Source organism: Candoia aspera, chromosome 7 (assembly GCF_035149785.1).
Source record: "Candoia aspera isolate rCanAsp1 chromosome 7, rCanAsp1.hap2, whole genome shotgun sequence".
In the NCBI taxonomy this organism is placed as follows: domain Eukaryota; kingdom Metazoa; phylum Chordata; class Lepidosauria; order Squamata; family Boidae; genus Candoia; species Candoia aspera.
Window position 1 is genome coordinate 13258658 of NC_086159.1, and position 144179 is coordinate 13402836.

Below are 144179 nucleotides of genomic sequence, written 5' to 3' on the forward strand. Positions count from 1 at the left end.
AAAGGGTTAATGTGTTCTTTGCCACCCTCTGTTGGCCGTCTGGATTATCGCAGCTCAGTACTGGGAGCCTGGGAGACGGGCGGACTTCTGTGCCAGCTACAGCTGCCCTGGGGTGCTGCTAACTAGATGTTGGGGGAGACCGGTTGCAGGAATTAAATGTGGGCCTTCCAAACAGAGGCACGGCGTTTCTTTTGTGGCTTTAATTAATAATGCTACTAAGGGTCAGAAGTGCTGGATTATCAGGAGGGGGAGAAGACGGGGAAGGGCGAGGTAGGATGTCAGATCTTCCAAAGCTTGAGATTTGCGGGAGGGTGGCCTTGAAAGGACCCTTTCCAAGAAGGGATTTTTTTTAAATTTAAGGATGGGGAAATCTAAACTGGCACCTTTTTAAAAAAAAAAAAGGGGGGGGGATGTGGCTTAGAGTGAAGTTCCAAGTAGCCGACAAGAGAGAATCACTTTGAAGTCTGCAAAGTGCATTCCCAAATTCTTAATCGGTTTCCCCCTTTCTCTCGTTCCCTAGATTGACGGAAGATGGGAGCGGGGTTATTTGCACATTAAGTAGATTCATTGTTGACCGCCGTCCAAATGTACGTGGAAAAAGTCGCCTCGCTTTAGAAATCCATTCACTTCAACTGAGACCTAGAAGAGATCCATTGATTTCAGTGGCGCTGGGAAGCGCGTTTGGGCAGGAAAGCAGCCACCCGTCAGCGCCCTGATCCTAGACACGCTTCTTCGGAAGGAATTCCCCCTCCCCGTTACTCCCAGAAAAGTTCAGGGGACGGCGCATCCCGACGACCCGTTTGGCCCACGATCAACGGAGCAGGTCTTCGTGGGGGCCTACGGAATGCATCGCGGCCACCCCTTTCGCTTTCCTAAGCCTTAAAAAAGGCGCGGCCCGGTGCGAAAGCCTGAGCAGAGTATGGTCAGAAAGTTTAGAAGAAAGTTTCCTGCGCCCTCAGAAAAAACCCTACCCTTTCCCGGGAAAGCCGTCCGACTGGCGATTGACAAGTTTCAGCCACAAAGTTTTCCCGGCAAACGCGCAGGCTTTCCGCTCGCTCCCGGCTCGACGACCCACTCCCTCGCCTGAGCATCTTCTCGCCCCGTCTCCACCCACTCCCCTTCACGAGAAAGCGCCGCTAAACTCAGGGGGGCTTGGCTGGGGGGGGGGGTGATTCGCGGGGTGGAAGACTGGGCGAGCCTTTCCGACGGCAGGAGACGCGGCGTCTCCGGAGCCCCGGCGCACGCCTGTTCGCTCAAAGGCAAAACTCGCTGCCTCGGGTTAACGGAGGAGGCTCGCTCTGTCGGCAAGCGCGTCTCGAGCCGCTGCCGTCAGCTGCTGTCCACAAAGGTCGCGGGAGCATCGTTGGCCCGCCAGCGTCCCAGTTGCTCGCCTCTAGCGGGCGTGTGCATATGCTTTTTGCTGACTTGAAGTCGCAGGCTGGTAAATGTTCACCCTGGGAAATTAGCGACAAAACTCAATCTGTCTCCCGGCTGCTTTGCACTTTCCGAGCTGCAGATGGGGGGGGGGGGGAGAGGGAGGAGGGAAAGGAGGCGTGTGTGTGTGCGCGCGCGCGCGCGTGTGTGTCAGAAAGACGGGGGGGCGAGAGAGAGTCGCGGTAAATAGCCTGAAACCGGCCACGAGACGCAGCCCCATTCCAGCTTTTGGCAAGCGACGCCGCCGCTCTCTCCGCCGCCTTCCGCCTAACAAGGGTGACCTTTTTCCCTCCGCTGTATTATGTCTGGCTGCTTAAGGGATTGCGTGCAGCAACTGACACCGCGCCTGACTTCCTCCCGCTCGGCTCCAAGCAAGCTGCTTTAGGTAAGTTGCTTGCTGCCAGCCCGGACGTCGACCGGCGGGAAGGGGTGGGGGAAAGGCGTCGGAAGGAAATCAGCCCGGCCGGGGACTAGCCAGGTTCCCACGCCGCGAGCCCGGTCTGGGAAGACACCTGTAGCTCTGATGCGGGCAAGCCAACTCACTTCGCGGATCGTGGAGACCTGACGCTTTCTTTTTCAAACGCAGGCAGCTTCCCCGCATTCTCTCTGACCCCCCGACCTCTTTTTTTAACCACCTGCGGGCTTTGTATTGATTCCTTCCTCTCCCCCCCCCCCCGCCCCCCATAAGCAATGCAGCTTTTTCTGACCTTTTCGAAGGAGAAAAACTACAAAACAGCGTCTGGGGGGCTTGAATTCACCTTTGCAATCTGATTAGCAGCGGAGAGGTAAGTTGAGGTCCCCGCGGGGGGGGCGGGAGAGACGAAGTCAGGTTTTGTTTAGCTGCTTGCTTGGGAGGGGGAGAAGTCGCCCTCACAGAGGTACTGAGTCATAAACTCCGGATCGTGTTCTTCCTCCTCTTTTCTCATCCCCCCCCCTTTTTTTTTTTTAATTTTTGCTCTCTTGTTTTCTTTCTGCCGTGGAACTTTAGGCTTCGGAAGCTTGGAAGGTGTGTGTGCGGTGTGCGCGCGCGCGCGTGTCTGTGTTTAAATCATGCGTGCCTTTCATTATTTTTTTATGATGACGAGTGAGATGCGGGAATAAGAGAGGGCCAGCAAGCACGGGCTGCAGGAGGGAAAAGCCGCGCGATTGGAGGGCTGGAGCAGGCAAACTTAAACAATGAAAGGAGAGTCCGCCTCGGCTCGCCCTTTCTCTCCGCCGCTCGGCCAAACGGCGTGCGCGCCCGAGACGCGATGGTGAGCCGCACGGACTTCATTTCCTCCTCCTCAGCCTCGGAACCCACCCGGCTCTTTGTCGTCCCCCCCCCCCGGCCGCTTTTCAGCGCGTTGCACTTATAACCAGGCGTGTATGAGTGAGGGGGGCGGGCTTTTAACCCTTTCTGCGTTCCTTCGGGCAGTGTGCATGTGGGGGGGGAGCGGTTTCAGCTTTCCAGAAGGAGGGGCTGGAATCGGTGCAGCGTTTGTAGGGAATTGGCCGGGGTGGGGGGAAGGCCTATTCGATCGCGAGGGTGATAGAAACCTCTTTCCTCCCCCGAACCAGTTCTCATCCCTCCGCCACGACGTCTACGCGGTCCACGAAGTGCTTCAGCCGGCGCTGCGTGTGACGGCTCCATCAAATCCAGATATATGTATATTGGCTTGCTTTTTTTTAAAAAAGGGACCGCTGGGGTTGCTAGCGGGAAATACGGAGCGGAGTCGGGGAAGCAAGGGGCTTTTGCCGTTCGCCATATCCTGCAATCCGCTCTCTCTAGTCCACCGCAGGCCGGCAAGCGGCTCCCGGTTGTGCGGGTGCGTGGGTCGCTTTTCCAGCAACTCCTAACCTTCCCCCGTTTCCCAAAGTGGCTGCCACGCAGTAGCCGGGCCTGGGCCCTCTTTGGGATCTGTCTTCTGCGCGACTCTCTTCCACTTGACCCAAACTCGGGGATCGGGGGAGGGACAGAGAGAAAGAGAGAGAGACCGACCGACCCTTGGCGCTTCTTGCTTTGCACGCTCAGAAGGCGCCCTTTCGGGAGTTCTGAAACCCCATGCCGAGAAAGGAGAAAAGTTTTGGTAAGCTTGCCCTCGCGCCCTCATTTGTGCCAGTTTCTGTGTGTGTGTCGGTAGCGTTTATTCCTCCCTCCGACCCCCCCCCCTTTCTTTCCTAGTTGGCGTTCAGCCGCGTGTCTGTTTCAGTCTGGATATTTGGGGTGAAGAAACAGGGGATCGGGCGTGCTCCCTCCACGGTGCGGGAAGCCGCCCGCTTGAAAAACCGCCAGGGATTCTTAAAAAGGAGACCACTTTTTGAATTATTTCTCAACCAGTTGTTTTTCACGAGGTGTTACATCAGCAAAAGGCTGCTACAGACATCCCCCGTTCTTCTATCGCTGCCCTCCCCGCATTTCCCTTCCGGCAGGCGACAAATATTAATACTGATGATAACAAAGCAGCCCAGAGCCACCCTTCCGTGGCTTTTTTGGGGGCGGGGGGGGGGAGAAAAAAAATAGTGCTGCCGGACTTAGACTGAACTACCCCCAGATACACAAAAGTGTGTTTGTGCGGGGTGGGTGTTCTTTGTTATTAAAAGTGTGTTTTCCCTCCGGGTGGCTTTTTAATCCCCCCCCTTTTTTAAGGGGGAAGGGGAACATCTTTTATTTATTTATTTCATGCGAACCGCATCAAAATTGAGTTCACTCTTGCAAATCTCTTGTTGGCCTTTGCCAACCGCTAGTACTTTGCTGCCATGGTAACTGTAATTAAACTGATAAGAGTGGGAAAATGTCAGTATCTCTCGGAGTCTTACAGCTGCATTGGAAGAAAGGGGGGAATAAAATTAGCTTCTTCCACCCTGTTCTCTCTGGCTGTCTCTCTGATTTGGAGGGGAGCGGTAGAGAAATAAGGCAGGGGGGAGCAGCAGTGCATTGATTTAAATAGCGTGGAGGTAACACACTGTAAGATGCTCTTCTTGAGATCTTACTGTGTGTGGGGGGGGTGTTTATATATAAATTTGAGAAATAAATGTTTACATTTGGTGCACATTAAAGAAACTTTGGATTCAGGGAAGCTTTAGGGAAAAGGAAGGGGTAGCTTTTAGACCACAAACTAAAAGAGGCTTCCAAAATTGTGCAAGGATAAGATGGACACACTCTTTATCCTTGGCAGCTACTAGATTTTTTAAAAAAAAAATTGGCCTCACCAGCTCTGAAGTTGTATGCCTTGCCTTTTTTCTTCTTCTTTCCCCTTTCATCAGTAACTCATTTTTCTCTCCTTTCCCTTCCCAAGATAGTACCTCTTTTTTTTTTAATTGAATTGAGTTAATTGAATCCCACCCAGATTTCTGGCATGCATTAAGGGGAGGTCAGTCTGGCCGGAGCAGGAGGAAGATGCCAATAATAATAAAAATAATAATAATGATAATATCACTGCCCATTTCTTTGTTTGGGGGAGGGAGCAATTAGTGCAAAGTAGACGTAAAGTCCCGTGTTCAGGAGGAGAAACAGATGACAATTGCTGAGTGCAAACAGACTTTGTTTTGAGGTGGGGGGGTGAATGGCATTGGACATAATAGAAGCAATGGAGCGTTGGGGAGCCCACACGGCAATACAGGCAATTAAAAGCTCACCAGAGGTTTAAAAAATAAAATGGCCTTTCTTTTTCTCCTCCCTCAGCAGGCCACTCAAACTATTATTTGTCTCTCTCTTCTTAATTATGATTTTCCTTAAACTGTCAAACAACTCCAAAGGCACAGGGGCCCTCTGAAGCCATAGGAAATTTTCCACAAACAATTTGCACGCCAATCTCAATGACTCCTGAGGTGTCGGGAGGAATTTAAGGAGCCTGTTGAGCAAAATGGCTTTTTCCTCAGAATAGGCCTCTTTCTCTCCTTCTCCCCCCTCCAGCTCTTTTTCTCTCCCTCCCTGAATAATTATCTGTGGTGAAGGGAACTCTGCAATTACTTTTTGTGTTTGCCAAGCATTGCCTCAACAACTTGATCTATCAGTTGTTCTGGTGGTGGGGGGAGACATTTTATTTTTGGAAAATATCTTAGTTTCTTCCAGCTTCAATCTTTGATATTGTAACTAGGGAGTGAATCCCACAAAAATGAGGTGGCCTTGCTTCTGGAGATGTGTACCATGAACTCTTACGCCTTCGCAAGCTAGTCCTGTGTGTGCCTGGCCTGAAGTTAGCCACACTGGGGGCCAGAGGGATATGCTTCCAATTAATTGCGGCATTTTGCTTTTCTTGATCAGCTATTTAAATGTAAAAAGGGAATTTCTGAAGGCTTGGCTGGTGTGCCAATGCTGTATGCAAGGAATCCTCTGCAAACCCTGTCTTTATTGCTGAAGAAAAGGAATATTTTTTCCTCTGTTATTCCAAATCATATTCTCTGCAAAGGGAAGGAAATAGCTATATTCAGGGTGCAGGTAATGATTGTTTAGGCCTAAGAGCATTGCCCCTGGTTCTATATCTCTAGCATTCTTAACCGCAGTATGGACGTCTTGAGCACTAACTAAAATTATTCCTCCTGCTTAGTTAAACATCTGTTTAAACCATCCATTGCAATAACAGGGCTGGAAAGATACTTGGATTTAGGTATCTTAAGGAAGGAAGCTGAAGTCAGCTTGCTTACGCCTAACAGCATCAGCATCCAATCCTAATTTCTCTGCTTCTGGGTGTCCTGAAGCTAGAGGTCCTCATGTTCTCAGTCTTCTGGGATCGTGGGAGTTGCAATTGAAGCATATCTAGAGGGTGCCAGGATGGGGAAGTCTAATATAATATTACCTTTTAACAGAAATCTGGTTATGTGATACATCATGCCAAATGTAGATTTGGTTTTAGCTTAGTTTATTATATTGGATGTAGCCAATTGTGATTTCTTCAGTCGGCAATTTTAAAAATGGTTGAGTGTGATCGTGAACCTATTTACCGATTGTTTAGTTCTACCACCTATTGCTATAACTAGTCTTTGACCTTTCACATTTTCTACACTTTGGGCCAGTCACTCTCAGCCCAACTCACTTCACAGGGTTGTTGTTGTAGGGAAAATAAGAGGAGGATGGAGTATTGGGTATGTTCACCACCTTGAGTTATTTTTAAAAATAATAAAGGCAGGATTTTAAAAAAAACTAAAAAAATCTGAAATTAAGAGTGCAGGGTACAAGGAAGCCTCTGTCAGTGCACAGAGCTGTATTAATATGCAAAACTCCACCTTAAGTCAAGCAGGTCTCAGGCTGTATCTCATTTGAAAACTTGGCAAACTATTTTGCTGTGACAGTGCTGGTGCCAAAACCACAGTTTTGCTTATAAGAAAAAGGTCTTTAAGTGGAAAACTTAAACTTGCTTAAGAAAAAGGTTCTTTGGGAAAACTTAAACTTGTTAATTGAGATGGGCTTGTTGAGTTTTTGTTTGTGCTGGTTTGTTTATGCAGAGACAAAATCCTAGAATTTTAAGGCTTAGAGGGGACATTTAGGCCACCCTTCCCTTCTTAGGGTAGGAATTCATATTAAGCATCCTAGACATATGGCTGGCTGGCTAGCCTCCATTTGAACACATCCAGCAAAGAGGAACCCATCATCTTTCTGGGTAATTGGTTCTACCTTCAAATGACTCTTACGCTTAGGAAGTTTACTCTTCCAACATTCCTAAAGGGTTTAGCATTATTTACATGCAAAACAGCATGTATTTGCAGTATACTCTTGTGGGTCACCAGTCCCTCAGGTTCAACATTTTACAGCTGTGAAGGTTTCTCTCTGACCTTCGATGTATTCCATAGGGACGTGGGAGCATGACTTACAGGACTGTGCATATCTTAGAAAGGATGCTTCGCTTTAGCAAAGCATCATATCAAAGCGATCCGGCCTCCTTGCTTCTAAGCATCTACAGTGCTTTGCTTGATCCATTTGGATCTTACGGTAGCCCCTTCAGGTTTTTGCAAGTCCTGAAGAACCACAGGGCAATGCAAAACACCTTGTTGAAGCAAATTTTTCCCCGCTTTGCAAGACATTACATTGCCCATACGGTGCTTGGTCAAGCCAAACCCCCCTCTACCTGACATGGGCCAGATATTTAAAGGGTGTTGCAAATTAGAGTGAGCTACTAATGCAGAGTTCACTAAATAATAGGTAGGTAGTAAAGGTAAAGCACTTCATTAATGTATAGTTTCTTTGTGATGTTAGTTGTTCGGAATGTGTAGTAACTTTCCTGGATAGGCTATCTGAAAGAACCACCTTCCACGAAAAATGTGATTCTGCTGCAGGATCATGCTTGTGACAATGTAACTTAAGACATTATAATTACCTCCTCTCTCCCACCCCCTAAGGCTGCACAAGTGATTACTTCAGCCTTTTAAGATTGCTGGAAGAAAGTGCAATTTTATTTGATTCTTATATCTCTCTTGTTTTCCACCATCCAATGCTGAACCACCTCCTTGGATCCCGAATCTTAAAGAGCCTATCATTACAGTGCACTTGATTCAGATGCTCTACTGAAAAGATACTGATAGATGCTTCTCCTGGCGATTGCTATGCTATGCGGTATGATAGTTGTGTATGGTCCTCCAAGTATTGTTGAATTCCAGCTCCTACAATCCGTCACCACTGGCAATGTTGGTTCATAAGAAGGCGACAAGGTTGCTTATTCCTGGTTGCATGGGTTGGTATAGCACAACTTCCCCGACCTGGTACTTTCTGGGCGGGTTGAATTTTAATTTTTATTATTTCTAGATAACAAAACCAAAGAAATTATGGAAGCTGAAGTTCATTATTTAAGGAGAAGATCGGTCTGGAGGTGACTCACATTACAAATCAATTTTTAAAAAAGGTGAAGGAGCAGGAAGCTAGACCTAATCCTTTTTCATTATTTAATCTACCACTTTGAATAGAAAACAGTGCCTGTATTGTTGCCCTTTTTTTCTTCCATGATGACCTGACACCCATAATAAAGAATTGATCGCCCAAGGCTGAGTATTTATTGGCTGATTCCATATTTTTAGAACTTTCTCTTGTTTTGGACTCCCTACTCAAATGGCACCACTGGAGGTGGCTTGGGAATGTTCCCTGCAATGGCTTAGCAAAGAGTACTCCCAAATCTGCAGCATTATTTTGAAAAGTTGATTAGGTGTTGGTCAAACTTTGTCTCTTAATTCCTCTTCCATGCAGAAAAGGTCAAGCATTTGAACTAGTTCTCATTCCTTAACCTGTGTTGCAGAATGGCAGAGCTGTGGACTTGATGAGTCTTCCACCATCACTGTGGCTCAATATGTAAAAATTCCTATAAATAAGATAAAACTTCCTTTTCCTAGTAGCTTTTTGTATGAATGCGAGACTTGCAAGCTTGGCTTGAAATAGGTTTTTAGCTATTCTGAGGTTGAAACCCAGTCTTAATAGACTTTCCACTCCTAAGCCTTACAGACACCATTTGTATTTTCCATAATGTCCTCAACAGGCTCCAAGTTGCCTATTAAACAGAGTATCAGGAAAAAGGGGGTGGGGGTAGGCATCAGTATTATACCAGTGCATCTGAAAATGTCCCTTAGTCTCTAGCGTAAGTGTATGTATGTGTGTATAATGACAACGGGGTGGAAGGTAAGAACTAATAGTTGGGATCTTCTTCCCTTTCCCTTCTCACCTGGTTATATTTAGATGGGAAAGACCTCCTCACCAATGTACAGTAGGTCTTAGGCTGGCCATGAGTGCAATAGCACACTTGAGAAATACCCTTGCTGTCATAGCTGAATGATGGACAATCTAGCTGTGCAGGTCAAGTCCAAAATGCATCAGAGTGCTGGTTCAAATGCTTCCCCTCTCCACTATTAGAGAGACACTTTGGTTTCTAGGATAAGGAAGGTAAGGATCATTGGTGAGGCTGATGAGTATACCGGAGAGATGCAGTTTCTTGGATTTTGAATTGGCTTGATATACATAAGCCCTTCAAGGTAGATCAGGCTAGGAATCCAACGCTGTGTAGGTCAATACTACTATTATTGTAAAGCTATAGTAATAGAATCTTGCATGGCTGAACCAGGGAGGGGCTTGCTTGAGACATTTTCTCAAATTACATTTCTGCCCCAGACTCAGCCCTCCTTTATCTGACTGTTGTCTTGGCAGCGCACTTTCTCCTGTCCCTCAAGGCCATTCCCTTTGCCCTCTACAATATGTGAGCCTAGGCCCTGGGTTTTCCAGACCATGGTTCATGGCTTAGTTTAGAAGGCTCCAGAGTTAGAGGCAATCCCTGAATGTGAGTTTTTCCAACAGCTGACCGCAAAAGTGGTAAAAATACTAAATCCTTTGAACTATATTGAATGAATTAAATGGTATTTAAGTTATATCAATGTCCATTTTTGACATTTGACACCACTCCCTATTTTTCCTGAACCTGCCTAATGTCTTGTGTACCTTTGGAGCCTCAAAATGTGCTCAGGAAGCATGGAGAACATGAGGAATGTCACTCTTCAGCATTGCTAGTGTTCTTCTAACTGGGACAGCAGAGTCTTAAGGGGACCTTCTTGAAGCAAGTAGAAAGAGCTCCAGATTAGAGTATCAGGAACAATTCGAGCACTGGGGTTTTCAGAGGGTGGGGGTCAAAAAGTCAAGATAACAGCCACAATCGTACAATCAACCCCCCCCCCCTTTTACATGTGCATGGTGGTAGCCACCATCTTGATTATTTTTGACTCCCTTGCAGATACTCCTATGGAGCTCGTTGTGCACTTGGCTCTGTGGTCTGTGTTCCTTCACACGTTCGTACAACTCTATACTTAGATTTTGTTATTTTTATATTCCATTTTCTGTAAAGTGCTCAGTGTGGTTTCCAAAACTTGTTTGAGCAATAAAAATGGCACCTACAGTGACCCCCCCTCCCCTAATCCTAACTATAGCAATGAAAACAGAAGTTAAAAGGGCAGAGCTGGTTGGAGTTGGCTTGCTTTCAGTATAGCCTAGTTTTACATCTGCTAATTCGGGTTAAAAGTCTGAATATAGGTTGGGTTTATTTTGTTAGCTGTGCATTTTTTAACTTTTAAATGCTTTTTAAAAAGAAAGAGAACCGCATATCTCCAAGGACACAGTACTTCATGGTCATGGCATCCTTTCCCAAAAAGCTCTATTTCAAATACTGACCCATCCGATTTTATGTAAGAGAAAAGACAAGGTCTCTATCTTAAATGTCAGACAATTATTACACTGGTATTTTCCACCAGTGTGAAGTCAGACCATAATAAATGCACAAACATGTGCCTGCTCCTGATTAGGCTACGATTCCCCTGGATGAGTGGGCAGAGATGTTTAAAATTCAGGTGTCAAAGCTGGTAGCTGCGAGTCAAACTGGATAAATTTCCCATTTTGGGTTTCCTCTGCATTCAGAGTTTTAAAATCTCAAGTATGTTCTATTCTGTTGATCAAGATACTTGCAAATTTTGCAGACTTGTTAGCAAAAACAAATTTAGGAAAGCCTCGTGCCTATTTCAATAGACAGCTGTTCCCAGCATGGAGAAGAGCAGGTTTACCTTCCCTTTGAGTTGATACTTAGAAACAAGGAGTCGGTCAGAAAAACAACAATCAGGCAAGCTTAATTTGGCACCATAAATACCGCTGAACATCCTGTGTTCAACTCAAGACTTTTAGGAGCTATTGAAACTTGTCTGAATGTATAGGAATCTTTTTTATTTTTAACTGAAGATCTGAATTTTTTCCATATGATTTTTGAATAGGTGTTGCTATTTTGGTAATTTCTTATGTGAAAAACAAAACAAAGAAAGAAAGAAACAGAATTCTCCCCCATCCATGCTAGCTGCAAGACAGAGCAAATAACACCCCATCATTCAAACAAGATGAAGCTTTAGGAAACACTCAGAAGAGTTTTGGATTAAATTGGATTATATGATGCTTTAGAGCAACTAACTTATTTTAATGCTTGAATTGTACGTGTGAATAGCTTCTACCTTAGCTAAGCCGTAAGCAGCCTCAACTCAGCAGCTGGCTGCATCATGGTGACTTCCTGGGCTGGGAAGCTAAACGGGGTCTGTCCTGGGAAGTTAAAAAATACATACATACATACATACATATCCTGCAGGAAGGCACATTGTTGCCAGGAGTGAATGTGTCTACAAAGTCACCAAGAGTTAAGCTTGGCTCAAAGGAGGCTTTACTTCGAACTAGCTTTACCCAACTTTATTTCATTAGATTTCTATCCCACTTTCATTTTCTACAACTTTGAGACATTTACCTGAAATGCTGCGAATTGTAATCCTAGTTTGTCTGGATTTTACCAGGTTAGGGAATACTGCCCTAGACATTTAGATCATGGACATTTTAAGAGTGTCTTGTTTGAACTGGATCTACCCATATGCTTTCTTTTCTTTTTGTTATCTGAAATATGAGCTGTGCTAGGTTTGAATATGAAATTGTCTTTTTGTCTTTAGAAGACAGATGGTTGTATCTGCTGCTAATGATTTAATAATATTGCTGCTATGATTCTGTTTTCATTGTTTAGCTGGATTTATGTTTTTATTCTCTGTGCTAGCTCTCTTGGGGATCGGGCGCGGGGTGGCGATAAGGTGGGATGTGAATGAATGTACAGGATGTTAATTTACAGGAAGCAGGTCTTGGGCTGCTCGTCTGCAGAACATCTTCCAGTTATTATTTAGCAATTCCCTCTGCTACTGATATGCCAACTTGATGCAAAAGCTAAGGTGCCTTGACCCTGCTGTTAAACAGCCTGATCCAACCCTGTTCCTCCTTTACAATATGTGTGTGCTTATTTATAAACTTGCTGTGAAAAATCTCTTAGCAGTTACACTGTACTAAACCAAGTTGCAATCGACCTTGAGTTCCTTTGCATTAAAATGAACATTTAATTAAACATTTACTAACAAAACCCCTCAATCAAACACACTTTTTAATGATAACCTCTCCATTGCATTCACATCTTCAGAAGCATTATTCTTTGACCTTCTATTAACACATTAAATGAATATATCTACCTATACTAGTAAATGCCTAACACCAAAGATATATGCAGTATATTTATATCATTTGCCACTGCAACAGCACAAAAGTTAAAACTTTTCCAGAATAAATCAACTTTTAATCTTGATACCATTGCTACAACAGGCTCATGGCATTGGCCTTGCTTTTTTCACATTAATCCTTAATATTTTAGATACTGCAATTAGGGAAGGGAGAGACATTAATCTAGGCTGAATGCAAATGTAATTTCATGTTCTTGCCCTGAATATAGGAATGAACACTCAGTTTCAAAATTTATGCTCCTCCAGTTTTGCAATGATGCACACATGTGCACACACACACACACACACATTCCATGATAAGAATGGACAAAAAGAATTTTATCAGTAAAAGTTGCTTGCAAAACCTGGTTATTGGACATATTTGAAGAAACATGCCCCCCAAAGATACATACAGTTTTAGTGCAAACTTTTAAAAAAGACAAAAGTTATGACATTTGCAAACTTGAGTAATCATAATTGCTAGATTCTTTCAGTCCTGCTATTACAATTTCAGCCTGACTCTCTTATTTGTAAACATCAGGGAAAGGGATGCATTGCTTGACTTCAGCAGTGGGCGGGAAGGCATTTATTTTCTCTTGTAATTGAAATGTGTTCCTCCCCCTTTGCTCTGACAGATGCCAATCTGACCTTTGGAAAACCTCATGTATTTTTCCAAGCCCCTTTCCTGAAGAATGGCGACAGTGGATCTGGCTGACGTTAGAATCAGGATATAAAACCCTTTTGTCTGTGAGTAAATATGGCCCAATCTCTTACAACGATTCAAAATCAGCCACACTCACATGAATTAAATACGGATTTGCGTATTTTCCCAGGAATACCTGCTATAGAATTTTATTCCTAGAAAACCTGGAACATAACTGAAGCTTTTTAGAGCAACACCAATGATGTGTTAAAAATAATAAAAGTGGATTTAAAAAAAACAACAACTGTATTTTCTGCTGAATTAATAGCATCTGCATTCTCACCTGAAGGAAGCTAAGTGTGTGTAAATGACACTTGCTCGTATCCTGTTTTCACTTCTCTCTCCCTCTCTCTCTTGCTGATACTTCAAATATTTTATTTATTTATTTATTAAATCTATTTTATTTATTCATGGAATTTATATAACCTCCCAGCTCACGCTTGTGACTCTGGGCAGCACGCACACACAATTAAAACACAAAGCCAAACAACATAATTAAAACAGAAACATTAAAATACAGTTAAAAACAGTTAAAAACTATAGCAACAACAAACAGGACAGCTTACACACAATACAACAGTTTAATGGGCCTCACACTTCCATGGGATCCCCAGGCCCAATGGCAGAACCAAGTTTTAAGGGCATTCCAGAAGACTAATAGGGTTGGGGCCAATCTCACTTCAGGAGGAATGATGTTCCAGAGGGTGTGCGCCGCAGCAGGAAAGGGTCTCCTCCTGGGTCCTGCCAGAGTTCCTTGGCCACATGTAAAATGCAACTTTTTGGAATAAGGACTGGCTTTCTATTTAAAATGTTTTTGACCCTGGTAGCACTAGAATGAGTATAAATTCAAATCTGATGCATCGTTGTACAGAAAAGATGTGACATAATGCTACACTCTCCTCATTTAAGCATTGTAATGTCCACAATAACTTTGCAAGTTGTTTCTACTGTGGTGTGGATATGAATTTGTCCCCCTTGGCAGTGTGGAAGCTACTTCCAAACCTCCTCTAACCATAATTCACATCTGTGGATAGCTTTGTAACATAAATGGGAGAGGTTACCCTATGGCTTTGTGCTATCAGATTATTTCAAGTAGTTCTGATGAGAAGCAGCCAAATAAATCTCATCACTTGCTTTCTTTTTTTTTAAAAAAAAAACAGCATGCCACAGTTCTGTCTCATGCAGGCTTGCAGAACTGGGGTTCAAGTCACATTTGTTTGCTTAGTTGTGGTTTATTGAATTAATCACGGTTGAATTCATTCCATGGGCGAAGCCATCAACTGTGACTGTGGTTGCCCCAGACCTTAAGCCAAAACCACATCATATCCTAGTATAATTGGTGAGCCAAGCCAATATATCTCCATGAGGCTTCTAAATTTAATAAAGAAAGAACGAACTTTTGGTTGCACCACCTTTCTTTATCTCCAGCTAAATATGTTATATCAAGGAATAGAGCTGGCCCTTCTGTCATAATCTCTCCTCCTCTTCCTCATTTCTGTTCTCTGTGATAGGTTATACATTCAGACTCTTTACAGACTTGGGGAACCCTGCCTGTTGGAAGCAACATCTCCAGCTCAGAGAAAATTGTCATGTTAAGGATCTGATTGATGTTTACATGCTCATTGCTGATTTTGTTTAAAGTATGTCTATCCCAAGTGTGCCTGATTAAACCTAAAGAAAGCAACTGTTCTTAGTTACAGCAATTGCTTCTGGCTTCTAATTGGCTAGTAACCAAACATACATTTGTACTGCTAAAATTGGGTTGGATCGGAGAAGCCTTCTAGCCTCCAACGGGAAGAAATCTTTAGACCCAACCCATTGGACTTCAAGTGATCATGGTGAACTGCTTTAAACATTTAGGTCAAATATGTAGTGGAGATAATATATGAATCTTTTATTTTTTTTATTTCTTACTGCATCTTTCTTTCCTTTCTCTGGGAGTTTAAGGTAGGTCACACTGTGATATGCCTTTGTTTTATCCTTGTGACCACAACCCCATGAGGTAGAGGGGGCTGAAAGACAGTGGTTGTCCTAAAGTGACCCAGCAAGTTCTGCAGTCAAGGAGGAATTAGAGTATGGATCTTTCTTTGTCTTTTTTTTTATTCCAATATGTTAATGTTTATATAATATAATTAAAGGTTATTGACATTCTATTATTTAGATAACTTAGAGTACTGAAAATAGAGAAGAGGAAAAAAAGATATTCTATCACTATTAATTACAATTTAGGATATCAGTATTACAAGCATTAAAATTATTTGGCTTTTTCATTCAGAGTTGAGTGTAACATTTAAAAAAACACTGTGACTCATCAAAGTACTTGTTACATAATCAAGGTTTTGGTCTTAAGCTAATTACTTAATCTTAAAATCTCCACTGTGTGTGAGTATTGGTGTGTATAATGTTAAGACAAGGGGGAAAAAATAGATGAACAAATTGAACAAGAATTAAAATACCAAAAGTAGAAAAAGAGAAAAATGAAAATGAAAAAAATGGCTTCTAACTTCCCCCTTTTTTGTGTACCTGCTAATTTGTAATATTTGTAGACATTTAGGCCCCCTTAGAAGCCAAACTGTAAGTAATTGTATTTGCCATGCTGCTTGATGTGTGGTACGTATGGTCTTGCCACCATGTCATATTGACTCACTCTAATATTTTGGTGTTCATATACCTTAAATAAGATTTATTCTGATGGAAAAATAAAATGGGAGAGGACAGTATCTTTTAGGGTTGCTGTTGAAATTTGCTTAGATGAACTTTATCTGCAAGACCAAATGGGAACATATGAAACTGTGCATAGTATATAGAGAGTGGATAGAGAAGAGTCTTTATCTTGTAATAGAAGAATGGCAGGGTCACCCAGTGAGAATTTATGGGTAGTACCTTCAGGAAGGACAAAAGGAAGCTTTTTGTCATAGAGCACAGAATTAACTTGGGAGATTTATTGCCACAAGGGATGGCAGTGGTCATTGTCCTAGATGACACTAAACCAGGATTAGACAAATCCATGTTTATCAAGGAGGACAGGTCCCAATTGAAATACGGAACTTTGCTATTCAGGAGATGCTAGGAAACAACAGTGGGAAGGGGATTGCTGTTTTCAGGTGCTTTGGGGGACTTCTGCTTAGTCACTCTGGGAAGGAGAGGGTGCTAGATGTACTTTTGATCTAAGGATCTTTTCATTTCATTTCATTTCATTTCATTTATTCAATTTCTATAGCTGCCCATCTCAACAAGTGACTCTTTCTTAGGTTCTTCTGCTGCCAAAGTTGATTGGCAACGAAATTGGAAGGGAAGTGGTCTGGAGAGACTCTGAAGACTCAAATGTTCTCTCAGACCACCAGAATTCCTGCGTAGGACATGGGTCCATCCTGACTATCCCAAATGAATTCCTCTTTCCTTGCTTTTCTTCTGTTTTTAGGTATACAAATGCTCTCTGTCCAGCCAGACACGAAACCGAAAGGTTGTGCTGGCTGCAACCGTAAGATCAAGGACAGGTATCTCCTCAAGGCCCTGGACAAGTACTGGCATGAGGACTGTCTGAAATGTGCCTGCTGTGACTGCCGCTTGGGGGAAGTGGGCTCTACCTTGTACACCAAAGCCAACCTTATCCTGTGCCGCAGAGACTACCTAAGGTAGGATGGATATTTTTCAGCGCATCCACTCTACTCTACTCCATCCCTGCTTGATTCCCTTCCCTTGCACTGCATGCAGTGTATCCCAAATGAAGCAGGCCGTATTTGACTGTTGCTACGGATACCTTGCCACATGGATGCACCATGGCAAGCATACAAATGTTGCTTCAAGCAGGGGAGCAGGGCATAGTCTAGAAACTGATTTGAGTCCTTGCATTCATACGTCTATTCCACTCAACTGGTGGTTTTTCAGACATGCTGGAGTACATCTGTGCCTGTTTGAGTGTGTTCTGCCCTGTGTTTATTAATGCTAGCGATGGTAGAGTATGCCCGTAGGCAACTTTGTTCAGCATAGTTGCTTAAAAAAATTCCAGATTCCCATTTTCCCTTGTCTCTAGACAAATAGTTATTACATGATAAAACTATTTCCAATATATACCAATGCTTTGCTGTGCAAGGGTGATGGGGAGGCTGACATGTAAACACTACATGTTGCACGTCTAGGAGAACAGTGGTTTACAGTTCCTCTCCTATTCTGCCACAGATCTGTGCCTTGGACTACACTGCTATCAATATATGTTTTGATTAGGTAAATTAAAAATGATATTTCTTGGATTCAAATCACACCCGTCCTTCTCTTTTCCCAAGTTTTATATAGCAAATCTTGCTAGCAGTTTGGGCCATTGAGATTTCCTAACAGGACTTGAGCTGCTTATTTTGTTTTCCTAAACAGCAGTCAGTTGTAGCTATAACCCGTTGTTCAAACTGTGTAAATCCAAGATAGTTTCCTTTATGTTGGTTGGCAGTCAGCATCTCAAATAATGGGTACAGTCTCTCAAGTTATAAAACTCTCCTTAAATGCATGCTTCTAAAATGTGTTATAGAAGTAAATGTTTCTAAAAATAATTTTTAAAAAATCTAAAACCAGACTGCAGCCTGCATTCTTGGACATGAACCCTACTCGCTGCATGCCCCATGAAGGTATTGCCATCTTACTGCTATAGCAGATCCAATGGATGCAAGACAGGGCCCTTTCTGGACTGGCATCCCCCATGTGGGTGGTCTTAGCTCCCACTTTGTTGCCATTTGAATGGTCCATTCTGTTTCACCTCCAGTCAAGTCTCCTCTTTCTGTTTTGTAAGGCTGTTCCCATTTTCTCTTACTATTTTTAGGGCCATCCTTATGGTTAGGCAGACGGAGCCAGCCACCTCAACCTGCAGATGTAGAGAATGATGAAGGATTGGAGGAAAGGGCTTTGTGTATGACATGGATTGCTCTATGTCAGCATGGTGTAGTAGATGATGTAATGGAATGTGAGTATGACCTTGGAAGACAGGGGAAGAGATGCTGCATAGGGAACGATCAGATAAAAGGGGGAGTAGCCCACAACTAAGTAACAGACAGAGAAAGAAACTTAGAAAGGATCCGCCCTAACTGATCAGGTGGTAAAAAGGGACAGCGGGAGATTTATACTTTCAGACTTGCAAGATTCTGTTAATGTAGACTAACAATAATGTAGAAGTAGCTCATCTGGTCGTGTTTCCTGTCTGGTTTACCTGGGAAGGCTGACATCAATCTTGCAAATCTGAAAGTACAAATCTCCCGCCATACCTTTTTACCATCTGATCTGTTAGGGTGGAGCCTTTCTAAGTTTCGTTCTCTGTCCGTTACTCAGTTGTGGGCTACTCCCCCTTTTATCTAATCATTCCGTAGGCAGCATATCTTCTCCCCGTCTTCCAAGGTCATTCTCACATTCCATTACAGATAGGGTGTTGAACTTGGGCCAAGAAAGCCCAGCTTCAAGTCTGTGCTCAACCATGGATATTCTCTAAACTGTCCCTTTTTCTCAGACTAGCCTAATCACAGGTTTGTGGTTATAGGGGAAACCACTGCCTTAAGGTCCTCAAGGAAAAGTAGGATATAAAGCTAACAAAGACGTGGCAAAGAAATGAATAAATTGGCTTGCTGCCCTTTGGGTAGAGAGGACATTGTTCCATTACCACTGTAGAAGTGAAAATCAGCTTTCAGGGTATACTGTAGGTAGAAGTAAGGAGAGGAAGGCATATGGTGCTTTGTGTACAAGGACTAAATCTTTTGTGTATTTATACAAATGTTTATATACTGCCAATTGCACAGACTTACAGTGGTTTAAAAGCATCATAAAACCCACAGTAATAGAACCATGACCCTATTCCCTACAACAACAAGCACGTATCCCTCAAAAAACCTAATCCATTCAACCGACAAGGAGAAAGGTTGCTTCAATCACTTGAATGCTTCCTGGGATAAACAGGATTTGGCTGTCTTGTGGAAAGCAAATTTGGTAGCAAGAACCTCCAGGAGAAGGTTGTCCCATATGTTAGGGGCTGCCACTGAGAAGGTCTACCACCCAATCCGACCCCCTTCACCTCTTGTAAGATGGAAATCCTTGGCAACTCTTTTTGGTGCAGCATGTACTATTGTTCAGTTTAGTTCACAGGGTAGATTGCTTTTGAAGTCTTTGGACCAAATGGTGGAATGAAAAGTACTTAATCAATAACATGCATATGAACTTTTGATTTAGCAGACCTTGCTTAGGGATTTAATGGACAATATCTGCTGAATAGGGATATGCCACACAGCACACTGTCACTGGCAGTAAATAAGGTTAGTGAGGGAAGAAAAGATGCTATGGAGTTTGGGGTCAGGTTTAGTATGATGCATTGGTGACAGCAATAATGATGGTGGTTGAGGGGAACAAAGAAGGAAGGGAGGTCGTTGTCAGTCCTTCAAGGTAGATCAGATTAGGAAAAGTCTTGCATGCTAATGCTACTTTTATTATAAGGTTATAGTAATAGAATTGTGCAAGTGTGAATGTGCTTCCCCCTTCCCTGCCTTTATCGTAAGATGGATCATGTCTGAGATGCTTTCTTAGGTTACATTTCTGCCCTGGACTCAGATTACTTTTATCTGACTGTTGTCTTGGTTGCGGCTCTTCCTCCTGTTCCTCAAGGTTATTCCTTCTTCCCATTAGAGTCACCGGGAAGATCATGGGGAACAGGCGAACCAGAAGACACATGGGGCAGGATGCAGGTGTATTTTCTGAATCTGGTGATTATAAGGGTGGTTTAATGCCTTGAGGGGACTCAGTGAGGAACTGTTTTGCCTTCACCATTGAACAAGAAACAAGAATAAAAACTCTGAAGCAAGGATGATAATGATCCAAGGTGTTGTGAAGGAATCAGTTAGTTAGCAGAGACTTTGCCATTGATCTTTAGAATTTGTCCAGCACGCCTTGTTACAGGAGAACACACTCAAAGACAAGAAAAAGAGTCTTAATTTCAGCAGTAGTTTGAGGTGTTTTGTTCCCTCCCCTTTGCATTAACGTGATTTAAAGTTCTGAATAGGAAATATCTCTTCATCCTTTCCTGTAAGAATTGCACAACATTCCATACCGAAATACGTAAGTAAGTGAGGCTGTTTGCAAACATTTCAGATATTGCTGGCTGTTACCCTGCTGATCCTGCTGGGTTCTGACTGTTAACATCAAAATTATTTTATGTGTCAGTCAGAGATACTAACACATAATCTGCATGTTTCCTCTCAACATTTAGATAGGAACATCAGGACCTGTTTCAAGAGAATATAGTAAGGGAAGTGAATTTGATTGACTTGTGCTTGTCTCAAGACGACTGCCATTGGTGCTGGACACAGGAATTCTGCTTTTTTAAAAACCGGTTTGATGGGTGGGGTGGGGGAAAGTGCACGTGGGAAGAGTTCTGAAATCTTTCCTTAGAACTGAATGGGAAAATGAGAAACTGGGAGGCAGCTGATTGCTGGGGAGATAGTCCTGCACTTTCCCCCACCCACCCACACAAACACATATATAGCCCTTGGGCACCTTGCTATTAAATAAATCCCAGAGCACCATACTCCATCCACGACAGTTTCCCAAAACTTCTCCTTTTAAAGAAACGTCAAGGCAAATTTCTTTGGCCCAGGACTTGGGTGAAAAAAATTTCAAAAGTCCACATCTTTCCAACTCTAAGCTGATGCTGATGAGAAAGTGAAAACATGAGAATGTGCCTTTTACAGCAAAGCAGACTGATTTTTTTCAGGAGACTTGGCCATTTGACAAACTTGAATGTAATAATTATTTAACATAAAGGAACTCCTTTCCATTATTAGAATAAGACAAAAACTGAGGAGAAGGGATGTGGTCTTCTCACCTCTCTCCCTCATTTTCTGTCTCTGTATTTTCTTTGTTTTAATTTGTTGAGTACAGTAGAATGAGGTAGCTTCATTAATTTGGATAAAGTGAAATTAAGAGGCTGAAACATGCAATTTTTTCGATCAAGTGTAGATGGATGAGGAAAAATTAGCCAAGATCAACCTATTCCTTCACAACAGCTTGGGTTATTTCTGGGAAATCCAAATTGAGCTTCAGAAAATTCACCTGCCAGCTCTCCATGTTGAGTTCGTGAGCAAGGAGCAAAATAAAGGGGATTGCATGGTGACCTGATTGTTCTGTAACCCATGGGAAACATGAATAGAAAATGGAATAATTGTCTGGGAATTTCACCAGGGAAAGAGACGGTCATTCAAAGTAAAGTGCATGCTTTGCATACAGAAGTTCCCATGTTCAAGCCCTAGCATTTTCAATTAACAGGATCAGGTAAGGGGTGATGGGAGAATTACTCCCTGTCCTCCTTGGCCAGGCATGTGCCTACTACCTATTTTGGATCAAAAAAAAAAATTGAATCAAAAAAGCTTGGTTCCTGTGATTTCATGGATATGTCCACGTAGATTTTTGGTAGCAGTATGGAATTAGCTTGCCACTGGCTTTTTCTAGGAAGGGTTCCTTAGAACTTCCTAGTCTAGCCCTAGTATTCCTCGATGGACTCCCATCCAAGTACTAACCAAACCTGACATGTCCTACAATGGCTCTCATAATCCACAATATCTTGAGGACTCACAATGAATATTTGTCTAAGGACTACAGTAATCTCCAGTGAGGTCAAACTATACTAGATTAAACCGGCCAACAGACCTCATATTTCAGCTTATTCTCCCTTTTTCTGATCTAGCTACGGATCTCCCCTCATCCCATTGCTTATGCTTAGAGGTGCTATTTATGTTAAACTTCCAGTTGTTGCACTTAAGGTAATTGCAGATAGTCATTTGCCTCATTACATCCCTACCTACTTAGCTATGCAATGAACCTCTTTTTTTTAAAGCTCTCCTTTTTTATGCTAATTTTGGAGGTTGTTAAATGTGTTCCCTTTTGTAGGCAAATAAGCTTTCCTACTGAGTCACCGATCCGATATGGATATGAAGGATAAATTGCATCTGCAGATGATCAGATTCAGGTTAGGTTGTGGCTTCGAAGTACCCCTTTCATAGGCTTTTAAAGAATCTACTCCCTTATTTTAAGCATCTTGGGATGCTTAAAGACAGTTGTTGTGGAAGATGTTTAAGTTGTGCTGCCATTAAGACATAGAATGGCTGTGTTTTGAGAGAGGATGGTGTTCTGTTTCAAGTCCCACCAGAAGGCAATTCTTCTATTTTATTCTATCCTCTCTGGTGAGAGGTGGGATGCTTTGATGATGGTGAAAGAGTCAAATTGGTTAATCTAATGAAAGCAGCTTCACACTGTTGTGATATAAGCTGTGGCCCTTTGCATAGTGACATTGCATACAAATGGAAAAGGGCAGTATTTGTGGCATGGCACTGCTTTGTCATTTTGATGAAAGCAGCCAGAGCTGTGGGCACCAATGGCAGGATACTTTTTGCACTTCCTCAGTTGTTACTTAGTGACAGCCAAAACCCAGCACCTTCTGATATCTCTGTTTCTCAAAGTGGCCTGTTGAAAGAACTGCAACTTTGCAACATGTTCATACCTTTGTCTTTTTTTTCTCCTCCCTCCCCTTCCCTTTTCCCTTGTGTGTTGCAAAATTTTAGAAATTGAGATCAAGGATGGGGGTGGTCTCCCCGCCCTTTTTAAAAAAATCTAATAATTCTTACTTAAAGTATTGAGAATTAGAAAGTTTTTAAAAGATGTACTGGCATGGATGCAGTAAAGAGGAAGGCTAATGTTATAACGCTCAGCGATAGACATATTGATCTGCTGCAACTCTCTGTAAAATAGAGATTTTAAATTTTATAGGTTTCTAGTACTACCTACTTACTTTTCCATCTACCATGGAATGCTGATGTATTGCAGAAGATTATGGGCAAATTCCAAAGTTATTTTTCCAACCATTCATGGAACGACAGAATTGAAACTTACCTTGTTGTTGAGATGAGCTGGTTCGCAACTTGGCACCCTCTGTATGGGTTGTCACAACTCAAGTTCCTGAGGATGGCTAGAAATTTTGCAAGTGACTGTCCCAACATCTCTGGACAGAGTCAGCTTGTGGTAGAGGAAAAACAACTAGGCAACACGAAAAACAAGGAGGCAACTAGGTTTTAGCTATCTAAAACATTGTTAAAAAACAAGATAGAAATATTGAGCCCAGTGTTAAAAACACAGAGGCAGGGGAGTGTTTTGTAGAAAACCAGCAATTCCCTTCTGTGTACAGACATCACAATATTTAATTTATGAACCACTGTACTAGTACTGACACATCTTTCCCCTAGAGATGAAGGATGTTTGTTTAACAGGCTGATCTTTTTCTGTCATTCAGATTGGCAGCATTTCCCCTTACGATGTTCCCATTTTTATACAATCTGTTACCCCTGACTAAAGGCCAGGTGTTACCTTGAAGATTTTTCACTTAAAACCTCATAGGTGCCATTTCAGGAAGTAGGTATTTGAATTCTAAATGCCTCTTCACACTCTTTATTAGGGGGAATGTGTACAATAGTTAAGAATATAATTACAAATGAAAATCAAAATAAATCTTTCAGTTTCTCACACTTTCAAACTTAAATGTCTTTAGGCTGATTTCCACTTCACTTTGCATTAAAATAATTTTAAAAGCCTGTACAAAAATCTTCATTTCTCTGAATTACACATGTGTATACAGTGTTCAGTTTTGCTGAGTACTTCTGTTGTTCATTATTGTCTGTAACAAAGATTTTTTTTTAGATGCATGTTTACATTGGGAAACGCCTGTTAACATTTGAAGCAGTGTGGCTATTGAAGGACAATTATGTTAAATCTATATATTAGTTCTGGATGTGTGAATAAGGTAAGTGCATTGACCAAAATGCTTCACTGAGAGCTAGCAATGCAAAGAAATAAGATGCTAATTATCATAAACAAATTTATTCCAATATAAGAATTAAAATGGGTACCAAGTGCAATTCTCCCCATCTGTATCTCAGTCAAGTTAAGCTATGCCTCCTTGTTGAATACATATGGAGTAGTAGTTAAGGTGTTGGGAGACCCAGGTTCAAGTCCATCCTCAGCCAAGGAAAATCACCATGTTACTATCTTTCAGTCCAAAGCACCTTACAGGTTGAGGCGATAAGATGTCTTGAACTCCTGGGGGAATTTTGAGCTAGAAATCCCATCATTGTTGGTAAATCAGATATGATGACACGTCTTGAGTGGAAATGGTTCCTATGCCTTCTATTCTATTCTGTTTGATATTACCCCATCTTCATACTTCAGTATTGTAAACCAGTTTGAATTTTCTGGATAGCCCCAGTTGTGTGCATCAGTCTTAATTCCAGGGCTGTTGTGAGGAAGGAGCCATTAATGATTATGAGGCACTTATTTATTTATTTTATTTATTAATGTGATTGGCATAAAATGTGGGTCCCTATATTGGAATAAAATGGTTTGTGACAACTAGTGTCACATTTCTTTGCATTGCTAGCCTTCATTGAAGCTCTGGGTTCAGTCCCTTTTTATTTTTTTTCAAAAGCCATTTTATACCATCTTACAATGAGCATGCATTCTTCCAAAGTACTGTCAGAATTGCAGTGTAGCTGATTGCATTGTTACATTTGTATAGCTGCCCCTCACCAAAAGTTTGGGGATTCTCTGCAAAAAAGGAACAGGTTGTTAATTCAAGCCTGCAGCATGAAAAGTCCTAAAAATTAACCTACCCAGTTCTGTGGGTCTTTTTTGCATGGAGAACAACCAGTCAGAAGATGAGAAGATATTCCACACACACACACACACTTTTTATTTTTATTTATTTATTTTCTGGAGGATAGAGGGGAATGAAGGGATGGGAGGGTTATACTGAGGATGCCATCTGGTCTCCTTTTTACCTTGTGATTGTGGAATTTTTTTAAAAAAAACCTGTGTCTGGAAGCACTCTGTTCTAGAGTTGTTGTGTTGGCAACCAGTGGGCTTCCAGGTCCAATTCCAAGTACTGGTTGTTATCTTTGGCTCAGGACTAGGAGACATCAGTCAATACTTAGCCAGAGGTGAACCTGCCTGTCCATTCTGGGCCTCTAGCACCTCCTCTGTTCTCATGAGGTAGGTGAGGAGTAGACTTTTCAGTGGGATTTCCCACCCACCCCCCGCAAGAACTCTGTTCCCCCAGAGTTACATGCCACCCCATCTCTCAAGCAAGTAACTGTGGTACTGTTCCACCATGCTTTCAGCCCTAGTTGACTGTAAGTGCCCTTCTAGGTAATTTTGATTTTTGGGGGGTGGGGGGTGTCCCTTTGAGTCAGTGTTGACTCCCGGTGACTGCCTGGACAAGTCCCTGCAGTTTTCCTGGCAAGATTTCAGAAATGGTTTGCCCTTGCCTCCTTCCCAGGGGTGACTGGCCCAAGGTCACCCAACTGGCTTTGTGCCTAAGGCAGGACTAGAACTCCTGGTCTCCCAGTTTCTAGCCTGGTGCCTTAACCACTACACCAAACTGGCTCCTTTGATTGTATTAGTGGTTTTATAATTTTACATTTTGCTTTTGCAATGTCTATTTTTTGCTTTTCTTGTTTGCCCCCTAGAGCCCATCAGGATTGGGGAGGGTTATCAATTGTGTTGTAAAAATAAATATTAGGGCTGACAACCTTTGGGGGAAGAAGGCAGCGTTTATCAGCTTGGGGGCATGCTGCAGGAGAGAAGCGGCGTGGACAGGGGATCATTTTATACCTACTGGTGGGCAAGCAGGATTTTTTGTTTCTGGATTATGGCGAGGAGTTTGGGGCTATCTTCCGCCTATGTTAGAGCTTCCTGTTTTTCTCACGACATGGGCATAAACTGACTCTGGCAGTTATAGGTTGGTTTTAGGGCCTGAAAAAAAGGCTTTTGCATAACACATGGCCGTACAGCAGGAATGCAAATAGTGCAGTTGACCAGTTTCCCTTCTCTATCCCCCTGGATGTGTGGGACCAAGCTTTTAACCCTTTTTGCATTTGGGGAGTACTTGTTGAGCTTTTAAGCCTTGCAAAGCTTAAGGCATCTGTTAAGGCCCTTAATTCTCCTCCCCAACAGAACCGTCCCTGCCCACCTTGTGAGAGCAGGCTTTGGTGTGCCACACAAAGCCTTGGGGTGGCCTTTGACCTAAAACCGTTGTCTGCTCAATGGAGACTGCCCATCCTATTGCACACAGCCCTCATAACTCCCATTCCCCCAAAATAGGCATTATCCAATGACCTTCGCGTTCCCCTGTAAAGCTGACATACTGCCTGGCAGACCGAGAGCAAACATTCTGACCTACAACAGATCAAAAATAATCCTTGGTGGGAAGTTAGATTCGTTCCTGCTGCATAGGCAGACCCAGTGGGGATGCTCAGAAGCTCTCCCAGGAGTTTACATGGTAGGGCACTGTGTCACCCTGCTGCTGAAGCTACTATCTAGCCATGTGGTATGGAACTAAATGAAAGCTTGGCAACTATAGGTAATTCAGTTGCATTAACTAATGAGCTTCATCGAATGCGATGAAAAGACGGAAGTGCAGCTGCACCAATAGTAGCAATTTAGGTCAATCACCCTTTTCACTTTGGGTTTTTAACTAGGCATACCCTGCTGAGCATCCAATGACTACAAAGTGCCATTTTGTTTCCGATTTAATTTTGGCAGCATTTTTACCGAGGAACAGCTATTCACACACACAGCTAAATTATCTTGCTGTTGGAGACTTTAACTCCAACTCGGTGATGCTAAATGTCGGAGTGTTTGCATCTTGGCAAACAATATGGTTCCCTTTTCTGTCTTTCAGTCTATCTATCCCTTTCTGCATGATGTATCTTGAATTAATACACTATATGCAACAACAATAATAAATTTTCCAAATCGACAAATGGCTGGTCTAGAGAAGATGATTAAACTGACTATATTCAGAGTTGGTGAGACCTTTGGACAAATGTAGAAATTTATTTTCCTTTTTTTATTCTCCTATGTCTATTAAAAATGTCCTTACAATGTTAATTAGGCTTACACTCTGTGGCAGATTTTAAGGATTTGCTTGGACAGACGCTTCTTTCATGGCTGAAGTAGTGCTGAATTGAAAGTTTTGATAGAAACAAAAATAGGCCAATGTAAGTGCCTGATGCAGAAACACAAATGGCAGGCTTTCTCCCCTCCATTTCCACAAAGCATGAATAAAGCATCGCGTCACTTACTTGCAAGCCCCTCTAACATCCAATTGTTTAAATTAAATTTAAATTATTTAAAACTTGATTTTTTTTAAAAAAAATCTGAAGATCTCCAACCCACCTCTGATTCACCAAATTACAAGACGAAGAAATTTAACCTCAAGTATAAAAAAAAAAACAGTGGTTAAAATTTGATAGTGTAATGAGGAGGGGCAAGATGTTAGCCTACAGGCTGGCATGGATTGTAGATGTTTTTTTTTTGTTTATTCGTTCAGTCGCTTCCAACTCTTCGTGACTTCATGGACCAGCCCACGCCAGAGCTTCCTGTCGGTTGTCAACACCCCCAGCTCCCCCAGGGACGAGTCCGTCACCTCTAGAATATCAACCATCCACCTTGCCTTGGTTGGCCCCTCTTCCTTTTGCCATCAACTCAATCTTGGTGTGTCGAGGAACTTGCAATGACTGTTAACAAAACATGAGCTCAGCCTGGGGAAACAAGAAAGTATGCCCATCCTTGACTCTCTTTGGTGTAAGAGGGAGATTCTATCAGGCTTTCAAGATTTTGTTATTAATAATGTGTCATTCATTAAGTAGAGTTCTGGTGGAGTCTGTTTCTTGACCTGGCCTACATCAAAGAGTCTATCTCAAATCTTGAAAGCCTGACATTGTTTCCACTTTTCCTTTTCTTAACACACAGTGTGATAATCTCTGTTCTAGCAAGCATACTGAGATTCTTATATCCTTCAGTGTGGTGACTATGCAGGGTATCTAAGCTGGGATGAACTACTGTTGGAAGATGATAGATATGTCTTCTCATTATATAGTTTTCCACCCCACTGGGAAAAAGCAGTGTTTCTCCAGTTCCTGATCCTACTTTGACCTTAACTGAGCTGGTTCTTAGCCATTATTTCTACTCTATACTTTGCTCCTTCCATGTACAACAGCAAGATGTAAATAAGTGTACACTGGAACTACACACTGGCCCCAGAACAAATAGCAGTATGGGGATATCCCAGAAGATACTGTAAGTTCAAAAGAGGTAGCAATGTGAATGGATTCCAAACTGCTTTATGGGTGGGAATCATAGAATTGGAGTAGAGATCACAGGTGATCTAGTTGTAGTTGCTTGCTTGACATAGATTATTGGCGGCTCTTCCAAGGGCTATTTAAACATTTCAAGCAGGAAGTAACTCCATAAATTTGAAGATTGACAATACTGGAGTATATTGATATACTCAATTTATTCTAGTTGATACTGTGATTTCATGCAAGTTTAATTTCAGGTAACTTTATCAGCACTGTACTAATATATTTACTGTTGTTATTGTTTCACTAATTATTATTCCTTTATTTATTTATTTATTTATTTATTCAAATTTCTGTGACCGCCCATCTTTCCTAAAATGGGGACTCAGGGCAGTTTACAATAAAATCAAAATTAAAAGCATATAAATTACATATAACAGACCAATAAATAAAGATAAAATAGATATAAAATCCAAGAGGTGAAGATCTTATTCATTGGTGAGAGATCTATGGTACTAGCCACCCCCAAGAAGAACTGGTGCCCCTCCCACCCCAAGCAAGGTGGCACCTGAACAATGAATAAGTTGTTATTAAAACATTTTTTTAAAAAAAATATTATTCTTTTAAAGATAGAGAGAATTAGCCTATCCCCATTCACTATATGATGACCAAGTCTTTGATGAGTCACCCAAACTGACCCTTAAAAATGTTTTATATAATAAAATATTATTCAGGTAGATTAATTTATATAATTCACAATCAGTTTTCTGAAGGGCATTTTCAACTGTCTGTATCAAGGCTCAGTAGTGTGGTGGCTGTAGGCAATAACCTGCCCCCAGGTACTTCCTTGATGCCCATCGGGTTCTTTGACCCACCTGATTTTTTTTTTCAATTACTAGCTTCTAGCACTGTATTTATTTGCAGGGATGCCTTTGGACCAACAAAGGTCTCTTTGGGATGGTAGAGAATAGGTATTGAGATACCAGAATTATAGGGCTGTAGCTCCCATACAGTAGCTCTCTATTTGTCATAATCCTTTGTTCTTGAAGGCACCAGGTTCAGCACCATAAAGAATAGCAGAATCTGGGAAATTGTAGGTAAAGTAAAATATTAGCTGCTCATTCCAAGTGAAGAGCTTCAGTTGGTTTCCCGACCATGTCTATGCCTTTTGTTTTAATAAGCCTGCCTGATCTTATTATTCTGTTAATGTGCATTTCTAAAAATAATCTGGCTGAAAATGAATACTTAAGCATGTTCTTAAATGCATACTTTTTGTATGCTTGTTCACAAAAATATATGTTGATAAATATATCCTATGTAAATGCATTGCATTGGTCCATATAAATGTTTAAAACATTGTGGCATGTATTAAGCCAAGAACTGCATTACAGAGTTCAGAGAAACACAAAAGGTAAAAGATCATTGGAGCCTGAACCACACATTAGCTGGGGAAGTGAGCATCCAGCCAGTTCCAATTAGAATTCATTAAGAACTGTTTTCTGAAATATCCCAAATTGAGGATGTCGTGTTCTGAAGCCAGCTTTGCTGCTTTTAGTAGGAGAGGGAGGAAATGTGATGTTCTACTTAAAAATTGCTTTTTCTTCTTACTATAAATTCAGGAGGGTTTGCACCAGGGATGTACTGTTTGGCTGGATTCCCAGGTGAGCCCTAGATGGTTCCAAGTGTTGCCAAAAGTGAGATACTGAGATTTTGGGTAGGATAAAAGGGTACCAACATTTTGGTAATACAAGTGAATTTTTCCTAAACATCTCAGAGGAAGGGGTATGCTTTACCTTGGAATTATTTTCAAGTTCTGCTTCACTGAAGATGGAGCTAGGTGATCAAGCTGATTAAGGTGGGGGCAGAGTAAGGAGATGAAGATGCTGATGCTGGGGAGAGTGGAGGGCAAAAGGAAGAGGGGCCGACCAAGGGCAAGGTGGATGGATGATATTCTAGAGATGACGGACTCGTCCCTGGGGGGGCTGGGGGTGTTGACGACCGACAGGAAGCTCTGGCGTGGGCTGGTCCATGAAGTCACGAAGAGTCGGAAGCGACTAAACGAATAAACAACAACAGAGTAAGGAGATACAGATTAGGCAGGGGTTAGATGCTGGAGCTGAGATCTAGATTCAGTTCCCGGAATCTCCTGTCAAATCACGTTCAGGTGGAAGGGCTGGCAAAAAGATCTGTGTTGAGAATGGGTCTCAGGCTTTAAGCGTGCAAGAAAGCAGCAGAGGATGTCTTAGAAAACCTGTTTTAGATGGCTGAGTAAGGGCAACAGTGTAATGAATCTCAATCAGTTGCATACAGTAGGATGAGTGGATTGCTTTCCGGCAGATTTTGGCGTGCTATTAAAAACAAAAGAGTCCTCCTTGATTCTTACTACATTGCTACTTTCTGGTGCGGGAAATGTCATTAGAATGTTTTTCAGTCTTCAGTTTCAAAGAAGATAAGAAGCTAGAATCCCACGATAAAGCCAATTCTGCAAATTTTCTACGTTCTTACCTGATATTGCACAAAGACGGGGTATTAGAAAAAAATAATGGAAATGCTTGTTTATTTTCAGTGCTGCAGCTTCATTGGAAATCATAGGGTGAACCCTCTCCTTCCTCTGCTCCCCAGATTTTATTTTTATTTTATGGTTTATTACAGTCAATGACCAGTCAGCATGGCAGAGAAATATAAGATGCTAAGCAATAGAACAAAGAAAATATATAAGAAGTAATCAAAAGAGAACGTGTGAGGTCTATCAAAATATCTAAAATATGTTATCTGACCATGACCTAAAATCAAATCCAATTGCTTCAGAGTAAGTTAAAGTGTTGCTCACTATCAAGGGTGCATTTAGATACACTTGTACAAGCAAAACTGAATAGTATATCTTTGATATTACAGAGGGAACAAAATGGGACACATCACAGTTGAGGGGGGGGTACTATGGATATGATAGGCATCCCCTCAGGTACCAGCCAAGATTGAAAGTGTGTAGCTGCAGTCACCTTTATTTATTTATATTTCAAATTTAGTCACCACCCATCTCACTCAAAGAGTGACCTCTGGGCAGTTTACAATAAAACAAGCATAAATACTCATTTAAAATACAACAAAACAATTTTATTTATATTTATTTATTTATCAAACAGATTTATAAGGCTGCCCAACCCACACACTGTGACTCCAGATGGCTTACAGAATTATGTTCTCAAAAATAATATATTCCAAGGAATAAAGGTTAATTAAAAATTCTTAATCTACGGGAGCGTCTTCAGGGTGCTAACCACCCCCAGGGTTGGTTACCCCTCCTCATGCCCCATGGGAGTTGGCAGAGCCAGGTCTTCACCCCTTTCCGGAAGGCTGAGGGAGTGAGGGCCTGCCTCACCTCTAGTTTGGCTATTGAATGAGTGTTGTTGGTCCAGCAATCTGAAAGGAAAAGAGATGTATACCTCATCTGGAACCGAATTATCTATGGAATAGAATCTAGCAGATTTGGAGGTCAGTTTTAGATGAACTTATATCAATCTATCATAAGACCTATTGAGCACAAGATGATATCTGGACCACATAGGGTAGGTGGGGAGCTTTCTCTGATTTCATTTATAAGGTAAAGGTAAAGGTTTCCCTTGACATTAAGTCCAGTTGTGTCTGACTCTAGTGGGCGGTGCTCATCTCCATTTCAAAGCCGAAGAGCCGGCGTTTGTCTGTAGAACCTTCCATGGTCATGTGGCCAGCATGACTACACGGAACGTCATTACTTGCCCGCCAAAGCGGTACCTATTAATCTACTCACATTTGCATGTTTTCGAACTGCTAGGTCAGCAGGACCTGGGACTAGCAACAGGAGTTCACCCCATCATGCGGATTCGAACCGCCGACCTTCCGATCGGCAAGCTCAGCAGCTCAGCGGTTTAACCTGCAGCACCACTGCGTCCCCTTGATTTCATTTATACATTTTATTAAATTATGGTGTGCTTTGAAATGGTTTGAATAAGCAACAATTGGCAGGATTCATGCAACACCTTAACCACTCTACCAAACTTCGCTTTATTTTTAGAGCGTACCAGAAACCTTTTCTCTCGTACTGAGTTGTTGAACTTGATCTGTAGAAATCTGTAGGCAAGCCTCTTCTGATTTGTTTTTAGAGCTTCCCTGTTTATAAAATCAGCTCATGTCTTGGAGATTGCTTTTGAATTTAGTGGGGAGTTGGGGGTTGACAAAGGAAATTCAACTCAACTTTTCTTTTGAGCACAGATAGATTTTGCTAAATTAGTGGATGAAAAGATGAAGAGGAGATCAAAGCATGGAGGTTGCCTTCCCCAATGACAAATTTTAAAACTTCTTTCTAAAGTCCTGAACCTTCTACCCTACCACCCACTCCCTACACTGCTGGTTATCTAAATAACCTCTTGGTCTCTTAACCACCTGAATCCTTATAGAACCAAGTCAAATGGCTTTCATTTCCATCAAGTTTGATATCATTCCCAAAGTAGCAATTCTCACCAGTTATAGTAGCTAATGCAAGCCACCAGCCATTGTAGCTATGGTTATCTCTGTAGATTAAAAAAATGATTTGTTCTGTCAAGTTCTTTCCTTCAACCTCTTTCCCCTTTTAGGCTACATAAATTGAGAGAGGAATATGAAATCTCTTTCTTCAGCCAGGGAGATTTTTGTAGATAATTTAATTCCTGAAAATACTGCTGGTTCAGTATTTTCTGTTCGAAGCTTTGCAGTTTGCATAGGACCTGGCCATAGAAATCTTTATCAATCAGGTACCCTCCAAGTGTATTAGGATTGCAATTCCCAAAATTCCCAGTCAACATGCTGTTTGGGAATTTGGGGAGTTAAAATCCCAACCAGTTTGGGGACCACCATACAGCAAAGTTGTTCTGTGCTGTCTTACAAAGTTGGTAATTCTTCAGGCTGCCAACCCTGGTATAGGAATGTACACATAGGTGCAAACAGTCTAGTCCATCTTCCTGCCTGCTTGCTTTTTTTCTGTCCTGTTAGTTTTATATCTGCTTTTCTTTGGTAGCACTTTCTGGACTGGCCATGTGACTCCACAATGATTTCAATACACTTTTTAAAAGTTTATTTTAGGGACATCCTAAAACACCCTAATATGAACATAAATATGATCGGTGCGAATGCTGGTTGGTTGGTTGGAGACATGGGATCACGTGGAGCATCTCAAAGAGGGCATGATTGGATGAAACCATGAATAGAAGCAATAACATTTTGGTTTTGTTGGGTTCTTTGTTCATAGCACATATAGGTTGTACTTCAGGAGATGACTATTCTGGAATGTTCTAAAACTGAGAACTGCAGCACCTTCTGCATATGTTCATGTTGAGAGCATTGTGAACTGTTGCAGTCCTATTTTGCCACAACAGGATTTCCAGATTTTCATTTATTTTTTTCTGGTTATATTCCTCTTTAATATTGATATATCTGCCATTCTGAATGTTTGGGAGGGACCTTTCCTTTCTGAACATTTTCATTTATTTATTTTCAAACGTTTAAGGAACAAAATGAATGACTATATAAAAGAAAGAAGAAAGTGAAAAAGGACATGGTTGATGGAAAGTAATATATCAGCAAATAAACAGAGAATTTAAAATTGCAATAAAATTTAAAATGCATTATTTCATTGATTAAATAATTAATTGAATATATAAAACTAGACTCATTATACCGTCTTGAGAAATAAGTGAAAATCACTACAAAACTCTAAACATTAATATTTATATTGATGTCATCACTATTGATCATTGTTCCCAAAATAAATGCACATGATCTTGTAAAAAGGAAAAAGAAAAAGAAATAATTTAAAAAAACAGTAAAAAAAAATTAAGTTCTAAATTCCCTCTCATTGCACCAGTGGTGATTATATCCAAATATTTATAAATATTAAAATTGCTTCTGGCTAATATCTTTACATCAAATATTTTCCATTTAAAAACTCTACTCTTAAGTATCTGAGTTTGACTTTTGTGTGACATGTAATATATGGGGAAGCCTTTATTGCTTAAATTTAGCCAAACTTCTATTCTGGATGTATACTGTTAAAGTATCTCTTTTCTAATGTTTGGGCAAATTTGTCCTCATGGATGTCAGCATATATCTTAATAAATTGAGATATTTTTAATTTATTTGTTGGGGAAAGATTCCTAGGAGAAAAAAAACCTCTGAGGTTTAAATTCAAGCTTTGTTTTTAATTAAAAATAAAAAAATAAAAATTTAAAAAGCCAATTTGGTTTAATGGTTAAGGCATCAGGCTAGAAACCGGGAGACGGTGACTTCTAGTCTCATCTTAGGCACGAAGCCAGCTGGGTGACAGTCCTCTCTCTCAGCCCTAGGAAGGAGGCAATGGCAAACCACTTCTGAAATCTTGCCAAGAAAACTGCAGGGACTTGTCCAGGCAGTCTCCAGGAGTCAGTGCTGACTTGAAGGCACCAAAAAAACAAAAGCAAAAACAAAAAAGTCATAAAGCACAGAAACTGTTGAATTTATTTGGGATGTTTCATTTAGATAAAGAGCAGATTATGAGAACAGAAGGGAGCCCAAACTTCAAGGGAAGGAACATGATGTAAAAGATGCAACTAGCTATAATGGTACAGGAAAGTAGCAGAGAAGGCGCTGGTTATTGTAACAAAGTGTAATGAATTTTACAATTGCCGTGTCCTTGAGAGCAGTTTAGCAGCATTCAGTGGTCGATATGGGTGATCCAAGTGCCTTCAGATGATCTGTATTGACTGCTCAATTTACTAATGCTGCAAAATTGCAGCGGTGAGCTGCTAAGTGCAGAAAGAGTTAGGTGAATGAAGCAAAGGCAGAGAAAGGGATGATAAACGCTGAGTGAAGCTTTTCTACCATCTCTTTCTCACCCACATGCGCTTGTTAAACCACTAGCAAAATTAACCTCTGGCAATTCACTGGTGGTTACCTTGCGAATTCTCAGCTGGACAACTTGAGCAGAATTGGCTCTGATGTATTGTTTCTGATCATGGAATTATAGAATTGGAAAGGGTTATTTAAGCTATCAGGTCCAATCCCTGCACCAAACAAGAAAACAAATTAAAATATCCATTAACAAGTGGTTGTCTGCCCTCTGCTTGAACACATCCAGCGAAGGGACTTCTTTGGGTTATTGGGCTACACGTCAAACTGCTCTGTTAGGAATTTTTTTGCTAACGTTCAATTGGAATATGTTTTTCGATAACTTAAACCCATTGTTCCATAATCTTCCTTCTGCAGTGATGGAGAACCGGCTCTCTCCTGTGACAAAATCCTTTCAGATCCTTGAAGAGCGCTGTCATATCTGCAGACAGACACACCAGCTTCTCTTCCCAAGCCAGACATATTCATTCCTTCAATCTGTCTTCCCTAGAACTTACGTTCTAGTTCTGTGATCATCCTTATTACTCTTTTCTAAAGCTATTCCAGCTTGTACAAGCACTGGAATGCAGAATATAGTGGAACAATTACTCCCCCTGATTTTGAAATTATACTTCTGTTGAGGCAGCCTAGAATTGTTCTTGCCTTTTTTATTTTGTTTGCTAGATGAAGAACTTTCCATTTGTCTGTTATATTTCCTGCTGTGATTTTCAGCACATTTCTCTAACCCATGGTTTCCCAACCATAGCCGTTTTAAGATGTGTGGACTTCAACTCCCAGAATTCCATGTGTGCTGAGGAATTCTGGGAGTTGAAGTCCACACATCTTAAAATGGCCAAGGTTGGGAAACACTGCTCCAACCTATCATGATCACATTAACGTTTTTTTGATAAACATCCCCACCAATTTCTTGTTCAAGACATCAATAAAAATGTTGAAGAATTATTCTTTTCTCATCCCTTTAGTTTGAACTAATCTAAAGAAGTCCTTTTGGCGGGGGGGGGGGGGGCGGTCATCAACCTCAGTTCATTCTGAAGTTTAGTTTTTCTAATACCATCACTGTAGTTTCAAGCTGGTGAATTGTCCTTCCTTCCATCTTCTATATTTGTTTTTTTGTGTTTTCAGATCTGCATTATACCTTTTGTGCAGTCCTAGTGATTTATTCTGCCTTTCATTTTTCCCTGCAGTAGAATTGTTCGGAATTTTCCTTTTAGTATCTTCATTTTTAGCAAGTCCCACCCATTAGCTTCTCCTGCCGTGGGATCCTGTTTATCGTTGCTCTGAATTTATCAAAATTCACTTTCCTGAAGTCCAAAATACATTCTTAACTACACTCAAGTTTAGTTTCTCTTAAAACCAAGAATTCCAGTACTGCATAATCACCGTCTCTCAGTGTTCTTATTACTTCAATCTCCTTGACTAAGACCTCCTTATTGGTTAGTATCAAGTCAAGGATAGGAGATCCTCTTGTTTTTGTCCACCTTCTGCAGAAGAAAGCTGTCAGCAAGAAAGTTAGAAAATTCAGTGGAAGGACCATGTTGGCCGAGTTTGTCTCTCAGCTTAGAGTAATCGAAGTCCCTCACCAAATATTGACACTTCTTTCAGAAATACCTGCAAGTTGATCCTAGAAATCGTAATCTGTATCTTCTCCTTAGCTGGGCAGGTAACAATAGGGCACTCATACTGCTTTTATTTATTCTCCCAGTCTTTTGTGCCCACAAAAATATAGTCAGAAATTGTCCTAACAGCCAGGAAACACGCTGAGACAAGGAACTGGTCTCTAATGTTTTATTGCTAGTACATAACAGGAATCCTAACAAACTGAAGAAAACCCAGCCATATAAACCCCAAAGGTTAAGGCGGTCCCGACCTGTGTCTCTTGGAATGGCTGCCCAATTCCTCAGTGCTACGCATGCGCTTTACAGCCTGGATGGGAGCCCCCTGCTGGCCATCCTTACTCATGACAGGAATAGCATAGAAATTTGAGATTTTCATAGAATGTATGGGTTGGAAGGGACTTGAGGATAATCCAGTCTGACTCCCTGCCCATTTCAGGAATCCTCTAGCAGAGCAACTCCAACACATGGCCATCAAATCTCTTTGTAAAGTCCTTCAGCGAAGGGAAATCCAGCACTTTCCAAGGCAGACAGTTCCACGATTGAACAGCTTTTACTGTTTGAAATTCTTTTCAGATATCCAGCTGAAATCTACTTCCTTGTAATTGGAATCCATTGCTTCTCACCATTTGTTTGTTTGTTTGTTTTGCTTGTTTTATATAGCCACCCATAATATGTATCATAACCCTGGGTGGCTTCAAAGCCATAATAAAACAATAAAAAGCATAAAACTCCCAACACTCCCAAAGACAATACACCCCTCTCATCCAACAGACAGCTGGAACAGCTCTGAACAATTTTGCCTTGTCTTCTGTGTGACAGTCCTTCAGATATTGAAGGCAGCTATCATGTCTCCCTGCAGTATCTTGGGTCATGTTCAGCTTGAAATCCATCAAGACATCCAAATCCCTTTTTCATGCACTGGTGTATGTAAAACATACGCTGCCCCCGCAACTCTGTTCTCATGCCTTTGAGTTTTCTTACCCGAATTAGAGCTTTGTATTTATCTTTGCTGAAGTTTATCTTGCTGGCTTTTACCCAATATGCCAGCTCCTCAAGATCCTCCTGAATCTTAATAATGTCCCTTAAGGGTTTGCCATCCCCTCATCTGAGTGTCTTCTGCAAATCTGACAATTGTATTTTCCAATCCCTCAGGCATTATAAATGTATTGAACAGCACAGGGCCTAAAACACAGCCCCGTTGGTACACCACTTAGTACTTCTTTCCAATTTGACATTGAGACTTTGAAATAAATATGGTTGGGTATGATTGTCTAGCTAGCTTATATTGTACCCCTCTAATGGTAGCATAATTCAGCCTGCATTTTGCCATTCTTTTCTGCATGACAGATGCTTTGCTGAAATCCCTGCATCCCCACACTCAGCTAAATTGGGGGTCACACCATCCAAAAAAAGAAAAAAAAATCAGGTTGTTTTGACAGGATGTATTCTTGATAAATGCATGCCATCTCCTGCCAAGCAATGCATACTTTTCCAAATGCTCACAAACTTAGTTTTTTTGTAATCTGAAATGCACCTATCCCTCTCTCTCAATTTTTTCCAATACGCTGTCAGTCATCAGACCTACCTAGCATCCCACTTTGCGGTACAAAATCTTTTCTGTAAGTTACGTGGTATATTTATCAAGAAGAAGAAAACATGAAGGTTTCTATTTATTCCCTCCTCCTTCCTTTTCTTTTCCCAACATTTTAAATAGACCCTAATCCACCTTGCGTGAGTTTTCTACAGTCTCGCATAATAGTCAATCAAGCTCTTGTTTTGTGAAAAATGTGACAGAGCATTGTTGGTACTTTACAAAGATTCAGCCTTTGGCAATCATTAAAGAGGCAAGGTTCCCCCCCTCCCCAGTCTACAACCCAATGAAATTTTTTAGACAGATGAATGCTAGCAGACCTGTATGTACCAAAGGCAATGTTTACTGCAAAAAAATACATATCATTGTTTGTCTCCTGTAGTGAAAAATACTTGTGTCATGCTGTTAAAATGTTCTCCTGACAGAACAATGCTTGCAATGATAGGGTCTGTTGCCTCTTTTTTTCCTCTCTCTCTTTAAATGATATACTGACAGAAAATACAATTTACGAAAATTTAACACCAAGGGTAGCCAACCATAGAGGCTACTATTAAAGGGCCAAAAACTCAAGGCCAGGGTTTTTATTGAAAAAGAAAGTCTGTGTATATTTGCTGCTAACAGGAAAACTTTTAAAATAAAAAGAAAAGGAAGGAAAAGACTCACACTTCCACCCATAGCATACAAGGGAAAAAAACAGGTTGGCAAGAAATTGTTGCAGGGATTTTTCTCTGAAAAGATCTGATTTGTTTTTAAAATAGCCATAATCCAGAGCATTATATTGGTCTTTATTTGTAAATTAGTGTTGCTGACTCCCAGATTGGTACACAGCCTTGATTCAGATGGGTAAGTGGAAATGCGAAGATCCAATGCTTAGTGGCAGAAGACAAATCTTGCATGTTGCATGTTTAAATACTGAATGAAGAAGAACATGTAAGTTCCTAGGGAAAAAAAATACTTTTTAAATACTGGAGATATACTATTTGTCAGTAGCTTGGCTCAGATCAAGACAACTTCCACATGCTTGCAAAATCATATTTAATTCAATGGTATGGGATCAGCAATATGGCACTGAAGGAATCATGATAACTTTGAAACCCCTAGATATCAACCACAGACTCACAATATTTGTCTGTGTGTGTATGTTTAAATGGCTGGCAAATCTCAAGATTGCCAAATATTTTGTGAGAGTGCAGAAATTTCATAAGATTTTGAGGAACAATCCCAACATTTGTTGATTCGTTTATTCATTCATTTGATTTATAAGGCTACCCAGAGTCACACTGGTGGGGTTGTGCAGTCTAATAAATAAAATCTTATAAGACTTTGGCCTGCTTGCATTCACAAGTTTTACGCATTTCTACACAAGACCTTGAGCAAAAATTGCATGATAGAGGATGATCATCCTTTTTAATATTTTGGGGAATTGTTTGGGACATAGCCAAAATATAGTCAATTTCTGCTGTATGTTTTTGGTATAATGTATCTCATTTTTCATCCAAGAAGTTTAGGATATGAGGGTTTTCGAGAGTTTGATGTCTCAGCAACCCTTTAGATACGACCCACCTACATTTTACATGATTTAATGCTGCACAACCTTTTTTTAAAAAAGAAAAACCCCATAAATAACAACCATTGGATTTTAACCCTTCTCAGTGCAGTAGTTGCAATTTTTAAAGATGCTCATGCTAAAACTTCTATTTTAGTATCAGATTGACTGTGAGACATATCACATAACCTAGTTCTGAACAAAACTGTATGGCTGGCAGAAGTTATAAACTAACACCACTAATTTAAATACCTTGAACTATAGTTACACTAGGAACTGTTGTCTTATTGCAGACTCCTTGAGAAGCTGATAATCAAAAAGAAGTATTTTTTTTAAAGAAATAGAATAGCAAATAGAATTCTGTGATGTATACATGTATTAATAATGAGTGTAACAAACCTGATTAAAATTGTGAGATAGCCTGTGTGGTGTAATGGTTAAGATGCTGGACTAGGAATGGGGCAACCCAGGTTCTAATCCCCAAACAGCCACAGATGTGACGTTGAGTCACCTCTCTCAAGCCACTCCAACCTACATCACCGAGCTGTTGCTGTAGGAATAATAGGGAACATTATCTACGCTGCCTTGAGCTTCTGAATAGAAGACGGGATATAAAACTAATATATAAAATGGCTGCCTTTCAACTTTGATTACTTGTGCAATCCTATATATGTCTATCCAGAAATATATCCCACTGAGATTAGGGGGACTTGCTCCCAATTTGATTATGATAGGACTGCAAATAATAACAACAACAACAAAAAGGCCACACTGCTTGGATCTGCACATATACTACACTGATACATTATGACTTCCTAGATTCTTGGGAAGAACTCGATGTAAATCATCATCATCACCATCACCATCACCATCATCTATTAAATGTATATGTTGCCAGGCTCCAAATGACTCTGGGCAGCATACAATTGTTAAAACATTTAAAAACAAAGGAAGGAAAGAAAGAGAGGGAGGGTATTGGTCATCTTCTCCAAAGGCCTGGGCGAAGAGTCAGTTCTTTAAGGCCCTTCAAAAAGATTTTGAAGATCTTCCACAAGTTCTTCAGATTGTCTGGCTTACTTCAATCCTTCTTCCCCTCTGACCTGGAATTTCAGGAACTGCGGCTTATGGGTAGGCTATGGATGATAATTCTTGCAATTCTTCCAAATCACAATTGTGAAGGGCCCTGAGTGGATAATGTTAAAACAGTTCAACTTTTAGTGTTAAATATCATCTAATATTATGGATGCAAATGGGTGGTATAATTTTTTTGAAATCTGCTCTTGAAAGAGATTTTGGAGTTTCCCCAGTAAGGCAAAGTTTCCATAAATGTGTTTTTCTGGCAGAATTAAAATATGTGCAACAAGCAGAAGAGCATTCTAGTTGGCCAATACATTTCAAAGAAATTTTAGAAGTTGATAGTTGGCTTGCATGCCAAGTGAACCACTGCATTTTACTTGTACTCCTAGACCAGAAGGGTATGTAAATTTAAGCAAATAGTTTTGAGAGCACAAGAGGGCAAGGCTATAGTGTGGGGGATCATAGCATATGTGTTTGGGTATTATTCGAGTTGGGGGGGGTGCTTTTTTTTTTTAATACTGAAAAACCTCTCCTGGCTTTATATTACTATTTTAATCTACTGCCCAATTCAAAATGGTAGGAAAATATGGTGTCAGTTTTCAGCAGTTATTATTAAAGAGGGTTTCAAGGGTTACAAAAAATGTGACTTGGGATCTACATTAATCCTGGGATTGTAAAGTACCCAGCCTTGCTATATCAGGAGAAAAAAAGGTGGCACAAGGATTTCTTTTTTTCATGCTGATATACATAGCTGAACCAAATTATCATTTAGTCTGTATCTTTTCCAGTCTCTGCAGTTCTCTTTCACATATAGCTTGACCTTCTTAGGTAAATGTTTCAGATAGTCAACAGGTGAGTGCTAGGGTTTGCTACAGACCAGAAATTGATAGGCAGAGCTCATTCCCCTCTCAGCCCATTGCTTTCTCTATCAGTGTGAATGAATAACAAAATTTCATTCAGCATTAACCAAGCTAACAGTCCCCAGAAGGGAATTTTATGAATAATTTTATCCCCTCTCTCTGAACTATTAACAAATTTCTTCTCTCCCCCTGGAGAAAAAAATGATGAGAAGTTGCACCCTCTCCTGTTTTTGTTTCTCACAAATATGTTGGATAATTTATGGCAGCTGCTCTTTACTCTGATCTGATTTTTGCTATCACGTTGGCCAAGTCTAAGAAAAGCAGAGAGGCGGTTGATCACCACATCGTCTACAGGTAGCGTCAAACTCATCTCTTTTGGGTGGAAAGGTTGGTGAGTGTGTTTGATATTCTTCCCAGCTCTTTAGCCACATTTGTAAAGCAAAGGTAACATGCCTCACAACCTACACTCTGTATTTAGTTCTGAAATTTATCAGTTAGCCATCAGTAACGGGCTGAGTCCTGAGTCTGGGGCACTGTTTCTATAGCCCAGTTTTAGACACTGCATTTCAGAGCTTTCTTATACGTGTGGGAAAGTTACAGTGCAATGGAGGTGTCATCGCAACACGAGATGGGTGGTGAAGAAATATGATAGATAAATAAATAAATAAATAAATAAATGTGCTTATGGATCTGATAAAGCAGACAGTTGACCCCCCGAATGTGTGTTGTAACAAACCACTTAGTCTTTAATGCGCTGCAGTGTTCAGGTTTATATTCAGAACCCCATCAAAAAAGGGTTGCCCTGAATCGTGACAATCAGTACTATGGTAATGGAAGTTGCCTCTTGACATAGCATATGCTGGCCACTTAAGTTTCCTCCTGATGCATTAGCAAGGTAATTCAAGCAGCTGCTTTGACCCCGCTGCTGGTGTGTGCTGAGTGGAATGCAACACTGTAATCACATCCCCCTCCCCTAACTTGTGTAAGAGGCAGACCAGAAATCATTGGTTGGTCTGATACCACCTACATGATTGAAAGCTGCTTGTGTGAATAGGCAGCCTGTATGTTAGGTGGCAGCTAGTGTTAACTAAGGATGCTTCCTCTTTCCAGAGAAGCCAATGAGGTTTATTTATCTAATAACCATGTTGGCATTTGCCATCACACACACACACACATGCACACACGAGTGTGTGTGTTATTCTTGGGATCTCATTCAAATGCTTTCTTTGCTTTCCCTAATCTACAAAAAGAAAGAGAGAAAGTCATTTCTGGAAGACACGCAAGCTGCTGAATAGTTTTGTGAGTTTCTTTGCAAATACTTGGACAAAGTTAAGCATTTTTGGCTTGCAGCTTTACTGAATCCATTATTCTCCAATAGGTAATTCATTCATTTTTCTTGCTGATTCAGAAACATTTACCAATGATACATCATAATTGGGTCCATCCCTCCAACTTTATTTTGTTTGCTTGTCATTGTTTGCTTGCCATTCCAGACCTCTTTGTTTTCTCTCAGGTATTTTTGACTGCAAAAATATAGGTATTGGTGACTGCAGCCATGAAATTAAAAGATGCTTGCTCTTTGGGAGGAAAGCTATGGCAAACCTAAACAGCATATTAAAAAGCAGAGACATCACCTTGCCGACAAAGGTCCGTATAATCAAAGCTATGGTTTTCCCAGTAGTAGAGTTGGAACATAAGGAAGGCTGAGCGCCGAAGAATTGATGCTTTCAAACTGGTGCTGGAGAAGAATCTTAAGAGTCCTTTGGACTGCAAGGAGGTCAAATCAGCCAATCCTACAGGAAATCAACCCTGACTGTTTATTGGAAAGACAGATACTGAAGCTGAAGCTCAAATACTTTGGCCACCTAATGCAAAGAGAGGACTCACTGGACAAGGCCCTGATGCTGGGAAAGACTGAAGGCAAAAGGAGAAGGGGACAGCAGAGGATGAGATGGCTAGATAGCATCACCAATGCAATGAACATGATTTTGAGTGAACTCCGGGAGACAGTGGAGGACAGGAAAGCCTGGCATGCTATGGTCCATGGGGTCACAAAGAGCCGGACATGACTTAATGACTGAACAACAACAACAATTATTGGTGGAATGGCTTGTTTGTATGACTTTGATTTATCCCTGGGTATAGACCATCACTCTATCTGGAGTGGTGGATCATTTTTCCCTGTGAGTTGAAGTGGTTAGTAACCCTAGAGTGTGACATTCTTTGTGCCAATAGTATCTGGCAGCAAGGAGTGCAATATCTGCTTTGTTCTGAACTGCAGGATTTCATCAGTTGGGCATACAAGATTTGTTAATGACTCCTTCTAACTCTTTTAATAATGAGGAGGAAGCTGGAGAAAATGTCAAGGTCTGATTTTGCAATAATACTGAGCAATACCAGGAATGTGCATTTCTAAAATCCCGCTGAACATTTTTGTTTTACATCTCAAGATTTATGAGAAAAATATTTTTGGTGTAGAGGGAGAGGAGAAGTCTACTCTCTCGTCATCTGACGGAGGAAACAGCAGGTGGGGATGATTGGGAATGCAAAAATGGTAAGGAAAGGATGAAACATTGCTTTTACCTAAATCATCTACTTCTTTATATAAGTAAAAGGAAAATCACATATTTGATATAATGTCTCATCTGGCCCTTGTTTGATAAACATGATAGAAAGAATGTTGACACTTTTGAACTTTTGGAGAAGGTGCCTGAGAATACAATAGAGAGCTAAGAAAACAAACAGTAGGATCATAGAAAAAAATCAATCTAGAGTTCTCATTTGAGGTGCAAATGATCAGGCTCAAATTTCATATTTGGTTCAAATTATGTGAAGACCTGACTCCCCTGAGAAGTCTATAATGCTGGGAAAGATGGTAGGAAAGAGAAGTGGATGGCCAACATCAAGATGGATGGACTTGATTACAGTGGCAATGAATATATTGTTGGAAGACTTGAAGGACCAGGAGGAAGACTGATGATCCTGGAGAAAATCAATGTGGTCTGTAGGAGACAATGTGGATTTGATGGCACATCACCAAAAAAAAAAAAAAACGGGTGGTGTATCTGTCACATTAATGCAAATTGCCATCTTAGTAGGAGATCGCTCCCGCTTGATAGAATGGCCTCCGTAAGGAAACTCATGTGGCATCATCTCTCAAAGAGTTTAGATTTTAGCAGTTTAATTAGAAATGTTTAACTATTAACACTATGTTGATGTGGCATTTATATGTTTCCTTCCCTCTGGTCTTTAATTTTTGTTCCCTTTTGCTCTCTCTAATAGATAGATATAAATACACCACATTGTAATTTACTCAGAGCGTTTACTATTAGGTAGATTGAAATATGTTGGACATGACTTAATGACTGAACAACAACAACAGATTGAAATAAATAAATAAACAAACAAACAAACAAATAAATACTCTGAGCGATGAGATAGGCATGGGAAATTTCCATCCTGTGTGGCCCTTGAGATTCCTTCTGGGGCCCATAAGTTCCTTTTGCAGACCTTGTCCTCGCTTTAGTAAAGCAAGAACAGCAGGATGGTTTCTTTCTTGGCTGAAGCAACTACTGACCCTTGAGAAGTGCCGAGGACCACACTTCAGAAAGCAATGCAACGAGTAAGATCATATTTCATTTCCATTGTATTCAAATAAAATTAAATAGAGTTCACATACTTACTTTCTAGTCATGTATTTAATGATTTTTCCTGTTCTAGGATGTTAAAAAGTACAATTCAGTAAGAACTTCTAGAGATCTCTGAGGGCCACATCCAAGGAATCCAGGGCCCCTGATTGCACAGTGCCGCACTAAAGCTTCAAATAAGGCAATGAAACTTCAATAATAGGTTTAAGCAAAGTGGGATGCACAGCATGGATCTAAGTAGGTCCTCTGGTTACTTTGTCTCGCCATTGCCATTATCCTACATTGGATATAACAGTTGGAGCAAAAAAATTGGGGGAGGGGTTATTCATGCATGCTTCTGTGGATGGTTATTTTCAGGAAACAGAGAAATGCTTAAGTAGGTAAGACTGTAGTGAAAGATCTGACTGGCTTCCAGAGAACTAGCAATGTGCCTTTGAGCTAAAAACATCTTTCCTGAAGCTCCTGACTCTACTGCACTTGGCATGAGTACTTCTGAGCTTTGCGTGCATCATCCCTCTGAATGGTAGCTGATTGTCCTAAACGCTTCTCTGCCCCCTTGATTAGAACCTCTTCGGTGTCAATTAAAATGTAGTCTTGAGTGCATTTTGCATTTCTTTTCTTTTTTTTCTCTTCACCCTTTCTTTCCCTGCCTCTGATGATCATGATTCTCTTTTCATCTTAGAAACCAAAAACCCAGACTAAGTTCTAAAATTAGCTTCCCTTTTAATATGATCCAAATTCTAATAGGGGAAAGGGGAAAGGAAGGTTGTTGGTTTTTTTCCCCTCCTGCTTCTCCCTCATTGTGTTGCTGGAATATAGTTAAAGCCTGTGAAATACTCTCAGAGGATTAATCTGAGAATGTAAATGGAGGGGGGGGTTAGAGTTTTATACAAAATAATTATGGGGGGGACTCCATAAGCAAGGAATGAATTTCACATGGTTGGAAAGTCTTGCTAAATGGATTGCATATCACACATGCACACCCCATATACACACGAACACACTTTTGTGGCATCACTGAACTGTAGATTCAAATGTAGAGAAGAAAGGCCTTTCCCATCTTGGTGTTCTCCCAGTGTCTTGGACTGCAAATCTGTCGTGCTAGCTGGGAATTTGCAGAGTGATAATTCCAACACATCTGTTGGATATTAGATTGGCAAAGGCTCATATTCCAGTAGAGAAGGCTGAGTTAATTGATCATTGGATGATTTGAATTTGATTCCACCTCCAATGCATCAACCACGGGCTGCTGTAGCTGCTTGGCTCCATTTTCTGAGAGTCTACTTGCCTCCATTAGTTTGTACTTGTATGAAGTCAATGGACCTTGGCCTTCTAGGGGAAAAACAGTTCCCAAAATTTGAAGTCTGCCAATACTTGTCTATACCGTTCTCCTACTACAGCTAGCCAGATGGTTTTGCAAGATCATATCTATTCCCCTTAGCTTCATTTTCCAAGATATGTGCAATGATTTTGCTAAGGACTTAACAGTTCACATACTACCAGTGCTTCTGTCTTTTTTATTTCTAGGGGATTGAGTAACGTTATTAGCAGGAATGTAGTATTATCATTAAATGCTCATAATTTTGTACCTGCTCTTTATATATTTATATTCCTAGATTTTATTTTAATCTAGAGTCTTCATAACTGCCCCTAGATGAGAAGGGCTCTTTAAGGCAGGTGAGTAGGATTGTGAATCCTTTCCCATGAATAGACTGCCTCATTTTTTCCCCCCCTAACAGATAGCTTGCCTGGAATCCCAGTATGCTGGTTTTTCACAATTTTCAGATTAATTTGTTGGGAATCAAACTATATAAATCGAATACTGTAAACACTGGCATAGAAAAAAAATATGTATTACTATACTTTGTGTTTAAAATGCAAGGATCTGAAGTTAGAGCCTCTTCTATCTTTTAATTTACATATATAATACTTGAGCTTTATAAAACTCTGATTCATAATCAGTGGTATGGAAAACAAGTCCTGTGAGAAAAGTTAGACATGAGTATGCTCAGCCTGGGGAAGAGAAGGCTTAGAGATATTGTGGAACTCTTCAAATGCTTGAAGATCTGTCTCACAAAAGAAGGCTAAGGACTTGTTCTTGGCTTAATTTACAAGAGGGTAGATTTCAACTGAATGTTAGGAAAAGCTTTCTGACGGTAAGAGCAGTTCAACGGTGCAGCCAATTACCTAGCAAGATGGTGTGTTTCTCAAGCCAAGACAGGACAGCCATCTCTGGAGAAGGTCAGATTCTTGGATTTTCTGGACTGAGCAGGGAGCCCCCATCCCCTCCTCTCTTTGTGGAGTCAAACTAGAATTTGAGTTGGCTTGGCAGGACACCTGAGAGGCTGTAGAGTGAAATTAAAACAAAGGAATGTTCTAAATGATTAGACATCTTTGAAAGACGTATGGGCTTTCCTTTCAGACATTCTTATCCCAAGCCCCACCAGATCCGTTGGAAGAGAAAATGATACTTCCCTGCTTTACTTCTGATCTGTCCCTTTAGCAAAGTTTTCTGAGCAGATTGTATATATTTATGTTGAGGATTACCACAAAAGAAAACACTGTGGTTGGTAGAGGTCTATGGAGCTTTGGATTCAGTCTTCAAAAAGTGCTTTGAAACACCTGCCCACATTACCTCGAAGTTACTGTGTCTTTTCCTGGGATTGTGCAGAGACCAGCCAGGGAAAGGCATGGTGGCCTTAAGGAGTTGCAGACAGGTGCTATGTTCATACTACCCCTTTGAAGTGCTGCACAGCCCTAGCAGTCAGTCTGTTAATATGGTTGCTCAGGGGTGCATAGTTTCTTCCAAAAAACAACAGAGTTTCTGGCAGGACCCATGGCTTTCCACTAGATTTGGTAAAAAATAGGTGATGGGCAAGACCCAACTTTCTTGAGACCTGGGAGAAAGTCCCAGTGAAAGGAGACACTATTATACTAGATAAGAGATGTTCAGCCCATGGGCCACAAGCCGCTGCAGGCCAGAAGACCCCTGGGTTGTGCTGTTCTAATTAGTGGCAGATTCCTGAATATTAGTGGCATAATTTCCTGCTAGCTTCTGCTAGAACACAAAAGAAATAGGCAAAACAGGAAACCCCCACCAGCCTGTGCAATACCTGCTTGTGCAAATAATAATCAAAGAAAAAGTTGGGCTACTGGTGCCAACACTTACCCATCCTAGGCTAGAAGGATAAATACTCTGAATCCTTATAATATTAGCATCCTGTATTCTAGGACTTTTCTGACCAGTAGGCCAAGAGTCCTTGCTTCCTCAGAGGTAGAAACAAACATGGCAATGAGGCATTGAAAGGGGAAAAAAAACATGGCAATGAGGCATTGAATAACAACTGTGTGCACTATGCAGCCTAGCCTTTGTCCCCAAATCAATAGGGTGGATTTGAGTTCAATTGCCAAATTTGGAGTTAGCGCTGGGTGCCATTTTGTGGGTTGCCATATGCTGGCAGCAGACATCTTAGATTGACCCAATTCCTATTTTTGAAGAGTTAGACTGGGTGGAAAGAAGGACTGAGACCATGGAAAGAGAGAGATATTTCCTTTCTGATTCTAGTTTCTCCCTGTTCTAGGAACTCTTGGTTCCTCTGCACTCCCAAACAAAGATAACAAAAGCTCCAAAATGGTTTTCTTGAAGAAGGTTTTCCAGATGTTGGAAGGCACCACTACTAACAAGGCCTTGCCTTAGGGTACTATTTGTGGTGTTCTGAAAACAGGACAGTCTAGAGAAGTGTTTATTGAAGTTCCAAGTAGTTTCTTTTAAAGTGGCTGCAGTCTTTTGCACCTAAAACTTCTGAGCAATTTAACAAGATTCCCTGCCTTCAAATATTGCCATGGTAAAATTAGAACACAATGCTACCAAAATATTACCAGGCTATCCATCCGGTGGTTTAGGAATTCTTGGTATAAGAATAGAGCAGTGTTTCTCAACCTTAGCAACTTTAAAATATGTGGACCATGATGGCTGTGCAATTCTGGGAGTTGAAGTCTACATACCTTAACGTTGCCACGGTTGAGAAACACTGGAATAGACTATGCAGAAATCTCTGGCTTTACCTCTACATTGCTGGAAGATATGATTAACATGAAAGAGCTTTGATTATTGCTTTATTATTTAATTGAATTGAATTGAATTTGTGCATTATTCTACCACCTATCAGGCTATACATCTACCAGGGGTGGACAAGATGGAATCATTCAATATCATTGAAAGCCTAATAAAACGTTAAGCAATAAAAAGGTGAATGCGTAATATTTATAGCAACAGAGAATTTGTTTTCCACGCAAGGATCCTTTAAATCACACCATCCCTTCCCAAGAAGGGGATCAGCAGCCTCACATAAATCCAGATTTGGCTAAGGTGCCAAACATTTTAAGAAGAATCAAAGAGGCAGTGCAGTGAGGACTGGGCAGGTGGCTTTGTGGGTGGGAGAGGGAGTTGAACGGAGTATGCTTGAAAAGGTATGACCCTGGCTGTGCCTTGCAATATTTTGCTGTGAATCCCTCATGAGTGTGTTGAATTTTAAGTTTCTTTTCTTTCAGCTGGCGATGTTCTCCATGGGGGTGTAAAGGCGCGAAGGAGATAATGGCATCATTCTGATGCTTGAGTAGGATTTGATACTTCTAAGGGACCTAAAGGAGCTTCAATTAAGCCTGTCCAAGTAACGCTTTTAAAGGGTCAGGGCTCTGATTCTGTAATCCATTCCTTCCTTAATGCAACTTGATGTAGATGGAGTGAGGTCCTATCAGGTGTGAAAAGCCCTGCTGCTCCTGGCTTGGAGCGGCCTCCAGACGGTGATTTGGTAGCGTCAATCTAGTCATGCTTGATTTCGAAGCTTAATGTGGTAAAAAACAGGATCCCTCTACCCCATATCAGCTTCTCAATTAGCAGGCTGCCTTGTGTAACAGCACTTGTTCCACAATCCCTCTGGGTTTGGTGTGTGTGTATTGGGGTGTGTGTGTGTGTGTGAAAAGGAGAGGGTCATTAGGGTGAAAAAAGGAATATCCAAAGTATGGCTTTGAAACAAGCAAGAGAAGGAGGTGGGGAAGACACTTCCGTTCTTTTCTCTCAAGCTTACTTTCTTGGGTGTCATTCATTAAGAAGCTTAAGGCACTAGCATTTGCTTTTAAATTATCATCTTGCAACTTGGCAGTTGTCTTCCTCTTAGAAGATAAGCATAGATGAATTAGAAGGTTAGGGAGGGAAGTGTCTCTTCTTGGTGCTGAATTGTGCTGATGTTACTCAAAACCATCAGCCATGTATGCTGAATAACCTTCCATCCTTTCAGAGGGAAGGAAAATGGAAATTGCCCACAAGCAAGCAGTGCTGGGTACTTACTCTGAGGTTTGCAAACACAAAGAGCTGCTGAAACAAAAGCACATTAAATATTTTTTCAAAGGTAGTCGTTCAAAACGTATACATCTTTATTAGCTCCCATGTTCTCTTCTTCATGTTTGGAAGACAGCTTGCATAACCTTGTATTAACAATTCAAACAGGCTGTATTTTCCTTTTGGAGTGTGTGTGTGTTAATTTACCAGTATTCATATAGGTGAAGAATTGTGATCCATGCACAATTAGCATCTTTGTTAATGAACAATATTGTGTCAACATGGCTTCTGTTGCTTTTTACCCAGAAACTTAGCTGTTATAATAATTGAGATGATTACTAATATATTGGGTGGGGTGAGGGGATTTTTTTTTAGGTGACATTAGGCAGCATTCATTCAGAATACAAAATGTATGGAGTAATCCCCCGGTGTCTGTTTCTACATAGCTATTCTGTAAAAAGAGACAAAAATGGGTGAAAAGGTTAAAAAACATTCAGTTTAAGGATGCTTTTGTCTTTGATGATGTTAACAGTGGGGGGAAATGTCTAATGCATGGCACAATGCAGCACTGAATTGTTCAATGTACTTGGTAACATTAAAATGTATTTTGTAGCGGTCTCCAGTCATCAAAATATGAAATGTATTTAAAAAATTTAAGAACACTTAAGAATAACCAAGCCCACATCTGCAAAAATCTATTAATAAGCTACCAGACAAATTGTTCAGGCATCAGATGAAAGAGTTCAGAAGTTTGGGGTCCCCAGAATTGAGTTCAGAATTTGTTTATTGAGGATAACACCTCATTCAAAAAGAGGAACATTTTGCACAATTTTAGAGGCTGAAAATCATTGCTCTTCCAGTTTACAGATTTTACGGTTTCTACACCGTAATGGCTTTCAAATTCTGCCTCATGATGTTTTCATTGTGGAATACTCTAAGGTTATCCTCATTATTCCTGTATTACGGAATGATCTATCAACATTTATATGATGTATTAGTAAGTCTTCTACATAATACGTGTTCAGTGGATAGAAGACTTCTGAGAAACCTGAGGCTTTGGGGCGCAGGGATGGGAGAGAGAAAGAGAGAGAGAGACTGCTTAAGCTTTGGCTGAATATACCAAACACTGCATAGATTAGCCATTTCAAGGCAGGATATCAAAAAGCAAGTCCTGAAACGGTTACCTTAAAGGTGATGCCTTGAATACTGCTGTCTTTTCTAAATGAGAGGAAGCATGTACACATCATGCAGAGATGGTAAAATGTACTTGATTATTTGTCCCAGGAAAAGAGTTAGTTGTAATTACCACAAGATGTGGTACTGGCTTCAAGCTTGGTTGGCTTCAGAAAAGGATTGGACCCATTCGTGGAAGTCATGGGGATCAACAGCTATTAGCCTTGATGGCCACGTGACTGCCTCTGAAGGCCATCTGCTGGGAACTAGTGGGCTTCTTTGTGCAGTTGGTTGGCTACTGTGAGAACAGACTGCTGAACTAGATGGGCCCGGGGTCTGATCCAGCAGGGCACCGCTTATGTTCTTACATTCTTAATATTAAGACATTATTTAAAACTGTTTTTGCTTCCAAAAGAATTCTGCCAAGCCGTCTAAGGAGATGCTTACTTTCCATAGGTTTTGTTCTGTGTGTGAGAAAAATTTAGAATCCTGTCTGCTTGATCATTATTTCAAGGGAGGCATTGAAATTTCAAATTGCATCGAATGGAGTTATAGGATGCAGTAACAAATTTATGTCTCCTTTTGTCTCTGTTTTTAATTCTATACAAGACACTTCACATCTCCATGCACAAAACACTGCCCTCCTTCTACCGTAGCAAAGAGCATCTATAAAATAGATGTTTTTGGAACTTTAGCTTCATATGCCTGAAAGTAGACCTGACACACTTTAACTCATCTACAGACATACTGAGGAAATGTCATGCTTCTGAGGTGCCTCTCAGCACACTCTTTAAAGATTTAACCTTTCAAATGCATTCTTATAAGGTGGTTAAAGGTTGTTCCTTAGAGCTAAGCTGAGAGGCAAAAGTGATGCTCAGGTTGCATGTATTCCTTTAGGGACTAAAAGAAAAGCATTTGAAATGCAACATTTTGTGACCAGCTTGGTTGGAAATAGTCTATCAAATATAGTGGAAATGAAATTGAAGGCATGATGGATAATATTAGGGACATCTTGGGGGGGGGGGGTGATGGAGCAAATGGAATATTTTTACTGTTTGTCTTTAAGGCTAGTGTCATCCAATCATGCTCCATTCAATTTGATAGAGAAAAAATGCACTTAAAGTGGGAAGAGAAGGATTTTTATATATTTATATCTGGGCCACTGTACATTTCCTTTACATGAGTGTGTCTCGTCTTGACTCGTACAATCCATATTTCTCCTGTGGATTGCAGGCTCCCCCCATTTTACTTTGGTCTCAAGGAATGACACCAAGACGGGATGTCTATCATGATCTGACTTTTCATATCAGGAAGATGGGCTGTGAAATAATGGAGAGATGTTAATAGGGGGGGGACTCTCCACCACTTGGAAGTCAGAAAATAAGCTTGAATTCACCACATTGAAAAATTCTAAAGGATTCTTAGTGTGAGATAGAAAAAAACAAGTAAAGAAAGATTTTAGGAAATTGGAGGATGGATTTCAGCACAGAATTATCGAAGACCATGTGTGTGATTACTCCTCAAGCATATCTATATTGCAGACTAATCTGCTTCTATGCAGTGGTAAACCTGTAATTCTTAGAAATCTTGTAGAAGCTATGCATTCCTTTGCAGTTGTTGCTGCTTTAATAAAAGTCTAGCTCTGTTGTTGAGGCTATTAGTGTGTGGTATCAATAGGCTATGGTTTTTCCAGTAGTAATGTATGGCTTTCCCATACATTACATATATACGTACTTACATACATGTAATGTATGGTTTTCCCAGTAGTAATGTATGGCTGTGAGAGTTGGACCATAAGGAAGGCTGAGCGCCAAAGAATTGATGCTTTCGAACTGTGGTGCTGGAGAAGAATCTTAAGAGTCAATCCTACAGGAAATCAACCCTGACTGTTTATTGGAAAGACAGATACTGAAGCTGAAGCTCAAATACTTTGGCCACTTAATGCGAAGAGAGGACTCACTGGAAAAGACCCTGATGCTGGGAAAGACTGAAGGCAAAAGGAGAAGGGGACAGCAGAGGATGAGATGGTTAGATAGCATCACCGATGCAATGAACATGAATCTGAGCAAATTTCAGGAGACAGTGGAGGACAGGAAGGCCTGGTGTGCTGTGGTCCATGGGGCCACGAAGAGTCGGACACAACTTGATGACTGAACAAAATCAATAGGCTGTTGAATACAAACATTTCTTTTTTAGAGAAACGTAGATTTTTCTGAATAGATTTTAAATGCCCATTGAATATCAGGATTTTTGCTGTGCATTCTATTCTCCTTCAAATTATGCCTTAAATTAAAAAAAAAATAGAACTTGATCTCAGTTGTTCTGAATTCGGTATGTTTTTGGACAGTTATTAGAATGCTACATTTACTCTTTTGGACCCAAGAGAAAAACAGTGATCTACTAAGTTGTTGGAATCTCATAGTATATGCCCCTCAAAAGGAAGAACATCATACCAAATGAACTTGATATTGTAAAATTAATGGTGGAAAAACTCCCCCACCCATCATTTATTTTGACAAAAACCTCTAACTGTAGCACGTGAGACCAAAAAAATATCAAAAAGTGTCAAATGCCAAATTGATTAATTCAGTTCAGAATGTAGGATGAACAAAAATCTTTGACATCCCTATGACATCTACTTGTAACATCTTTGTGTAACTTAGCCTATGTTACCCATCCTCTGTTAGAGGTGCAAAAAAAGTGACTTATTACATGGTATTCCAGAAAAATGCAGTATTCCTTATTGTGATATTACAGTTGAGAATCTTTACTTTGCTTAACAAAAAAGTGGGAAGAAGATGAAAATGTTTTCTGCAAATTTTAACATGTGTCTCCAAAACCCAAAATGTCCTTTGGTTTATAGGTTGATGGTAGGTGTGTTTTTGAATGTTATATTTGTTGCCCTCCCAGGCCAGCAAACTTTGGTTCTTCCATGGCTTCATAAGGAGGCAAGTCTCAAAACACACACAACATAATTATGCAGGTTTGCAGAATGACAAGCAGGTGCATCTAACAAGTTCTGGAGGCACTGAGGAGCTCCTTCATTTCCTCCCTCATAGATTTCTACCAGACACTGCATTTCTTGTTGGCAAGCATGTGATCCTTGTTGCTTTTGCCACTGTATTATGATTCTAGTTCAATTCACAGTGAAACCTACAGAAATACTGTTGATTTGTTTGTATATCATACATCTCTAATTCTTCCATTCAACTCAGCATACCTATGGGTTTGGGTTTGGGTTTGTGTGAGTGTGTGTAAAAATAGGAACCAATTTTAAAGCCAGAACAAATGAAACATCTATTTCAGTTTCTTCATTTAGAATCGTAGATTCAGAAGACACCATTTAGGTCAAGTTCAGCCTAAATTAAAACAGCCCTCATGAGATGGCTGTCTAGTCTGTGCTCAAATGCAACATTAAGAAACAAGCCTATCATCTTTCTAGGTAACTGATCCCACTGTTGAGCAACGTCCATGATAGGAAGTTCCTAAAATGTGGCTGTAATGGCAAAACCGTTGTATGAACTGGCTCAGTGTCAGTACACTGTTGAGGAAGAGTGTATGCAAAGCAGAAAAGCAGGTATACTGTACTAGAAATAGTACAGTATTTGGATTGGCTTCAATTTCCTGCTTATTCAGTGGCCTTGAATCAGTTGCAATTCCTTAGCCTAATCCTAGACTATTAGAATGTCACCAAAAATATATTTCCTGTTCTTTGTGTGTAAGGATCCCATGTTTACTTTAAATTCTGTTCTCTACGTTAATATGGGGTCCATGAATTCAAATGAGCACTAGGAACAGATTTTGATAACTGTTAGATTTCCATTTTGTGAGCAGAAAACAGCTGTGGTTTCATTCCTAACGTATTTTGGTAGAAGCCAAGATCTTTGGAACTTAGAAAAAAATATCCATCTAAAGAAGGGCTTTCTGAATCCTGACATGCTCAGTTGTTCCTCCTCCTCCTCCTCCTCCTCCTCCTCCCTGTCTCTCTCTCTCTCTCTTTTTTTGAACTATAAAGCCTATGGGTTGAAATTCAAAGTTAGCTTTCAGCTTTGCAGTTTTCAGTTAGTCCTAATAAAGTATTTTGATGCTGTGTCTGAGTTACAGAGATAGTGGTGGAGGGGGAGAGAAGGATTCAAAGATGAGATAGATGAATAGATAGAATTCTCCTGAAGAATTTTCTCAATTATTTCATGTCATGGAATTCTCTAACCTGCCTGCTCCTCCAAGGTGAAAAATATTACCTCTCTTCTTGAAGTCATGGCATTAGAATCTTCTCAGTGCTCCATTCCTTAATTCCATTCCCCCTGTCAAGATCGGTGGCACGGCTTCTTCTGTAAGACTGTCACCTCAGATTTGACATTTTCATCTTGGCACTTGGACACAGATATATCTTCAAACCCAAGCCATGGAAACATTGTGGGAATCAGAATGGCCCCTCTTCCTTTGAGATGTGTCTTTCCCCATGATGCCATGAGCTTGAATAAAATATATGTTCTCCAAGGTTGTCTTTCAGAATATGCTTCTCACCTGGAATGACCTATATGTTTATATTCAGAGCTGAGTACCTAGAAATATATTTTTATGCATGGTACATATTTTCTTCTCTTTCCCTCTCCCCTCCTCCATCTCTTAAAAACCCTTTATTAGCTAAGAAGTGCTTAAGGCATTCATCAATTAGCATGTTCTGTATTGTTGCTGAAAATGCTGTTTACCTTTAATAAAGGGGAGCACAATTTATTTCAGAGCCTAGCAGCCTCCTGGCTGTTATACCAATGGGAGAGATTCAGCAGTGACACTGTTTATAGTTGCAACCGAAGGTAAGCATAGACCTTTGAATAAGGTTTGACCTGCCTCCTTCTTTCCCCTTTCAATATCAATTTGTACCAAAACAGTTCTATCCATCTCTCATTTGGTTCTGGATGTATTTTTTTTTTTACTTTCGGTTTTCAGGATGCATGGTGGGAAAATAGCCTGTTCTTCCATCTTTTAATCCACTGATTAAGGAATTAATTTATTCTAATTTGCTGTAGCAGATTTTTCTTTTTGTCCAGGCTATTGCAGAAGAAAGATTGATGGTCTGAGTGGTTTCTGTCTGAGCCCTGCATATTGTTTAAAAAGAGCAGGATTTAAGTCAGTTTTTTTCCTCTCTTACTCTGACCCTCTAATTCTCAAAAGTCCTGCTTCATGGCAAGTATGTGGGTTGGAGTGGCCAACGGCATTGATTGTTGATGCATTTCATTATAATCAAATAATTTGATATAAAGTGCAGCATCTAGCCAATCTTAGCTGATTTATAGCTAAGCCAGATTACCCTTGATCAGTACTTGGGTGAGAGACCACCAGAGAATTTGAGGGCTAAATTCAGAAATGGAAAGAATATCCTAGAAGAAGGCAATAACAAACTTCTTCTGTATCATGCCCCCCCCCCCAACAAACGTGGCTCAAATTAAACATGACTTTATTTTTTTGGTATTTCCTGTATATTTCTAAATTATATATAATTTATACTTCGCCAATTTATACTTCGCCAATTTAGCTTGCTCTTATGTGTGGGGGTTAGAACTCCCAGAATACTGTGCCATGTGTCTTCAAATTTAGGGAGTTATAGTCCATTACAACTAGAAGTCACCTTTTGTGGAGGTTGTTACAGAACAAATCTGTTGAAATGGTCCATATTCTAGCAATGCCTCATTGGCTTGCTCACATCTGTCCCTAGATGTTTGACTCTGGAGAGAAACATTCTCAGAGATGGGGAAACACTGCTGAATATTGTGCCTAGTTATCTTAAGTAAGAGCAGATCATCTGTGTTTGATGCAAAGGATGAAGGTAGAGTATTATTTGTCACATGGCAGCTGTTAATAAAATCACCCTGAGAAAACCACTTTGGAGTGTTACAATGCGTTAAACATTCTTGAGAGTTTTCAGGTAGCTAGGGTTCAGATATTTCATCTGTATCACATGATTGTAGGCTGACGTTCTAAAAACCATGGCTGAGTTTGGACAATAGCATCTTAGTTTTGAAAGCCCAATTCCCAGGCTTTTTGCTCATGCATGCAGCCCCATCTCTTCTCCCTGCAACATGGGCCTAAATGAAAGGCAAAATTGTATAACCAGCCACCATTAGTTTGAATTGAGAAACTGTGATTACCAGCTTCAGAACAAGGCAAGGTATCAGGTCATGGATTGAACTTCATTTAAGGGACTAACTTCTTCAAACAGTAATCATAATCTCCAACTTTTAGGCAAAATCTTAAACTATAGGTATTGGCGATAGATGCCTTTTTGTTTTGGCATGTGAGCAGTAGAGCAAACCAAAGCATCAAGTTCCACAATTCGGACTTTGCCTCCTTTTTTCTTTGGTAGGTCCTATTTGTGTGTGTATATGTTGGTGTCTGTAAGCATAGTTCAGCCAGTATCCGATACCCCAAGGCCAACAGTCATGAGATGGGTGCCAGTCATTTCACCTTCTCAATTCTTCATCACCCTCTTCTCAGGTTTCTCTCTTCCTGCTTCTCTGTCTCTCCCCTCCTCCTTTGCTGCTCATCCATGCCAATAGTCATCCCACCACACACATCCCCTTATCTAATCCTCTTGCCACCCCATCCTGCTCTATTGTCGGTTTGGTTGGATAAAGCAGCTTCTGTATTTTCCAACTTTTTAATGCTCTGGATGAAGATTTAGAGAGTGAAGCACAGGCACGGGTGAAGTCTGACTCTCTCTGCTACAAGGTCAGAATAGTAGAGGAGACTAAAATAGGGCACCATTGTTAGTTTGTTGTGTTAGTAGCAAAAAGATGGCCTGTTTCCCACCCAGCTGCTGGGTTACTGACAAAAATAGTAGGGAAATGTCATAGTTTTCACATTTTGTTGCACTGAAGTTCCTGGCTGAGCTGGATGATGTTGTGAAGAATGAAAAGATACAAAAAGAAGACTGGATCGCTTTCTTTTTACAACTCTCCCCATCTTTTGTTTTGTTTTCATTACTTTTTTGAGAGGAAGCAGGAATCACCTCAGTAGATTTCAGAATATGGTCTTTACAGCTCTGGTCTCATTTTTTAAAAGCATTTTATTTATTTATTTATTTATTTATTTATTTAATTTTTATCCTGCCTCTATTATTTTTATTTTGGTGGAGGGGTATAAGGCTGTTCAGAACATATGGAGTCAGGAACAGGTCTTTAATCTGATTCTTCTTGTGTTTTAATATGAAGGTATTGCTTGGCTGTGTTCACACAACACACTTAATTACTGCTTAAGATTTAGCGGTTCCATTTGTGCAACATGCAAAGCTTGGTAAGTATTAACACTGATTTGTTTATTTAATGACTTAGCATATTACATACTGGGAAACTCAGTGTGCTGGTTAGCTGATGGTTCAAAGCATTTGAGAAACCCAGAAAACTGGTTAATTCAATAAGCGGACACAGGTAACTCTAAGGTAGCTTTGTCAGAGTGGCTTCTATCTGAAAAATACTTAAAATCAGCGGTCTGGAAAAGGGATACCTGTGGCCCAAACTACATCTCCCTTTTGGCTCAACCAATATGGCTCCAGGGTTGCTTGGAGTTGTAATTCAACAAACATCTAGAGAGCCACAGGTCCACAGGTGTTGCAGAACATGTCAGTTTCTTTTCTTGAACCAAAACCATTATGTTCCCAGCCTTGATAGAATCATTACAGTTGCCACTGAATGTTGCCTGGAGTGCAGTTTTCAGAAGAATGTGGAGTTTCTGCTTGGCCAAAAATATCAGCCCACTCTTTTGATTAAAAGGTCAAAAAAAATAAATAGAAGTTCTCAATCAGGTAGAGAGCTAATTGCTCAGCTTTCACAAACTATGTTTTGTAGAGTATCCAGAGTACTAGGTGCCCTGTTAGTAGTTCATGGCTGGTGGTCTTCATTCAGTAGAAGCTTCTTCAACTCTTTTTGCTGTTACTTTGTGCAGCTGATTTTCCTTGTCAACCTTTCTCTTAGATCAGCCTTCACTAACAAGTGATCCCAGACATCTTGGGACTACAGTGCCAGAATGCACAACTGTTAGGGGCAGGATCTCTTATTAATTCATTGATTTCTGTACACACACACACACCCCAAATATGTTATTGTTGTTCCTCGTGTTTGTCCCACTTAGCTGCAGGGTTGCTTGTTTCGTCCTCTGCTAACTGCAGTCCTTTCAGCAAAACTTACTAATGCATTATGCAACAGGGACATTTATTTTTCAGCTGATTAGTTGCAAAGCCTCCTGCTGATTAGGCATGAGAGGGGTGACTGGCCCAAGGGGACAGAGGGGGAACTAGAACCTGGATCTCCCTGCTCCTAGTCCATGCTGGCTCTCAACACTCCAAATCTGTAAATACAATATTCTGTTTAAGTCCATCTAATTATAGGAGCAGTTCCCCTGTAGAAAATCTGCTGCCTAGGGAATATCTTTCCAGGGCTGAAGGCAGTGGGGTTAATGACAGCTTAGGATCAGCAAAGTTATGACCTATAGAAAACCTCTGCAACAGTCAAATACTCTGCCTCCCCCACTCTCTGATACTACAGTCATACTATTTTCTAGATTACATGTGTGCATATGCATTGAGGGTGGGGGCAGATCTGAATTCTAGGTCCTAGCTATGGCTTTAAACCCAAGTCAGAATCCTGCTTGTTTACGGCTCAAGAACACATGGTGGCCATTGATGGAAGATACTGAACATCTCCCTATTGAGTATGTAGTTTAATTTGGAGATGTTGAGTAAGGTGATATACGATGCTGCTGTGTGCTAAGGTTCTATATTGGAACAATCTCGGTATGACAGAAGTGTCTGAAAAACTCTTCTAAAGAAGATGTGCATAACTCTTGGGTTTCCTGAAAAAAAGCAGGGGAGATACTCAGCTGTTGTGTGCATCTCTTTCTCTCTCAAGGTTTAGTGACCGTGGTCTAGACAACAAATTTCCTGATGTTTTGCAGCAACTATGGCTAGCATCTTCAGAGGCAAGGTAGTCTGTGGCTGGCATCTTCAGAGGCAAGGTAGTCTGTGGCTGGCATCTTCAGTGGCAAGGTAGTCTGTGGCTGGCATCTTCAGTGGCAAGGTAGTCTGTGGCTGGCATCTTCAGTGGCAAGGTAGTCTGTGGCTGGCATCTTCAGAGGCAAGGTTTACATAATAAACCATGTCACTAAACCTTGAAGCCTAACATTGCCCAACAGATACTGGCTGTGAAAGCCTACTCCAGTATATGGTTGGAAAAGGACTTCCTTTGTGTGCTGTAAGTAGCTGTACAAACCAGATGCATTTAGAGTTTCATTCACAGGCAGTGTGAACTAGATCTTTGTTAGAGTCCCATGTCTTTTAGCTAGTTGAAGACTGGTTGATTGAATAATCACTAGTGGGGGTCTGAAAACACTCCACATTTCCCTGGGACTTACTACATCCTATTAGCTTTGTCTTGAATAACAGAGTCTACCTAATCTGTCTCTTCCTCACCAAACTCGGTTCAAAGCCTACCTAGGACCTGCAGGATTCCTCCATCCCTGATCTCTGGTTTATTTTTATTTTACTTTTTACTTTACTTTACTTTACTTTACTTTACTTTACTTTACTTTACTTTACTTTACTTTACTTTACTTTACTTTACTTTACTTTACTTTACTTTACTTTACTTTACTTTACTTTACTTTACTTTACATATTTATTTTTATATCCCACCTTTATTATTGTTATAAATAACTCAAGGCAGCAAACATACCAACTACTCCTTCCTCCTTTTTTCCCCACAACAACAACCCTGTGAGGTGAGTTGGGCTGAGAGCAAGCGACTGGCCCAAGGTCACCCAGCCGGCTTTTGTGCGTAAGGCGGGACTAGAACTCTCATACCACGCCTGATTGGCTCTTGGGCTGAGAGAGAGGGACTGGCCCAAGGTCACCCGGCCGGCTTTTGTGCATAAGGCGGGACTAGAACTCTCATACCACGCCTGATTGGCTCTTGGGCTGAGAGAGAGGGACTGGCCCAAGGTCACCCGGCCGGCTTTTGTGCGTAAGGCGGGACTAGAACTCTCATACCACGCCTGATTGGCTCTTGGGCTGAGAGAGAGGGACTGGCCCAAGGTCACCCAGCTGGCTTTTGTGCCTAAGGCGGGACTAGAACTCTCCTACTTTGCCTGATTGGCTCTTGGGCTGGGAGAGAGGGACTGGCCCAAGGTCACCCAGCCGGCTTTTGTGCCTAAGGCGGGACTAGAACTCTCCTACTATGCCTGATTGGCTCTTGGGCTGGGAGAGAGGGACTGGCCCAAGGTCACCCGGCCGGCTTTTGTGCGTAAGGCGGGACTAGAACTCTCATACCACGCCTGATTGGCTCTTGGGCTGAGAGAGAGGGACTGGCCCAAGGTCACCCAGCCGGCTTTTGTGCCTAAGGCGGGACTAGAACTCTCCTACTTTGCCTGATTGGCTCTTGGGCTGGGAGAGAGGGACTGGCCCAAGGTCACCCAGATGGCTTCATGCCTAAGGCAGGACTAGAACTCAGACTCCTGGTTTCTTGCCCATTGCCTTAACCACTAGACCAAACTGGCTCTCTAACTCGAAGTCTCTGGTTACTGACATTCCGGTCTGGGTTTTATCACCTGGGTCTTTGATTTGCAAAATAAAAAGCTAGAATCTAAACACAATGGCATAGAAACATTTAAAGGATCCAGTAGAAGAGTAGGAAACAATGGGTAGGACTAACATCAGAAGAAAAGCTATTGCTTGCTGTTAAGTTGATTTGTTCTTTCTACACAGCATCAACAAACTTGGTTTCAGTTCTCATTATCCTGAGCCTCCTGGAGAAGCTAACTGATGCCAACCCTACTCACTCTTTTTCTTCAGTACATGAAGAGGCCGTGCTGGCTACTGACTGATCTCTTGATCCTTGGGAACGAAACTGAGGGAGAAAGTCTAACAAGTGCATCGTTTTGCAGTAAATTAGATCAGATTTCCGCATCTCCGCACTCGGTCTGTGAGCTTGACAGTTCAGTAAAATGTTCCCTTGTAAGGTTCACCCTCTTAGGAAAAAGGGCAATAATTCATCATTAGGATTTCAGAGTCCAGGTGCAGATGAAAACTGATGGAGCCTCCAGCGAGGCAGAGAAAGTCAGCGGAAGAAGAAAATTTTATCTGAAGTCTAATTCCCTGCTTACAGCAGAGAATAATTAAGATAATATTGCTCCAAGAGTTCTTTAATGATTAAAAATCACATATGTAGGATCCATAAATTGGTGAGCAACAAATTGGGGGGAGGTATAGTATCAGGAGATGCAGTTCTTTCTTTCTTTGTTTCTCTTTCTCTCTTTTCTTTTACATGTGCATTGTAGTCAAAAATTCACTGATGGCGAAGCACAACCAGCCTAGGAAAACCACAGGAGACCAGCCCTGTTCCAAGGACTTTGTTTAGATGCAACAAATCATTTGTCTGTTATTAACCTAGAGCTTGTAATTATGCAGATTGCCATAGATTTTCCTGGGCCTGGAAGTGAGATTGAGGTTGTTCACACTGTAGCAGGAAGCTCGGGGCTGGCCATGCATTACTGAACTTGCCACATTTATCATGTTGACTGATGGCAGGAGAATCAGGTCTCGGGTCCCAGTGGTTAATGTAGTGGGTAATTAACTGTCATTTGCCTAGTAATAGGCTGATGATCAATGGTTTGTGTGGAAACAAATTCTAATCAGGTAGCTGATAAATGCTCGGGGAAAGAAAGCAATTGAAATTGGGGACAGGAGAAAAGAAAGAACTAAGTCCAGAATTTCAACATGGCACTCCAGAGTTATATGATAATAATAACAGCAAAACAAGAAGAAAAAGTAGGAGACCAACAATAACAGGAAAAAATCATCTAAATGAACAGCTGTGTTCGGAATTAACACTTGCTAAGGTTGCATTCTGCATGGAACATAACTACAAAGGATCTCCTGCATAACCTTAAAAGTGGCAAGTTTTTGAATGGGGTTTTTAATAACTAAAAGCTGCAAAATGCAACATTATGGGAGAACGTACTTGATGGTTTTTTTTAAAAGTTATATAAATTGGGATAAGCCACCAAGCCATTCTTTTTGCTGTAAATGGAGAATATTTTTTTCTGTGTCCGTGAATAAGGGTGAGATTTGAACGACGGCTATTCTTTCCCCTTCTCCTCCTTTTTCTTTTGAACGGCCACCAGCTTTTCTTTTCTTCTTTCTTTTATTAAGGATTTTGGACATTTGTAGGGCTAGTTCAAGCAAATAAGAGCTCCAGCCCCAAAGTCAGCACATGATATTTCTAAACAGGTCCAATAAGTATGATGGCCTTATAGCTCTCCTGGCATAACTGTGACTTTCCCAAGACTATTTCCCTGTCCTCTGATGGAAATCAAATACTAAGCCCAAGTGTTCTAAGTAGTTGAAGGAGTGCTTCCCCCATACTAACTTGTACATATTTTAATATCTACCCAGGAAGTTGTTCTCCACATCTCCTTTTCAGAAGAAATAGGTGAGATGCCTTCTCTATGGCATCTCAAATCTAGAATCCTTTCCCCAGAAGACCACCATGTTAGGCTAGCTTCTGACAACTACAGTAGGCTAAATGGGGTTGAGTTGCTTGTGGTCCAGTTTTAGTTGAGGAACCCACCTATTGTTTCAACATGTTGTGTGAACTAGATTATCATACTAAGCCATTATATTACTTATAAGACTGGGCTATCATGGCATTATTGTTATACTAGGCTGATATGCTGCTCTGTTTAGAAACCAGGAGATTGAGAGTTCTAGTCCCACCTTGGGCATGAAAGCTGGCTGGGTGACCTTGGGCCAGTCCCTCTCTCAGCCCAACTCACCTCAAAGGGTTGTTGCTGTGCGGAAAATAGGAGGAGAAAGGAGTAGTTGGTATGTTCACTGCCTTGAATTATTTATAAAAAATAATAAAGACTGGATAGAAAATAAATAAAAAATAATTAAAATAATATAAATAGCACCTTAATAATAAAATCTTTAAGCAATTACAAAAAATAATATCTGATCAAAACTGAGGAAAAGTGCCAACAACAATAATCAAGAACCCTCATGCAACAGGACAAACCAAATCAATGTTTCTCCATCTCAAAATCTTGTTGAAATAAATAAATCCTGATAGTTTGTTTCTTGGGGCATTGTATGTTATGTGAACACAGCAACTGTGTTTGGATGACCCAAGTTTAGAGCTGAGTTTATTGGGTAAGCCCAGCCTTACAGGTTTTTCAGTGCTGGATCAAAATGCAGGTATTCATCCAGGCATTTTATTTTTGTGTTTGATTTATAGTTCACTTTTCTTCCAAATATTGAAAGCAGAATAGACGGGAGTTCCTCTTGTCTTTTCTTTCTCAACAAAAGAAGAAAGGTGTTGTGAAGGCATCTAACAGTCCACTACAAAGTAGTAACTAGCCATTAGTCCCTCAAGAAGAGGACTGGATCACAATGGTTTTAGAGTATTGTTATGATTAATGTTATCTCAGTTTGTTATATAGCACTCTCCTCTAGACAGTGACCTTATTTTAAGAACATAATAACCTGGGTTGATTTCTTTCTTATTTTTAATATGTTTCACTTTCTATTCTTAAGTCGTGATAGAAGACCCTGCTTTACAGAAGCCTATAGTCTGTACTCACAGCACTGTGTCCTTACAAGTCTTCCAACACAACTCTGTCTAAATCATCTGTGTTTAATCTGGTGTACATTTTACATGGGAATTTTCTTTTTTTCCTTTTAAGGCACCAGAAATTTCAGGTCTGTATGTCTTCCTTATTTGTATTGTAACTAACAAAGCTATAGGTAAAGGTAAAGGTTTCCCTTGACATTAAGTCCAGTCGTGTCCGACTCTAGGGGGCGGTGCTCAACTCCGTTTCAAGCCAAAGAGCCGGCATTTGTCCATGGACCCTTCCGTGGTCATGTGGCCGGCATGACTACATGGAACGCCGTTACCTGCCCACCAAAGCGGTACCTATTAATCTACTCACATTTGCATGTTTTTGAACTGCTAGGTTGGCAGGAGCTGGTCCTAGCAACGGGAGCTCACCCCGTCACGCGGATTCGAACCGCCGACCTTCCGATCAGCAAGCTCAGCAGCTCAGTGGTTTAACGTGCAGTGCTACCGCGTCCCCTTAACAAAGCTATAGGAGGCTCATTTAATCCAATGGGACCCTAGTTAGTAAAATTTTAAAAAACATTGAACTCAGAGCTGCTTGTCACAGTATCCAGTGTGACTCTCAGAGACAATAATAATCAAAACATTCTTTAAAGGCAACAAGATGTTCGTCAAGAGATATCAGTGCACTTGCCCTCATTGATATCTGAGTGGTATCTGATTACAGAGAATGCTAGGAATAGTCTAAGTTTGTACTGGACAATTCCTGGGTTAGTATGTTGTGAGGAAGATTGACTTAACAGGTTATGCGAATAGGCTGTGAGGGTAAGCCATAATTTGATTTATTCCTTTGGACATAATGTTCTGTATGAATGCAGGAATTTGTTTGTTTGTTTATTGTTAATCTCAGTTTAAAGTTAAACATTTGCCTTAGACACAGCTGAAATGTACTCCTCCACTCAAAAATTATTGGGGACAGCAAAACAGGTTCATTTAATCTTTATAACCTTGCCCGGCCAGTAGAACAGAACACGCTTAATTTGGTTACAGAATTAATCCAGTTTCTGGGTTCACACAATCAGTGGAATGACAAACTAACTAGATGAAATGGGTTCCTACACCATACTAAGCCACACAAAAACCTGACCTAGGGTAAAACTAACCAAAAGGGACACACCATGTGAACACAGCAATTCGGGAAAGACCTGGTGAAACATTTGATGCAAACACAACCTGTTAGTTAATTGGCTGAGTTGCTTGGTTGCCTTTATTTTTTTGAAACTTCTGCTCAGGCTGTTTTCAGTGTATGCATCCCCTATAGAGGCTCGCAATGCTGTGCTGTAAAACAAGGATCAGAAATTTTTCAAGCCTTGGGCATTACTGTGCTATCCCACAAAAAATAAATGGCCCAGATCCTGGGACATCATTACAAGTTTTCAGTGATCTCACCTCCATAATCTCACTAGAGATTTGCAAGATTTTGGATTAAATGTTCTTGTATTTAGGACACCCCATGGCTCACAGGCATTTTGTTGGGTTGTTTGTTTGTTTGTTTGTTTAACTATCTATTGTCTTTACATCATTGTTTATCAGCATTTTATTCTGCTGGCCTTTGGCTGTAATAAAGATTTTGTGGTATTATTTATGGCTGACGAAAGCTGTAAAATCACAACATCATAAAATAAAATGAAAATACACTGAATAAAGTGAAGTAGAATTAAAGCACATTTTAAAAGCCAACAAAAGCAGAATTGCAACAAATGTACTCTTTCCACACAGGGGTGCCTATAGGAGGTGTTAATGACATCAAAATGGGGGATTCCACAGAGCAATTAAAGCCCCCCTTTTAACATGCATCATATACACATTAAAAAGGAGCTTCAATCACTCAGTCATCCCCACCATTTTGATATCACTGACACATACACATCCTGCAGATGCCCATTTACATGGCAGATGTTTAGGCTACTGGGATTTAAAAAAAAAAAAAAAAAGTTTTCATGAACCAGTAAAACAAAGCTGGAAAGGGCCTGCTGGGGTAGTTTCACAACATTGGGGCAGCTACTGAGAAGGTCCTGTTTCTTATTGCTATGAATAGAAGTTCCCTTGGTCATGAACGAATGGAGTCCTGGATCTGCGCGTGCCTAGTTGAAATTTGATATCTTCCATTAGATTAAAAATCAAAGTATTGTACCCACAGCTTCAGTCCAGTTCCATCATTTCTGTATTGAATATTAAACTGCTGATGTGTTACAAATTATTCAGGTTAGCCCAAACGGGCTCTTGAAAGGGGATATTTAGGTCATTGAATCCACTCTGTTGCCCAATGAAAGAATTTAGATTAAGGAATCCACAGCAGTTAACCATCAGCTTAATAGCCTCCAATAATGGGGAACTCACAAGGTAATTAGTTTCAGAAGCATTCAGTGATGTCTGTGATGGCAGAGTGCTTGTGCTTGCTTCCTGGCTTCATCAAGGTCCTATTTCACAAGTGTCTCCTTGATGTTAGTAACAACAATTTTCCATCAATCCAGGCTGACTGGTAATATTATCAGGCTAAGGATTATGTGCATGCTGACAACATGGTGTTCAAGTCAGTCTGGATAGCAGAGAGTAATTGTTGGAGCAGAACAGAGGTGTGCTAAAAGCTTATTGTACAGACTGACACCTGTACATGCCAGTGGCTGACATGCAAGTCCACGATGGTCCATAATGTCCTTTCTTTCGTATGAGGATATGAGGGCAGGATTTATGGGATTCTCTGCACTGGGAAGATTTTTTGGCAGTTGGCGTTTGTCTCAGTTTCGATGAAGTCTGTGCTTGCATTTTTCTGCTTTTGTTTAATTTCAAGTCTGCTTATTGCAGAAGCCCTTAATAATCACAATAAATAAGTGGTTTAAAAATAAGTGCAGGCGCTAAATAACAATTGTAACAAATGTGGCACACACCCTTAATTGGGAAAAGGCCAGTAAACTTTCTTAGATGCAGAATCTTTCACCTGTGACTTTCTTTCATGTTAGGTACAACAGTCAGTGTGTCTCAATCCATCTCTTCCCATTCTCCCACTCCTCACAATGCTTTGGAGTCTGATCAAAGTTACCCAGTTTTTGGATTTCCAGCCAGCTCCCTAAATAAAAAGTTATGAATGGCTTTGGTCACTGCAAAATCTAGGTCATTTTGGATGATTAGGTATTATCACAAAAGGAAAAATGCAGGACCCAAAGTATTGATTTGCATAAAATTTGCACATATTTTTAGAAACAATATGCAGAGAATAATGTTTTTAGAAACAATATGCAGAAAATAATTCCCCATGCTGGGGAAGAATGTGACCAAATGACTTGGGTCCACTGTCTAGAAGCCAACTCTAATTGGACAACTTCAAAGTTCCTAGTCATCTATTTCATCTTACAGGTCTTTTACCTTTAAGCAATGAACTAGACAAGACTTCAGATAGGACATCTTCAAAATCAGCAGTGGTGGGGAAACTGTGGCTCACTAAATGTAGCTGAACTACAACTCCTAACAGTCACAGCCATTGTGTTCAGTGTTAAGAGACACCATGGATATTGTAGTTCAGCAGGTTCCCAAAGTCTGGAAGACTATTTTCTGTTAAATAAGACAATGACACAGAAGCATGAAAGATTATTGTTACACCGTTTGATTGGAACACCCGGGGGCTCTTTCAGAAAGGACATTTGGTGACCTAGTAAGATCAGCAATTCCTTAATTCCTGTGTAACCTTCAGGGAAGGGAAAGTGGGCAGAGACCCTATTGTGTGTCTACACCAACTTTAGCAAAGCAGAGGTGACATGGGCTTGTGTAATAAAATCACAGATGAACAGAATAAGGCTAATGCTTAAGCTTTGGTTAGACTTTGGTTTTGATGCTAAATCCTAAAAGAGAGAGAAAGAGAGAGGGAGGGAGAGAGGGAGAGATCAGGACATCAGATCATCAGCCTTCCTTCATTCTGGACAGTAACTCCAGGAATTCCCAAGGCAACAGGATTTGGCCATGCTTGCCAGGAGTTGCAGTCCAGCATATCTAGAGAGGCACTAGGTTTGGGAGGTGTGTAATAGAAAATGTGTGTGTGTATGTGTGCGTGTGTATACATATGTACAGTATGTGTGCATATGGGTCTGTGTGTATATGCAGATACAGTATATATGCATATACACACATGCTGGAATGTTGTTCAAAATGTGGAAAGTGAGGAATTCTTGTTGAATCAGAGCTCACTGAATTTGGCCTGGGTGGTGCAGGCTTACAAAACAGGTTTCGTTTTCATTGTCTGTGTTGTCAGTCCCGAGTTTTCTCGCATGGCACCTTTGAATTCATTAGCTTAAAACTGCTTTTAATTTGGAATTTCCCTTGAGAGCCATTATATTTTTCTGCTGTCAGCCTGATGTTGAAGAGCAAAAAGCAAAGTGGCGGATGTGGCATTTTCATCTATTTTCTATCATACTTGCAAATGGCATTGGCAAGCTATGCAAAAGAATAGCCATCCTTTTTTTCTTCTTTTTTGAAGAAAGTCTATTTGGATGTATTAAGTATTGCGTAGCTTTACATTAGCACTGATATCAAACACGGATAGGGTGCTGAGCCAAAAACTGAAGTTTATAATACAGCAGTAGCAGAATTAGAATTCTCCCTGCATGTGCAGGGAGCTATTTTATTACTTGTAATATAATCAATTTGGGGAAAAAACAACCACAGTACAGTCTTGAACAATGTGTTCAGCTGTCGAGTGGGTAATATTGCAGGAGCACACATACCTGTTTCGAAAAGGGTTAACAGAAAGAATCTTAACCACCCAATGATCTTAGTGTGCCTTTGATGCCAAACACATCCTCAGACTTCACATGGCACCAGCAGCAAAGCAGCAGTATCTCCACAAACCGGCTTTTTCATCACCCTTTTAAAACCAGATTTTTCTTTTCTACCTCTCCCTGCTTCAGAGACAGAGGAATATTGTAGGAATATGCATTTTCATTATTCTGTGTTGGAGGGATAGTTATTTTCATTGGATAGTCTGTCTGCCTGTTTGACCTAACACCTCCCCTCTAGGTTAATGCGCTACACAATGCTTGATAGAAAGCATAACACTGAAAGCTTCTCAGGATGATTACTAGTGCAACGCACACTGTGTGGGGCTGCCAGCAAAGAGGACTTAGAAGCTGCGTGGAGAGTGTATAATGGGATGACCAGGTTACTACCTGGAGAAATCTGCTACTGTAGAACAACACCTATCCTACATTGGCTATCTCAGTTCAGTTCAAACGGTTGGTTATTACCTAGGAAGCTCGTGCAGCATGGCTTAAGGACTACTTTACCCAGCATGATTTTGCTTATCAAGTCTAGTCATCTGGAGGGGGCCTGTTGAGAATCCCACCTCCAAGTGCAGCACATGGAACTGGACTAGCCATCAAGACATCCTTTTAATAGCCACTATGTTTTGGAACACAGTGTCCTTGGAAGTAAAATTGGCCCCAGCTCTCCTCCCATGGAGGAAGGCCCTGAAGTCTATTTTTTTCAATGGGCCTTTGGCCCATTGAGTACTTGTGGGCAGCTCTTATTTTAATGAGCTTTATTATATTATGTTTTATGCATACTTGGTTATGTACAATCCATGGTCTTACAGTTGAGGGTGGTACATTTGGGATCCCTGGGTGATGAAGACAGGGTGAGGAAAACACTTTGGGTTTAAGGTGCCTTTGAGATGGCTTGCAGCTGGAACAAAGAGTAACATGGCAGAGCTTAAAGTTAAAACATTTCAGAAGAATTTTGAAATTGTTCCTGCAGTATAATATACTGGCGCTCCTAATGTGGCTATATATAGTTGACTGCCTCATTTACTTTAATAGGCTCCTTCTATAACATAATCATAGCTATAAGCATTGCATAGGGTTGGAAGGTGCATGAAGCACTAATGCTTTCTGACGCTTTAAATGACTTCTTCATAAAATGTTCTTTAATAATGGTAAAGCTTTTAGCACTAGGTGTCAAAAATGACTAGAAGACTAGCTTCTCTCCACCAGCCCCAAAGTATTATTTCCTCTTATGCTCAAGTGCATGCATGTTATAAATAAATAGCACCAAGGCCATGGTTTTGCAACATTCTCCCATGGTTGTATGCAAATCCTCAGCCTTTTTCGTGTTGCACTTTCAAACCAGCCAACTGCTGAACGTGTACCATTCACTAATGTGATTTTTTTTTACTTTCTTTTTTTCCCCTCACATCTTCAAGAAGCAAGACTTTAATGCACTGCTGATTAGTAACAGTATTTCTAGGAAGAGATAGACATTTTCCACCATACCACATCACATTATGATGGTAGAATGCTTATTTGCAAATAATAGATGACAAGGGGTCTTCTTCCTTTTTCTTCTCCCCCCTCACCCCAAATTGTACTTCAAAGGCTAGTTTCACAGTGAAATCAAATATATGCCAGTGGGAATGATGGGGTGATTATTGGGTGCTGTATTTGTCTGTTTGTTTGCTCAGCCAATCTTTGTTTCTTTTTTTTTCCTCTGTGTTTCTTCCACTATCCCCACCACCTGCAGGTTATTTGGTGTTACTGGAAACTGTGCAGCCTGTAGCAAGCTTATCCCTGCTTTTGAGATGGTGATGAGAGCCAAGGACAATGTTTACCACTTGGACTGTTTTGCATGTCAACTTTGTAATCAGAGGTAAGAGATTTTTCGATGCATTTCCATGTGCTGATGCCAGTTGGCACTGCTTAGAAAAGAATAGCCATGGGTATGAGATCTTGCCAATGTGCTTTGGGCAGAACTTGCTTTGATTAGCAGGGGTCTGATTTGGAGGAAAACAACCCAGGTAAGGAATGGCTTCATTTCTTCCATCCCATCCTCCAGGCGATATTCAGATGTGACCTGAACCAGGGTATCTCATTATGAGTATGAATCTCAGGCTCATGTGCTCCCTCCCTCTTCTACTATTGTTCCTGATTTAGTAGCAACCTTGACAGGCTGTGCCTTGCAATCCACAACCTGCCCCTGGTTTCAGAGAAAATGAGCAGAAGCTTCTAATGTCCACTGAGCAGAGAAAGGAAGAAGGTACTGCCTCCCCACCACCACGCCCCAACACTGGCTGCTCATATTTGTTGGTGGGTTTCTAGAGTAGTCATGCTGAAACCATAGGTAAGGACTATACTCAAGTGGATCTAGCACTATCCCTTTCTACCCAGAGTCCTCCTGTGCCCCCTGGGAATTTTGAGGGCACCAGATTGGAGAGAGATGAGCTTATGTCTAAAGCTGATGGCTAAAGCCCTCTTCATGTTGGAACCATCTTTGAGCAGGACTCTACATAAGAATTTAAGGTGGTGCCTGCTCTTCCTTTTAGAGATTTGTTCCATTTTGTTCTGGTGCATTTTGGAGAAGCCTTGTACACTTGGATTAGGCTCATATTTTGGAATCTAGAGTTAAAATTGGAACAAGACTTCGAACTTTATTATCTTACTATTTTGTAGTATGTTAGGCTTTTTTAGCTGGGTGTAAGGCTGTGTTAAAATTTACAGTTGATGCATGTTCAGGTTGTCTCTATAAGTAAAACTGTAAAAGGAATAATTCAGGGTTCTCAAAAACAGCTCTGGTTTCTTTTAATAAAACAACAGATAACTTGCTAGTTCTTTGCGGGGAATGTGCATGGATATTAGTTAAGCTTCATTCTTGGCAAGCTTCTCCCATTTTCTATTTATTTTCGGGTTCTGCCCAACCACATTTGCCTAAGACAGCATCCTCTCAATTTGCTACCTGCCAGATATACTGGACTTCTTCAATTCTCATAAATTCTCAGTCAGATCCAAGACATCTGTTGGGCACCAGATTCAGAAAGATTCATCTAAGAAATGGCATGCAACTCATGGGTAAATGTGAGTTGCTGGGTTATGGTGGAAGACTAAGGGAAACAATGAAAAAGCAAGGTTTAATTCTACATATATGGAAAGCATTATCTTACATGGTGATACTGAGATGCACGCAAGAGAAAATTAAGCTATAACTTTTAGCAGGAGGTTATTACTCTTCATGATACTTGGACTGGGATTAGTATATGGCCCTTTAGGAAACTGGCATGTAATGTTCGGAAAACAATATAAGTGAAGCTATGCTTTAAATTATGGAGAAAATCTATCTGTGTGGTCTCTAAGAGTCAGCAATGACTTGATGGCATGTAAACAATCAATCAATCTGTCAAGATGGTTTAAAATTATCCATTCATTTTGCTTTTAGCAATTGTAAGGGTTAGGAATGCTTCTCAAGAACATAAGGTGGCATTTGAGAATTGGAAACACCAAAAATTCTTGTGCACTTGATTCCATTAATTCTTGTGTTGGTGTTGACTAAATAGTAGACTACTTCCACTCCATCCTTAAGTCAAGCTTAGTTCCTAGTGACTCTTGGCAATATTCCAGAAGTGGTTTGCCATTACTTTCTTCTAGGATGTATGGAGCCAGTTTGGTCTAGTGGTTAAGGTGCTGGGCTAGAAACCAGGAAATTGAGAGTTCTAGTCCTGCCTTAGGCATGAAAGCCAGCTAGGTGACCTTGGGCCAGTCCCTCTCTCTCAGCCCAACTCACCTCACAGGGTTGTTGTTGTGGGGACAATAGGAGGAGGAGGGTATATTCACTGCCTTGAGTTATTTATAAAAATAATAAAGGGATAAAAATTAAATAAATAAATAAATAAACAGACAGTCTGGCCTACTAAGCAGGGATTTCCAGGAGTTCCCCATCCAGTTACTAACCAGGGCCATCTTTGCTTAGCTTTTCATCCAAAGTCATGAACCCTTTTTATCTTGCTGCAAACCACATTTCCATACCCCAGAAGAATCATATACTCAAGAATTAATTTGCTATCTCACCAGTCCGCTTTACAGTAGAGATCTGATTCACATCAGAGGTTTGGGGGTGGGAGTGGGGGGGGGTAGGTGGGAACCAGTTTGCATCACTTTTCTGTTAACTGCAGTCAGAAGAACCCTGGTGGCATGAGGAAGGCAATGAAATGATTTATTAAGAGAAACACACATTTTATGTGTGCTTGGAACTACTGTAGCCACTTTCAGGTTTCAGGAGAAGCAACTGATCAGCTGAGATTTTAAGAAGGATAATGGTTCAGAACATTGTCCATCTACACAATGCAGCACCAACTTGGATCGAGGTTTTGGGTAACTTTCTCCTGCCAAAAGAAAAAGAGGGGGAGAGGAAGAGAAGGGCCAGTTCTTATCACAGCTTCTATCAGATCAAATCTTTATTACAGCCATAGACCAGCATATCACAGTTTTAAAAAATGTATTCTTAACTTCAGCTCATTTCTAGTTCAACCACAGTCAGCTGTTTACATGCCTTCACTAACCAACACAGAGAATTATTTTAAAGCCAAATCCTAGATATATTTAGTGAAGGAGCATCACATATACATAATATAATCTCTTAAAGGTTGGTGTCTGCACCCCACCTGCTAATTGCCATAGGAGGTAGGTCAGTCATATGTACCCATTGTGCAGTTCAAGTGTTGGGTTCCTCCACCATAATTCTAAAAGATTACTCTTTGATATGATTATACCATGTTGTGAGTTTTGCCAAAGAACAAGAAAAACCAGAGTGATGTGATCTCAGTGTGAGATACCCCTCCTTCAGGTTAGAGGCAGAAGAAAAGAACTTGGATGCCATTTTCCTCTGGCTATATTTTGAGGTGTCAGATGGTTCCCAAACTGTGCCTCTCCCTGCCAACCACATGTACACTCCTATCTTAATACCACTCCAACTACTCTTTCTCACTATATACTGATACACTTACTTTCTGGCTGCAATCTGGAGCATGTCCGTGCTGTAGTTGCACACCATCACAGACTATCAAACACACGGCTCACAGGCCACATGGTTCTGGCCTGAATTAACTTGAAATCCTGTTTTATGGGTAGGGGTGCTTGATGAATTAGCTATTTACTCATTCCTTTAGGAGACAAGTTTCTAATTTCTAATCTGCATATTTTTCACGTCCATCAGGTTTTGCAATTTTTCAAATGCTGCACTGCCAAACATCTAAATTCTATTTCAAGAGTGAGCGCATATGTGTATATCTGGTACACACATGAATGTGTGCACACAGTTTTACTTGGGAAAAGGAGCTGATTTATGAGCCTGCAAAAGGGACACTAACCAAAAGTAATTAGTGTGGGGCAGTAAAATAATGGGAGAATCAGCCCAAGCCGTTTGATAGCATGGTAGTGAGTTCTTTTTTTTCCCCCCAACTGTAGTAAGTTCTTTTTTTCCCCCTCATGCAGTGTGAATTGTGCAGCTGCCATAATTACAGCTTTCTACAATTACATTCTAAAACAAAGCCAAATTGACCTTTCTCATCACGTTGTGCAGAAAATTAAAATATCAGACAAGTAATAACCACTGTTTAAACTATGTAATAATGGTAAGCAATTAGAAGTTACAGGGCCATTTACAGTTCCTATACATCAAGCTTGTTTTGGTGCAGAACTAAAGAGTCTGCATTCAAAATAAGGCCAGTCTTTACCCTACCAGGAAGATCTATTCAAGCTAAGAAATAATTGCAGCCTCTTTTGAATTGAGACTCAAAAGTCCTTCCCATCATCATTCCTCCAAATCACTCTTCAAGGGTCTTTATTAAAAGTGCCTAATATGTACTTGTTGTTCGCTTCATTTATTCCATGCCTCAGCTGCATATCTTTAGCATTGGTTATGCACAATTAGCACTTAGTTATTGTCTTGTCACTTCATCCCCTGCAAGATAAACTTCTTTAAGGCAAGAAGACAACTAATCTTTAGCAGTCAAGCAAGGCAGGTAATGTTTGATACCCCCCAGGACAAAAGATGGGGCAAAGTTTCTTCTTCAGGCTTGGGAGAGAAATGAAGTTGCATTGGTGAGTGGGCTTTTCCCCCTTGAAAACCTTGCTACAAGCAGAAATTAAATAGTGGCCATGGCTTCTGCCACCAAAGCAGGAATTAAATCCGGTAAACTTGTAATTCAAAGATTCCTCTTCAAATACCATCAAACTTGGAAGAAATATCAATATCACAAACCACCCATTCTTGTGCATCATGGCCAGATCATCCTGATAGCAGAAATTTCAGGAAAAGGAAGGTGGGACAAGGGGTATGTTAAGAGGAGCTGTGGATCCAAATCCAAATCCTTCCCAGCCTTTCACCATGCATCACAAGGTGTGGTCCTAAAAGTCAACAGGATGGTGTGATCAAAGACAGGCAGATAACAGGTAGAGTTTTGACTGTACCATTACAGCCATACCTTGCGAATACCCCTGGCCCTAAGACAGATTAAAATTTATATAAGCCCTGAATCTGGTTTTATAAACCCTTCCATGGCTTGGAATGAGAATGAAAATATAAATACGGACATCAGTTTGAAAGCTGCTCCAGGTTTCTGTGACCCCACAACTTTGGCTGCAGTGTATTTGAAACTACAGTCAATCAAGCTGTTGTTATGGTTGCTTTTTAAAAGATACACCTTAGTTTGTGGCAGTCCATTTCTTTACTTGCATGATCTCCTACCTCATCATGCCTCCTGGGCTGCAGGTTTTTAAAGGAAAGATGTGGATTGAAGCCTTTCAGCTCCTCCTCATAGAGATGTTGAGAATTAGTTTAGTTTAGTTTGATTAGTCTTAAGCACAAAACATTGTAGACAAGCAGAGTGGGTCAGTTTTGTTTTGTTTGTTAATCTCCTTTTTGTATAGACATTGGAGGAGGGCCGCATTAGTTTATGGTAGCAAAAAATCAGGGCGCATTTTCTAACAAACAAAAAGGGCTAAGTTTTTGTGAGCTGCAGCGGTATCACCTTCATACAGTAGTTCCCAAACTGAGCTTGTTAGAAGATAAATGAGATAAAGATTAGCATTTTTATGTTTTAGAAACTAGGTATTTCCTGGTTTTAAGGCTTTGTTGAAGGCAAGAACAGCTATTAACACTCTCTCTTGTTAATTTTTCTTCTAAAGAAAACCTTAAGTGGAAATGCACGATGGAGATTTCTTTTATAATAGTAATACAAGAAGTAAAAATCGGAAGTTTCAAGAAGGCTCTCCAAAGATCAAGTTTAGAGGTGATGGACTGGATAGGCTGTGCTAGTTTAATTTAAATCATGGTTTATTGGCAGTAAAACAGTCCCAATCATACCCCCCCTACCTCTCTCACCTAAATGCAGTTTTGACAAGCTTGCCCATTAACTAGTTTCTCATGAGGTTCAGACCAGAAAACTGGTTTTAAAACTGTTTACAAAGCAGGATATGTGCATAGCAGGTGCTGGGAAAGACTACCCATGACTCTGGAATGATTTTTAGTCAAAGGACTGAATGAGATAGATCACTGATTTACTAAAAGAGAACTTCATGTTGTCTTCTTCATATAGAAAGAGTTTTCTGAAGATTAGAAATCCACTATTCAAATGGCTGAAGACATACTTTCTTTGACATTCCATTTGTCCTCGTGCTGCAGAGCCTATGAGCCCTCACCAGACTGGCTGTGACTTCTGGGTATTGTGATTGGAATGCCAAATGGTGTTATTCTCTGACTTACAAATGGAAGGGCTGCATAATGGCCCAGAATTTCTCATTCAACATACTGCGTAGAATTTCCTGTTCAGCTCTAGTGCTGCTCCAGTTGCTCCAGATAGGATATGAAGTGAAAGGAGGCTGTTGCACACTTCTTTTTAGATGTGATCTTGAAATAGATTTGCAAGCACTTTGTTTGGATGGAAACATCTTCCATGAGTTGTGCTCGGTTCTTGCTGGTTTTTTGGGCAACATTAGGATCATGGCTTGCCGTTGCCTTCTTCAGAGATGGTCTTTCAGCTTCCCAGTCTAGTCTATTCCCCTGAGATTTCTTAGCTGTCTCCTAAATATAAATCGGTCAGACCTTGCTGGGCTTTTTTGAGTTCCTGTGAACTTGCACGGGAGAGAACTTAAATTAGATTTGGCAGGGAGAAAGAGCTGTGGTACTAATTCTGCCTACTTTGGCCCATTAGCCTTGGATCTGATAGACTTTTCCCTTCCATCAATGGACTTTACAGAGAAAAGGCATCCTGCACTATCTCCCACCATGGTATTTGTCAAGGGAGAGACAAAACTTTTTCTTTGTTGTGTTCTGTCTTTCCGTCTGTTGAATGACGTGCAAGAATGACTCAACCTCTCCATTCTAGCATGAACAATGGAAGTGGAATAGGTAGAAAGAATGGGATTTCACACGTTTCTTTCACCACTCCATCTTTTATATTTAGATAATGGTTTGTGTATATTCATGTTTTCACGTGGATCGCGTGGATCTGACTACTGGCATACACATTGGTGAGATGAATATTTCCTCAAATGGTGACAAAATTAGGCAAAAACCTGGCTGTTTATGCAGAGAACAGGCAAACCCATCCAGACGCTACAGAAAGAGAAGCAACAGAATGTATGCAACGATTTGCTCCCTCTGTCTCTTATCTCCGTTCTGTAAGGAATATAATGAAATATAAAAGTAGGCTGCAGGAGACCACAAATTGGGAAATACGCGCGTTTGGTGAAACTGATTTGTCCATAAATAACTCCAGCATTTTCAAGACCGTTTTGTAATCTGTGTTTTCAGTCAGACATAGACAGGGCTTTAATCCAAAAAATGGGAGAGAGGGAAAGAGAAAGGAATGTGGGGTGAGGTTTGGGGGTGGGGGGAAGAGTGAGAGTCGGCAAATAAACAGTCCAATTTTCCTTCAGGAGCCAAGCTAATTCTTTTCAATTCACTTTTTTATTACACTATTTTCTCCCTCTCTCTCTATTTAGCAAGCATAAGGATAAATTTCCAAAGCTACCCGGTTGGAAAATAAATGGCTTCACTGTTTGTCTAGCATTCCAATCTTTACAAATGTAAATCAGTCCAACTGCTGTTCCATTTAAAACCTCGCAACTTCACAAAGCATTAAAGGCCTCCTCTCAGTATACAATTTACTCGGTGACAATTCCCTCAGATTTCAGCTTCAAACATCATTAGAGAGTGACTGACTAATAAAAAACGAGGGAGCTGCTATCAAAGGTTGGGCAGGTCAATGTGTATAATTCTGTGTACTTTTCCTGGGTCAGCTACACCAGACACTGCTATCTGAAGGTTAAATTGTTGCAATTAAGTACATATACAGCCTATTCCCATAGCTACTCTGTTGTTCAATGTACTGTAAACAATGCACACATTTATTTCAGCTCTTAATTGTGTCCAAAATGTTGCTGTTTGGAAGATTATGGGAGGAAAAAAGCACATTGTAATCCAGCACCAAATTAAAGAATACTTTCTAGACGAAGACGGGTAATTAGCTGAAGCAAAGGCATCTTCGTCTGTCCGTGTCAATGCAAAAAAGTTCATTTGGGTGACTCTTTTTGATTTAATTGGGCTGCAGCAGGCCTTTCCTCCCAGGATGTTTTTATAGATGGAGCGCTTGTTACAAACAGACTACGCCCCCCCACCCCATGTAGCATCATTCATTAGCTAAGGTCTTCTGTATGCGGAAGGGGCCCTTGCTGTGTCTGCGGGATGGTCCACCCTCGTCCCTAAGCCGCATTTAAAGAGATCACTCTTTTAAAAAAAAAACTTAGACCCATTATAGAAACCATCTCATATCTACTCATGCCACCATGCTACAGATGGTTTGGCTGTCTGTAAAGGCTGATTTACATAACTTCTTTTGAGCCCCAAATTTGGATGGGAAAGGATGTGAATAGAAAGAGCCCTACAAAGCTTTTGTGATATTTTTTGGTGCTTAATATTTTTATGTTCTCCTGTAACCCACATGGGTGATATGGGCCCAAGCTTGGTGGCATCCATATTTGTCACATGCATGCAGTTGGTTGGTAAATAAATAACATCAGACATATCATTTCATCTAGTTTCCTGGAAATCTGCTTTCACAATAAAACGATCTCTATATTATGGATGTTTTGGTGTATGACTCCTCACAGTTATTACATTTTAGCCATGACTGAGTATTTTCTTTCCTCTTCACATAGAGTATATGCTCGAATCTCACTGAGCCATAAAGTATTTTGTTTTGTTAGGGTTTTGTACATTGTATGAACCCAACTAATTGTGGTTAATTTGTATCAATGTAATGTAATGTGTGAATCAGTGCGAGATTTAAGCATAAGGTAAACAAGCTACAGCTTAGGCCTCACAATCTGCAGGACCTCACAAAATTTCAGAATATCAGTTTTCTGATTTGGCAAACAAGTTCATTATTATATTAATAAAAGTGATCCTAATTACTTATTTCGTCAGCATTTTGTGTGTGTATATATTTATATGAATGTATCTTAAAATTATTTTAAGAATTACATTTAAGTGTTATTTCCAGGGAATACTACAGAGAGAGATCAAGCCAGCCAAGTAATAAATATGTAATCAGTAAATGCATTCATTTGAAAATAATTTGTATTTTTCACTTTAAATACCTTGCTATTAACTAATTAACAGGCCTAGATATGTTTTCCATTTTTATTTTTTTTTTGTGGTGATGCAAGGTCCTGTTTTGGTACACACCTTAGTGAGACCTTCTGGTATAATGTTTTAACAAGGAACTTACAAGCTTTATGTAGCTTAGGGCCTCACCAAGTCTAAATCCGGCACTGGTGTGGATTCAGCCATACAATTGTTCCCTAACTGGGGAAATTGGGGTGAGCCCATTGATCCTGCCCCCTCTGTCTTGTCCCCACAGCTGCTTTTCTTGTATTAATAGGCTCCCTATGTCCTCTTTCTAATACAAGCTTATATATTAAGCTTTGTATTAAAAAGGCTTTGGGCTTTGGAGGATTAATAGTAAGGGATAAATAAGTATTTTCTGCAAAAGTTTCACCCCCCGTCTTTGCAAGGTTTCCTTGGAACAATGGTTCAGAAGAAAGGGTTGCCTCCCTGAGTTCAGATCTGATGCTATCCTAAGTCAACCACCCATTCAGAAGCCACCCAGAGATATAGGGTGAAACACCTGCCAAAAACCTGATTAGTGTATCAGTATTAATCCCCCCGAGCCTGGATAACCCAACCCCAAAGTATATAAAAGAAATTTGGGCCACTCTGTTCCAATAAATTCCTACTCTGGTTGTTAAGATTTCCCGTGCAGTCTAACGCCATAGAAGGTCAGCATTCCGAGTCTTGTGGGATGATCTTCTGAGGGCTGGCTATGGCTTAGAGGACCCTATCAAGATACGATGAACCATGGTCACCAGTCTTAAACATTCCTCTCCTGGTTGGAGGCTTTGGCACGGGATCCAGTGCAAACTGAATCATCTCTTTCCCTCTTGTATTTCCAGATTTTGCGTGGGAGACAAATTTTTCCTAAAGAACAACATGATTCTGTGCCAGACGGACTATGAAGAGGGCTTAATGAAAGAAGGCTATGCACCCCAAGTCCGCTGATTCAGACCCTCTCCGCTCAGAGTATGGAAGCCCAACATTCTTCTTTTCTTTTCTTTTCTTTCCTTCTCTTTTCTTTAACATGTAAATAAGAAATGACACCGGAACCTACTAAATAGCATAGATATAGGGAGACAGAATGGTCTTGGGGAATAAAAGGAGGACTGCACTTACCTGTAGTGGAAATTGCACCCGTTCACAGCTGGATGTCCATTAAAAGATACTGTAAATACTGCTGAAAGTTTAGTTTTGGTTTGGCTTGCTGGTTGTTTTGTTTTGTTTTTTTGTTTATTCCTTTTGTGTCCTTTGGCATGAAATGCTTCTTTTGGACGAATGTACATAATATATTGTAAGATTTGAAACACAAATGTAATACAGTTTTATTGTGTTACCATTTGTGATCCTGTTTGCTTCTTTGTATTGTTGCATTTAGTACAATCGGTGTCTAAACTTTATTATATATTTATGCTTTCTGTATCTACCAGCTATTTTGAAAAAGCTATATCTTTCTAGTAAAACCAACAAACAAGGAAAAAAAAAGAATTTTAAGAGCCAATCCCATTGTCTTCTTCTCTGTATCGGAAGCTGTACAACTGCTCCATTGACACTTGAACTGTACGATTAAAAATAACAGATGAGATTGAGCCAAAGTTAAGTACTTACTTCTATTGAAATGGATAGGACATATTTAAGTGCATGTTTAACTCTTCTCTTGAAATCAGTGGGATTTAGAAGTGCTTCACTTTTTACTAGATTACAATGCTAGCAACAGACAGTGCTGAAATTGCTGTGGTCCAAGATATTTTAGAAGATCTTTGAAAACCTGCTGCTGCTTTTTCCTTTTTAAAAGAAGAGGAATGATGTTAGCTCTTTTCTTTCACACTGTGCATTGAAAAGTACTTCCTGGTTTGCCATAATAATTTGGAAATGGCTATGTTGTACCCCCACCACCACCACCAACTTTACAGACAGGAGTTTTCAACTTTTATGGAGCAGGTTTTTAATTCTTTTGGGGGCTGCTGTGCTCCACACCCTCCCTAAGAAAATATAGTATTCACTGTTTCCAATGTAACTGGGAATGAGGAGCTGAGCCCCAATGCAACTCAGTGCCTTTGGGTGTCATGTAAAATATTTTATATGTGTATATATAAATATTTCTGAAGTTATTTTAATGTAGCATAGTGATTTCTGCTCCTGTACAGGAACATATTATTTAAAAAAAAAACACCCTCAGTGTCTTTCCTAAATTTCATCTTGTTTAGGTCCAGCGGATTTAAGAGATTGTCTGGTCAATCCCTTTTGTAACATTGACCATGAGTGCCCTCTTGAGGTTACTATCTGTGTGCTAATGCAAGACAGCTGGACCTGCCAGAGACACTTCCACGGTGTCTGTCCCACCACTGTGGCAATGCCTTCATGCTGGAGACTTACCAAAACCTGTGTAACCATTCAGAAGCACGATCCTCTTTTGCTTTGGGCTGCCATTTGTGGAAATAGAAATGAAACGCCTCCAGTAGAGCCTAAGGATTTAGCAGCTGTTCCTTTGTAGATGTGTTTGATCAAAACTTAACTGGATATTGTATTTTTTTTGTTTGTTTGTTTCTTAATTTATTGTTATCCATTCCAAGCTGTTGGGGTGGGAACTTCTAAGAATAAATAAAATCTAAGGATTGGATGGCAATATTTGAAAGTGGTGCTTCTCAACTTCCCCTCGCCTTCTTGTTGTCCAGCCGCTAGTGGTCTAATAAGGTTGCCATTAGCATTGTACACAACAGCTGTTCAGAAGAATCACCAACTGAAATGGGAAGATTCACAGCTTCTCTGCTTGCACAATGTCCCTGGTAGTCTTAGCAGCAGTACTACCCACTCTCCAGCCAGCTGGCCACCTTACAAACATCATTTGAAGTCCTCAGACCAGTGCTTTGTAAGATGACCACAGCACCTGCCTGGGTAGGTAGATCAACTTCATGATCTATTGCTCTGAGCATGGTCTTCCAATTAATGGGGCTTGGCACCAGTTCATCATTTACCCTGGTCTGCCAAGCAAAGTGATGCTTCATTCTGTCTAATGGGTATATTGGAAAGAGGACAATTATATTCCCTCTTGGTATTGCAATCAGGTACTCCAAAGAAGACTTTTTATGGTGTCTTTCTCTACCTGGCCATTTTATGCAATTCCTGTAGCCAGGTTTGTCATTTACAGGAAGGCTTTCATACTCAGGAATGGGGGCCAAGTTCATTCCATTCACTGTGTTGTATGAACCAATCTAATTTGCACCTCCCTCACTAACAGGCATAGCAGGGCGCAATTATTCTTCCTTTAGAATGTGGAATACTGTGCTCCGTTTAAAAAAAATAGTACACTGGGGAAAATTGTGCACAAAATATGTGAACCTTAGGCAAATGGTGCACAAGAACATATTTTGAGAGAGCATTCTTGCAAAATCTTGTCTAATAGGAAACTCAGCACAAAACCACTGAATTTTCATGCAAACTTCTGGAAACAAATGCACGGTACTGTGGAAATATGCTGAAACATATTTTCGTTTGGAAAAAAAAATGCAAGTACAGTATTGCAAAAAGCAAACTGCACAAATTCAATTGCTTCTGGTCATATCAGAGTGATACCACTAGCTCCGTTTTGTCACTGCTAACTACTTTTCACCGACACTAGTAGTTTGATGCAAGGAGTGATCTTCAGCCTACTTTTGCACTTAAGCTAGCAGAGAAAAGCCTAATATTGATCCCAGGACCATATGGCCTGCCTCTGAACAGCTATGCCATCTCATCTTTGTCCATATACAGTGTGTGTGTGTGTGTGTGTGTGTGTGCATGCACATATGTGTATCTACTTCTCATTATTACATAACAGGCACATTGAAAAGCTATGAGTTTAACAGACATAGGGTGGAATGCATGCATGTTAGAAAAGATGCAAAGCTCAGGGAAAAATAACATTATTTAGCACACAGCAGCAAGTTGATTGATGCATATAGGTAGAAGAGCACAAATGATGATCTCAGGCAAAATGAAAACAAAAAGATGACTATTAGCCTCAAATGCTAAATCGAATTTGAGGCAGCACATGAATTCTGGATGATAAGCTGTTAAAACAATATTGCTTGCTTGCTCGCTTGTTTTCTTTATAACAAGGTTGCCTGCATTCATTTCCTAATAGGTTGTTTTTCTCTCGTTTTTGGAAGACCTTTTTGTCCATTTATTTAAAGAACAATTGAGACATCTAGAGACCAAGCAACAGAAGAAGTTTCAGGTTTAGCCTAGTATTGTCACCTGCAAATTCAGCAAAGTAACACAATAGCAAGTTGATGGTTGATTGGGTCATTGCCATTTGGCTTGATTCAGTCTAATCTTTTTCGTGACAGCACTGATGATCCACGAGCACATGGTTAAAACTCATAGATTGTCCTCGCTTAACAACTGCCCTGTTTAGTGACCATTTGAAGTTATGACAGCACATCCAGTGCCACTATTCTGCAACCTTTCCCAAGCTGGCACCCTCCAGCTGTCATATTACCTGGGATTTCTGGGGGTTGTCAAAAACATTGTAAAGCGGAAGTTTTGGAAAACTTGTTATAGTGGTGACTGGATAAGAATTCAGTGGCTGGTTCTTATAGTAAGAACCTCTTCCTATAAGAGAGTGACATCAGTATTAGAAGCAATCATATTTTGGTTCTGCTGATGCATTATTTTGGTTTAATATCTCATCTTTTTGTCCATTAGACACTTAAAACTACTTTTCCAAAACAAAGCTAGAAAGGGTGAAAAATAAAGAGGTGTCCTTCTACAGACCATAGGATGAACAGATTCATTCCAAAGTAGGTGGCCCTTTGGATAATCAGGTTGTAAGCAATTAGATTATACTCAAGCACCTATTAAATTTAGTGTAGAGCCAATTTGGTGTAGTGGTTAAGGCATCAGGCTAGAAACTGAGAGACTGTGAGCATTAGTCCTGCCTTAGGCACGAAGCCAGCTGGGTGATCTCGGGCCAGTCCCTCTCTCTCAGCCCTAGGAAGAAGAAAGCCATGACAAACCACTTCTGAAAACATTGCCAAGAAAACTGCAGGGACTAATCCAGGCAGTCTCCAGGAGTCAACAGACTGGAAGGCACCAAGAAAAAATCTATTGAATTGTACTTTCACAAAGCAACTAGCAAAGATTAAGTTTCTTTCAGTGTGGGTGTAACAAGAGCCTGATATTGTGCAATCGTTGGGAACCAGCTATTTTATTTTATACCGAGTATCCAGGCCATCTTCAAGAGCAAGCTCACCCAGGATTTCTCCATATAGAAATGACTAATCTGAAGTATGAGAGACGAAATTGCTAGGCTGTTGATAGCAGCTACTACAGCTCTACTTAATGCTGCTAATGATCTCATCATCTACAATAGATGCTATTATCCTCAGTAGCTACCTGACAGTCTTCCCCACTGATACCAGGTTAGATGGTAGAAGCTGCACATCATTCGCAGTCGTCTCTCCCTGCTCTAAAGGATGGCTCATTGCTAAACACCATAATGCTTCAGCATTTACATCAGTCATGAAAATAAGGGTCCTTACTCACTCGATTGAGCAAGACAAAATGATCAGATTTAACTAGGGGCTACCCCCAAGTCTCTTTAGAGTTCCTTTCAAATTCAAAGCCAAAAAATGGCAAATACTTTCCAGCTTATAAAAAGTGAACATGCAATATAAAAAGTACTGAAGGAAAAATGAAAACAAATGAGAAAGGTACAACTTTGTACAATCTGAAATAGCTCTGATAGGTCAAAATTACCACAGTCCAAATTTGCAGAAATTTTAAATGACTATTTCATTCTAGGGGCATCTAAATTTCCACCAGTCCAGCTAGTTACACACAACTCTGTCATTTCCCACATGTGTATCAATGTGGCCTGATGAAAGTCAAAAGGGACATACATACTGAAAGTTCTTCAGGAAGATTGATATAGGGAAAAAAAACCTGCAAGATGGAAGTTAGGAACATACACACAAATAGTGTAGTGATCCATAAACTTCACTAACAGAAGAATTAGCAGAAATAAGGTGGAAAAACTAAGACACTGTAAAGAACTAAATCTGTTCCAAGCTTCTAGGACTCATCAAATACATAACCTTAAATAAAAAATTAGCATAAAGGAACATGGTCCAAAGCTGACATCAAAACTGAAGAAGGAACATTTTTTTTTAGGAAATGAATTGCTGATTGACCCAGTGAGAGGCAGAAATGTTCCCTTTTCCCATTATGTTATTTATATGTTTGTTTTACACAATTTCCATGCCACCTGAATCATAAAGACTGTGGACGGCTCACAGATGTAAATACACTTAATAATATAAAGACATATTGTACAACCACTGAAATGATTGTTTAAAAAATGAGCCCAGCCAGTAACACATGCCCCATGTGTTTAATGCCTGGTAAAAGAGTAAGAGATTGTGGGGCGCCTGGGATGAGAACACATCCAGAACACAGAATATAAACTATCATGAGATAGCAGTAAGTGTGTCAGACTTTTAGAGTTAGATGGGCAGTGTATAATTAATAAAATGATGGCTTATCTCATAAACAACAACTTAGTCCTGGTGAAGAGTAATCTGGGAAGAAGCATGACATAGCATTCAAAGAAACTCTGCCTTAACTCATTCACTATACATGAGGCTGGGAAATTCCTATTACAAGATTCTGTTTTTTACTCCAGACCACCATAAAGATACCTTACTGGAATCTGTGCTTACTTCCTTGATCTGGGCCAGTGGTGTGAAGCTTGACCAAAAGGATTGTTTTTACCTCCTCCCTTAATGTTAACAGGAAGGGGAGCCATCTTTATATTGGGAGGGCATGAAGCTAGAGCAGCCACAAAGAGGCAAGTTTCTTGGCCCCTGCCCCTCCCCCCCAGTTTCCTAGGGGATGGAGATACATAGCACAATTGGAATGTGTAGGATTGGAAGTGCCTACCTGGAGCAGGAAGTTCCAAAAGTAACTATGATATAGGGGATGAAGGGCTTTACAGGCAGTAGCCAGAACTCTCAATTGTACCCAGAAACCTATAGATAACCAGTACAGTGACCAAGGAGGGGGCATTATTCTGTTGAAAGGGCTTTTGCCAGATAGCACATGGACCTCTGCATTCTGCAACAATTGAAGTTTCTGAATAGTCTTCAAAGACAATCCCATGCAGAGTACATTGCAGAAGTCCAAGCATGAAGTGATGAAGGCCTGAGTGACTGTAACCAGAGCATCTCAAGAAATGGCACATCTGGCATATAAGTCAAAACTGGTTCTCCTCGCTATAGCTCTCACTTGCTGTGCCAGCAGGACCACACATCCAAGAGAACTCTCAGATAATGTATCTGCTTTTTCAAGGAGGTTCTAACCCCATCCAGAGCCAAAGTTGGAGCTTCTAAGAAGTCAGGAGTCTTCTGAACAAACAGCCTATCCATCTTGCTGGGGTTCAACTTGAGGCTGTTTTCACCCACCCAGTCCCCAGCAGCCTATTCTGGGTCTCCTGGCTGGCCCAAAGTAGAAATGTACATACTGATGGTACTCAGTCCTGGACCAGTGGATAGCTTCTTCCAGTAGCTTCATGGAAATGTTAAATACTTTGAAGAACAGGCGGCTCTTCTAGTATGATCATCAAGCAGACTTACATCATCACCCAGCCCACTAAGGCTTTCAGCATTCTCTAGAAATCTTAAATGTGGCCTCCAGTTACCAAAAGATCGCCCATTCTTAGCATTGCCTGTTCCTCCTCTGAGCATAAGAACTAAAGTTACATTTCCAGATCAGGGAATGTATAAGTGGTGTAGGTTTTCATGGCCAGTATCTGTTGGGTAGTGTTGGGCTTCAGGGTTTATTGACCATGGTCGAGACAAAATGGGCAAATCTGAAACTCGCCTGGACAAGGACCCAATCCGGACTCAGTTGCTCAGACTAACCAACCAGAACCCAGCACAAAGAACCAATCAGGAATCAGCACTCCAAAAATGACCAATCAGAAGCCAGCATGAACAAAGGATCAGGAACCAACAACAGCAAAGGGACCAATCAGGATTGGGCACAAGCAATGAACAATCAGGGACCAGCCCTCACCAACCTGCACCAATCACAAACCAATCTGAAGTCAGGACACCTGGCTATAAAGACAAGAGCCCAGTCAGTCCCTGCTTGTTTGCATAGCAGGCCACCTTGCCTCTGAAGATACCAGCCACAGTTGCCAGCAAAACTTCAGGATATCTGTTATCTAAACCATGGTCACTAAACCCTGAAGCCCAGCACTGCCCAACAAATTTACAGGTATTTGCTTGCCTTTTATCTTCACTGTAATGCAAGAGGGAGTAACTCATAACCCACATATAATGGATTTGAGGCCATAAGCACCAGCAAGGTTTTTTTTTGGGGGGGGTCAGTTTGAGGATAGGGGTAATGTGGTTTTAAAACTGGAAATAGAAGCACATGCATTTAAAAAAAAAATCCTGCCTTAAAATCTGTCCTCCCCACCCCTAAACTTGAGTGGAAAACAACTAGGTTTTTTCACCTGTCACCAGAAGGTCTTTTGTAGCCTATTGCTAAATGGTCTACACATCTGGCTGCTGTACCTCACAAGGATTTCCCAGCAAGAAAAGCAGCATGAACACCGAACTGCTATGCCATATGATTAAAAAAAAAAAAAAGCAGAGTAGGAGATTAAACTGCATCCTTGGATGGAGAAGAAGTTGCTGGTACTTCTTTGTGATGATGGTGAAAGGTCCCCTGTGCAAGCATCGAGTCATGTCTGACCCTCTGGGGCAATGCCATTTTTGTGACATTTCCTTGGCAGACTATAGAGCGGGGTGGTTTGCCATTGCCTTCCCCAGTTGTCACCTTCCCAAGCAAGCTGGGTGCTCATTTTACCGACCTTGGAAGGATGGAAGGCTGAGTTGACCTGAGCCGGCTACCCGAGACTCCAGCTTCTGCTGGGATCAAACTCGGGTCGCGGGGAGAGTTTCGGTTGCAATATTGCCACCTAGCACTCACTGTGCACCACACGAGGCCCCAGTACTTTTTAAATATAACTTAATTCTTCTCTGTATCCAATTTGCATGTCACATTTTCCCATTTCCTGTAAGAATATGAACTAGTATAAGCATAACATTGAGATTAGTCACATCTCTTTCCCTTTTGGTGGGCATAGGTGCAGAAGCATTCTTGGAAACTTCAAAGCCAGGTGGGACTTCTGGGGATGAAGAGAGTGTCAGGACAAAGAAGGAAGTTACAACCCAAAGTGGATCTGTGTTGTGAGCTTTCCCATTGAGATGTACCCCAAATGCCTTTGGAATGATTTCATTCTGACACAGATTCTTTGCAAAGACTAGCAAAAGTACATACACTTGCCGTCTTCCCCTTCTTCACAGTGTCATTGGATGTAAGCTTTCTGAAAAATTTTATGTAATCAATGTGTTCAGAACATTATCTGATACAAATTGCTCATTAACTCAATAGCACATCATAATAAAAGACAATGAATTAATGAGTCACCCTCGGATCACTTTGATTACAACACGGCTTGTTGAAATGGCAGTTATAAATTATGCTGCCTCTTTGTTCATATATATAGATATATATTCACATCATCATGGCCAATGTGATATTTGAACACAAGCTTGCAGGCAATTGGAAGATTAGCTTCATAAAGGAGTGGATGCCTTGTGTCCTAAAGATCCTCAAACAATGACTAGATGCTATCTGACAAGGAGCTTGACAATGTTTCCCTTATTTTCTCTAAGAAGCATCTTTGTCACTGTTATTCCCATTTTACAGATAAGTGGCTGAAGCCAAAGGCCTTTGCAGATTATTGATTTCTAATTAAACAACTGTGCAAGTTGTTTTTCACATCTGTGCTACTGGATGGACAGAAAAAGCCACGAAGGAGACAACTGTTTGGCCTCAGACAAGCTGAAAGAGGTTCCCTGATATCAGAATGGCTCTTCCCCCCGTCAATTACGTTGTTCTCTGCTGGGTCTACGATACAACATGATGTGTCTCTGTGTGTGTGTGTGAAAACTCAGTCAAGATCATACACATTTCGCATAGAAGCTTACTGACATTTCATCCCACTTGTTAAAAAGAAAGGGTCTCACAAGCAAAGTAGAAATTACTTTCAATATTTGTAGAAAATTAATGTGCAACGTTTGGAGGAAAAATGCAAATCAATGGACATCAATGACATCACAACTGGCAACTGTATTTGATGTTCAATTTTTCCCTTAAAGCAAATATTAAATTTAGAGGAGAGGTTTTCCATACCACTAAAACAGGAGAGAAGGGGCTTATATTTCCTCTTCACGTGTTCCATGTTTCAAATTACTAGAAGGGGAGTCTTCAAAGCTGATCGTTATTTTTTAAAAAAATGCTGAAAGTTAAATGCAGAAATGCTTCTTAGATCGAGTTCAGCTTTTTAGATATTAGGAAATATGAGACTCCAGACTTGAGATCCTTGATGGCTTCTTCCAGTCAGAGAAGACAATATAGGCTGGATCAGCTAAGCCTTCTGGCCTCCCATGGATGGTGCTATATAAGAAGCCTACCTTTGTAAATACTTAAGTTTACCATTCAGCTCCTGGATAGAATCTCAATCCCTGCTCACATCAGTCCTTCCTTTGAACTGAGGACATCTCTTAGGACCATGCTAAAAGAAGTCCAACCCATCTGAAAGTTGGAAAGAGCTGCTTCAGAGATTTATCAGTGGCGTGAATGTTGTCACCTTTATTGGTTGGCCTTCTGAAGAGCATGGAAGCTGAATGTTTGTGTACTCAATTCTTGACTGGTTCAGAGCGATTACAAGGATAGAAGGACTCAGCATGGATGGCTGTCATGATTCCCAGCAGATACATATCTCCTCAGCAGCCACATGCCTGTGAGAGGGTGAGTTAACAGCTTCCAAGAGTGTTCCACATCTTCAGTGAAGTTTTATGGAATTATTGCTGTAGCATTTCCAATCATATCATAGTGTGGCTACCAAGGTGTGCTCAATGGTTGCTGCTATATTTATAATGCACCTTTCAGCCATGAGGCTATTCTGAGCTTGAGGGCTGTTCTCTAGTGGCCACTCCTCTGACTGTGAAAACTTCCACTGTCCAAAGTGACAATCACTCTGGGGTATGGTGCCAAATTAAGAAGTGCTACTCATGGTGTGGTGGTGTGGAGCACAAGGCTAAAATAAAATACCCATATCTACAGTATGTTCTTTCCAAGTAGGGGTACCTCCACAACAACCCAGATGATGGCAGACTTGATCTGCTAACTTTAGTTGTTTAGTAAGTCAGAAGTAGAATACAAATACATTTTAAAGCTATTACATCAATTACAGGACTCGGCAGGATTCCAGTAAGCCAGGAAGACATCTGAAGAGCTTGACAATGAAACGCCAACAGGGCATCTATGGTGAAGAAAAACCTAGAAATATATTTCAGGAGTATTGTATAATACTGCATTAAAAAACAAGCAAAAAAGAAGCAGCAGCAATACCACATACAAAAAAACTTTAATGATGGAAAAGAAGTGCCTAGTGGTGATGGCAGTAATCCGACAATATCTATCTAAGGTTAATTAGTTGGTTTTGCACATATTGGTTTACATTCAGGTTAAAGGCTGCCTGTACACTTTTCTCTTTATATCTCCAAAGCAAGAAAGCAGAGTTTCCTCTTCATTCTCCAAAAAAGACTGCTAAAAGCCCTTGTTGGGGTTGGGTTGCATCTGCAGCAAGGGTTTCCTGCTCTATGCTCACTCTCTCTGATAGGACACTCTTAAATCCAAATCTTAAATCTTATTAAATCCTCTAATATTGGTGTAGTCAGAACAAAGAGATAAGGAAGTCCTATTTAAGAATGTGGAAAGACTAAGGCACAGAACTGGCCCAAAAGACTTCTTCTGCCTTAGACAGAATGGCTGGCTGGGGAGTTGAAGTCCACACACCTTAAAGTTGCCAGGGTTGAGAAACAAACACTGGTCCATAGGGACTACCAAGTACTTGACAGGGACACCAGAATGCAGAGTTGGAATTTCCAGGCCTAATTTCTCAAGATGTTGGGCTTCTGGGAGAGGTGGGCTGGAGAAAATTAAACTTCTGAGAGATCTCATATATCTATTTAACTTGGTTGTTTTTCTTTTTTCTTTTCTTTTTGCCAGAAAGTTATCTGGCAACCCAAGGGGGTGGGGGAGGGACAGAGGCACAGAAAAAATGGATTCCAGGCTACAAGAAGCTTGCCATGCCCCAGCTTTGAAGAGACCAGATCAGTCTGTCTTGGGGTTTCCTCAGCTGATACTCTGACTCAAGTTTCTAGCAAGGTGGTGGTGGGTGCTTTTTGTTTTCTGTTTTAAAAAAAGAGAGTGATTTTACACATTGCTCACCATTGGCAGAAAACACATGTCTATCTCCATGTTCCAAGACAGATTCTAAAGCCACAGATTGTGAAATATGGCTGATAAGAACAGCATGTTTTTTTTTTGTAGAGTTCCTTGTTACTTCACATTTTTTCCCTTCAACCCCCAAGAGGAAAATCTAATAAAAGAACACAAAGTCTCCACCTAAAGTTTCTACAGTACCTTGGTTAAATGCCTTTCCACAAAGCTTATAGTGTAATTATAACAGTTCCCTTAGGTAAGTAAAAAAACATCTGTTAGTAACACATAGCAGGTGTTAGCAATTACACATACTGGAGCTTTTTTTTTTTCCTGTTACCAAAAATGATTTTAATTAAAAAGAATTCTGTTGCCTGAAAAGCAGGGCATGCTAAGTCCAAACACACTTTTGTCAGTGTGTCTCTGCCTAATGTAGTCCATAAACTAACATAAAGATATTTCTCTCAAAGTGGGGGGGGGGAGGATTCAAATTTAACCAGAGGCTCGCATGCCATGGCAGACTCTAGACCCCCCATTCCAAACTGAGTTACCGAATTCTGTGCTTCTTTCCCACTTTCATCTATAATCCACCCCCAATTTGTATTCCGGGACGAAGCTCTGTCAATCTCTGACATCTATACATGTTGTCCGATTCCTGAATAGCCAAGCGAAAATATTTGAGCATAAGCGGGATACATAAACTTCAAAACCAACAGTAATAGACACTGAAGATAATAAAGCTTAATTTGCAAAGGACTGAAATCACCTGCTGTATTCTTTGCCTGTTTTCGTAAGTAGTACCTACGCTGGTTTGCTTTTTAAGAATTTCCTATATTATTGTGAGATGCATTAGCATATCTTCAGATGCTAATAAATGCATGTCATGATGCATTTTGAGATCCAAAGCTGGGGGATTATGGGAGCTGAAGTCCAGCAGTTTGGCAGATGCCAATCAGGAACACATTGGACAGACCAATTGCTCGTCTTAGACTCCATCCAGTTTTCCACAGTGGAGGCAGATAGTTTCAAGATGTTTGTGAGCCATCCAGACTCATATACAGTATGTGAGATGGGCAGCTATATAAATTTGAACAATAAGAGTCGGAAGTGACTGAACAAATAACAACAACAACTGGATAGTCAGACCTATCACAAAAGGATGATACCCAGCATCTGTAGGACACACCTCTGACCCATTGCACCATGCAGACTGCAAACAAGACCAGTGTCCTATCATCTGGAAAGAAAATAAATAAATCCAGGCCTTGGCCATCCCTTGAAGAAAAGCTGCCTCCTTGCTTTGTCCCAGGGCTAGATAGAAGATGCCTTCCATTGCTTTGCTCTTCTGTTCATGGGTGTTTCACTGGGGAAACTGTCTACCACATCCCTTGTCCTCCTTTCCAATTCATGCTTCACAGCATAGTCTAGAGCAGGGTTTCTCAGCCTTGGCAACTTGAAGAGGTGTGGACTTCAACTCCCAGAATTCCCCAGCCAGCAAAGCTGGGAGTTGAAGTCCACACCTCTTCAAGTTGCCAAGGCTGAGAAACACTGGCCTAGAGACAGTGGTGTTTGCAGACTAGGTGAAACAGCCAAGATAGGGTCCACGATGGTGTCATTGAAGCCCCTCCTTCAATCACACTGTCTTGAGCACCATTGTGACCTTTTTACCATACCCTGTGGAGACTCCTGCCTGGAACGAAACCAAAAATGTCTTTGGGAGTTGTACACAAACAAAACCATTTAAAACACCATGGTGGCCTTATGGTGGGTTGGGAATATTACGAATATAGAATGGGAGATGGTGTGGTAGAACTCCATAGTTATTGTCCCTTCTCTCACACACTTCAACATTTTGTATTTGGTGATAGGCAGCACTTAAATCTAGAATTCCACTTAGCAATCAGGCTATCAAAAGGATGAGAATGGAGATTCTTAAAATTTTCCTCTAGCAGAGAGCAGGAGTAAACTTCATTCTGGAGAATGCTGTTCTTTTCTTATTTCCTTTCAGGTCATAGCCTTGAAAAGTCCGCAAGTATCAAGGACACCACATCTTTCCTATCCTGGTCCTGTAGCATTCTGGGGTTCCAAAAATGGTTCCAGAAAGCGTTGTGCTCATGCTGCTGTTACAATAAATATGTGGGGAAGAAGGAAAGTAAATCCTGTCACTTGCTACCTGGTTTTAAAAATACCCCCCCACACACACACACACACACACAAAATATTGTGGAAAATGCATGCATGTAAGAAATTGCCTGTGTTGTCTATTTCTGCATTTTGGAATGAAATACAGTATCTTGTTACAGAGGTTTGCTGCACATGCAGTGGATTTGTGAATCTTACTCCTCCTTTTGGGGAATATGTAGCTACTCTCAGCTTCTAATTTGGGGAATGGTTGATTCAAGCTCTCACTCACAGTCAGTAACAGCTCAGATCTGCATAGACAATAGGGAATGATTAGCTCAGACAAGCGTTCCCTTTCAAAAGGAATGGGAACTTAATTTGCACTCACTCACAAAGAGCTGGAGAAATAGCCAAGTTGGTTACAAAAGATGAAGATGGGTTTGATCTGCCTACTTCCTTAACAAACGGGCCGGTACACTAATGAAATTAATTTAAAGAGACAAGCCTCACCACCACCACCACCAAGAGATAGGAGAATAGTGTTTGTCAGAGAGAGGGAGGAAGGGTGCTTTATGAGAATAGTATGGAAACAGGAGAAGACCAAGTGCTGCGGAAAGTGACATCCATCCAGGGCCAAAGTGATAGTCTTAGAGGAAAAACAGAGTGCTAAAATAGGGCAAGACCAACCGTGATTTTTGTTTTGTAAAAAGAAGGAACGTTAAAAGATTGTACTTTCCCTAATACCAGTGCCATCACACAACACCCTTTTCCCAGTCTCTGATTTTCATACATTGAGTCAGGAAATGCTCAGGTCCTTCCTCCTTAATTTTCACTGGAAAGTAAGTCCAGTGAATCCCTTTGCAAGGAGACTCCTACTTGTATTGATAACTGACGAATTTCACACAACACACACACACACCGTATATATGTATGTGTGCGTGTATGTATATAATTTTATTTAAAAATTTAAGAAAGCACATAAAAACTAACAGAAACTAATATAGAGTAAGAAAAAGGAGAAAAAAAGAAAAAAGAAAGCAAAGAAAAATGTGAAAGCAAAGAAATAAAAAAGATACAAAGATACAAAGAAGTAGCTGCTGATCTTTACAGCAGTTATAAGTACAATTATAAATTTCCTCTTGCTCTATGGTTACAAAATAACTCTCTTTTTTCTATAATACTTCCTTTCTAATCATCAAAACTGTAAATCATAAGTTCATTTTTTTCTGTTTCACACAAAAAGTCTATAAGAGGTTTCCAGTCAGCAATAAACAAAGATACTGTCTTTTCTGTGATCAAAGAAGTCAATTTGGTCATCTCAGCAAGTTCCATCATCTTCACCAACCATTCTTCCATTGCGGGTAATGCCGATTCTTTCCATCTTTGTGCATACAATAATCTTGCTGCAGCTATCATGTATAAAAACAAAGTCCCATGACTTTTTTTCCAACTGTTTGTCCATCAGCCCCAAGAGAAAAGCCTCAGGTTTCAAAAGCAGCAAAAATTTTCTTACAAGTGTGACTTTTCTGCATGAGCTCAGAGATGATGGGAAATGATTTCAACAAAGACTTGAGAAATTTAGTTATTGGACTTCAGCCTCAGGAAGCTCATGCTAAAACAGAAGTAAAAAAGGGCATCGAATATTTTGTCCAAAATCCTATTTATTCCACTCCTGGGGAAACTGCTGCATCAAAAGGACAGAATCAAACTGCAGTGTGAAATTACTTTGAAGAAATAGCCATGAGCAATTCATATTTAATGAAGTGATTTGCTGATACCATTAAGAGCTAGAAGGGGAAGGAGGGGTAGACACAAACACCAGAAGATATTTCACGAAATCTTTCTCTCTCTACTTCGTAGGGGCCCATAGGTTCGTCACACTCAATTAGGGATAGAGCAAATATTGTCCTGAAATGTTTCCATCTGAGCTTAGACTTTAAGATGCACATGTGTGCGTGCACACAGACATGCACATGCCCTTCAAACACTTTCTCTTTATGAAGTCCACTGTCAAATGTCTCTTTATTTTCTTCTTCCCCACAATAAGGGTGTAGCTCTCTTTCCAGTCCCTGAACACGGCTTCAGAACATGGTTAAATGACTATCTGAAGGAGCAGCCTAGGTGGGTTTTCTTTACATGAGCTGAATGAAAAGGAAAAGGGTCTGTCTCAGTTGATTCATAACATACATATAAAATCTGCATGTGCCTATTCACTTTATTTATTTAGCCGATTATTTATTCCATTTATATAGCTGCCCTTCTCACTTTTATGAGTTGCTAGGCGGCTTACAATAAAACAAAATACATAATATACACAATATAAAAAATGAATAAAAATAAAAATGCATAGCAGCTAGGCATAATGTAACCAATTATCCACATAACCAGGAGACAGGCTCTATCTCACAGGCTCGGGCACAAAGCCAAGTGTTCAAGGCCCCATGAAAGGCCAACAGGGTTGGGGCCAATCTAATTTCAGGGGGGGATGATATTCCAAAGGGTAGCTGCCATGGCAGAAAAGGCTCTCCTTCTGGGCCCCGCCAGCCGACACTCCCTAGCTGATGGTACCTGAAGCATGCTCTTCCTGCCAGATCAGATAGGGCAGGTAGAAATAATTATATGTGTGTTTATTTATAATGGGAGAAAATAGCATAATCTGCCTCAATTTAGTACTCTCCAGATATATTCAGAGCAAGCCCCAGGATTTCCAGCCATTGTACCAGCCGGGAATTCTGAAAGTTGCAGTCCAATCATATCTGGAAGTCACCAAATGGCTTATAATTTATTCTCTCCCAAACCTCTTTCTGCATTCCCAACCAGCTCGGCCTTGAGAAACTCAAGACTACCCCACCTTGATTCTCTTTGGTATAAGTGGAAAGAGAGAGAAATTCTGTCAGGTTTTCAAGACTGATGCCAGTCCTTCAAGGTGGGCCAGGTCAGGAAACAGTCTCCATAAGGACTAGTAGAATTCAACTTTACTGTTGTAGGATATAATAACAGATCCTGGAAGGCCTGACAGATTTTTCCTCTGCCCCCTCTTGTACACAAGAGAACCAAGGCAGGATAACCTTGACTTTCTTTCCCACCCCCTCCTCTTTCTGAGGACTGAGTTGGTGTTCATATAACCACTCCTTCATTCCTTCTGCAGGGTTATCTCTGTTCTCCTGTACATAACAGAATTATCATCTCAGCTTTCTTTGGGATATTTAGATCTCCAGGCCTACTAGCATGGAAACAAGATGTTCAATGATGGTCTATTGCTATGATGGTCTATCCCTAACCTGGTCTTTCAGTCTTCCAACAGTGCAGTCATTGCCACTGTAATTGACTTTGTCAAACTTGCTGCTGCTTGTCCTCTTCTTCTCTTTCCTTCCACTTTTCCCAGGATTACAGCCTTTTCCAGAGAGCTAGATCTTCACATAATGTACCCAAAGTGGGAACATTTGAGGCTGGTCATTTGTGCCTTGAGTGAGAACTCTGGGTTGATTAGTTCAATAATCCATTGGTTTGTTTTCTTGGCTGTCCATGGTATTCTCAGGAGTCTTCTCCAACACCAGAGTTCAAAGGCATCAATACTCTTCCTATCCTGCTTCCTCAAAGTCCAGCTTTCACTTCCATAGAATCTCACAGGGAATACCTTGGCTTCCACAATTCTGATCTTTGTAGGTATAGAGACATCACGGCATTTGAATATCTTTTCCAATCTGCTGTAGTTTTAGAAAAAGCCTCTCTTTGGCAGCTGTTAAAGGGAGACACAGCTTGGATGGGGAGGATTCTTAAGTTGTAACTAGTCAATGGACCAGATACAACTTCCCTGACTCCGATATAGTTTCCTCTTATCTTCTTGTCTCATGCAGTAAGAATGACTTCAGAATCCAGTAACAATGCAGTGATGTGGAATGGTAGACCAGCACAACTTTATATAAGATTTCCAAAGGATGTCCACAAGTACAGTTCTGCAAAGCACCATCACTACCCAAGATTTTGCCACTATCATCAATAGTGATTTTGGTTCTATCAGAATTTATTAGCTGTTTCACCTAAGCAAGAACCTTTGAATTGGCTTAGGCAAGTATGGCCCATTCTAGCTCAAATGCACAAAGGTGTCTTTAGTACTATCTGCTTATTTTAGGGCTCAAAAATACACTGAGCGAGACTTAAGAAAGGATCCTATTCACCCATAGCTTATGCCCAAATATAATGGTTAATCCCTGAAGATTAAAATTCTCAGCATAACAGGGCCAGTGTTAGGTTAGGTTGCTCCAAGGAATATAGAGAACTAAACTGGTATCTCAGTCTTCATGCCATCATCTTGATTTACTGTAGTTTGCTGGAATTTAGTTTTGCATGATTTTACTCCCCTAGAATGATATAGTCACTTGCTGAGAGGGGCAGCTATAGAAATCAAATCAAATCAAATCAAATCAAATCAAATCAATAAATAAATAAATATAGCATAGTAGTTGAACATGTTTTCTTCTCATCACTTACTACTTAAGTCTGATTGGGCAAATCTGCTTTCATCACTCACTTCATTTCCTATCAAAGCAAAAATATATCGGCAAAGGAGCCACATAGCCTGAAAGTGCTTGATATATTTCCAGATGGATTGGGGAATTTGGTATTTTACTACACCTTGAGCAGTTCATGGTTGGCTTGGGGGAATCACTAGCATGGCCCATCTTCATAGCTCTGTGGATGAGGAGTATGAGTCCTTTTCCACATTTTATTGTCCATCATGAATTTTTATTCACAAACTATGAGTCTTTTATTCCACTACTAGAAGGCATAATTGTCTTCTGAGTCTGCGGGCCATACTTGGTCTCTGTGTGGCACACTCAGGCCCACTCTGGAATGAAACAAACAAACAGAGAGGGCCAAAAGAAAAATATATGAAGCCGGGACAAAAAACGTTAGTTAGATTAGCATCCTTACTCCCCTATATGAAAAGTGTTTTTGTTAGGTTAAAGTTACAACTTGTTTTCTCCTTTTTGGAGGGAATATAGAAATAGGTCCAAGATCTTCAGGGTCCACATGTACTTTCCTATATATGAAGGCTTTTTTTTTTCCTTCTAAAAGGAAGTCATCTCAGCTTTTTTGGGTGATACTATGGAACTTAGCTCCTTGAAGACCACAAGCTGTGGAAACCAGATGTTCAGACATCTGTCACTGGACAGTTACAAATTGCAAGCTCTCAGTGGTCACATTATGTGTAAGGGGAACACAAACACATAACACTATCAATTGGGGAAGGCAGGCTATTATTAGTTTAAGTGGGATTTAAATTCACACATGCATACATTACATCCATTTCTGCAACTGCTTCCTTATCCTGGCTGCCCACAGACACATTCATTTCTATTTGCCCTGTGGCTGTAAGCATGAGAACATGGTTAGTTCCATCTTTCTCAGCTGGCAAACAGTTGAATTAATGGACAGGCTTTTCTATATTTAAAGAACTGCCTCTGCCAGGCCATCCTCTTTTTACAGTTGCAACTCTGACTCATTCAGACAGCTTAAGCTCCCAATTACAGGAAATCAGGGCAAGTTCTTTTGTGAAAATGACTGATTTCATTTCCCACCCCTCTACTACCAGTGTTTAATATTTATGAAGTGTCCAGAATGGTCTCACCTCTGTACAGAATACAGAAATGACCAGGGATGGATTAACTTTCTCACCAAGTAAGAGCAAGACCAAGTTGAAGCCTTGCAGAGGATAGTCTCTGGAGAACAAATGAAGACATCATAATCTCTGTCTTGGGGCTTCCTAGAGTCCCTGCAGTTTGGAACATCTTCTCAAATAAAGCAGGGAGGCAAGAGACATGATTTTTAACTTTAGGAAAGATGTAGTTTGGGCATAGAATTTTTGTATATGAAGATTCAGACTCACTGGGAGCTTATCAATCATTTTATCCATCAATTCTCACTGGAATTTGGAGAACATGTCATGAATGTTCACACCAAACATCTGCTGGAGTAACATCATCAGTTGTATCCATTGCATCTGATGATGTGACCTGAACTCATGAAAGGATATACCTTTCGATAACACTTTTTTAATCAGAAAAGGTGCTATAGGATTCGTTAGGATTTTTTGCCACTAACACAGCTCTATTCCTACAATACCTACAACTACTATGAAGCACTGATTTACTGGAATTTTTCCTGTTAGTCGTCTACCCTTCCTCCCACAGGCTGCCTCCTACTTCCAAGTAAACCCCTGGGGTGCAGCCCTTCATCATATCTAAATTCTACGAAAGTAGGGCTACCAAATCAGAGCTGCAAAATTTGGATGACCAAAAGATGACAGCGGGAAGTATTTTACTACCAGCTAAGATCATTCAGATGTTTGCCGCCAAGAAGCGTTAGCCTTAATGAAAGCTTAAAGGACCATGTGTGGCCCAAAGACATTCTAAGGAATAATGATACAGCTGGAGGCTGGTCTCTTGCTTTGCAGCGTAAGAAGCGTTGCGTTTGTGCTACATTTGCCGAATGTAGGAAGTCAGATGTCTTAGGGAGTCTGGCAGGCAGCAAGAACAGCGTCTGCAGGCAGATTGTTACCTCAAAGCAACACACTGGAGTCTACAGCTCCAGATTTAACTGGTACTTGAGGAAATTCTAGATCAGTGTTGTTCAAACTTGGCAACTTTAAGATGTGTGGACTTCAACTTGTCCCAGAATTGGAATTCTGGGAGTTGAAGTCCACATGTCTTAAAGTTGCCAAGTTCGAAAAAGGTCTGTTCTAGATATTGCCCCAATGTGCACAACTCATTGCTCCTGTGTGTGTGTCCACCTATGTGTCTGTGAAGGTCGGGCAAGGGGAACAAGTAACTAGACATGCATTACAACATCATAACACCAACTCTACCCTTTATGGAGCTTCATGCAACATCACCACGCAAGGACAAAAGATCCGAGCTGGTCCCATGATGTCACAGCAGGTGTTTTGTTAACATAGCAACATTCCAGTTAGATATGGCTATCTATGTTTGCATTAGAGCTATGCGTGCTTCAGAAACAATTTGGAAGAAGCTCAGTGTTACTCTGAAAAAACAGCTCTGCTGCTTTAAGAGTCACATAAACTTAAGTTTCCTGAAAGCAGCAGCATCATTTTTTTTAATGTGGAAGCCTGAATAGAATTGGCTGCTTGAATGAGAAGCAACGAAGTACTGTGCTCTTGCAAGAACCAAAGCAGATGATTTCTTCCAAATGGTTTCTGAAATATGTACAGCAGAGAGTTAGAGACAGAGATATACTTCTTGCAAACGTTGAAGGGAACACATTATTTTTTTACGCCTGCTGGTTCATTTCAGGTGTGTCTGCAGGGTATGGTCAAAAAGTCAAGATGGCAGCAGAGCTTGGCTCACACCCCTGTGGCACCACCTTCACTCTTGTGTCCACAGCCCGCAGACACTCCTGGCTCACTTCAGGTGTCAACTTAATACTCCAGTGCATATGAAGATGCCTGGTTTTTTAGCCATTCAGGTAGGCTCTTACTAAATGATAGTAACTTTAAAATGGATAAACTGGTGCAGTTAGGACATTTTTTGACCTGAGACAGACAGTCTGGGATTTCAGAGCTACATGTGGTTCTCAAGGTCCTGGATTCAGCTTCCAGAGCCTTTCCAAAGATTGACCTGAAATTATAAGTTTAATGTAAATAAATGTTCAATATAAATTGAATCAATCAATCAATCAAAAGATGAAAATTATTTAATATATGGGGAGCAATCATATTAAGTAATAATAATTTTAGCTAAGCTTATATGTATTTTTATTTTATTGGTGAAATATAACAAACACCAAGCTGGATGTGAAAGGCTGTCGGTAACCATGCCATGAAAGGTCAGGGATAATCACCTTGGCCATTTCTTCTCCAGATGTTCACCCAAATCCTCACTTCCATTCACCTTGCACTCATTCCCTAGTCCTGCCAATGGTTCTTTTGCTGCATCTGAAAATCAGAACATCACCCCCGCTCTCCCCCCAGAACAAAAGCACCCCTATCAAAAATGGTGTACCTTCAATTGGGAAAAAAGAAAAAAAAACACCTCCAGGTGCCTTAATGTGGATGTAAACCTGGTTTTTTTAAAAGAGTTACTGACAATTAGCAATGATAACACTGCAGTCGTGCGCTGAAGTTGCTATTAAAGCAATAGCCATTTTGAAAACCAGGCACGTAGTTGCCAAGTTATCAAAGAGAGAATGCAGGAGAAGGGAAGAGAAGCGCGGGGAGGCCTGCGGCCCCCAACGGGTTAATGGCAAAGCCCTGAGTTAAAGGTGTCCTCACATCTAAGCAGTTCATCAAGCGATGGAGTCAGGAAACAAGGGAGGATAGATGAAGGTGCTCGGGATAATAATAATGGCAAGTAATGATTTCCCTGGAGATCCTCTGATCTATGGCCACGAGCAAAGAAAAAGCAGCTCGAAAGTGCTCTAACTGTACCTCGGAGTACTTAACAGACTCAGAAGCAGTAACCCGATGTCAGGAGCGGGCGGCGGTTTGCCCATCATCTTGCTCATTTTAAGGGGGAAAAGGAAGAGTTATGCCAAGATGCGGGGGGAGAGTGCAGATTCACCTCCAAAATTAAACAGCTGAAAGGGATGATTTAACAATGCTCAACACTCAATACGCTAAAGATAAACAGCAAATTAGATGGCTCAGTGTCAGGAGGCAAAAAAGAGAAGCGGAGCGAGAGAGAATAGAGAGAGCATCTTTCATCGATCCCATCGTCAAAAATTAATCTGCTTGAGGATGCCCTCTGCTCCAATCGCAGTACTGATGGAGGGTACGGAAACAGAGAGGAATATTGTGTGTGTGTGTGTGTGTGTGTGTATATATATTTTAATCCCTCTGTATTTGTGCTTCACCTTCAGGCTAGACCCTGATTACAATCTCCTGTGAGACCCTTCAGCGGAAAGCACTTCTCATGTCAGGCCTGCAAAATTAAATTGCAATCAATACTTTACAAAAATAATTGGGGAAAAATGTTTCAGAAGTCAGAGATGTGCTCTGTGGCTGACAAACTGGAGAGCGCTGGGTCTTTCCCCCCTTCCCACTGCCCTTTCCCCCCTCCCTCTTCCTTCCCAGCTTTCTAGAGGTGATCCTTCAGCATCATCAGTTCAAAGGCGACTCTTGCTACAGTTCTTACGGCCCTTTCACTCACCTGGTTCGGGAATTGCTGGGACAGGTGATATGCACAGTATCCCAAATAAATTGTACTCATGCACCCATCAATATGTCTTCTTCTTTTTCTCGGACTCCTCCCCTAACCAAAAGTATAAATTGTTATGTTTCCGCTATCCCGAGCCACTTTGCTTGCATTGGCCTAGTTTGAACAGAAAATGTCAAGCAATTTGGAAATCCATACATGTTAAAAGGGTGGGAGAGACTGGGGCAGCTAGAATAGCTACATTTCAGACTTCCAGGGAGTTCTAAATTCAAAATTCCATGTTTCATCCTATTCCCATTTTGCTCTGAGCCATATTGGCTGTACCTGTTTTGCTGAATTTCCTCTGCTGAAGAATTTTCATTTCAGTGAAATAACTCTTTGGAATCCATGCACAAATTGGTTAGAGGGCTTTGCTTCCCCATGTACATTCAATTACAAATAGTGATTCAACCCTGTACACCTTTCCACTGATCTCAAAGGGAACTCATGAGATGGGTAGTTCAGGCACTGACATTCTCTATGTGTCAGTTCTCATCCTCTGTGGTCACACAACACTTTAATTGGGTGACTGAATTAACCCTTATTCTTTGTGGATTCCCACAATATACTGAACTTTAACCCAGCATTACACAAGTTATTAAACCATGAAAGGAAGGAAGGAAGGGAGGGAGGGAGGAGATGTAGGGAGGGAAGGAAAGAAGGGCCACAGCTAAAGCTAGCCAAGTTATGTATCACAGACAAAGGAAGTCACTGAAGCTGTCAGTCTTATCTGGCCTAGTAATTGCATCTGCACATGTTTATTATTCTTGGTTGATTTGTAGTTTCAAGAGGTGTGCAAATCCAGCCTATTTATTGCAATAATCATATTGTGTATCGTGTGAATGTAGCTAGTATGTTTACATGCAGTGTATGCAGGATGCCTATCACAAATCACTCACTTAGCCCACCTTGGTTGATTTTGGTTGAACAACGAGCAAGGTCAAACCTAATTAGCTCCCTTTCAATACCCTCACTAGGAAGGGCCATCAGCAGAGGCCTCAGAAGCAAGGCTTCTCAACCACTGCCCCTTTTTTTGCAATAGAGTTCCCCGAGTTCCATATGAAAATGCCCCCCCATCATGCTTCATTTTAGAAAGATCATCAAAACCTGGCTTTTTCAGCAGGTCTTGGTATAGACGTGCTATGAGTTTGCTCTCTCTTGTAGTATGGGAAATCTGAGGTTTTCTTATTGTTCCTCACATTGACTTGTGAATTGGACTGTGATGTATTGTTATTTATTGAAGTTTATGTATATTTTTAATATTTATGGAAATATGTTATGGAGACTGCCCAGAGTCAGCACAATTTAGGCTACATATGAGGAGAGGAGAGGAGAGGAGAGGAGAGGAGAGGAGAGGAGAGGAGAGGAGATCCACTTCGATATTATTGACACGGACGTCATATCCATAAAATCAACAGGAATCAAACTCAGGTCAAATGAGGCTTTACTTTTAAATCTCAAAACAATGTTCTGAGTCCATCTCAATAGAGTTCCAGAAAAGCACATAACAAACAAAAATGCATAGTGTATAGTATTCTTGTGATTATTGTTGCTTTTTGAAAGGAAAGGAGGCGTTTATGTGTTTCATTCAATTGTTTTGGGGCTGAGGAAACAAACCAGGAGGTTGAGGAACAAGTGAAAATGATTTCCTTCCATTTACACCTTGTTGGAAATGGGCCTCTCTTTACATCTCAATCTCTCTACATTCCATTTCTCAATTGAAAGATACAGCAGAGTAAAGTAAAATAAACCCCAGAGTGTAAATGGTATTTGCAAGCAGTAACAGCCTAGATTGTATTTTCCAAATCATAAAACACAGCAGGGGGTATGCTTATCTTTAAGTGGGGGGAGGAGAAATCAATCCTTTGGGATCTTATAAATCATAGCCAGATGTCTATAATCCCCCAGAGATGTGATTATCTGATGACAGCCACATTCATTGAAGCTGTCTTACTGCAAGCAGAAAGAAAGAAAGAAAGAAAGAAAGAAAGAAAGAAAGAAAGAAAGAAAGAAAGAAAGAAAGAAAGAAAGAAAGAAAGAAAGAAAATGTAATTAGGAAAGAAGCCGCAAATTGTCTGCATAAAGTTGGGGACTGGAGATTGATTTAGAAAGATCAGCAGTTATACTAACCATCATTTGCCAACTTGGTGATCTCCAAATGTATTGGACTTCAAGCCCTAGGCTGGTTTTTATAGTATTACATTTTATATTTGTATGTATATTTTATATACTATTTAAGGTTATTGTTTTTAACTCATTAGCTTTGTTGTAAACCGCCCAGAGTGTCTTTTCTGGGGGGAGATGGCTGGTGGCAAAATTTGAAAAAAAAAAACAAAGGCCCATATCAGGTAGAGATTTTAGGAATGGAATCCAACACACATGAAGGGCATCAGGTTGAGCAAACGTATACCAGCCACCACTTTTCAGATTTTCAGAATGGGGTGTACCCTGACACAAGGTAGCTACAATGTGGCTAATTTGCAAAGCATCTTAACAACTTTCATTTCAACACAGTGATGAGCAGTAGAATGACAACCAAGGCTTTCTGTGATATACCCATATGGTGAAAAAGGTTAAAATGTTTTAAGCACAAAGGGGGTGTTTGGAATGAATGTTTCAGCCCTGAACATGTATTGCTTTGTTCTATGCAGGGTGAACTCTGGGGGGAAAGAAAAAGGTCCTGCAAACTTTGAATATGTGGAAAGAAATGTTATATTTTTGTCAATGGTCTCCTTATCAAGAATAAAAGTAAAATTAATCCCCATCTACTTTTTCTTACAAGACACTAGCTAGGACCAACCTGATCATTAAGTAGAGCAAGGCAGCCAAAACAGATCTTACTGGATGTCATGTTCACCGTTTCAATGTGCTTGATACATCGTAACGTTTCGCATGTCATTTGCCTGATACGTGTTTGATCTTGGGAGGGAGGAAGATTCCTCTTCGGGGAGTTGTTATCTGTTGGCCGCTGGGTCGGAATGTGTTTGGGTTATCTCATGTGTTCAAGGTTGCTTTCCCAGGATGTGTGCAAAACGGTTACCAGCACCTGGGAGGGGGGTGGTTGCTATGGCTGGTAGGGGGGAGGGATTACGTTTGGAGCCGAGGGTTTTTAGTTTGTATTTGGCGTGCTTTTAGTCATTCTCAGCTTTCTCTGTATCTGCCATAAATTCCCTAATAAATCAGATTTCATTTAAGTAACCTCTTGTGAGTCTGAGTGTTTGGGATAAGCAACCATTACACTGGAGGACAAATAGACAATCCTACATTGACAATCCTATATCCCTAAGTTTAGGGTGGGCAACCTATAAACCTAGGGCCACATGCGGTCTTTAGAGTCTTGGACTGTGAGAGATGAGCCAAGGGCCACTGAGTTCTCAGGACAGAGATGTCAGTTATGTCAACAATCTTTGGCTATCAACTCAACTCCTAGTTCTCAAATGTTGAGCCAAAGGTGAAAATGAAACAAACCAAAGATGAGAATGTTGAACCTCTATATAGTTTTATGCATGGAAAGCCATAAACATGGTCAGCATTCAAATGCAACCATGGTTCCTGATTATGTTAATATGACTTAACTTAGATTTAGAGCTACTGGTATCCCAAAATATGTACACAGATTGTGTAGAATATAATATGAGCAGTATAAAGTATATTTCATCCTTAAGACTGGCACAACTTGCATCTTATATTTTGCTTTATTTGTTAAGATGTGCAAAATTTATTGTACCTTTAGAGTTTTGTTTGTTTTGTACTTGAAACAGGAGGGATTCAGGACCCAATGGAAACCCAAGAATGTTGCTTGTCACTACATTCTTTCTTTCCTCTGTTATTTTTAGTCAGGGTGACTGGAGCACACACTCACACATGTGCATGCAGAGGCACACACACGCACACACACACACACACACAAGTGTATAAAATTTTTGGCAAGAAAACAAGATGTAGCTACAGTATCTTAAAGGACTTCCAAGAAGACATCCAGGGTCTAAATTAGGGATAGGCAGATCCTCCAATTCTTTTTCAAAAGCTTTTACAAATTGTGCCACTGGAACCCAATGGCAATATGGAGAATTTCAAAAGAAATCCTCCTATATAATAACCTCCTCCCAAAGAAGTTTTAAAAATGCCCTCACCCTCTTTGGAAACAGCAGGGATCGTCTGCATGTTCCTGTGGCTATCAAAAGCTAATTCGTTTAAAAAAAATATCCAGCTGCAGAAAAGATTATCCATCCCTATCTGCACTGTTGGCATCAGTACCTATGTATAATGCTGCCATTTGTAGATTTCATTAGGCCATTTCCCAGAATGGCCCAATATGGGGTGAACCAAGAGGGCCCATCTATTAGCTGGGAAGGAATAAAAAGTTCTGCCGCTTTCTTAATTAATTAAATATAGAGAATCAAGTAATTGAAGCTGCCCATCCCATCTGGTCATCAATGGCAGGTCCCCCTTTCTTTATGGGGCACAGGCAAGGACAAAGGCCTTTTCAGTGCTGGCCCCCATGGTATGGTATAGAATACTCTCCTCCTGGAGGTACAGATCAAAGCAGATGAAAGCAGTGTTACACCAGCAGGTGTTCAGCCCTGAATTCAGTTTGTTTAGTTTTAGGGGAACCCATCATGTTTATGGTTGATTCTTTTTTTAAAAAGTAGTATTTTAATTTTGTATACTGTTCTTTGCTTTAACCTTGTTGAACTCCACCCAGAACCCACTAGGAATGGATGCGCTATAAATATAGTGAAATAAATAGATAAATATGAATTAGATTGACATTAAATCTGATTTTCTTTTTGCCCTGTCCGCACCCACTTGGACTTTAAAGAAGCAAGTGTGGCGGATTTCAGCACTGCCACAGATTCTCAGGAAGGAGGGAGCACATTCCAAGGAGATAAGAGGACTCACAGTCTGGACAGTGCTGGTGGGAAAGTGAAGAAGTTCAGGGTGGCCCTGCCCTAGAGTCTCCCTGGTTATTTCCCCTTAGGTTAGTTACGGTAGCTTTAGTCTGGCAAGATTCTGTTTGTATGGTGAGAGCAATAAAGAACTGGAGTTTGAATGCACTGACTTGTCATTGTTCTTGGGCTGGGCCTGACAGCAAAATAGGAAGAGTATTGAAGCCTTTGAACTTTGGTGTTGGAGAAGACACCTGAGAATACCGTGGACAGCCAAGAAAACAAACCAATGGATCATCAAAGAAATCAAGCAGAGTTCTCACTCATTGGTTTGACCAGGCTCAAATTATCCTATTTCAGACACTTTATGAAAAGACCCAGCTCTCTGTAGAAGGCTGTAATGCTGGGAAAGGTGGAAGGAAAGAGAAGAAAAGAACAACCAGCAGTAAGGTGGATGGACTCAGTTACAGTGGTGAAGACTGAACCATTGGAAGAGCTGAAGGACCAGGTTAGGGACAGATCATCATGGAGAAAATCTATATAGGTAGTTGCTAAGAATGAACAATAACTTAATGACATGTAATCATCATCAATCTGCACCCATTACATCATCCTATCCCCACTCAATCTTTGGAGTAGGACCTTCAATCCTGCATCCCTGATTTATGTGACTAACCTCTTCCCTGCCACCCTTCCTATTTCCCAACTTTTCCTCGGTAACCATTTGTTATCTGTCAATAAGCTTAATGAATCCTACAGATATTTGGATAGGAAAACAAGAGCTTTACTGCTCAGAATAAAGGCATCTCTTAAATGGTTAGATGTGATCTATTCTCTATACAGCGGGGTTCATATATTTATTCCTTTTATCAGGGATAACTGTTATCTTTCCCTTTGCTATAAAAATTACAGCCATTCTTAAAAGTGACCCAAAACTACTCCAGAGTAGAAAGGAATCTATTAAATAAAGTTAAAATGAAAAGCTAGACAGAGTTTTCAATCTAATCCTTCCTTTTACCAATGACTCAGATAGATCTTTTCAAACAGAAAAATGAAAGGAGTCACAGTTTTTGAGGTTCCTCCTCCTCCCCCTTTTTTTTTTCTTCGTCTTCATCTTCTCTTTTAAAGGTTCAAACTACGCTACCTGGGAGGGGAAAAAATGCCAGAGTTGAATGGGGTCTAAAAGGAAAGAAGATAACATTTACTTTCTGACACAATGATCTTTTTTCTCCTTTCTTTATTTGCTTCTTGCACTAAAAGCAAAACAAACTTCCTCAAAATAGCTAAAGGTTTTAAAAGCAGCATTATTTCAGAGTATTCTTTTTTAACACATCAGTTTAACACTTGCAATGACAACCCTGTAAAGTGAATTGCTGAAAGTGAGTTTGGGGTAATATTAGAATTATTACAATTTGATTTTTGTGTGCTTCTGTTTTTCATTCTGTTTCTGAACCAGGAGAGCATTTTTATCTAATTTAGCTGAGTCCTATATCAGGTAGGATTTCAAGAAGTGTTATTTTCCCACTTCATCTATGGAAAGACAGATCACGATTCTGCAATAAAACTTGACTCTGGTATGAAACTTATGTGCTAAATTTTGGGTAGAACACTTAAAAATATTTGAACAGGCAATGGTTGAATAGGTAATCGTTAGCAATATTTGAACAGGCAAGATTCATGGAATTCTCTGCTGTCACATTTAAGTTAGTCTTAAATTGTTGATAGCTACCACTTTGCTTGTTAACTTTCTAATCTTGGGCTAAGGATGATGATAGAAAGAAACTCTAGAATGATCTTGATAGTTTAGAGAAGTCAGCTGAAAAAAATACCTAATGATGTTTAACAGAGCTAAGTCAAGTTCTTGACTTGGGGGAAACAATCAAATAGAAAGAGACAGGATGAGCTGGGTAACTGTATGTGTGAGAAGATTCATGGATTTATAGTTGATCTCAAGCTGTGTATGTATCAGCATGTGACTTTAACTTTAGCATGGGCACTTTCAGGCATCAATAAAGACATTATTTCCAAATCATGGGAAGTCATAAATTCCATTCTGTTTAAGATCCTGTCCCATCTCAAGTATTATTTCTGGTTCTGGGCCCCACAATGTAAGATGAGTTCAGACAAACTGGAACAGGTGTAAAGAAAGTCAACTAGGACAATCAAGGAGTGAAAACTAAGTCCTATGTGGAGAGATGGAGGGAGACAGATATGTTAAGGCTTAAGAAAAAATACTAAGGTTAGGGGCAGGGAGCGGGGATGGGGACTTCAACCATAAAGATGTGAGCAGATTTTAGATTTGCAGGATACACTTTGCATTTTACTAGAACCCTCCCCCCCCCCAAATGTAGTCAAAACAAGGTGCAAAGCAGTGGTTAGGGAGGAAGTTACAGATACTATTTTATGTCCCTCTTTTATTTTTGTGTCTGCCCTCTGTCTGAGGAGTTTTTAGCAGACTTCCACAAACTGAAGCCAGGTTCCAGGGCCCTCACTTCACGTTATAATGGATTGTGTAGTGAAGTTTTCAATCTTCTCTCTCAAAGAGAGAGATGGTGGAGGATTTCATTAAGGTAATTCTTTAGAAGAACTTATAAAAAAACACATTTTTTTTCCTAAGCAGAGTGGGAAGAACCTTTATTTATACCAATTGAATTTGGCCTCAGTGGATTGGTGAGAATTTTGTCCAGTTTGATTTAATATATAACACCTCATCAGATATGTTTCATCCACCATAATGCTCTTTTGCCCAAGGAGCTTAATGCCTTCAAGACGCTTTGGACCCAGACACCTATAATATTTTTCCATTGGCCAACCTATCTGAGAACTGTCTTAAACAGTTGTTTATAGAGATGGAGAGCAAGGAATATATTTGTGCACACATTGACTCTTCAGAAAAAGACATTGAAAAAAGACATCTCTCCAGGAACAGACAGTATTAAAATAAATAAGGACTATCCTTGTTAAATGGGAATAACCGGAGCATATGGAATACTTCTTCTCCAGGTTTGATTGATGCTCAGAAGCAGTGACCATGAAATACAATGAGCCTTCCCTTTCATTAGCCATCTTTCATCAAGGGGCCGTAACAATTAATTAAAAACAATGTCCTGCTTACCATTTTGAAAACTATTTACAATTTTGCAAATGCATGGCAGCCCTTTGCTACATCCAGAGCAATGGCCCTTCCAAGGAGGCAACTGGTAGGGGTCCTGAGAAAGCTGATCAGATTTAAGCTTTTTGTAGACACCGGTTGCTTTCCAAGTGAATGAAATAAACTTCTAAAAACCTGAATCAGAAACTGACTTATCGGTGAACTAAATTCTTGAAAAATCTGTAGGGTGAAGCTATGACAACTTGTGTTTAAATATGAAGCATTTTAGTAATTTTGTTGTTTCTAGTATACTGAGGAGGATATGAGCCAAATAAATGCAAATATTAAAATATTTATACCGAGAAGCATAAAGCAAACTGTACATTGGGAAAAAAATATAAATGTATAATGCAGTGTGAATATAAAATGTACAGATAGGGCTATATTGTCTTGGCTATAAGGATAGGTCAAAAAATTCACCAGTTGGCTTTGACTGCTAACTATTCCCATGTGGACCTACAAGCTACCATAATGCAGTTTCTGACAATGTTATAAAGTAATGTAATCAGAGACACCAGAAAGATACTTTCTGTAGCTGATAAGGTGAAAGCTTAATGCTAACTTGTTTTAGAAATCAGGCTGGATGGAAGAAGGTGGACCTTCAGAATAATCTGGGATTATTCCAGATTTAAATGAGGCATGAGTGCCCCAGCCCTTCTTCTCTGCTTTCCCTCTCTGTTAGCAGGAGCTGGCATGTTATGATCAGCATTGGGCATCTAAGTCTAACCACCATTTTCAACTTCCACAGTGCCTCAAAGGAATTTTAAGTTGAGATGTTATGAACATTTTAAAAGGAGGTGAACTCAGCTTGCTGATGTCACTTGGTGCATGAGACCAGAAGGGAAATTTAAAAGGGGACAGGACTGCAATGGCTGCCAACTGGACCACTGGCTGGTGCACAAGCATTTCAGGTACATAAATTTTAAGGATAAAAGCAACATTTTGAAAAGAAAATGGACCACTGATGTTATAATATCTCATTGTTTACAGTGCCAGGTTCAAAAATCAAAATGTCGGAAGGCTGATAATGGGTACTTTCTCACAGCTGCATTAATGTGCATTCCTCCTGTTGTGGGGTCAACAGAAAAAGTCTGTTGACATAAATTGCCCTGCCCCTGAAGATGAGCTTTAATATGCCTTAGCAAGGAGGCCAGTGCTGGCCAGCAACAGCAAAGCACGAGCAGGCCCTGCACCTGATGGAAATGCGAATGCTCCAATGGTGCCTTGGACTAATGCGATTCGACCACACCATGAACAATGACATCTGTACGACAACTGGGAGTTGCACCAATCGTGGGATGGACTGCGGGAAGGAAGGCTCAGATGGTATGGACACGTCATATGCGGCAAAGAAGACTTGGTGGCGAGAACAGCCATGTGCCTGGACGCTGGACGCCAGCAGCCCCGTGGTAGACCCAAGAAACGGTGGATGGACTGCATGAAGGAGGACATGGAATGCATGGACGCCACCCCTGAAGATGCCTTGGACCGAGCCAAATGGAGACAGATATGCCAACAAGTGGACCCTGCCATAGCGCGGGAGAAACACTAAGATGAAGAAGAAGAGTGAGGCCAGTGAGGGGTGCTGTCCTTCTAGATTTAATGCAGGACAGTTTCAGGACAGAGATTGGTGGATCCCCTGCCTTTTTTCCCCTTCCATCCTGTCATCTGCCAATGGGAAAAGCAACTAAGAATTCTTCTCCACCACATATGTCTGTGGACTCCGGAAATGTTCCTGGGACACAGGATTTAACCATTTTTCAAACTGCCCAAATGGACATGAGTCTGCATCTCTAGGTGTCAACAGTGCTTCCTCTTGCATCACACCATGATCTTCCAGCACCCCACCAATCAGGCAACTTGGATTTTTGTTTTGTTTTGTTTTGTTTTCCAGCCTTCTGGAAGAATGATATACAGTACTTAGGTCAAGATGAAAACTCTTATGGAAAAACAAAAACAAAATAAAACACTTCTGACCTCTCAAGACTGAGTTTTCACCCTGGCAGAACAGCCTCTTTCTTTGCCACTCTTGGCAACAATTGAGGTTGGGCATTTTTTAAAAAAAAATAAGCTCTCAATATTGATCTTCCGAAAGATCGACATTCCCCCGTATGAACAAACCAGTAAGTATTGCTCTTTCAGAAATGCAGTAATCACATTTAGAGTGCACAAAGTGGCATTGGAGCAGCTCGGCATTGTTCCTTCCCACCCCACCCCCCAATAAATATTAAGGCCAATAGCAGAACAACCAGGTGAAACTTGGTCTTGTGAGGACCAGCGAAAAATCTGAAACACACCCATTTGTGACAGAAGCAATGATATATCGCTTCCCCAGTTTAAATAGACCAGCAATCCTATGTTTTCCTTTTTTGTACAGATTAGTCAGTGGTTCTTTTGAAAATCTACTGCACATGTGTTAAAAAAAAAAACCATCTATCAGACAACCCATATAGATAAGGAATCTGAATAATGCCTCTGTGCAAGCCGGTTGTCTGGTCTTTCTTGCACCCCAAACCCAAATGGCCATAGTAGGCAATGCCCAGCTACTATATAGGGAGGTGGCATGCCCACCCATATCAGACTTCTGTCTGATATGGGTGGGCATGCCACCTCCCTATATAGTAGGGAGGATGTCATAGATGGTGATGGTGATGGTGATGGTGATGGTGATTTTATTTGTTAGATTCAGAGGCTGCCCAACTCTAGAACAGGCAGTTTACACTTTAAAAAAAAAGAAAACAATCAAAAAGAAGATCAAATTCATCCAGACCAATCACAGTCCATATCCATAAAGCTGAACTGACAGGCACTGCACTAGCACCCAACCCAAGGCCTGGGAAAATTTTTAAAGACCTCTGGAACATCATCAGGGTGAGAGCTATGTGGATCTCTGGGGGAATATCATTCCAAATGGCAATTCCATACCACATGATGGATGGTGGGGGAAGAGGAAAATTAATCTTTTTAATAGCAGGATAAGTTAAAAACAAGTGCTTTAGGCTGCCATCACAGCAGGCTGGGGATGAGGTAGAGGTGGCATCATGAGGACCTCTCTCTTAAAAACAGCTTGGAAGGCCCCTTTGTGCCACAAGAAGCAGGACACGAGGAGTGGAGTGACTGCCCCAGATCTACCCAGATGGGAGTTTGGGAAATTCTGTGGGATATGTGATTGTTGTTTATTCGTTTAGTCGCTTCCGACTCTTCGTGACTTCATGGACCAGCCCACGCCAGAGCTTCCTGTCGGTCGTCAACACCCCCAGCTCCCCCAGGGACGAGTCCGTCACCTCTAGAATATCATCCATCCATCTTGCCCTTGGTCGGCCCCTCTTCCTTTTGCCTTCCACTCTCCCTAGCATCAGCATCTTCTCCAGGGTGTCCTGTCTTCTCATTATGTGGCCAAAGTATTTCAGTTTGGCCTTTAATATCATTCCCTCAAGTGAGCAGTCTGGCTTTATTTCCTGGAGGATGGACTGGTTGGATCTTCTTGCAGTCCAAGGCACTCTCAGAATTTTCCTCCAACACCACAGTTCAAAAGCATCGATCTTCCTTCACTCAGCCTTCCTTATGGTCCAGCTCTCGCAGCCATATGTTACTACAGGGAACACCATTGCTTTAACTATGCGGGCCTTTGTTGTCAGTGTGATGTCTCTGCTCTTAACTATTTTATCGAGATTTGTCATTGCTCTTCTCCCAAGGATTAAGCGTCTTCTGATTTCCTGACTGCAGTCAGCATCTGCAGTAATCTTTGCACCTAGGAATACAAAGTCTTTCACTGCTTCTACATTTTCTCCCTCTATTTGCCAGTTATCAATCAAGCTGGTTGCCATAATCTTGGTTTTTTTGAGGTTTAGCTGCAAGCCAGCTTTTGCACTTTCTTCTTTCACCTTCATCATAAGGCTCCTCAGTTCCTCTTCGCTTTCAGCCATCAAAGTGGTATCATCTCCATATCTGAGATTGTTAATGTTTCTTCCAGAGATTTTAACTCCAGCCTTGGATTCCTCAAGCCCAGCTTGTCGCATGATGTGTTCTGCATACAAGTTGAATAGGTAGGGTGAGAGTATACAGCCCTGCCGTACTCCTTTCCCAATCGTAAACCAGTCCGTTGTTCCGTGGTCTGTTTTTACTGTTGCTACTTGGTCGTTATACAGATTCTTCAGGAGGCAGACAAGATGACTTGGTATCCCCATACCGCTAAGAACTTGCCACAATTTGTTATGGTCCACACAGTCAAAGGCTTTAGAATAGTCAATAAAACAGAAATAGATGTTTTTCTGAAACTCCCTGGCTTTTTCCATTATCCAGCGGATATTGGCAATTTGGTCCCTAGTTCCTCTGCCTTTTCTAAACCCAGCTTGTACATCTGGCAATTCTCGCTCCATGAATTGCTGAAGTCTATCTTGAGCATTACCTTACTGGCATGTGAAATGAGTGCCACTGTTCGATAGTTTGAACATTCTTTAGTGTTTCCCTTTTTTGGTATGGGGATATAAGTTGATTTTTTCCAATCTGATGGCCATTCTTGTGTTTTCCAAATTTGCTGGCATATAGCATGCATTACCTTGACAGCATCTTGACAGCATCACCTTGACAGCATCATCTTGCAAGAGGGATATGTGATGGGCACTGCTATTTTGTTTAAAGAAAGAAAGAAATGTTTTTATTCTAAAACCAAGACCACATTGCTGAAGCAAATGCTGACATGGAAAAGCTTCCAGTTGGTTTTTGACTGTCCAGAAAGGATATCTCATGTTTTTGGGTTCCACACGGCATCCACTGAATCCACCCCACACATGCTGCGAATCTCTCTCTCTCTCTCTTGCCTTCAAGTCAGTGTTGACTCCTGGTGATTGTCTGGACAAGTCCCTGCAGCTTTCTTGGCAAGGTTTTTGGAAGTGGGTTGCCATTGCCTACTTCCTGGGGCTTAGAGGGAATGGCTGGCCCAAGATCACCCAGCTGGCTTCATACCTAAGATGGAACTAGAACCCATGATCTCCCAGTTTCTAGCCCGATGCCTTAACCACTCCCCCAAACTGGCTCTCACAGTTGCATTTATGTAACATGTTGCAACACCTCACTGGTGTCAACTGGTGGAGAGTGAAGCCAGACAAGGTTGGTTTCTCTGCAGGATTGGTTAAAAAAACAAAACCCCAAACAGCAAAAAACAAAGACATTTGCTGAGTTCGGTTTGCTACTGTGACCCTCCCCACGCCCATCATGACATCCTTTATTCTTCCTTCCCAAAGCAATTCCTCTAGTGAACTGTTTTCAGATGTAGGCCCATTTCTGTGGTGGCCATTCTCAGCATGCATAAGCATTGTCCCCAGCTTGATTAGCAAAGCTCTTCCTTGCTTGTTCTGAGTGGTATATTTATTCCCATGGGGACGTTATCATTTATCATACTTACGTTCCCTTCACCCTACTCTAATCACAGCAGTTTTCATGTAAAGACGAAAAGTAGAGGGAGGGAAGAATACAAGATTAATACCTTGTTACCACCCCTTTATTACTGCACACACGCACTTCAGAAGAAAACACCGGGCCCTGTATACCTTTTTCTTTCCTATCTGCTCTTCATTCCCTTTGTCAGCATTATCAAACTATAAATATTAGGCAAAGCTGTAGGGAAACAGAAAACAACCCGTAAATCTGCATATCCACCAGAGAAGCAAAAAATGAAGAATGAAAATCCAAGCCGACCATCTGGTTTTAAACAATGCTCTATTTCAAAGGTAACTATTTATAAAACAACATCTACTGATGATTTGGCAGATTAGCATAAGCACACGTCAAGCACGCCCTTGCTCTAGGTGTATTTCATATGCCCACCGGATTGATATACCGACATGATTTCTTTCTTTCATCTCGTATCTTGTGGGGAAAGGAGGTTAAATGAGGCTCAGGGGGCTTCTTGTAGACCAGGAGCTCTGCAAGGCTGCAAATTAGAGGTGTGTGAAGTGTTGATTTGGAGATTCAGTTCAAAGTCAGTCGAAGTCGGCACTATGGTTGCTCCCTTGGGGGGTACCCCAAAGGTCAGTACTTCCCCCCTTAACATCTACTGGGGGAGGTCACATGACCGTTTGGAGTCTGGCATCTTCAATATGCTGGTAATGCCCAATCGTAGATTACCACCCCTGGCCAGGCCAGGAATGCTGTTGAAGTCTTGTCTCTGGTGCCTGGAGGCTGGTGGGACTGGAGAACAGGCTTTAAACTAAACCCTGGCAAGACAGAACTACTGTCTGTACATCAAATACTGTTTGTATGTTGTCCCTGGATGGGGTGGCATACTCCCCCAAAGGAGCTGGTTCACAACTGGGCATCCTTCGTGCTAACACAGAAAGAGAAGAATGCTTGGAAAATGCAGACCGCGTTGGACAACTGTCAACCTCCAACTTGCAGAAGGTCTGCCAGCAACCCCATTCAGTGTCCCATGGCATCTTCTTAACCACCTGCCAATCCATCAAGACAGATAATAATGGACTCTCTGGGCAATGGTGTTTCTTTTTCAATATTCAGGACCTTCAAGATTCTAAAAAAGGCACACACTCTCTCTCTCTCTTATTCCCTCCCCTCCTCCCTTCTTCTCTCCAAATGTGATGAAATATCTCTCAGGCCTTGACTGAATTTGACAGATGCCCTGAGGTTTCTTTTACCTGATAGGACAACATTTTAGCCAATTTAGATTTTACCATTGCATAATTGGACTTTGTTCCCAACCTGGTGCTGTCTAGGCATATTAGGATGCCAACTACCAGAATTCCCTGCTGGCAGTTACAGATCCAACACACTTAGGTGAGACTTGATGGAAAACTACAGAAGATGTAATCTAGTTCCATCTCCAGGCTCCATGATCTCTACAACAGAAGATCAGAGTGAACTACATCACATAGGAAAACTATATTTACCTTCTCCTTTCAGTGAGGTAAGTACTCTGTAGAGGTGCCTGACTTGTTCAGAGTCCTGTTCCACTCATTCCTTTCTGCTTAGAAAAGTGGGAGAGGGGAAGTAAGACAAATCAAGGTGCCTGCACACTCTCCTTCCTTGTATTCTTGTAGATACGTGGCATACACATTGCAGAACAATGCCAAATTCCAAAGCCCCTTGAAAACAAGCTTTCGGTGTCATAGTGGGGCCTCTTAGAAAAGAGATGGAATATACAGAGACACTCCATAAAATAAAGAACTACTGACGGGCTTTTTCTTTTCATCAAGTATGATGCGTTGTAGATCTGCAGTGAATTTACTCAACGGGTTTGATTTAAGAAACTCAAGCTGTTTTTGTCATTTGCAATGGGCCCCAAAGGTTATGTAGATGTTTCTAGTCCAAGATTTGATGAGTAGATGGAAATCTGAGAGTCAAGGTTGTTGCTAGGTTAGGATTCCACCCCCCACTCCCACCCCGCAAATACTTACATTAGCAAATTCCTATTTGCTTTCTGAGAATATTCCTTCGCTTCTCCTTGAGCATTCAATGCCAGTAAACACAATCAGAGGAATGATTGCTGAAAACAAACACAAAAGGAATGCAAGTCAAGGCAAAGGGGTTGATTTTATTTTATTTCTTTAAAAACTGAATATGTGCTTGAGATTGTGTTGCAATTTGTACTTTATTCATGTCACATAAAGCATGTTGAGAGATATCAAAACCGAACTGAAGAAAAGTTAGAAGGGACTTGATTAAGGTATTCAAATGCATAAAAAGACTCCGTGAAAACTAATCAGCCATTCTTTTTTTCTCACATACACCCCCTCCGCCTTCTTCCTCTGACTTTCGCATTTTGAGGTTTTGGTCACTCCAAATGAAAGGGCAATAACAACAGAACAAATTAGAGTTGCTTCTTTCTGCCACTTTACTCAACCAAACAAATTCACATGCATAAGATATTATCCAGTTGAGTGCATTGGCTTGATTGAAAAGGGGTGGCGGAATCTAGCTGATTTTCTGAATATAGTTATTAAAGATGGACTAAAAATCTTTCTTTCAAATTCTTTGATCGGCATCTCCTCCTGTTCGTTTGATGAATCTGCAAGCAAGAGAGAGCCTGCTAGAAAAGGGATCTTGATAAAATAAATTCAGACTGTTGTGGCATTCTTGGATTCAAAAACTGAATCATGTTTGAGTTTTGGACTTATTTTTTCAGTATTGTGAAGTTCTGCTGAGGAAATTAGCTTCATGAACAAAACTCAACTGTTGCCTGTCACCAAGTTGATCTAGGTGCTCTGTATTCTTTGTATGTACCAATATATGCCCAATGTTCTGTTCTATTAGTGGTCTTCAATAAATATCAACAATGGGAGAAGGAGGAGTAGAAGAAGGAGGAGATTTATTTATTGTTTCATTCTACCAACTTGGATATCCCCAGTGTAAGATACACATAGATTGGAAAACTCAATGTTGGAGGGCAGCATACAATTTTTTAAAAAAATTAATAAAAAGGCAAATGTTTGGTTCCGTTTCATTTGCCATTGACCCAAATACACACATTCTTTAGAGGGAAAGGTTATTCTTGTACACCTGAAGAATGACAGGTGAGGGAAGGCTAAAGTATTTTTAATTCACACTAATTGCAGCTAAGAGATCTTTAAGATAAATAACTTGCATCTCTTGCAACCCAACATGCTGTCCACTCTTGGTTTGAGAAAGCCCTCTGCAAAGGGCCTTCTGCTGCATCTCTTACTGCATCAGTGGGCTCTTTAGCAGTGCACTATTCAATAGCAGGAAAATGAAAGTTCCTGTGTACCACTACTCTTGCCATGTTCATTTTCCACATATTTCAAAATGTTTTTACATGGGAATGTTGTGGGAAATTTAAAATGCTGACTCCCTAATCTCCCCTGGACTGCCATTTTAATTGTCCATGTGTTGAAGTGGTCACAACAAGGCACTGTGGGAAATTTTAAAAGTGTCTTGTTTCTTAGCACTGATTGAAGGGTTCACTGAAGACATTGGTGGTTGATCTTGCTGGACTTCTGAGACCAAGTTGTCTATTCAAGAATGCAAGTTCTGACAATGGCTTGACACACATTGCCTTATTAATCCTGTTGAATTATTATTTCATTAGCTCATCTGGATATTGCAAAGGCTTAGCTAGATAGGGAAGACTTTGTGCAGCAGCTGAAAATGACATTTCTTTCCATCCCTCTTAAATCTCCCTGACACCCCAATTTGGGGAAAGGGTATGGAAGCTCCTGGTTGAAGTTCTCTTGGTTGATGTTGACACAGAGAGGCTGAAGTCATTGTACAGTGAATGACAGAAATTCTTGGCCAGCTTGTCACATCCCCCCCACCCATGAGAATTTCACCAATGTTTTCTTCTACTTTGAAATTTCCTCAGCAAATTGCCTTTCATTAAAACATCATGATGGGTGGTAGGAAAAAAGTAGAGGAAATAGCAAATGTAAGTAACCTTTTGCTGTATATGCATTATATTTCTTTAGTATGCCAAGAACAAACGAATTTGTCCCGTAGATGGTTGTATCTTCTTAATAAGCACACCCGGTCATTATGGGCAATAAAAATATTACCTACTTTATGGCATAATCCCTGATCCGCAAACACTACCCCTGTAGATCACTCCATTTTCTTTTTGTGGCACACAATAATCTGAGGACTTCGTGGTTGCATTTGGCATAGCCAATCTATGTTTCTTTCCAAAGATGAAAATGCTGATCTCAGTTGAAGGGAAGAGGCCAAGGAACCAGAGGCAGCTGGTTTCCGCCATTACCAAGAGTAACATGTTCCTATGGTGAAATGACAGCAGTTATACGGAGTGTTTCTTTTTAACTATGCTTTTCCATTATACTGATAAATGGCTATTTAAATACCTGCAAGTTTAAATTACTCAGCTGGAAAATGCAGCAGGGGAAGGAATCAAAGACAAAGAACTTTTAAATAAATCTCAACCTGCCATATGAAACAATTTTCGTGCCAGATGGCAGATGTTTATGATGGTGCTTAAAACAAGTCAAAAATTAAATGAATCTCAAAACTTACTTGTTTGAAGTGGAAAAGGGCACTCATTTTCTCCTCCCCCCTTGCTCAATTTGGCTATGGATCTATTTAGATATGAACCACCACCACCCCAAAAAAATTATAATTTGGCTATAAAATAAAAGAGGAAGATTCAAGTATACAGAAATGTTTTTGCATTTGTTTGGGGGGCTGTGTGGAATGAGGGCTTTAAGTAGGTCACGCACGATTCCACAAAATGCAGAAAACCTAAGAACATAGTTTGCAGAGAAATGCTGTATTTGGGGGAAAGGTTTCTAATACTTGTGAGCATGAAAATGTTTTAACAGGCGATTTATTTATTCAGTTTATATGGCCACTCATCTCAACAAGAGGCTCTTGATGTCTGTTCAAATCTTATAAGCAAGAACAGTTATATGGTTGAAGATAGATAATACCTTGGGCTGGGCTCCAGTGTGCTATGCAAATATTTGCCTTTCTCTACTATTCCCCAGAATATAAGTATTTTTAAAATAGTTATATGCATATACATGTAAATGTAGACTTGAATCAAGCTCAACCCCAGTGACTGCACCCATGTGGGTTCACAAAAGTAACCTCACATTGCCTTCTTCTGAGATGTTTTTAAAAAATATTTCCTACTGTAGATAACCCTGTGATTCCACCCAGGTAGGACCACATTTATCTTCACAAAGTAACCAAGGTCAACTAGCTTCTGCCACTTGCTGAGGCTGTTACATGTATATGCACACCCAGAGATACTTTCTAAAAGGCAGAACATAAATAAAATTGAATGTACACATACACACACTCTGTGCAGAAACTATGCAAAAGAAAAGATAAATTTTGGGGGTTTCTTCCATTTGGATGACGTGCAGATCAAGAATGTTTGGCTTTTCTTGACATCAGTTTTAGTTGTCAGGATACTAAGGTTTATTTATTTATATATTTGTTTTTAGCATGGTGTACCACAGTTGGAATATACACAATTGCTTAAGAGGAGGAGGAGGAGGAGGAGGAGGAGGATTTTGTGTTTGCCCTCTGGAAGATGGTCCAGGCTGTACCTAAAAAATGAATTCAAGGACATGAGCAACACTGATTGTAGTTAGAAGGAAGTGAGCCAACATAGAAAGGAGATAAACAGAGGGCATATTGTCCAAGAACTAGCAGTGCATTCAGACAAGGTCTCCAGACTTAACTGTTGGTAGTCTGCAAATGTGAAATACATAAAACAGATTTTTAGCTCCGAGCTCCCAACCTGGTAGTAATCTAATACTTCACACTCTATTTTCCAAAATTGCAAATTAGTTATCAATGTTAAGAGGACACATTTTTCCCATTATCAGGTGAAGCGAAGAAAGGATTTAGCAACTTTATACAGAGGAGATCATGGATCAGCAGTAGTGCCCCTGTGTTGCATCCAAATGGTCCCAGGTTCACATCATGGTATGTCCACTTAAAAGGACCAAGTAGCAAATGTCAATAGTTTGGCTGATCCCCAAAAGCCAAAAAGAGCTTTTGGCTGATCCCCAAAAACAAAGAAGTCTCAGGATTACAGGCTAAACTGGGAAATTGGGAGGGGAAAAGATCCTGAAAGAAGGTGATGGTAAACCACTTCCATACTGTTACCAAGAAAGCAACATAGAAGTCTTCATGAGGTCACAAGGAGACAAGTTCAACTGGAGGGAGACTGTACTCTACTTAGCAGGGGATAGGCAAGGTCTCAGCTTGAGAACCTGGAGATAACCACTGTTGGTCAGTGGAGCCAATATGGGGTTACATTAATCAATTGTCTTATATAGAAAATCCATGCTTTCCTTGTGGCTTGAATAGTACATTGTAGTTCTGGAGCAGAATATATGTTTTGCATGCAAACTTTCTACGTATATTATTATACAACTATGAACACACTGAACAAATCAACAAACTTGATATCTTAATTTTGGTATTATTGTATTGTTATCATTATTATGTCATATTTATTAATAAAGTGGGAACACTCAAAAGTTCTAAAATTTGCCAATTCCACCTGACAAAATCTCTTGCCCCTGTTTGATGCCCTCTGGATGTGCTGGACGGTAATGGGCTGTGAGAGTAACCTTGGGAAACAGGAGACAGGAGGAAGATCCACAGCCAGGGCAATGACCAGATAAGAGATATCTTAGCCCACAGCAGGAATAGGTGAAAGCATCTCAGAAGGGGCCCTCCTTAGTTCTCCAGAAAGTAAAGGCAAGGGAGGAGAGAAGTGCTTTCAGACCTGCAAGATTCTGTTACTGTAGCCTTATAATACTACTCATTTATTTAACCATCAGTTAAATACTACTCATTTACTTAACCATGAGTTACTACTCATGGTTTTGATTTCCTTTCTGAACTACCTCAAAAGGTGGACATGGACTGGCTAAGGACAAAATGTGTTGCCCAACACATCTTGAAAGCACCGATATGAAAGTCATGTATAGACTGCACTAGACGATATACAGTATGCAGCCCATGAAGGACCAGTGATATAACTTGGCATTCCTCTGTTTGCATCAAGTAGCATGGCAGAAATAGAAGGAAGCCCAGACTTGGCTCTGTAGATAGGTAAAAGTATAGGCCTGCCTGTCCCAGGGCTGGTATGTCACTAACTCCAGCTGCCCAATTCGTAGGTTAGATATTCATACAGCCTATACAATGCAAGAAGTCCTGAACAAACAAACACTATTCTCTAGTGTTGAAAGTCAGCTAGGATGCATGATCTAGAAGTTTGTTAGGGGAAGTGTTAGGTTGCATGATTTTATACATCAAATCGGCAAATGCTCTGTTCTCCTCTTCCAGTTCCCCCACTTCATGTCAAATAATGACACTGAAGTCTCATCTTCTGGTCAGGACAGCATCTTCAGTGAAACCATGGATGAATGTAGGCAACCACCCCACAAAATGATATATGAGCAACTGGTTTACTATTGGCTTGCTGAAAATCACATAAATTGCAGCCCCAGTGCAATCAATGGTTCTGCAGAGAAGAAGGGCAAATTAGACTCAACTTGAATGGTGTGGTTTACAGTGAAAGTCCTGAATCATTTCCAAGGTGATATGAGAGGCAAAACCCGTTTCCAGGCACTCGGGCCCATTTTTTATCCCACCATCCCAGAAAGGGATTTTCAACTATCGAGTTAGATTTGTAGATCATAATTAGTGAGGAGGAGGAAGAGTACACATATTCATTAGGCAAACATAAGCAATCCTTTTGCCCTCCACAACGGAGATTCATTGATGAAACAATGAAGTGCACACAACACCCTTCCTAAATAAAGTTTCAGCAATAGTGCTGTATGTTAATGGAGCTATTTCATTGTTAACGTGACTGACTGCTTATCGATTCTTCCAGTAATCCAGCGATGGCTTCAGAGTACAATTTCATTTGGAGAGCCACAGGCCCAACCTCTATGCTCAATTACAACTTTCAGAAGGTTGGATCGATAAAATTTAAATTGCTTATGGTAATCACAACTTCAAATCATTGCGATCAGCATAAGCAATCCGCTGACCCCAGCCAAGCTCCTAAATTGAAACTGGTAATGAGTGGTCATTTAGTTTGGATCCATTCATATTATTTGGAAGGCAGGTGATGAACAATTAAAGATTAGCAACCCCTCTGCCTATCCAGCATTCCCGTCTGAGTTTCCAAAGTACTAATATGCATTTACCCAGAGGTACGAGCTTTTGCACTTCCTTAATGCGTATTCTGTATGAATAAGCAATTATATTTTCTATTAAACTATTTCAGTGTAATTGAATTAGCAACTCTAATATTGCTAGGGCAAGCAAAAACCTTTCCTAGGGAAAAATTAAACAAGATTGGGTAATTCAAATTAAAGGATAGGGTAGGACAAGGGGAAAAAAATGTGACCATTAAGGAGAATTGCACCCTCACCAAATGACAATTAAGCAGTATATTGCTTTACAATATACATATCCTAATACTTCAGGGAGCTTGGGTGGTTCATAAAGACATTTCCTATTTCATTATCAAATTCCACCGTACTAATGAAAATTTAATCATTTGTTTTCTTTGACAAAGTAGGTTGCACATTTAAACCGAGATAGCCTGCAGATTTCATTTTATGATACATACTAACCTGCAGATTACATTTTAATAAATCATTGACAATAAATCTTCATTGATGTTGCACAAGACTTTACATGGGAAGTGAGGAGGGAGAAAAGACAAGTGAATATATTAAGGGAAATGATCAATGAAAACCTCTTTATGCCAATAAAAGAACAGACTGTCTATCCCAAATGCAAACTTTGTTGCCAAGAAAAAGGGCCCAAAACCTTAATTTAAAGTAGATGCAGGCAAGACAAATATCAATAAAATTGTTAGACAGAAATGGGATTGAATCACAGTTATTCATATTCACACAAGACCTTTGGCAAACAGAGGAGACCCTTCTGCAATTTAAAACTTAAATTCTGAAGTCCTCCTTATTCAAGATTAGACCTGGCGGTGAATTGTTGAAAAATTGATTTTCCAAATATTTTTATTAATAAATGTCCCCAGTTAGTTTTCTCCTTAGTTTCTATAATGGCTATTCATGCATATTTGGATTCCTTGTGGATGTTACATTAAAAGATTCACAAACACAATTTGAATTACAATCTAAATGCAACCTTTCCTTGTGCAAAAGTCTCAGCATATTTAATGCAGTTTGCTCCTGTTTAAAATGTTTCCAGCAAGTAGTAATCAAATATATTTCCACCTGGATATGAACCTTTTTTTGATTCTCCAGCTGTGTTGAATATCATTTTCCTGGCAGAATGCATTGAGTGCCACCTGGCTAACACCAGAACAAAATTATCATCCTAATGTCCCAGAATACTGACTTGGTTTGGTTGTTGCTATCATCTGATGAGTCACTTTGCCCAGAGAAACAATCACAGCAAACTAAACATGATTGCTTTTATTGATAATGTGCAACAGGAAGATCAATAGGTTCAGGGCAGCTTTTGTAGACATAAAATAATTTCAATAGCAATAGCAGCCTCTGAATCAAGAGTTACTTTTTACTAGTAGATTCATTAATGGCAGAATTTATATTCTAGAAATAGGCACCCATTCATCTGTGCTCCAGCTGACTATCTAGTGAGCCATCACACTGGTAAACCCTTATAATTAGTAAAAAGGGTCCTGGTCCTAAAGCAGCCTTCCCTAATATGGGTATCTCCAGATGTTTTAAGTTTATCTCTCATAATTCCTGATAAATTCCCATGATGGCTACAGCTATCAAAACATCTGGAAGGATCAGCTTTGTGGAGATTCTAGAATGAATCTACAGTAGCTGGCATTAGATCTCTTTCGAGCTGAAACTTTGCTTGGGCCTTATGTTTCCAACTTTTGACTCATTTGCTGTCCCAGATTTAAAGAACCAATAAAAAAATGAGTTGGTTTGGCTCCTGGCTGCCTTCTCAGTTCTGGCTCCAGCCTCAAAGGATGTCTATTAGCTCTGACAACTGGCAAGTGAGGTGTTGTTACATTTTATCCCACTTTGTAGATTGATGCTTCCTGTTTGCTAAGACCAGCAAGACCTTTAATTACCTGAAATAGATTGCATGCCCCCAACATTCCACAGACACTTAAGAACATAAGAAATGCCCTGCTGGATTGGACCCCTAGCCCATCTATAGGCCAACAGTCTGTTCCCCCAGTGGCCAACCAACTGCACAGGGAAGTCCACCAGTCTCCCAACAGATGGCTTTCAGAGGCAGTCATACTGCCATCAAGCCTAATGGCATTGATTTTAACAGTGACAATAGGATAACATTTACTATTTCACTTAAAAATAGAAAGCTAGCTTATGGGGTGCAAGGTGATCTGAGTAGCACTCAGCCCTTCAACACTTACCATTGCTTCTTGCATCCCAGCATCTGCAACCTAAGGTAGCCTGATTCCTGGGATAACAATAGGACTAATCCAACTTCTTGCTCAATGCAGGATCCACTAGCGCATCTCTGACAGATGGCCATCCAGTCTCCATTTGAAGGCCTCTAGCAAAGGTCCTTATCACTGATGGCTTTTGGCTAAATGTTCTTGATATCTGCCAGGTGAGAAAGCTATGCTGAACCTAGTCAGTTTATAACTGTCAAATGTATAATGAGCTCTGACTTTGATCCAACAAATGCTAATATTGGTGTAATTCAAACTAAGATTGATTGTGACACAATTTATATTTTTCTGCACCTGTTTAGTTTGTGGGACTGCCGGGACTAAGCCACCAGACTCTGTCATCTCTGTACTCACTCAGTCATTTTTTGCTCTGATCCATTTGTTCCTGATAGAAATAGAAAAAGGACCATTTGCAATGGGCATACATGGAAAGGCTTTATTTAATTATTTAGCAGTTTGTTGCCAAAGAAACAGTTTGAAAGTTTGGATCAGAAACTCTATAGCAACCTTCAGAAGAGGACAAGCATCGTTTCTACTTGTCCCACTTCCCAAAGTGATGTTTCCACTTCTGTGTCAATCTGTTATTGCAGACTTCTCCAAGCTGATGTTGCACCAATACCATCATCCCCAGGCACCAAGGCCTTTGGTCCTGATGGCAAGTATAGTCCACAATATTTGGCAAGCACAAACTTAAAGATAACTCAGAAAAAAAAGGTTTGTCGGCATACCAGACAGACAATTAATAAATAAATAAATAACTGTTATACGTGGCATAACGACATAGAGCTGTTTTATCTGTACTTTTTCATGATGAATCTACCATTAACAATAACAGGGTCGATCCTCCCATTGTTAGTTTGGATCATAGATCGGTTTCGTTCTCCTCCAAAAATCGATCTGCTTGCCCCAGCTTCAGCTGGGCCTGTTTGCCTCAGCCGGGCCTTGACATACAGGACCCCAGAACCAATAATCTTGCATAAACATGCCTAAGGATAGCTGGCTGGCCTTCAGTTTTGCTGAAATTCTCATTTCGTCAGCTGCAACTTCTTTATGAACATAGTAGAAGAGGTTCATGCAAATATTTGTATGCCCTAACCTACACACATCTCTTATGTATGTCACCTTCCTCTGTATGTCTATTCTTGCATATACTATTTAGTAATTCATTATTCTATTTATATCCCACATGTTCCCTAAGATGTCAAAGAGGTAATTTACTTACTTACTTACTTACAGGATTTACAGGCTGCTCCAATCAACCAATTCAAGGCAATGTACAGCTCCCTGAACTCGTAATTCGGTATTAGAAACAGATAGATAAATAAATCAAAATTAAAATCATATAACCATAAAATAACCATATAAAAGCCAGGAATCAACATTCAACCCACCCACCACCCACCTGCCATGCTGTCTCTTCATGGTGGGGGGGGTGGTTTTCGGGCCAGGGGGGAAAAGTGCGAAACACCAGGGGTGTTCACCAAGAGTGTATAATCCCTGCAGGGTCAACCAACATGTGAACAGCTTCCCAGCTAAAGCAGGCAGGAACCTGTATCAGGCAGCAGTGATACAGGAAGATGCTGGAAGCTTTGCTAATGGCAAAGGCATCATTTCGTACATGCAAGAGAAGCCAATGGTGAACCATTCTGGTGTTTTACCAAGAGAACCACATGGATAGGCAAGACACAATGATTGATGATATAGTGCCAGATGATGGGTCTCTCAGGTCCAATGGCACTCAACATGCTACTGAGGAAGAGCTGAGGATCTTTACTAATGGTGTTTATGACATGATCAAATAAAGCCTTTGGGATGTCCAGTTGCTTATATTGCCATACAGGAAAAGAAAATCTGAAGCTGCCAAGTTAGAATTACAATGGGAAGATGGAATGTAAGAAGCATGAACACAGGAAAGCTCAACACAGTGAACGATGAAATGAATTTTAAGCATCTATGAATTGAAAGGGACTGGAATTTGACACTTTCAATCAGAAAATCAAAGTTTACTAAACAGGACATGAAAAATAAAGAAGGAACAACATTGCTTTCTTAATCAGGATGGATATAACAAAGATAGAACATGGGTACAATGCAGTCACTGACCAAATAACATTAATTTGACATCACAGATATGTGATGGTTATCTGAGTTTATGCTCCAACCACTGATGCAGAAGAAGAAGAGGTTGACAGGATGTATGGTGAAGATCAATGTGAAATCAACAGAACATGCAAGCAAGATGTGTTGTTTATGATTGGAGACGGGAATGCCAAAGTTGGAAATAGTAATGAGGAAAATGAAGTTGGACTGTATGGTGTAGGAATCAGAGATTAAGCAAGATAATGAGTTATCAGTTCCTGCCAATGCAATTACTTCTTCATTGGTAATGCATTCTTCAAACAACCAAAACAATATCTACATACGTGGACATCACCATATGGCACACACTGAAATTATTGTATTATTGGTACAAAGAGGTGGAAGAACTCAGTTAAAATAGCAAATTTGTGGTCAGGATCTGAGTGTGGAACTCATCATGTACATGTTCCAAGTCAAGCTAAAGCAGAGAAACAAAGCCAACCAGTTTCCATGCTGTGATCTTGAACATATACCCACCATTTTCAAGGAGAACATCAGGAATTGCTTTGATGTCCTGAATCTCATGAATAGGAAACAAGAGGAACTGTGGAATGAAGTCAAAGAAGTTGCTAAGATGAATGTGAAAAGAGACTGCCAAAGACTAAGAAACAGAAGAAAGCAAACTAGATGTCAGAACAGACTATAGAAATTGCCAAGAAGGGAAGGACCTTCAAAGCCAATAAAGACAAGGATCTCAGGAAAGAATTTCAGAGATCTGTTAGAAGGGACAAGAAACATTATTAAAGTTGCCCGTGGAAAGACATTAAAGATGGAAACAGACATGGAAAAACAAGAAAAGTTTTCAAAAGGATCTCTGCACTCAGAAGGAGGTTCCAGCCTAGAATTGATATGCTAAAGAATGGGCAGATAGTAACTGATTCGAAGATGAAGCAGAGATGGAAGAAGCATGCTGAAAACAGTAGCAATGTCAACATCTAAGATACTTTAGAAGATACTCCTATTTACAACAACTCTAGTACTAGAAGATGAAATTAGATCTGCATTCTGGTTATTACCAAGTTGAAAAGCCACAGAAATATGGCAAGCAACAGAAGAAGAATCTGTAAAGGTTCTAACCAAACTAGGCCAACAGAACTGGAGAACAACACAGTGTCAGCCAACAGATTGGAAGAAGTCAATCTACATATCAGTACCAAAGAAAGGAAACTTAGAGTGCAAACTATTGTACAATGTACTTAATTTCACATGCTAGCAAATTAATGTTTAGGATTATCCAACACAGATTAGACCCTATATGGCTCAAATGGTTATATTTTGAAACCATTATGTGAAGACCTTGCTCTCTTCTGAAGTCTATAATGCTGAGAAGGTGGTGGGAAGAAGAGGAAGAAGACAACCAACAGCAAGACTCAGTTACAAAGGTGATGGGTGCACCATTGGGAGACTTGAAGGGCCAGGTTTGGGATAGCTCATCCTGGAGAAGATCTATCTCTGTAGCTGCTAAGAGTCAACACCGACTTGATGGCACATAATCAATCACTCAATCAACATTTAATACACAAGACTAATTTATCATCCAGAGGGATAGCCACAGCAGCCCTGTTTCCAAGGCTTGATGAAATAACCATAATGAGGTCAAGTGAGAGGTTGAACCCCAACCTAGTAAGCTGCAGCATTTCCTTGTTTTTCTATAATTCTATATGAATATATAATTTATATTATTATGAATATGTTTTCATAATATACCATTTAGCCCCCAAATTAACTGTCCCATTCTGTTTGTACTGTAATGTTGTTGTTTATTCGTTTAGTCGCTTCCGACTCTTCTTGACCAGCCCACGCCAGAGCTTCCTGTCGGTCGTCAACACCCCCAGCTCCCCCAGGGATGAGTCCATCACCTCTAGAATATCATCCATCCATTGGTTGGCCCCTCTTCCTTTTGCCCTCCACTCTCCCTAGCATCAGCATCTTCTCCAGGGTGTCCTGTCTTCTCATTGTGTGGCCAAAGTATTTCAGTTTTGCCTTGAATATCATTCCCTCAAGTGAGCAGTCTGGCTTTATTTCCTGGAGGATGGACTGGTTTGATCTTCTTGCAGTCCAAGGCACCCTCAGAATTTTCCTCCAACACCACAGTTCCAAAGCATCGATCTTCCTTCTCTCAGCCTTCCTTATGGTCCAGCTCTTGCAGCCATATGTTACTACGGGGAACACCATTGCTTTAACTATGGTTGTACTGTAATATCAAGTATAAATTGATTTATTTTTTATTATAGAAGTATACTTAAATGTGCCCTCAATAGTAAGCAATGTTTCATCTTACTGTGTCTTCATGATATCCAACAACAATTTTATTTCATTTTAGGTCTTGGACAGGTGACTGTATTTTCACAGTCCTTATATTATCTTTTCTATATTTCACTTGTTCTATTGTTTAGTTCCTTGTACTTTTTTGTTACATTGAGTGGTCGTTGACAATAATAAACAATAAAGGAAATGAATGTGGAATTTAGATTTTGTTTTCCACAGTGACTTGTAGAGAAAAATTCTGAGAAGTGGGAGTTTTCTCTTCTGTATCTATGAGGAGAAAGTCAAATTAAGTAAGGAAATAACTAATGTTCTTACTTCCTTATCCATCCCCATATTTGGTAAGAGGGGAAACAGGGGAAAATACAAAGGACAAAGTTACTCCTCCTTCTTCTGACCTTGTAGAATGAAGTCTGAACCTCATCTCTCCAACCTGATGCATTGGAATTCCCTTCCATTGGTAGATCAAGACATGTAGAAAATTCTGGGTTGGGAGATGTTGTGTGGATGGACTGAAAACTTTTGCACTGACTCTTTCTTCCCCAAACTTATCTTTCATCTTTTGAATCCACTCTGGATTCCCCCTTCTGGACCTGTTGCTTTCACAGTTCCAGTAAATGCTCCTGCTCATCTAGCAGTTCGAAAACATGCAAATGTGAGTAGATCAATAGGTACCGCTTCGGCGGGAAGGTGACGGCGTTCTGTGTCGTCATGCTGGCCACATGACCCGGAAGTGTCTATGACAACGCCAGCTCCAAGGCTTAGAAACGGAGATGAGCACCGCCCCCTAGAGTCGGACACGACTGGACTTTACGTCAAGGGAAACCTTTACCTTTTACCTCAATTCTTTTTTTTTTTTTGCTTTTCACATCCCTCACTTCTGATGGGAGAATTCTTAAAATTGGACAAAAGCAATTGAATAAAATCTAGCTAAGTTCTTGATTGAAGTAGGGATCAGAGGTATCCACAGGCATGAGGTGTCAGCATCTGCACAGCACAGCATCCCGGTCAAAGCTTTGCCCCTTTTATGTATGCACACTTGCACAAAAGGCTACCTAGGTTATTTTCCCTTCCCAGCCTGTCATTTCACATGTAATGTAAGACTGGTGAAGAGTATCAATCTTTTATTCTTCCCTCTTCCCCCTCCCCACCCCCCAAGTAGGCTGATGCTTTATAGCCATTCTTGCTTTGCAATACAAATGACATAATTACTCGGTTTTGTCTGGAGGCGGTCCAGTTGCTGAGTTCATTTTTTAAATGCAAATATTTTAAGTATTTTATCCTAAAATGGCAAATGCAAAAAGGGGAGCTCGAGACTAAGATGGACAACCTATCACCCAAAATAAATATGGTGCAAGTAATGGAACTTGCATTCCAACAGCATACGGCAAGCTAAATTGATTACTTATTGAAATATGTTAACATAGTGTAATGGGGAAGTGCCAGAGTCAGATGGGCAATAATCTTGCATGAATCATTGGAAAGAACCTGACCAGCTTTATTAATAACAAATAATGAAGCAATAAAGTATCTTGTTTTCTCTGGAGTTATACAGGAACTAATCTATAGCCACCTAGAAATTTATACCCAGTATTTTTAAATGCTACTGGCCAGATAATTCTCAGAGCCCACACAGGGTCTCAACTGGCAAAGCTTCCTAGATTCATGAGAAGTTTGGACATGTAGAGCAAAAGAACGTATTTCAGGCCCTTCTAGTTTAAGCTTAAAGATTAAGCTTGTCACATGGTCAGTCCAGGAAGCACTGCAAAAAAATAGAAAAAGGCAGATCTGTGCTACTGCTAGCATGTTGTTTTTTCAAAATTATTTTAAAAAATGTTTGAAAAGATCCTCTGGCCACCTGTCAACTCTTTTCCTGATTTGTTTTATTGGGTGGGGAGAGGGTGGAAGGTAAGCTAGTTAATGCAAGCCAAACTTTATTTGTGGCTAGAGTTTATACTGTTGTAGACTCCTTTGGGGAGAAAATCCTAAATCTGCTTCCAGAGGATTCCATAGTGAGCTTCTTGTAGATCCCTACCTACAGACTCAGGTCAACCTGGAAACAAACCTTGAATCCACAGAGAGAAAGAAGGCTAAGGTCCAAGGGTCATCCCCAAGGGTCCTTTTAAGGCCATCCCCACCCCATTTCTGATTTCTATCTTGACCAAGGCATCACAGTCCAGTTTAGTCCAGTCCAGTCTCAAGTACTGATGGAACAATGGAGTCCTTGGTGCTTTCTGAGCTTGGTTGTTTGCTTGCAGACGTTTCATTACCCAACTAGGTAATGTCAACAGTGACCAGTGATGGAACAATGCTTGAAGTTATCCATGGCTCTGCAATGCCTATCAATCTCTGTGGGCTTCTAATTAAGGTCCAAGCACTTACGCCAGGCAGTTTTCAGTTAACCCAACTTTCTGCTATTCTATGACTTGCTGAACCCCAAAGTTATTATGTGAGCTGGGTTTGTACAACACACCAGGCTAATACATATAGTTACCCAGTGGAGCTTAGGATCAAGTGAACACAAGGAATAAATAAGAGAATAAGAGAATTATCAAGCTCCTTTTACTTCCTCTACTCTCCTTTAAATGATTCCTCAAAACCGGAATGTTTAGTTCAAGGGTGGGGCATCTGTGATCATCCAAGTACTTCTCAACTACTACTTTCAGCATTCCTCTTCGTTACTCATGCTGGCTAGGATTGCTGAAAAATTTGGATCAGCCGCATCTGCAAGTCCACAAATTCCCCAGCCCCACTTTAGTTTCTTCTGAAAAGATTCCTCTAAATAAAAATTAGGCAGAAACTTAAACCCGGTTTATCTTCTGATTACCCCTTGCAAGACCGTCAATCACAGAAAGGATAAAAATGCCATAGTGATAGCACCAGACTGGTAGCCCAATGGTGTGGAAGTGGTCTGCCTCATTTGCTCTCCTACAGTTGTCCCTGTTTGAATAACAAATGTCTCTGAATATTTCAAATGCTTAAACGATTAGGTGAAGCTACAAATATCATGTCTCCTCTCCCCAAGATAAATATTTATGGCATTTTTGAGTTGAAAAGCGACCTGACAATTTATGGATTTGTGATGTTCTTGAACGAAATCTGCAAAATTGGCCTGACAAATCCCTAATCCATTTATCCATAAAATTTAAACTTTACTTGACTGCTCTTAAAGAACTGTGCATAAGTTATCAGTCGCTTCAGGTGTGATTGAAACGCTGATACCGGAAGGCAGCCTGAAAATCTCAATATTGTTGGGGAAAGTTCGCAACACTTACAATGTAACCACATTTGATTCAACTTAGTGCTGCACTTTGGATCAGAAATTAGGTTTCAATATGGGCATTCATGCAGGTAACAACTATTATAAACCATGCTATCTCCCAACTGCCCAGTAAGGTAGGGTTGCTAATCGATATGAAGTGGGATGGGGTAGGAACAGCCCGGTCAATGTTTTGGCCTCAGGGCCACTGGTCAGCATCCTTTGTGTAAAAGCCAGCATTTTTTACTTAGTTCTCAGAATGTGTTAAATTAGAAATAGCAGCATTTTGCTTGAGTCAGGTAACTTACAGACAAGTTACAACTGGGACTTGTTGCAAAAACAATACACTGCTTCAGAACATTTCATCAGTATTCAGGCACTAGCTTGCCAGCCATGCTCAAAGACGCCATTCCATTCCCCTCCACATATTTTCTACACACCCTCCCTCCACAAAAGACAATTAACATTACAAAGCTACACAAGGATTCATAGTGGGGAAATTGAGTGTGCCATGGGTATATAGGATGCTCTTTCAGAGCACAGCCTATAAACTGCAAGTAATGGAGAGTGTTAATTATTAGGGGCTTACAAATCTTCAAAGGGGTAAGCAATGCCACAAGGTGACACCTTGCTTCTAAAGCCACTTTGACCTAGAAGCACAGTAGCCAATAAGTTATACCTTGCCTCTATGAGGCAATCCCTATCTCAACAAGGGGGAGCACCACACCTCCATGGGGCAGTGCCATGTTCACTGTTTCAATGTGCAATGTACGTCGTAACGTTTCACATGCCATGGTGCTGACGCGCATTTCTGTTGGGATGGAGCTGCTCTGAGACCTTGTGCCAAGCTCTGTATCTGTGTTCATTTCAATGGAATGTGTTTGGGTTATGGGCTCTGCTCAGGGACGTTTCCCGTGGACCAGCAGAGGCCGTTAGGAGCACCTGGGATTGTGAACCTGGGAAGATTCTAAGGGGGGAGGCATCTCGTTTGTACCGAGGGTTTTTTAGTCTGCATTTGGCGCGCTTTTCCCATTCTCAGCTTTCTTTGTGATCCTGCATACTATTCTTTAATAAATCAGATATCTTTATGATCTTGTTCATGAGTCTGATGGTGTTTTAGGATAGGCAATCCTTACAGGCAGATCTGGAGCAATAGGTAAAGAACTGATTGTCAAGCCCTACACATTTTGCCAACCAAGGTAGGGAGAACCACGTGGATTTCAGAAAGACATCTCAATGCTAGTCAGGGGTAAAAACATCTTGAAAATGGCAAGAGTAAATTCCCAGGCAGACATAAGGAAACAATGAAGATGGAGTCCCTCTGAATGCCTTCTTCCCATCTGGGCATTGTGGCCTCTTCTCACATTCTGTAAACTGAACTCCTTTCCCCCCATCTTCTTCCCACAGTCTCTCACACCAACAAATGGCTCTCTTCAGAAATAGTACGCCACTAACTACTGCTTGTGTTTGGTGATGCTGTAATGGAAGTCCACTTCTGAGATAAGAGTGGGGAGGTAATGGTGGAGAAAAAGAGGTAATAGCTTTGGATGAGGAGGAAAGGAACTGTTTCTATCACTCCAGCAGGTTCTCAGCAATACCACCTGGGATCACAGGGTAGCATGGTGGTGACATGGAAGTGGTCATTGTGGAGCTCATTCTCACTCCAAATACCTAAGTCTTACTCTGAATTGTAACTTTTTCCAATCTAGTGACCTTCAGATGCATTGACTAGAATGGTGTTTCTCAACCTTGGCCATTTTAAGATGTGTGGACTTCAACTCCCAGAATTCCATGGCTGGCTGGGGAATTCTGGGAGTTGAAGTCCACACGTCTTAAAATGGCCAAGGTTGAGAAACACTGGACTAGAATTTTGAGCATTTGATCTGCTTCTGTGAGAGTTCAGCCATGTTCTATCCATCATCTGTTGGCCTTGTTCAGATTCCAGAATATTTGAGCCTTTTGTCTGTGTTTGACATAGCAACTCTGTGGTATGTGAACCATAGTTTACATCTTGGTATATTGATTAATTAGGGTTTACTCAACAAACCATGGCTTCTTGTGCTATGTCAGCTCACTCAGGGAGGAGGAACTCCTGCCTAATAAATACACTGACTTGATTTTTTCCATGTCTTTTTCTTGTTTTATAATTTGAAGCAAGCACTAGGCACAACATTTAACTTTTGGGAAGAAGGTGTCCGCATTATGCAACATTTTCCCACCAGAAAGTGCCCGATTTCTTACACAAAGTGGAGATTTTTGTTCTGAGGACAAATTTTCCCTGTCTTTTCTAATAAAATTATATGTTGTCCCCGAGAGTTGTCTGCTAATAATTTTTCATAATGCAATTCCTGTCCGCCCTCCATAAGCCCGTGTGAGCCACTCAATTCATTTCTAACCCTCCCTCCCCTGAATCTCTTTTCCTTAGCACCAGAAGTGCCTCGTTCAAAATGATAACCCCTTTTTGGAGAGATCACTCTGAAAGCTAATTCTTCCTTTTGATTGTGAATAATGAATAGCTGGAGAAGAAGGAGGGAGAAATAAAGAGGAGCACTTGTGTGTCATTTTCTTTTTTTGTAGAAAATGTTCCTTCCAATTGCCATTCTCATTAGGAAAATTACTACAAGGGTAGGCTTGTAAAGGAGCATATGTGTCACCAATACTCAAAGTGAGTAATAAAGAGAGAAGCTGAGGCGCTCCAGTAGCTGTTCATCAAAGCATTTAAGCACATGCTTAATTTCCAGTAATTTCCAGTAACAGCAGCAATTGCCAAGATGGCAGACAGCAATGGGAAGCATCAGCCGAAAGGAAAATGTGGGGCTTTCCACCACTGGAACTATACCAAGCTTCATGCCAGAAACAGCCATCCCAATAGAATGGCTGGGAGGAAGGAGAGTTTCTTCAAGGTTCTCCATTCTCACGTTCAGTTTCTCCAGGAACCTTGCTTTTGAAATTCCTTTCCAAGGAGAAGAAAACATTTATAAAATTTTCACAGGTGGAGCCTGACATCCATTGTACAATCACCTTTTAAGGGGTTTGCGGCTTCTGGAATTCTTCAGTTTAACCCCAAGGAGGCAGCCTCTCCCATGAGATTTAGGGATTGGCAAACCAGAGGTCTTCAGAAAAGGATCATTACCTTGTTGTGGTGCTGGAGCTTGAACACCTCAATGATGCCATGAGCTAAACCGTGAAGGGCCACCCAAGACGGGAAGGTTATGACAGAGAGGTCAGACTAAATGCAATCCCTGGGGAAGGTAATGGCAACCCACCCCAGTATTCTTGCCGTGAAAACTAAATGGATCAGTACAACCAGAGATATGTCGGTATACCATCGGAAGATGAGACCCCCAGGTCGGAAGATGGTCAAAATGCTATTGGGGAGGAACAGAGGATGGGTTCAACTAGCCCCAGACGTGATGACGCAGCTAGCTCAAAGCCGAAAGGACGGCTAGTGGCCGACAGTGCTGGCGGTGAACGGCGAATCCAATGTTCTAAGGATCAACACACCATTGGAACCTGGAATGTAAGATCTATGAGCCAGGGCAAATTGGATGTGGTTATTGGGGAGATGTCAAGATTAAAGATAGACATTTTGGGCATCAGTGAACTGAAATGGACTGGAATGGGCCACTTCACATCAAATGACCACCAGATCTACTACTGTGGACAAGAGGACCACAGAAGAAATGGAGTAGCCTTCATAATTAATAGTAAAGTGGCTAAAGCAGTGCTTGGATACAAACCAAAAAACGATAGAATGATCTCAATTCGAATTCAGGGCAAGCCATCTAACATCACAGTGATCCAAATATACGCCCCAACCACAGATGCTTAAGAAGCTGAAGTAGAGCAGTTCTATGAGGATCTGCAGCACCTACTGGACAACACGCCTAAAAGAGATGTTATTTTCATCACGGGAGACTGGAATGCTAAGGTGGGCAGTCAAATGACACCTGGAATTACAGGTAAGCATGGCCTGGGAGAACAAAATGAAGCAGGACATAGGCTGATAGAACTTTGCCAAGACAACTCACTCTGCATAACAAACACTCTCTTCCAACAACCTAAGAGACGGCTTTATACATGGACTTCACCAGATGGACAACACCGAAACCAGATTGACTACATCCTTTGCAGCCAAAGGTGGCGGACATCTGTACAGTCGGTAAAAACAAGACCTGGAGCTGACTGTCGTTCAGATCACGAACTTCTTCTTGCACAATTTAGGATCAGACTAAAGAGATTAGGGAAGACCCACAGATCAGCTAGATATGAGCTCACTAATATTCCTAAGGAATATGCAGTGGAGGTGAAGAATCGATTTAAGGGACTGGACTTAGTAGATAGGGTCCCAGAAGAACTATGGACAGAAGTTGGCAGCATTGTTCAGGAGGCGGCAACAAAATACATCCCAAAGAAAGAGAAAACCAAGAAGGCAAAATGGCTGTCTGCTGAGACACTAGAAGTAGCCCAAGAAAGAAGGAAAGCAAAAGGCAACAGTGATAGGGGGAGATATGCCCAATTAAATGCAAAATTCCAGAGGTTAGCCAGAAGAGATAAGGAATTATTTTTAAACAAGCAATGTGTGGAAGTGGAAGAAGACAATAGAATAGGAAGGACAAGAGACCTCTTCCAGAAAATTAGAAACATTGGAGGTAAATTCCAGGCCAAAATGGGTATGATCAAAAACAAAGATGGCAAGGACCTAACAGAAGAAGAAGAGATCAAGAAAAGGTGGCAAGAATATACAGAAGACCTGTATAGGAAGGATAACAATATCGGGGATAGCTTTGACGGTGTGGTCAGTGAGCTAGAGCCAGACATCCTGAAGAGTGAGGTTGAGTGGGCCTTAAGAAGCATTGCTAATAACAAGGCAGCAGGAGACGACGGCATCCCAGCTGAACTGTTCAAAATCTTGCAAGATGATGCTGTCAAGGTAATGCATTGTCCTAACAGTCAGAAATCACGCTGAGACGAGGAGTAGGTCTCTAGTGTTTATTACTGCTGCATTAAACAGAATTCTAACAAACTGAAGAAGTGTGGGAAAAACCCAGACAGATAAACCCCGAAAGTTAAGGCGGGTCTGATCTGTGTCTCTTTGAATGGCTGCTTAATTCCTCAGTACTACGCATGCATTTTCCCCCCTGGATAGAGGCCCCCTCCTGCTCGCCATCAGTACTCATGACATGCATGCTATATGCCAGCAAATTTGGAAAACACAAGAATGGCCATCAGACTGGAAAAAATCAACTTATATCCCCATACCAAAAAAGGGAAACACTAAAGAATGTTCAAACTATCGAACAGTGGCACTCATTTCACATGCCAGTAAGGTAATGCTCAAGATCCTGCAAGATAGACTTCAGCAGTTCATGGAGCGAGAATTGCCAGATGTACAAGCTGGGTTTAGAAAAGGCAGAGGAACTAGGGACCAAATTGCCAATATCCGCTGGATCATGGAAAAAGCCAGGGAGTTTCAGAAAAACATCTGTTTCTGTTTTATTGACTATTCTAAAGCCTTTGACTGTGTGGACCATAACAAATTGTGGCAAGTTCTTAGTGGTATGGGGATACCAAGTCATCTTGTCTGCCTCCTGAAGAATCTGTATAATGACCAAGTAGCAACAGTAAGAACAGACCACGGAACAACGGACTGGTTTAAGATTGGGAAAGGAGTACGGCAGGGCTGTACCCTCTCACCCTACCTATTCAACTTGTACGCAGAACACATCATGCGACATGCTGGGCTTGAGGAATCCAAGGCTGGAGTTAAAATCGCTGGAAAAAACATTAACGATCTCAGATATGCAGATGATACCACTTTGATGGCTGAAAGCGAAGAGAAACTGAGGAGCCTTATGATGAAGGTGAAAGAAGGAAGTGCAAAAGTTGGCTTGCAGCTAAACCTCAAAAAAACCAAGATTATGGCAACCAGCTTGATTGATAACTGGCAACTAGAGGGAGAAAATGTAGAAGCAGTGAAAGACTTTGTATTTCTAGGTGCGAAGATTACTGCAGATGCTGACTGCAGTCAGGAAATCAGAAGACGCTCAATCCTTGGGAGAAGAGCAATGACCAATCTCGATAAAATAGTTAAGAGCAGAGACATCACACTGACAACAAAGGTCCACATAGTTAAAGCAATGGTGTTTCCCGTAGTAACATATGGCTGCGAGAGCTGGACCATGAGGAAGGCTGAGAGAAGGAAGATCGATGCTTTGGAACTGTGGTGTTGGAGGAAAATTCTGAGGGTGCCTTGGACTGCAAGAAGATCAAACCAGTCCATCCTCCAGGAAATAAAGCCAGACTGCTCACTTGAGGGAATGATATTAAAGGCAAAACTGAAATACTTTGGCCACACAATGAGAAGACAGGACACCCTGGAGAAGATGCTGATGCTAGGGAGAGCGGAGGGCAAAAGGAAGAGGGGCCGACCAAGGGCAAGGTGGATGGATGATATTCTAGAGGTGACGGACTTGTCCCTGGGGGAGCTGAGGGTGTTGACGGCTGGCAGGAAGCTCTGGCGTGGGCTGGTCCATGAAGTCACGAAGAGTCGGAAGCGACTAAATGAATAAACAACAACAAACCAGAGATACTGTCAGCCCTTCAAGGTAGATCAGATGAGGAAACCAATGCCATGTAGGTTAGTACTACGTTTATTGTAACAACTATAATAACAGAATCTTGAAAGTCTGAATGAGCTTCCTCCCCCCTTTATCTTCATGTGAACTAGGGAGTGGCTTGCCTGAGGCGTTTTCTCAAATTACATTTCTGCCCCAGACTCAGCCCTCATTTATCTGACCGTTGTCTTGGTACTGGCTCTTCCTCTAGTCCCTGAAGGCCATTCCCTCTGCCCTCTTAAAATACCAGTAGATTGGTAAGTTTATATCACTGAGATATAATTCTAAGGTGAGATGATGAGGTCCAGTCAAATATACCTTGGATTTTGATGCTGAGCCAGACACTCAAAATACAGGTAATCCTTGCTTAATGACCATTCATTTAGTGACAGATCAGGCTTATGATGGTGCTGGAAAAAACCAACTTATGACTGGTCCTTGCACTTACAACCATCGCAGTGTCCCCACAGTCACATGATCATGATTCGGGCGGTTGGCAACTGGTTTGCATTTACAACCAGTTGCAGTGTCCCATGGTCACATAATCACCATTTTCGACCTTCCCAGCTGGCTTCCAGGAAGCAATATCAATGGAGAACTGTATGATTCACTTAATGACCATGTGGTTTGCTTAACAGCATGTGGTTCACTTAACACCCACCACAAAAAAGGTTGTAAAATCAGGTCAGGATTCACTTAACTGCATCACTTAGTGACCAAAATTCCAATCCCAATTTTGGTTGTTAAGTGAGGCCTACCTGTATTGAAGGTTGGGTGAACTTGAGCCATCTCAGTAATGGCCCCTGCATCTTGAGCAGCCAACCCACCAATAATTGGACCATCCTTCCTATTATACTTTCAAAGAGCCTTGACAACATGGCTCCTCAGGGAGGCATTTGGGGACGTTTGAAGATCCCACTGCCTCAGTGGTGTCCCATCAGCCTTTTTAGTGTTATGCTGATTTTTGACCTATAAATTTTTTATTTTTTTTTTGTTTATTCGTTTAGTCGCTTCCGACTCTTTGTGACTTCATGGACCAGCCCACGCCAAAGCTTCCTGTCGGTCGTCAACACCCCCAGCTCCCCCAGGGACGAGTCCGTCACCTCTAGAATATCATCCATCCACCTTGCCCTTGGTCGGCCCCTCTTCCTTTTGCCCTCCACTCTCCCTAGCATCAGC

General features: G+C 40.8%; 1 protein-coding gene across 2 annotated transcripts; it reads left to right on the forward strand.

The window, feature by feature from the left end:
* Positions 1 to 1629: 1629 nt before the first annotated feature.
* Positions 1630 to 82993, forward strand: LMO3 (LIM domain only 3). Of its 2 annotated transcripts, none has more exons than XM_063308682.1 (4): positions 1630 to 1819; positions 16557 to 16770; positions 72189 to 72314; positions 81950 to 82993. In XM_063308682.1, the coding sequence occupies exons 2-4, from the start codon at positions 16565 to 16567 to the stop codon at positions 82053 to 82055; spliced, it is 438 nt and encodes a 145-aa protein (XP_063164752.1). In that variant the 5' UTR covers positions 1630 to 1819; positions 16557 to 16564; the 3' UTR covers positions 82056 to 82993. The 2 variants fall into 2 exon arrangements, with proteins under 2 accessions (XP_063164752.1, XP_063164751.1); XM_063308681.1 differs by lacking the exon at positions 1630 to 1819 and adding an exon at positions 3423 to 3500.
* Positions 82994 to 144179: the final 61186 nt, after the last annotated feature.

Excerpts from the sequence above, each read along its gene's own strand:
- LMO3 (XM_063308681.1), top strand. The coding sequence starts at position 3,476 with ATGCCGAGAAAGGAGAAAAGTTTTG. Across the intron at positions 3,501-16,556 it reads GAGAAAGGAGAAAAGTTTTG|GTATACAAATGCTCTCTGTC; the intron begins GTAAGCTTGCCC and ends TTCTGTTTTTAG. Across the intron at positions 16,771-72,188 it reads TGCCGCAGAGACTACCTAAG|GTTATTTGGTGTTACTGGAA; the intron begins GTAGGATGGATA and ends CACCACCTGCAG.